Source organism: Acanthopagrus latus, chromosome 21 (assembly GCF_904848185.1).
Source record: "Acanthopagrus latus isolate v.2019 chromosome 21, fAcaLat1.1, whole genome shotgun sequence".
NCBI classification, from domain to species: domain Eukaryota; kingdom Metazoa; phylum Chordata; class Actinopteri; order Spariformes; family Sparidae; genus Acanthopagrus; species Acanthopagrus latus.
The window spans coordinates 18,573,596-18,701,150 of NC_051059.1; the positions used below are offsets into that span (position 1 = coordinate 18,573,596).

A 127,555-nucleotide genomic window follows, 5' to 3' on the forward strand; every position below is an offset into this window, starting at 1 on the left:
GGGGCGATGGTGGATGGCAGAGCCGGGCAAGGCTGGACTAAAAGACGAGGGTGAGTGGCGTGCGAAGGTTGGAGTTATCTCGGAGGTTAGCAGACAGAACGGCAGGCAGACGAGCAGGGGAGGCAGGCAGGCATGAGATGAGCCACTGTAGCTGAGACTGAGGGCAGGCTGGTGGCAACTTCATGTTCCTCAGAATTTGGAAGCGTGGATGTATTATTTAGACCACCACCGGTGGCACTCAGCCTTGCCTCCAATTTTGCCTGGTGGCCACTTGCAAAACACGACTGGCTGTATCCAGAGGGGCTGGGAAGTGAACCTGGAAGCTGGAAACTGTTGGTGTGTGCACCTGACCAGCAGTTCTCGATGTTTGGATCCCGTATCTTGTTCGACAGATGGATCCAGGAACCAATTTGTGCGTGTCGCCGTCACTGCAGTGTCTGCTGTCGACACTGACAGCAGCATGGGTGGCTGGATTGATGACTCACATTAATGCCGATCTTTATGTGATTCCTGATTTTACAAGTGAGACATTGGTACCACAGTAGTCAGATAGCCTAGATTAAGGGGGAAATTCACTTGAGCATCCGCCACATTTATGGGGGTAATATACAAACATTACTGTACTATATGGGTGAGATGATCAAAGCATTTAAAGCATCACTATGTAACTTTTTGGTCTCTGTCTCAGCCACTTTGCCCCCCACATCGCTTTTTCCTGCTCAAGGTAACTTCAGTGAGAGGGCAGGATCACAGCACTTCCTGGATAATGTTATCGTTTGATAGTGTTAGCCCACACCATCAGATAACAAAGGTGTACATTTATTAAAAGATATCAACACAAATCTGGAAGTGAAAGACGCCGGATACAATCAAACGACAGTATTAGCAAAGGAAGTGGTTGAATGTAAACCAGTGGCCAAATATGACCCAATGTTCGATCAGATTCTCACCCTTGTCACCTTGTCAGTTGCCAAAAAATACGGAAGAGGTAAAAGTTTGTTAGAATTCCTATGTTTGTACGACTTGGAAACCACAAACACAGCAGCATTACATTACCCCAGCATTCGAGCTACCCACCCTGAGCGTGACATCTGGGGATCACCGTGTAAGTACGGTCTCTGACGACTTTGTCTGGATTCCTGAACAGTATATCTATGGCTGGAAGCCCCTCTGACCTAACTGGGATCTGCGCCCAGGCCGCGTTGATGAAGCAGGCGGGAGATGATCCCCCGAGGCACGCGCAAGACAACGAAATATAAACAATTAATCGACAAGAGCACTAGAAATACAAGCTCCGACTACTTCTGGAGCGGAGCAAACGATCTGGCCCTAATTTGGTGAAGAGTGAAGAGTAGAAATACTGCTGGGCTGATGAGGCGATGGACGGCAGGTGGGCAGGGTTCAGCAGGTGTGCAAAAGCAGCAGGGAGCCCAGAGCCTGGAGAGTCGGAGAGTGACTGCCACGCCCACACTACAGACAGACAGACAGACAGATATGCAAACAGAGAGAGAGAGACAGAGGGGAGACAGAAAGCAGAGAATGTGAAATATTTGAGCAATGGGTGATAACTTTCTGTAACAAGAGCCAAAATGTTTTACCAACAGAATAAATATTTCAGTGTCATCCTCGATCCAAATCAAAAACGGACGAGGTCGGAGGCGGCATGCTAGGTTGAATACCTTCCTTTACTCACTCCTCTCATGCCCGAGCTTTACACTTATACTCACAAGTATCATTTGTCCGAGCTCCCAGCAAAAATTATATTTAAATGTAAATGATTTTTATGTGACTCACTCAAGGCAAAAAAAAAAAAAAAAAAAAAAGCTGTGCTGCAGGAGCCAAAAATCCAAACAAGTCCGGGGGCAACTTTTTTGAAGTTATGATAAAACAGCAATTGACGGCGTGTTAGGCTGACTTTGTGAACCAGCAACAAGGAGGAGGAGAAAACTTATACTCGCGGAATATTAGTCTACTGCAGAGTCTGTACAGTCTGTGTCTGCCTCGTTGTTTTGTGATGGACCCTATAGTTTTGTATTCCTGCTTCTTTTGGACTTTTATGAGCAAACTTTGAAAACAACCTCGCTGTAGAGAACTACTGCTGCAGTAGAACTGTGATTTTAACCCTTTCAGTTAGATCACTGTTGAAATGCTTAAATGATGAAGATATTACAAGTGAAGTCGTTTCCTTATAATCGTTTACAGGGCCTCTGTTTATAGTAATGCATTCATCTTAAAAGGTCGTTAGAAGTAGCACTATTTGATCTGCAACAGTGATTGTCCAATTAAAGCTTAGCAATCGTAACCATGCACAGCTTGCCTGTCAAGCTTTGGATTTCCTGACAATACGAATATGTTTGCATGGGGCTATAATGAGAGAGTCATTTAGGAATAGATTTAAGCATGTGTTCATTTGCTCTAACAATGTGAACTGCATTTTTTTTTTCTTAATGTCCTGCTGATTAGCCTGCTACCTGCGCGGTTCTGACTTTATTATTCACTCATTTATGATTTTTTTTCATTGTTTTGAAATGAAAGAAACATTTGCTGATATTTAGGACTGTGTTTTCAACCAACTCAGAAAATGTTGCCTCAGTTAGCTAGCTAGTGACAGCTAGCAGGGGCTGCAAAACATTTCCCTTAGAGCGCAAAAAAAAAAAAAAAAAATAATAATTGTATTGTTTTTTTATTTAGCCTCACTCTTCCTTTCATGCTCTGATTATGAAAAAGTGATAAAAAGATTATCCCACATATGTTTTGGCACTGGCGGACCCAAAAGAAGAGGGACGAGTGTTTGTGCAAAGTAAAAAAAAAGGTTTTGTTTTAACAATAAAAGGGACTGACTAAAGAGGAGGAGAGCAGGAGGAGACGAGCTGCAGCGTTAAGTGGTCTCACTGGGCTACAGGGACGTAGCAGGCAGCTCGTAGATGGAGCTGGAGAGGACGACGGAGAGACGCTGGAAGAAATCTGCACATGTAGCAAGCACAAACAGCGTTGAGCAAAGACACCCAGAAAGCACACCGGAGATCAAAAACACTGGTGACCAAGATAAGTCACAAGGAAAGAACACGGGAGGGGACTATGGCAAGCCGTTTTAACATTTAATCGAGCCACACTCCTATCTGTAATTGCACTTCAGATAGCCATAATAACATTTCCCCTGGTCAAAATTGTATTCTCACTAGTCAGAATGGTAATTAGATAGATATCCGCAATAACATTCTTACTAGTAGAAATGTTAGTTCAAATATCTACAACTTTGATTGTCCTTGTCAAAACTAAATTTAAGATATCTAAAAATCCTCAAAAAGTATAAGGTGGAGAAAAAGCAACAGGAAACGACAACAAACACAAGCGAGGATGACACATCACACATATTAAAAGAGCATTTTTGCAAAAATGAAATAGCATAACAGTATAATGATTATGTTGAAGAAAGTTGTCAGTCAGGTTCTCAGCCGGGTCATGGTAAATCTAGGTGCCGTATCGTTGGCAACTGGACCTGTTTCAGTTTCTCGAAGCTGTATATAAGTTGAATATAAGGATTAATTTAAAGAAGTAAATTAATTCAGTAGAAACATCAAATTGAATCTTATGGCGGGTCAAACTGAGTCAAACTGGTCAAACTGCAACTGTGAGATAACTACTTGTTGCGTTAGCTGTTGAACTGACAATAACGAGTTGGTGGAGAAAGGCTTATGAACATTATACACATACATATATATATTACATTTTTGTACTTAATTAACGATGAACACTTTTCAAGGCTGTAAATGATATCAAAAGAGCATCTATACTGAGGAGACACAGTTTTGCTCTTTTGCCACCTTACTTTCTTTTTTAATCTTTGCATTATTCATAAACAAGTTTTTTTTTTAAAAATCATCTCCCCCACAGGCCTTTTTACATAAACTAATGACTAATTGTGGAGTCTCGAATGTGAACCACCCCCAAAGTGTCATTTCAAAAGGCACAAACCAGAGACGGCACCGGCTTGGAAGTAATGGCACTATTGAAGTTGGAGTTTGACAGTTTGAGTGGAGCCCTGTCAGTCCTCCCTGTGTTGTCTCAGCGTGTTGGTTTTTCAAGGCAGAGCTGCAGATGATTTGGCACTATGGCGGGATGACAGGCTCTCGGAGCTCTAAATTTACATCGAGGAGTAAACAAAAACACATTTCCTGTAATTTTCGCCCTCGACGTGGATTAAGCCCCAGCATAATAAATGGGATTCAACCAGCAGCAGAAGTTCTTGAGAAAGGAACTGAAGATTGAAAATACTGTGAAAATATAACTCCAAGGGGCTTCGCTTGGAATCAGAGCACGACCTAGCCGCTGATCCGCAGAGATGATGACGTATGGATGGAGCGCAGATAAGATGCATGGATGGTATTACAGATAACAGATATAGATGGATATTACTGCGTGCAAATGACCTTAGCCGGGGTTTCATTCAAGAACATCTGCCCTTTTTGCACGAGCTATGAATCAGTATTTGGGACATGACCTTTAAAAACAATGAGGTATTTACCCAAAGGAAGGTGTTGGCATATTATGAGTGGTGAGGCGATGGGAATATCTCCGTACGGTCTGAGATTGGCTGTGAGCGTCTCCTTCAAATAGTTAAGTCTCATAATTACACTTCAAAGCCGCCATCAGATGTCTCATCCGCCTGTTTTTTTAAATTTTTTTTATCCTTCGTCCAAACTGACACCGTACCCCTCGCTCTCAGTATGTATATAAGCGCTTAATTTATTCAGCTATGTTTATTCAGTTTTTTTTTTTTTTCAGAAACACCAACCCTCCCCCGCTCCGTCAGACACCCACCGCCACCACAGAAACCTTCTTTTTTTTCACTGCACGCGGGAAAATGTGGGGAAATTTTTGCTTTTTAATTGGACTTCATGTCAATAAAGGACATTGTTGCTAAAGAGGAAACTGGAACGCGATTACCGGCGGCTTTTATTGTACAATGCACAGGCCGCCTCTTTTCATTTTTCGGCCCTTTGTTGAGCTAAGAGCAATGTTGATAAATGTCTGCCAGTGCAAAGTGCTCTTTGTGCCTCTGAATGAGGCTGTGCTTAGTATCAACAGTGTTAATGAAGACTCTTTGCCTGCACATTGCCACACATCAGTAATAAACGGTTATGAGGGATTTGCCTCTCCCGTCCCTGCCTGGCTTTCTGTCTGTCTCTTTGTGTTTCATTCTTTTCGTCTTTCCCTCCCTTTTCCCCCTCTCTCTTCGTCTCTCTTCCTCCTCCTCCTCCTCCCCCTCATCTCGCTCCCACTCCATCTTCCTCCATGCTTCCTCCTCTGGTCTGTCTGTCTCTCTCTCTCGCTCTCTCTCCCGGCTGGCATCAAAGAGGTGCATAACCTGAAATGAATGCATGTGTTAATCACCGTCTCCCAAGAATTAAATGATCTCCAACCACTCTGACAATTCATGTGCAAAAGAGAGCCTTCAGTATTCATAAGCACCGCGCCGAGCATTTACATGGATAACGGTGTCAAAACATTAAGTAGGAGGTTCACAGAAAATGGTTCTTGCAGGAGATCAAAACCTCTCAGTGTTCTGTGCGAATTGGTTTCTCCCTGATGTCTCTGTCGCAGTCTGGAAAAACGCATTCTGTAACCTAGAAAAATGCTGTTCATAAAAAATACAGTTTGTGTCGTGTTTTTTGTTTTTTTTTTTTGCTTTTTTTTTTTTGCTTTTTAGTTTTATCTGACTTTTTATTTTCCCTCTTTCCCATCTAATGACTAGTATGAGTCACCCACTGCAACAAACAAACGACATCAAGCAAACAAGATGGCAGGCAGTACTTTCAGGATTTATGAAAAATAAAGTACAGTTTGCTGAGCTGACAGGCATTTTACTCCCACGACGTGATATGGTAGCTTCATGAGGATGACATTAAAATGTGTACTACAGCTAAAAAAAACATTACCTCATGTTTTTTGTTTTGTTTTGTTTTTTTTTTTTGTAATTGTTTAAATCTGTAACAAGTGTTTTGTCACTTTGAGGGAAGAAACAAGTCCTAAAACCCAGAAATAAGTTAGCATTTGTGCACTTCTGGTTCCCTTATCTCAAAGTCACTGCCATATACGGTCTGTGGACAAACTTAAGATATTCTTGTGTTTATTTCCACAACATAAAACATAAATCAGTACTCTTAACACCCCACAAGTGTTTACCTCTCTCAAAAAGATTTTTGCTAACAAGCGGCTAAACATTTCGTATCAATTTGGTAGTTCAGAGCTTCCAGAGACTTGGATTTCACCAGAAGGTAAGTATGAAGCCATTTTCTAAATTCTTTTGGTCAGGAGGACGCAGCAATGTTGTTTTGCTGTGAAGCTCCAGAAATGTTTTACGGGACTTTCCATCAGCATGGGAGCGAGAAGATAACCACAGAATTTAACTGTGAAGGACAATTTATCCTTTTGTGGACTGAATCGTCATAGCTTCTTATGGTTTCATGTCTTTGTTGTGGCAGTTTGATAGAAATGATGTTGTTGCCCATGCTGTCCCACTTTGGACAGAAATAAAGAAAACCTTTTCGACGATCAGCGAATTGACTTTAAAGTCCAGTTGCTCAGACTTTTTGATCCTTTGAATACCCTGTGATCTGTAAGACAGAGCATCTTAACGGTGGAGGTGCAGGGATGAGCAGCAAAAGTCCTCAGAGTCATTTCGGCGCTCAGGAGGAGACTTTCCCCGCAGGGCTCAACTTGTGATCACAGAGTTATGATACAAATCTGTGAAATCGGTTAAAAGAAAAGGATTCTCAAACAGGTAACAAGTATGAAATGGGTGATTTTTGCTGCTGGGTTTGCGTTGTTGGAAAAGTTACCAATCATTTGGTTGCAGAAACAGTGGATAAATAAGAAGTGTTTTTTCTGATTTATGTCGAAATTATGGAAAGAAGCAGCTGCAGCTGTGCCCGACAGTGATTGAACTGTGTAAGTTAAATATGCAGAAGTATCCTGAACTCGAGGGACATTAAACATAACGTCTGTTGTAGATGAGCATTTACGAGTGATTGAAAACATTATCCCATTTCAAAGTGTAACATTTAAGCCTTCCTCCTTCACATGGCTCGAGTGGTCTCATTTAGTCAAGGCAGGGAAGTTTTTGTTGTCGATAATTTTGTCTTGTGGAAGGAGCAACAGCATCAAGAGAACTCGAGCAAGAGTCGTTAAAGCAATCAACAAACTCTTCAGAGCCGAGTGGAATTACTGAAGTAGTGCTGGAAGACAAAATAAAGGTTTCAAAGGCTTCAGCTGGCCGACGCATACTTAAAACTATAGATGCAGGAGAGAGAGCGACAGTGACCATATGGTCAGATGCGCATACTCCTTTGAGTTCAACAAGAACTGTGCTGAGTCCAAATGGCATCACTGTTAAAGACCTTCAAATGATGATGGTATAATAGTAAACAAAAAAAGAAAAAAAAAAAGAGCACTAAGATTCGTAAAATCCTGCATGAAATCATTCAAGAAAGACACATTTTGAAAGCATGAGACCTGATCTGACCCTTAGTTTTAAGGGTCGTTGACATCAACAGAACATATTCTCATCCTCCAATAGGCCCAATCACTCAGATGGGAACTTTAGAATGAGCAGGAAGAAGGGCAACATTTGAAATCAATGCGGCGCATAACTGCAACTCCATCAAGAGCCACGCCGATCAATGGGGTAAAAACCTCCGTTGCTCAGACACAATTCGCTTATCAGAAATCCATAGTGTAAAAGATCAGAGATTCGTTCGATGTGGACTTGTGTTTTTTAATCATCCAATGTTGGCACCAGCAGCTGCGGTATTGACTATCAGCAATAAAGGGAAGTTTGACAGAAGCTGTTAAAACACACTGAAAAGGAGCCGCTGAAACTTCAAGAAGAGAAATGATGCGTGTAGGTGGATGTTGAAGACCACGGAGCTCGTGTTAATTAGTGTGGAGGCAATCTAAGAAAAAGAACAAGGCCATACTCGAGACAAAAGGTATTGAATAGCTTTTTTATTTTTTTTTTTTACATTGAAAATAATGTTATGTAACAATTTATTTTCTCTACCTGAACAGCTTCAAAATCATGTTGATGCTACAGTGTCTCTTGTACCAGGCCGAATGGTGTCTGTCTCACTTGTTTCTGCACTATGTAACTTCAGTGAGATGTCAGGATCACAGTGTTTCATACATCTTATACGTATAAGTTTTCAACACATAACATTGTTTTGACGTATTGAGTTTTGTTTGTATTCAGTACCTCACGTCTGACCTGGTATTTGTATTGTATTTTTTTTGTATTGTTGCATTCAGAAAGTGTGAGGGGCGCCAAATCGCACAAATTTCCATTTTCTACAAAATGCTGCTTAAAAGTCTATTTACTCTCATTGTTTTAATCCTAAATATGTTTGACTTAAGAACTACCATATTTGATCGTTTTCCTCTCCTGCATTTAATGCAATAAAGTTAATAAACATATAAAGTTAAACATATTTCCATTCAGTACAGCTGATTGTGCGTCCACTGTCAAATACAGTAAGTAGATACTCTATTGTAGGCTCAGAGTTTTGACCTGACAATCCTCTTGTTAAGGGTTTTCCATACATACCAAATCATTACTTAATCTTTTTTTTTCAGTGATAATGAGAAATGCTAAAATCTATATTATAGTGTTAAAGACAGGCTGTTAAACAGTGTTTGTTGTTGGGTTGGAATTGATTCAAAGGTTCACAGAACACATAACAAGACATCTATACCAGCAATACTTTGAGACATGTATTCAAGTCTCAAGACTGCAATTAGGGGAAAAAAAACAAAAACAAAAGGAAAACAGTTCAGGTCAGATTGTTTGGAGCCTTGATGAAGACCTAAACACTGAAACCCGTTTGACCCTATAATGACTTGCTTCTTATGTTATGCTTTTTAAATATTTCCTGCATTGTTTTGATACTTTTTTCTTGTTTGGAGTGCCTGTATACTTACTTATCCCAACACAGTTTTTCATCTGCATTGAGTTACTTAAAGGAAGTACTCATCTCCTTTTTCTGAAACAATCAAGATCGAGTTTTAAAAAAGATTTTCTCAAGACTCTCGTTGGCGGTGCATTCAAGGTCCCCTTCAGTACTCCTGAACAAGTTGTTGACAGCAGAGGAGCATTGCACTGATGAGTCATAAACTCTGAGAGCTCAGCTCAGAAGGCTAATCAGACAAACGGTAGTGACACAATGAGTAGAAGATTCATGTTCAGTAGCTGACTATGGTTGCAGCCAGTGACAGACCGGTAACATGGGGCTGATGCCAGAGGGGCCTCAGCTCTCGTGTGCCATTTTGGCCGGTGTCCAATCAGAAAACAGTACAAAGATCATTTCTCTGGCACTATTTTGAAGTGTCAATAAAGTTTTATCCTGAAATTATACTGCTCATTTTCAATTCCTTCATATCTGTAAAATAGTTAACTAAAATCATAGTTTATATACCACATAGGAGTGTCTATATCACAGTCATGGTTACCTTTTATAGTCACAAACTTATGTCAGTCTGTATTGATTTGTACCAAAATTTCTTATTCAGATGATCAAAAACGTGCATGGTTTGAAATAAAACAAATCTACCTGCATTTTTAAATTTGATTGTTTGTTTGCAAAAGTTAAAATGAAGCAATGCCTTCTGGGAATTTTGATACTGACTCGAGTAGACCTTCTCCGTGGTTGTTGGAAGTTGGAAGTTGACTGAGATTAAGCTTGCAAAAAAATTAACGGAGGCATGAAGCGACACACGGTGGGAGCAGAGAAAAGAGAGAGCAATCTCAGAGAGCGCTGTTGTTGGCTGACGTAGAAAAATGCTGCAAACTGACTGATCCGTTTTTAAAATGAAGTGCAGCTTCAGCTAGCACTCGCGCTAATAATGCTAGCACTAATGTTAGCGACACAGCTGAGCCAGCACACCAGGGAGGAAGACAGGACAGAGAGGAATATGAGCAAGAGGAGGATGAAGACGTTGACATGGATAACTGCGTGACGGTAAGACACGTTTTTATTATGGAGCGGCTGGCTCTGCTGATTTATTAATTTGTTTTATGCATTGGGGTTGTGCATTGTTTGCATTGCAGTTTATAGCATGGGAGTTTATGTTCACCATCACTGGGGCTATCAGCAGTGCGTGTTCTTTACGTGCGTCAAATGTTGCACCCACACAGGCCGCTGGTGGGTGAAAATTTAGTTAGTTAGTTAGTTAGTTAGTTAGTTAGTTATAGTTATATACAGTTTCGGTTCCCTCAATAAAACTTAAGGAAAACCTCGTCTGAATTGCAAAAATCTCTGAATCTTTATTTTCATGCTGTAGTGAAATGAATGGAGAACAATGACCAGAAAAATACAAGTGCTTCGCAATCAAGATTGAAACTGTAAATCCGTAAAACCACAGCTATTGAGTAAATCTGTAAAACGCAGTTGTCCTTAAAAAATGTTTGATGTCCCAGGAGTTATTCCTCATTCTGCCTCTTATATGAAATATTATTTTGACTTGAGTTTTTACTTTTGCGAGATTTACTTTTTAACCTAATCTCCCAAGTTTGGTGTATCTGCCAAAGTTCCACAACATTAAAAATGACTAATCGGCTGTTGGAGCTCACACAGTGTCAGCCTCCTCAGGCAGCGTGTCTGTTTATTTCCCAGGGTGCAGTTTGTAAAGGAAATTGGTTTATACTTATGAGCCATTGATCCACAGAGAACAGTACAGTTTGTCATTCAGTAGGTCTCTCGGACAGAGGATGCAGAGATAGGGGAGAGTCCGGGGAGAGAGATACATCCAGATAAGTTACTTCCGCCATCGCTATCAGCGCTGTCTGGAAGGAGATACTGTTAGGGAGGATATGAATGGCTTGCCGCTAAAAAGATTTACCAGCCATGCTAAGTACATTGCTTTAGATGCTCAGAGGTCAGTGCGGGACGTGGGACTTTATATATTTATTTCTTATTTTCTTTATTGTAAGCACTTTTATTTGTCCTGATTTAGGATGTATTTTAAAAAAACTGGGTCGATTTTTTTTTTTTTTTCCTCACATGTGTGCAGCAGACTCCAAGAATCAGATGTTACGGAGCTCTGTTGCATTAAGAAAATGTTTCTGATGTAAATTTTATGAGAGGCTTTTGAAGCTCACCAGTTATGTAGATGAAGTCATTTTCAAAGTCTCCCTCTGCACACTTGCTGAACTAACGATTATTTAGCCATGAATATTAAAGAGTTGTGTCATCACGACGACTTTGTTAAAAGATATGAGAACATTTTGTTTGATGCGAAACACTTTACTGAATATTAGCCAGAAGTGGTGCCACACTTGGGGAGATCATGGCAGTTTGAAACACACTGAAGGTGCAGACGGACAGTAGAGAGGTGAACAATGCTGCAGGCGACGTCTGAGATGTCTCTCTGACCTTTGGATACCTTTCGTCCACAGTGAAAACTTAGAAATCTATTCACCGCACTTAAAGTTCTTTACAAAGGTGGAAACAACTGACTTTCTGCAGCCGCCCCCTGAGCCTTTATAGTCCATTCTAAAGGATTTGTCACTGAAAAATAAACATATGTCTCAGCTTTGAAATACTCCAGGTGAAAACTGGTCAAGTTCACATCCATAAAATGTTTTCTCTCAGACTAGTGGAAAGATATGGTTAAAAAATTCTATTTGTCTTCCTATAAGTGCACATTTAAAGCTGCTGTAATTATTTTTTCTTGTGCTAAAGAACTTTATACTCCAACAGTAATCACTGTTACAGAGTGTTTTGGATAGCAACCCATGTTACTTCCTCGCCCTGCTCATACATTAAATGAGAAAAGACATTTTCTGGTATCCCTGTCCCCTTTATCCAATCAGGAGAGGGGACTCAACAAAGAGGTGGTCCCATCTACTCGTAAACGCCAAGAGAGCATGAATCCCGTTGGCTGCTGTGTGGGGCGATTACTGCCATGCCTTCACGTGGTGAGGGAGGGGAAGTTAGCTAAAACTATGATAACAAAACAACGCTTGCAGCATCCTTAATTAGAAATGCAATACATTTTTTTTAACAGATATAAATGGAGGATGGCATGGTGATATCCATTGGTTAAACATTTGACCCCATTTACCATTATTGGTCTTAAATGTAATGTATGTTACAACACAACTCTGTAAAGTTTTCTCAATAGTATGATTTTCTTTTACAAACCCCAAGCCAGATTTGTTACACCAAACTATCCATATTCAGAAGTTTTTTTTTATTTTTTTATTATTATTATTGAACTTTTTATTTTTAAATACATGGCAAAAAATGTTTTTTTATTTTATTTTATGGCTGTTAAAAAAACTTGAACTGTAATATGTTAACAGCAGCATTAACAAGAGTTTTGAACCTGGCTCTATATGGCCTCTGGGAAATCCATGCAAAGCGGTGCATTTTTAATGAGATAACACCTCGTTTGCATATTCAAAAACACAATTTCAGAAAAACACAAGTTAAAAAGTTTACCCTATTTGCCGACACTGTCACCTTACCCTCCCACTCGACAGCCTGTTGAGTGGCCCTGGGCTCTGTGGTCAAATCAGCAACACACCCACAGCCTAGTGAGGCTTTCAAAATAAAGCTTGCTGACAAAAATTTCATGTCATTATATAAAATTACTCCTGGACTGTCATGAATTTTGTGAAATGGCTGCTGTTTGGTTGGGGTTAGTCACCAAGACAACGTCAAGGTCAAGTTTAGAGAATTAGAAATTGCCATTTTGTGTGATTTGGCGCCCCCCAGATGTCCGATGTCAGATAATAATGTACATTTTGAGGCATTTAGCAGATGCTTTTAGTCTATTACTTACAGTAATTAATTCATAGATTCATACATCGATGGCAGTGGCTGCCATGCAAGGTGCCATCAGGAGCCATTTGTGGTTCAGTGTCTTGCCAAAGGACACTTCAACATGCAGGCCAGGAGAATCAAACCAGCATCCTTCTGATAACATGACACTGGCTCTACCACTGAGCCGCAGCTGCCTTATAATGCATAATGTTCAAAAAAAATTCAGTGCAATGTAAAAAATAGAATAAAAAAATAAAAAGAGAGCAGAATGGCACCTTTAAGTTTTAATCCCTTCTCATGGAAATCCTCGCTCAAGGGCGAAAAACAGGGCCAACCTCAGGAGGAGCTGCACATAGAGCGAGCTCCAACAGCGTTTAGACACCGGCCAGATAAAATGGCCACTGCTGTTTATCAGTGATTAAAATGTGACGTGAATGTTGAGTCTTTTCATGCTGGTAGAGGAGGAAGCTATTTTATCCACCTCGGCTGACATTTTGCCCAAAAGGATTAAGTCATATCTGCAGATATATTCGATTTTTTTTTTGTGTGTATGTGCAATGATACTGACGAATTAACTTGACAAATGCCTTATTTCTGCGGAGAGGCAGTGCAGCCTTTTGAAGGAGAAGATTGCAGAGCTTACGATGCCCATGCTCCACTATCTGCGTTCACAATATGTCATTACGTACTCAAGCTTCACAAGAGCAATTCATGCTAATGGAAGTAATTACACAGAAATTACAACCTGTCTGAGTGAAAGACTACAAATGAGCAGGCATGTGACTGAAATAGGTGCTTCTCATACAATCAACACATCGAACTATGTATGACATACTTAACCACCATGCTCCTCGTGTCAGCGTTCTTAACTACACAGTTGAGGGGAAAAGAGAAGACTGACATTTCCATAATCTTACATGAACACTGAATTTGACCTTGTGTTACTTAATACCCAGCACAGCTCAGCACTTGAAAGAACTCTTATCTCCATTTTGATGAAGTTCAGAGGGGGGGGGAAGTGGATTCATCCCTTTTTCCCTGTGGAAATCCCTAAGGTTAAAATCTACTCGCTTGATATATTCGATGTATGGTAGTGAATTCGATGTCACTGATAATAAAGGTATATCCTCTCTGTAGAGCCGTGTTCAGGGTGCCACAATTTTTTGCATCGGCACCACATTGGTATTATGTTTCAGGGCTTAAACGATTACTCAAACGATTTTATTTTAAATCTTCTATTTAAATTCACTGCTTTAAAACCGTCATTCCACCATGGAGCGCTTCTACAGCACCGACATGAGCTGACACCGTGGTGGATGCCTAAGCTGAAAATTGAGAGAGGGTGAAAAGGGGCCGCGTGAAAGAAAAAGACAGCCAGTATAAAAATTATAACACAAGGCAATCTTCAAATCGTGGGCGCACTTTGTTTTGAAAGTGGCTGTGCTGCTGGTGCTTCTGTCAGCGAATCATGAGTCCCATGCTATTTGTAAATTTCATTATGCCTGTAGAACAGCATTGACCGACAAGTCTAAGTGACAAATTTGGTTGTTACTGCTTTCAAAAACAACTCTTATGCACATTTTGTTTTGATGTGGTGCCCGCATGGGAATCATTTGTCAGTGTTTTTCCAGAATGTTCAGCACAAGCATAATGTTTAATCTGACTGTTTACCGATCCGCCACAGCTATGGTTAGGGAACGATTGTGGTCATGATTAAAAGAAAACAATGTTGACTGGGAGGGAAATGGATGCTAACAGCCCCCTCGCAGACAAAATGTATCAAAGTCACACATTTTGTCGAACCATCCTCCTCCTCCTCCTCAGATCCCTCTCCTCCCTGAAAGGTTTTTGCAACATCAAACTGCTTATTGGCACTGTACATTAAATCCTCGTTGTGTGTTATCATTTGTTATTCACAATGAAACCGATCATCTTCAGTTCAGCTGAACAGATATATAATGTCTGGCTGACAGTCTCATTATAACCTAAATGTGAACGTGCATTGCCTGACGACACAGGTATGGCAACCCCGTAGCTCTCGCCGGCCAACTGAGAGATGTGTTCGCGGCCAGTTTGCTACATTCAGCAAGCTCTTTTAGCCCCTTTTAGTGTAATTTGTCCATAAATAAACAACCCTGTTAATTGCCAAAATCGTATAAACACAAGCAAAATGGCTGTAATGAATGTACTTCAGGGACTGTGTGTTTTGTGCTAACTGGGTTAGCCTTTGAAAAAATGCATTGGCGCTGCTGTGGGACATGTCTACAGGTCTGTGGGCTTTAAGCCACTCAGTTACTGGATGAACAGCAGTCCATCATTGCCACTGCTAACTTGTTGTTTGGCTCAGGGGCGGTGTGCTTTGTGCAGCTGAGTTAGCTAACTGGTGAACAACAAGCTCACAGACTGTGAACTGCGTTGTTGTCATCACTTACTGTCATCACTAGCTTCCTCTCGTCTCACTCACATGTGAGAGAACACAAAACAATATCATAATGAATCTAAATAACCACCATGACTATTGTTAGTACTCACCACTGTCAAGCTAGTATGTTAGCATTGGGACATTTTGGCAGCAATTTCTCTTTCATTCTTGTGGCATTAGCTTGCCAATAGCTTTAGCAAATGATCCACCACTTGCTGTAGGTGCTCTACTGAGTTATATTCTAGTTGGTCTGAACATTTGATTTAGTGACTGCTGTCAGGGTGTTAAGAGATTTTCCACAAGTATGTAAAAAATGCCTCCGGAATAACCTACCCACCTTTGTTACAGTCACAGTATGTCTCATTAGCAAGTAAAAAAAAAACATTGTTTTTCTGTTTACACAAATGTCTCAACAAAATGTTTGCTTGTCTGGAACAACAAATGAATGACTGACAAAAATCTTCAGGTGGAAACAGGTATTACAAAAAGTCATTATACAGTCATTACGCCTGCACAGAAATGGTTTCACTGCCACCCGCATTTTCTCCTTTCAGTCCTTTGAATATTTGATAGATTACTGTTTAATGTCATCGAGGGAGTGGGGGTGGGGGGTGGGGGTTACTTATAATGAGCACAAAAGCCATACATCCATGTGGGATTTAGACATTCACGGAGCTCATTATAATAACGAAAAATGCTCCCAATACAATGTATATATCTTGGCTAATTGGAGTTGAAGATACCTTCACTGTCAGCGGGCTGAACTGCGACCCTGGCATTTTCAGAGAGAACAATCTCTGAACCTGATCCTGGACCTTTTTGGTGGGGTTGTGCAGTGTTTTAAAGAGCTTCATGATGAGTGGTTGAGTTTAAAAGCTGAGGGACCATGGTACCACTGAACCCCCCAACCCTGACTGATATAACACAGTTAAATTATTCATTTGAAGTAATAGTCTTGGTGATGAAATATTCATCATTCTGTAATGAGGGATGTATTGATTTAAATAGCAGCACTTTGTTGAAAGCCCCGGCTTCAGCAAGAGGGGGGCGAAAAAGCAGCAAGAATGAAAGGTATTTTGCAGATCATCTTTTTTTGTATTTTATCAGCATTGAGCACTTGTACTGATTACTAATTAGGCACTCTTGTGTGGAAACTATACGGAGGAAATCACAGTACCTTCATACGAAAGATTAGAAATCAGCAGCTACTGATAATGGAAACATTGTTACTCTTTATTGCATCATTTCATTGTGAACTTCATTTGCCTGTAGCACAAAATTGTGCAGACTACTTAATGACCACTTGTAACAGTGAGTCTGTGTTATATTTTACAATTAGGAGTTGTTTTTGTTCCCCCCTGTCACTTCAGAATAATTCATACACAAGAGAAAAAACAGTATTGTTTAGAGATGCAGGTCATGTAGTATGGTAAAAACAGAAAACAATATTTTTATTTGGACAGAACCATGCAAATGCAGATCGATATTACACATGAACGAATGGTCACAGTAATCTTCCTCCTGTTCTCTGCTGTTCACTTCAGTTGAAGCCCGTCACAGCTGACACCTTCAAGCGTGCATTTCACTGTTTTTGTATTCACGGCCAACTGAAATTATATAAAAGGATGTGAGGTCATAGATTCAGTGGTGGTACTAGTAAGTGTTGTAGTGCTTCATGCAACATTAATAGGGAATCTGGGATACATTTGGCTATCAATAATAATTGATGATTAGCACTGATAGTTCTTTATTATGATAAATAATCAGATCCACTTCACATTAGATCACCTCGGGAGCACCGCGCTTAAAGAAGGGACAACACAGCCAATTCAGTAACTCAGTCTCATAAAAAGGTAGTACGCTGTCAGTTTGTGACTGATAATTAACTTAATAATCACAGCCAAAGTTACCGCAACAGCTGAAATGGTTGAAGGACTTTGGAGTCCTTGACAGAGAAGAGGCTGGCAACATTCACTCTTGTACAATATTAAATAGACAGTATGGCAGTTCAAAAGTCTTTTATACATATCAAACTGAAAACACATAATCTAACTATCATGTATTATATACAGGTGTGTGTGTGTGTGTGTGTGTGTGTGTGTGTGTGTGTGTGTGTGTGTGTGTCTGGAAGAAAAAAAATTAAAAAATTATGGCTGGGGCTCAAAGTGCATAGACAAAGATGTGTATGTGACAGGGTACCAGATTAGAGAAGATGTTTATTTGCATGCAAAGACCCTGAGTCAGTGTGAAGCATAATTCAACATTAAATTAGCCATGTAGAAAAGCAAACTACCAATAACCTGGTGACACAGAGATCTGAATAATTAATCAACCAGAGTTAATGAGTCAAAGTCCTGTGCTTAGCCGTGCTGTGCTATGCTGTGTGCTATCTAGGCCCAGTTCAACATTACCAGAAAGGGTGCTGGTGGTTCTTAAGCTGATGAGCCAAGCTGGAGAACACTGTAGTCCGTGTGTCTTTGCTGTGCAGTAACAGTGATGGAGGAAACTGGTCGCTCCGTTCCTTTTAAGGGATAGCAGCTTGGAGCTAACGTGCTTTGAGTTCCTCATATCGTGGAGTTAGCTGGCAACCTTTGCGTTGCAGCTACTGGTGCTAACTGAGCTGAGTACTAGCAGAAAAAACTTTGGGCCTGCTGGAACTGCAGCTGGCAGCTCAGTTTCTGAAACATGATACAGATTAAACAATATGAAGTACTTATTGGATTTACCTTCACCATAGCATTAAACTACCACTTCCATATGAATACAACAATAATATTGCCAGTTATAAAATAGTAGAACACTGACCTCTGCCTTACAACTACTTTTACTTTGGTACGTTAAGTCCTTTTCTTTGCTGCTTATGCAATTTTACTTCTGTGTTTTGAATTCAGGACTTTTACTTGTAATGGAGTGCTTTTACACTGTGGCATTGCTACGTAAGTAAATGATTTGAACACTTCTTCCAGCTCTGATGTGAGATCGAGACAATATCAGCAGGATGAAAGATTAATTTGACCATAAATTTAGGCATGATGGTGCTCAGATGGCAAAGAGCCACATGGCACTCATATCTGAACAGAAACTTTTTTATTATATAGCATTTTCTGATGTCTGCTCATAAAAGGTGCTGTATAAATAAATGTGACCTGAGGAGCCACGTGGCTCTTTTCTTCCTGCTGAGAGACTTTCAAGATCAGAGTGTCGGATCACGGGAAGACATGTGGAGAAATTAGAGAAACAAAGGATGTGACCTAGTCACCTGGATCAGTAGAAATCTGTTTCATATATAGGCATAAATATCGATAAAAGAAAGATTATGAAAACACTACATGTGCATCTTTGAAATTCAGTCTACACGTTAAATGCATCTATAGAAGACTGTATGCCTGCACAGCATATGGATGACGCAGCTGTTTTAGCAGAAGAGAGACAGATTTGATGAACCAATGAAACATTTGTCCAGAGGGACTCAACCAATGTTCCTGAAGTCGTCCTGCTGGGGGATAATTCTATATAGGGAATAAAAGGACACCGAGGGAGTGTTTGAATTGAAATCGGAGCCCACTCCACTCACTGGATTCCGTCAAACTGCATTACAGTTACAGTAGCAGGTACTTAAAATGGGGCTGTGACAAGTAACAATGCCGGTGAGTTATTGAACTCAATACCTCGAGACGGGTTTGTTGTCGTCATAAAGCACCAATTTGTTGTTCTATCATCGAAAAAAGTAATGAACAACTCCGAATGAAAGACGCAACATGAAAAGCTGTTTTCCCCTCTTCCCTGCTGTGCGGGGAGCATAAACGGTTACCTTGGACTGGAATCCTGACAGTAGCTTCCATCTTTATGCAGCGCGGCTGTCATTGTAAGCAGGCACTGTCAAGAAATTGCTGTTTGTGTGAAACACGATACGGGACAGATTGTCAGACACTTTATGGCAGGGAACAAATGCCTTAGGATAATTTTGTTTACGGCAGTGGAAAACATGGAAGAGCATGGAACAGCAGCCTCATATGCCTTATGACTTGTAAGGGTGTAAGTTAAGGGATGTAAAGAGGGACCATTTGTCTTAGGTAAGCACCAGCCTACATCTTTTTCATGGCGCGAACTGCTGATTAAACATGACATATTGAGGGGGTTGAACCGGGCCTTTGAGAATTATGGCACAATCATAAACAAGTAAGTAAATGCGTCCCTGCTGGCTAGAATGAATTAAAATACAATGCCGCTGCCTTTCTTAATTCAGCTGAATCATTCAGTGTGTGGATTTGGTGCACGTTTTATTAATCAGGAATTATTAACATTGCTACTTGGTGCACTGGCATCAATAGTAAAAGACTGCAGTTCTTATCAATCAAGAGAAATCAGCACTACATGAAACAGCATTGTGGTTTGTTCCCACCTTTAGCTGAAATCATGCTCAAGGACTCCGGACTCACACTGTGCAGAGCTGAATAGATGGCTCATTGTTTTTTAACAAATGTTTGAAATCTAAAAAAAAATAGAATATGTACTAACAGGAACCTTTCTCTCACGGTTGGTAGTTGGAGGCAGGGCAGATTTTCACCTTGCTTCAGGCTGAATAAAAGTCAAGAAGATGATTTTGAATGTAGCTAACCTTCAACAGTGGTAAATATCACAGTTTGATCCTGTGCAAATGTTAACTCTGTTTCACTAGTGTGAATGTGACTGACCTATGTGTTTTTTTTTTTGTATGTGTGTGTGTTTTGACCTTGACATGAGCACTTGAGCACAAGAACCCACATGTGCCACTTTGTTGGCCTATCATCCTTCAGCCTATTATTACCACAGCACAAAGGAGTGCGAGGATAAATGCGGGCATGTCAAGTCCAACTGACACCTACACCAGAATCACTGTAGATATTCTGTACGTACCTTGATGTTTTAGAAAATGATTCTAACATTTCAATGAATACGTTGAAAGCATGTTGGGTGAATGATTATACCATGTACTTACTAAGCCCACAATGAGCCTGAGATCCTGCAGTGGAGAACTGTTATTATTTCCTAGGTCAAGGCTAAGAATCAAGGGAGATCAAGCCTTTAGCGTCAGCTATACAACTGTTATATTCACTACTTTTTAAAATGATCAGGAATGCATGATGAGTCTACGTTTGCCCATGAGCCTCGCATCTCAGCTTTTATTTCTGATTTTACAGAGATAACCTTTATTATCATGACATATGGCTACAGTATTTTTACCTGTCAGGTGCACCTGTGCTGTGTTGCAACTACAGACATCAACACAATCTGACATGGCGGTATGGTTCCACTTTTTGGATGCCCCCCTGCTGCTTCGACATAGCAAGCAGGCACAGAAAAACAACAGCGTGATAAATAATATGCAGGGGGCACTGCAAACAACCCCCGCATGGGAATAAACGTACAAATAAAGAGACACCAGGGTGCATACAAAGGCAGAGATGGAGGAGGCTCCTGCCGCCGTAGCGGCAGAGGAGTTGTTTGGACTCTCAAACAGATGCACCTTTGACATTAACCACCTGTCAGGAACTTTGTTGATGGCCAGAGGTGTAGTAGGGCAGTTGTTTTGTCTTGCACAGTTGTTAGCTCCATGCGGTAGCGGGTAGTCTGGCTGCTAATTTGGTTGACATTTCAGCCAGAGTCTGTGGGGTGACTCAGGAACGGTTTAGGAGGCTGGAGAACAATCAGTTGATTGCTCGAGCGAAAGTAGAGGAGGCTGAGTTTGAAGGGCCAAATGATGAAGCACGCTACAGCCCGATTGATTGATATTCTGCAGAGGTTATGCGTTTGCTGGACAGGGCAGAGAAAAAGCGGAGCAGGGAAGAGAGACGGGGTGAGTTGGTGTTTGGAGGTTAAGAGGGTTGCTGCAGAACAAAGAGCTGAGCCACTGTTTGATTTCAGCACTTGTGCCTCCCTTTCATAACTATTTTGTTGATAATGTCTGAGGGATGTTGGAGATGGTTATTATTGCATATGGATCAATAGGCAACACATTCTGTGAGTCTATTCTGAAAGAGCCTGCTGAAAGGAGCCTGAAATTAACTGTTGAAAATGGAATGGATAGGAGCATAATGTATGTGGGAAGGCAGTGATGTGTGAAGTGAAAAAAAAAAAAAAACCTCAAAAGATAGGGAGGTTATTCCTAATTGTTAGAGCATAACATGAACCCTTCTCTGTTACAGAAGAAATTCAAGCCTTCTTTTTAAATTTTCAAACCTCTCTTTGACATGCAGCATAGAGAGAAACGCAGGAAACACGAGGAGAGGAACAAAGCCCCCCCGGAAGGTGGAACCATGTTATCTGGTGTGCCAACACATCCTCACACCTTAAAAACCTGAATGGGGCGACTGCCAGTGAGTCCCAAAATGACATGGCTATATCACGGTTCCCATAACAACATGGCAGCTGCAGGGCACCAGCGGCAGGCGTAATGGACCTTCATCGTATGCTCGTGGTATGCTGTAAGTAAGAAAACTACTTGGTTAGGTTTAGGAATACATTTTTGCTTTGGGTTAAAGTAACTTCACTACTTGTGTCACAACGCTGACTTTTGGATTCACATAGGACATGAACAGCAGTCGCCTGAGTGGAACACCCGGGCCATCCATCCCCGACCACCTTCTTATTCACTTACCATACTTCTTCGCTTTGCTTCCTCCCTTTGCTGCAGCAACTGTCCCCACTCACACGGCAGCCATTTTCCTTTCTTCTTCGTCATACATTTAGGAAATCTGACACGTTGTCATGATTTCATCACTTACCGGTTGAGTGGCAACTGAGAAGTTATCGGCCAGTGAAAATATGGAAGCAAATTTGGCCATGTTTTGAGTTAAAACTACAAATTTGATAACCCTATTGGCTAACGTTAGAATTCCTACACTTCCTGGCTAACATTACCATTTGATTACATCTAGTGCGTTTCACTTTCAACTTAAAGAAACGTGATCAAGATATGTGTTGCTTTTTTTAAGAGGTAATTTAAGCCTTTCTTATAACACAACCACACATGGATGTTAGTGAGGAAGTGGTTGAATGCAGTTGATCTTCCCACCCTGAGTTGTCAGAGGAAAATGGCTACTGTTTGAATATGTTCTATTATGACTGTGGTCACTGGAGGCTGCCGCTTAACAAGAAACCTCAATATGGGTGGTAATAACCTGCTTCGACTGCCACTACATGGATTTATTCTGATCAGGACATGCCAGGTGTGCACAAATTGTTATCAGTGTTAACTCACCAGCTCACCCTATGAACACAGTGCTATTGATTATTAAATTAACATTATACCCCGAACAAACATGCTCTGCGACTAGTGTGTAAGCTTTTGGGTTGGATTGATTACTTTATTTTGTGACTGCATGGTGCTACGAGCACACAAACTGCTCAGCGGTTAGGAGGTGAGATGAAACGTAACGTGCGTGCACATGATCTATGTGGATGATCCAGAGGTTGAACTCTTTCAGCTCTGAAAAAAACAACTTTAGCTCAACTGAGAACGGAGCACCCTCCAACACTATCCGGTTCTCTTTGATTCGGCCACTGGGGCGCTCTCAACAGAAGACTGACCCATTTCTGATCGCTGATGAAAGACTGTTCTGTGAGTAGACCTGACCCTCCCTTCCTCTAGATCTTTTAATTCAAACTGACACTGTGTGCTTTCGTAAAGAGAAAATAACCTTGTAATGTGCCCTTTTATAGAACGAGAAGAAATTACATTCAGGCAATAAAATGCAGCCATTGCTTAATTCTGTACACTTCACAGCCTGACGTGGTGAGTCGCTGACAGTAGTTAATGTTTCCCTAATGTCAGCAAAAGATAATGTTATCAAGCCTTAGATGTGTAGATTTTGCTTTGCGGGCCGACTTAATGACTCCTCTCAGCTTGTGTGCTGCATGTGCAGCTGCAGTGTGGATTCAAATGTCGATGCAAAATAGTCTGTATGATATTAGAAATACTTCCCTGCACAAACTTTAATGTTGTGAAAGTATAATGGAGGAATGATAACTTGCTTTGCTGCTGATTGACATATATTGCTCCTGAGAGCGCCTGGCATATTGGTTCTTTATGGAATTACTAATTGGTGACATGCCTTCTTTGTGTTAATTTTTATTGCGCGCATCATGTCATTAAGCCTGTTCGTGCACATCTGGCTGATATCACTAATGAGTGTCTGGGATGATGGGCTCTCTCTTATTTAAGCCTTTGGTTTGACACATTCCTTCTTGAACCTGATGAGGCACGAAGCAAAAAAAAAAAAAGGTTTTGCTCATGTCAGTTAAAGGTCTCTGATCATATGTATTGTATGGGCTGAGTTTTTGAATTACTGCCACTCATTCATCGCTTGGACTATTTTATGACAGAATTAATGTTCAGCTTGCAAATCCCAGCCACTCCTGCCCCATAGTATAATATGCACAAATCCTTTTACATATGTTTTCTCGGTAGCATTCAACGTGGGAAAACTCAAAGACGTTCCTTGGGAATTAACGCGTGCTTGGACCAGCTGGATGTGCATCCTATTGCGACCTGCATACAAACATAACTCGACCCTTCCAAGAACGATGGATGTTAGAAATAATACAGACCTTTTTGCATATACACAGTCAAACTAGAGCCGGATGCGAGTGGTTTTGCAGGATGTCCTTCTCAGCCCGGGCTCTGCGTTCATACTGTTTTCAATAATTTGTGTGTTTAACCTCATCTATGTGCACAGAAGGAGATATTCTGCCTTGTGAAACTGTTTTGGTAGCTTTATGAGAAGTCTTCCATTGGAAAACCTTTAAGAAAGGTGATGCCCAATTAGTGAATTATCAGAATAATGAGTTGGCTCAGGTGGATCGTACCTCTGATTTTTGTATGACAAGAGTTCATGTCAGAGTTCAAGTAGAGTTTGGTTTTCTGACTTTATAATGGTTAGACTTAATTAATGTATTGCTTACAGGTTTTTAAAAAGAATATTTCCACTCTTGGGGCATATTTGGTTAGGTTGTGGCAAAAATAAAAATCATCCCCGGTGGATGTTACACATGGCGAAACACCCGACGAGAGCTCGCATCAGGCAAAAAACACCGGACGCATGGTTCCATGCCCAGGTCAAACATCAAGTTATTTGGTCTCTTCAGACCCATGAGTAGTCAGCAGTCATCACTACCTTATTTCATCAGAATTCTGTACTCATGGGTCTGAGCACGCTCATCTTCGTGCTCAGCCTTCAGTCGAGAAGTTTCTTGTCTTCATCTTGCAGGGTTTCTGACGACATCACACATACAAAATCTGTCAACAGACAGACAGACAGATGTATGAACGCCTAATAAACCACACTTGTCACTACTATAGGTATCTCCTTGACAACGTTTTGCCACGATGACACACACACACACAGACACACACACACACACACACACAGACCCACAAGGTGAGAACATCACCACCTGACGCTGTTGTGACTGTTCAACATTGCAGTAGGTTTTTAAAGTTAAAATCATAGTTCTGACACAAGCTGTCACAAGTTTTTTAACATTATACAACACTCACATTTTAGTTTGAATAAATAAGTCCAAATTTTATATAATTTTTCTGTATCCAAAACCTTTGATGCATCTCTGCAATGTTTATGTTGGCATCCTGTGAAGAAGTGGTGTGTGTGTGTGTGTGTGTGTGTGTGTGTGTGTGTGTGTGTGTGTGTGTGTGTGTGTGTGTGTGTGTGTGTGTGTGTGAGATGTCTGAGTAGTTTCAGTACTGCACAGTGTGTCTGTCAGGACCAAAGTGCAGGAATGTGATTTTTTTACTTGTCAAACTCAATCTAACATAAACTTCCAACAGCAAGACAGTGTGCCATCTTCATCCAGTTGGAACCAGGATAATTATTGCAGGGACAGGAGGTGCTGCGGACTGTGGCGTGTATTCAGCGACAGAACTGTCCCATTTTGCTCCATCCGCGTGATTTACTAAGCCTAACATCTGTTAAAGTTGTGCTACATGCAGCAGATACTGAGGAATTAAAGTCCCCCCTCCCGCATATTCAAAAACAAAACACGAGTTCATGCATTTATTTATTTGTTTCCATTTCTAAAACAACACCGTCTTGGATGCAGCTCTGTGTGGGCAGAGGACACAGCAAAAGTGCAAAATAGCATTTCATCTTTTTAACTGCTCACGAAAAGCGAGGTGTTGTCTGGTGAAATCTAATGAAAATGAGAAACACTATTCCCCCTGCAGATTCTCTGCCAGAGGAATGTCAGAACAACTGAGCTCTTGCCCCCACTGTCGCTCTCGCTTCCTTCTTTCATAATGAATTTAACAGGCTTCCATAACGAGGCTATTATAGACTCCAGCCTCCCAGCCGAACAGAGAATTAGATAAGAGGGCACCTGGACACTTCAGCAGCCATCAAAATAGATGCCAATCAAATTAGCTAAGGTCTGTGGTTCTCCCTTGTTTTTCTCCCGGAAGACAGGACTATACAATCATAGCCAGAAGGTTTTCTTCACCCTCTGATTTACTGCTCTCATTTTGTTCAGACAATACGCTGTCATTAAAACTGACCCTATAAAATATTCAAATGCAGATCAACAAGTTCTGAAAAAAACCTTTAATTACAGTCCTCAAACAGATTCTCCAGGGATTTGGAGGAGAGCACAGGCTCAACAACAGCAGCGGCTGACAACCTCTGCAAAATTTAATGAAGAAAATACCCCCAGGATTTGTATCAGCAGTTAGCCTTCTTCCATGGGCCTTAAACATAAATGAAAACATAATAGAACAAGACTGAGGGTCGACGGACATGCCTGTGTCTCTGCACGACACTGAGAAGCAAGCTTCGAGCTGAAAGCTAACGCTACAGTAGCACAACACTGACAGTAACAGTGTTCTCAGGTTGATATTTGAGTTAGAATATTGCAAATTTTTTTAGGCTGGAGCACATGTTTTCGTGTGCATGATGGCTGCCTCTTGTGTCCTTGCGTCGCTGTGCCGTCCTCAAAAATTGATGCTGTATGTTTGCGAGATGCAATATGCAGTAGCAGTGTGGAGGCGGGGTAAGTCAGCAGAGACGACAATGGTGGAACTCTTTGAAGACAAGTTACACATACTTGTACGATTTCGTCATTGCTCCTGCACAGAGAAGAATGTGCTTGTAGAAATGGCCGGCAACAGACTGGTACCATGAGCACCGCGAGTCCAAGACTGCCACGGACTCAGGAGCTGGTGTAAAAATCTAGTTCTACACAAATTACTTTAACATGGCAGCTGGTTGATTTTGTGAATACACAGTTAAAAGGCAAGTATAGTGGCATTTGTGTAGCATACTAGTTTAGCAGTATCATGCTAGCATTTAGTCATTTTCAAAATACAGGTATCAGGCAGACCTGATGGTGACGCCACATTCCATACCATTCATTCAAAGAAAAGACGTAAAGGTTTGTGCCACATTTCATGGCCATCTATCTAAAAGTGTTTTTTTTTTTTTTGACGTAACATTGAAAACCACATATGTTATTGGAGGTGCAGCAACAAGTCATTTGGATTCATCTTCTGAGGACCACGAATGTCAGCACAAAATTTCATGGCTATCCATCGACATATTTTGATGGTCGTATCGCTAAATTAGAAAAGGTTGATGGAAAATGTCCTTAATTTTGTGAAAACACTAATCTTTTGCCTTTTTTTTAAAACATTCATTGGCTCAAGTCGACAGAATCACCTATACATGTGTAAGTTCTGACACATTTAATTGACATGACCGATTGGCTGTTTCCACACTGACTGAAGCCTCAGCTCCTCTGAAGAGACTACAAACAGCATCAGATTGTCTCTCTATCACCCCACACAGATCTGAGATAACCTCCCTCGCATTAATACATAAAACAAACAGAAATGTCATATTTCCATAGCATTTCCTACGTCACCGTTTGAAGTTCCACTGGCTTATCATCCTATGAAGCCCTACACTTCTGCAGCGGCGTAATGGTTTTCCGACCACCTGCAGATTCCTGGAGTAGATTGAAACAAGCACGTATTCACATTTTCTTTTGCAATTTTTCGAAATTCCCCTTTTTTAAAATTTTTTTTGAGATGAGAATTTGGGATATATTTGGATGGAGACCCGCCTGTTTACATGCCTGGAGCCGTGCTGCTCCTGATGAAATTATTCTTTTACAAGCTTCCCGAGTAACAAGAAAAGAAAATTACGAGGAGGGGGAGGCAAATGAGGATTTGACTTTTCAACAGAAGGCTTTTTAGGTTAACCATCAGAGAGGGAGGGAAGAAGAACGACACGTGCCGAACAATGGAAGGTTTCGCCTGAAGGGCAGTACAGAACCTTACAATCCCATCAACACAGCTGTCACGTTCTCGAGTTTTTGTTAAGGGAAGGGAAGGGAAGGCTAAAGACATAGAGAAAGCAGAGGAAAGAAAAAAACTCAAGAGAGATTAGTAATAGAAATATACTTCTTGACAGTGCTTGACACCGCATATTATTAAATACTGCTGTGATTCACTCTGTAATTAAGAAAGGAAATGGTCCGCACAGTAGCATGTCACATTGAAATGTCGTTTCTAAGCCTCCAACTCTGACAGTACCTTATAGGGAATTGTTTCTTAAAGATTTAACTCTGAGTATGGCATTAAATGGGCTTTATCTAAATGTCACTGCCTCAGTGGTTGTCAACGATGTTGCCAATTGATCTCACATCTTACCACCTTCCTCAGGGTCCTTCACCATTTGTCCTCAGCAGCCCCGTAGCCTCTGTAGCCACCGCCCACAGCTTAGTCAGAATCTCTGCAGCTTCTGTCTTTTTTCTTTCTCGTGTTCAGGGGGACTTGATTTTTTCCTTCCTTAATGCTTTATAACCCTGCCACTGTCTCCAGGCAACTCAAAGGCTGTTGAGCTCGTTAAGTCTCTATCCCCTGAAGAGGCCGAGTTCCTTTAAGATTTTATGCACTTCCAGAACCTCTGCGTGTTTCTGTTGAAGATCAGATCATGTTCACACACCAGGCACTTTGAGAATAATTAGGGCAGTAATAGTGTTAGGCAGTCCGAGCCCTGATTAAATTGCAGTTAATGCGGCTATTTGAAGCGGATGGTTTTGACACCACTGTGATGTTGAAGCGATGAGAAGCAGTGGCGGCATTCAAAGGCGTGTGACAGTCAAAAACACACCAGCCTCATCACCCACGTTTTATGTTCATGCACGTTCACAAACATGCTGTTCGAAAAAGGAGGCCGACTGGTTGGTCTGAGGTATTTCTGCCTGCCACTTTCGAGAAAGGCGCAATCAAACAGAATTAGCCCTGACACTGTGCTTTCCTTGGGTACTAAGCAATACAACTTCTGGATGTTCAGCACATATTACTGGAAAAAGGTTAACACATCCAGTCTGAGGGCTCACAGTCATCTGCATCCCCCCCCCCCCCCCCCAAATATATAAAACATGATATTTCTTTTTGATATTTATTTCAAATTTGGATGATTCCATGAATTCTTTAGAAACTGGACCACAACAACCAATACGAGGGACATCCCTGCAGCAGCTGAAGGTGCCAACAAGAAACGATAAACATTCTAGCCCTTGAGGCTAGCATTAGCTAGCATACTGTTGACAGAAACTTAAAAATGTCACATCCAGTTCCTGCTGAAGAACAGAAAACCTGTGTAAGCTAATCGATCAATTTTGTTTAGGTCTGCTTCCCCCGTAAGATCTCATGTGAGTTGGTGGATTGGTCCCTTCAGTACAATAACTTTATCTGTAGTGAGCGATGTGCCATTATTTTAAAATCATGTAGTGGGTGCATGTTCAAGATTAGAGAGAGGAAAGTCTGTTTTCCGCTTATCTTTGGAACACAACCCCATTTCACAATCGGCTCAAAGTCCTGCAGCTTCAGTCAGCAGAGCCGTGCTGCACAGAGTGGTGTTATTTGTTTCTTTTTTTAATTATCAAAAACAATGAAACTCAAAAACCAACGTAACATCAAAATCCCTCTAAAACAATACCAAATACGAAATCAAACGGGACACATCATAAAACAAACACACATATATCATGACAGCCGTTAGCATCAGGCCCAACAACCTGAATACAGAACAATTTATTAAAAAAGTAGTACATGATAAATACAATCTTAATCCTGCATCATCTTTGTACAAAGATTTAATCATTATTTAGAAATAATTTACTCCCTCTCAGGATTAGACATTAAAAAGAAAAAAAAGGAGACAGTGGAAAAGGAATACTTAGTTAAATAAAATTGTTAATTCCAGCCTTCAGCTTCAAATAACCTCACCCATCTGTCTCTGGATTTTTATATCATCATCATCATCATCATCATCATCATCTCTTTCTGCAACATATCCATCCAACATCAAGTGACATTGAATAAACACTCTAATTTGATGAATATTCAAAGAATCCACAGCTTTGAAAAGAAATCTGTTTTCCGGACAAAATAATCATATTAACGATAGAACTGTCTGTCAATGAAACATCCCCTAATACCACAGAAAACGGGTCGGGTTGGAAGCTCAAACACACAACGTGACAATACCCGAAGAAATGTCTGTTGACTTGGTTTCCACAAAACAAAAACAGCTCTTGCCTGACTCAGCAGTACCCCAATTCTTTAACAGTTTCCGGGTGGACAGAGTATCTTAGTGTTTGAGGACGGCGTCTGCTGTTTATTTGAGCTGTGTTTATACTGAATGTGTCAAATGTCCAAATTGCACCAAGTTGGACAGTGCACTGTCTTTCATCCTCAACAACACACCTGCCAAGTGTGAAGAAGATCAGATGAACAGTTCTCCTGATATGCCTTGGATGGATGGACAGAGATTCCTTGCTTCATAGATAGATTCTACAGAATATATTAGGAAAAAAACATGTAAAGCCATCTGGAATACATTTTTTCCCTGCGTACAGCATAGTGTATCATTCATTCAGTAACCGTAGTGTGATTGGAAGATAGATAACTTGCTTAAAGTCAAACAAAGGTTGTTGGTCGTCGCAATTTACATTATCACAGCATAGAAGGATGATTTAGATTACATTCACACAATTGGTTATGAAAAATAAATGTCATGATGCTGGACAAACAAAATATAGGTGCATGTTATCTTTGTCATAAGACCATCACTCCATGTTTCACATCAGCACTGAAAATAGATTAATAATTCTGAGCAGTTGTATGTGAACATAATTCTGGGGTTTGAGAACATGTAACCCTTGGAAACAGGCCCATCACATGGAAGGTAATTTCCTGGTGAGGTTTAAAGTAGAAACCTACATGTTTGTGTTCTGTTCAGACAATCAGCTAAACAGCTACAAAAGTGAGGCAAAATGAGTCTATTTTTGAGATCAACAATTTGATTATCGCGCTCTGAGCAGAGCGATGGGTTGTTATATACTGTTTCCTGTATATCATTTAGAGATGGTTTCCAGGCTCTTGTTTGTTTTTAAAAAAGCATCTCCATTAACTGTAGTTTTCATCCATCAAGGATATGAGAATAGTTACATCCTCCTTGAGCTGTGAACCAAGTTTCAAGCTTCACTGAGCAAAAACCATCCACCAGTGGAGGTGTCCTTGAGCAGGACCCCGGTTCTGTACCCGAGAGACAGTTGTTGACACTGCTTTCTGACCTCCCACTGGATCAGGGCAGGCCATAATTGAATTCCTAGGGGATCAATGCAGTGTGGAGAAAAAAAAGAAAGTCAAGCATCTTGACTGCATGACTGTGGGAAATTGATAACAGAAGCATGTGAAGGGTGGAGAAAGGCTTCCTCTGACAGAAGCGGATGAATATTTTGTCACTCAAATACAGTCTGGAGTGACAAAGGCAGTCCAAAAAAAGGGTGAAAGAAGTATGCATCATGGCAAAAACTTTCTAAAAGTTGATTTTACCTAAGCATTAATGCCCTGCGACATCGCCTAGTGGTTTGTGGACATAACTGAAGCGTCTAATTTCGCCTTACGTCCATCGCCATCTTTGAGCAAGAGGATAGAGCTAGTTGAGGACACGCAACGTTATGCCTCTGAATGAAAAACCAAGGACTTACTGTAGGAACTTGTCAATCAGAAGGTAGCCAGGCCCTAAAATGTACCCTGCTTTATTGTCTATTTTAATCTAAATTGGACAATCATTTACAAATGAAGCATCACAGTGTATTGAGGAAGACTTGAGACTGGCGACTGAGACAATAAACACATATGGAAGCTGTTTACTGAGGTGATAAATCAAGCGAGAAGTACAACATTTTCTCATATGTTTACATGCAACCAAACTTCTCTTTGCAACCGGTGTCAACCCCTGCTGGCCATGAGAAACAATGCAGGTTTCAGGCATTCCCACATCGACTTCACATCCCACCGCTGATTAAACATATTTACTAGACACACATCTTGTTAACGCACTGACAAATTTAAGATGCAGATACTCTGCACTGCGCCATGCTATTTTTTTTATTTTTATTTTTTTTAGACTGGAACAAAAGAGGAATATCTGCAGCTTGCAGATCATCTGAGATACAATATATTGCCATGTTAGGAGGAACAGAATAAATAATGTAGACTCATCAAACTTTGAAACGTAAAAAAAAAAAGACAGAACACTAAAATAAAAGTTTTCTTTTCGAAGCCAGTCTGTCTTTCAGATGAGTGAGTATGGACCAAAGACAGATATGTATTGGACACTAGTTGAAGTAGAGATTTTGTGGTGGTGTAGCATCAGCAAAAAAATCACCCCATGGCTTCCTCAGTTATATGTCAAATTTAACCAGACATAAAATAGTGAACATTCAAAGCCAGTAATGAGGAACCGCAGCATATTAAAACTAGCACAGACAAAAAAAAAAAAGTAACCTACATTAAATTTAACAGTGCTGGACTTCTGTTACGCTTTTCATGCATACACTGTCTTCATTCCCATCTTGTAATTTCTCATTTTTATTCAGGAATAAGGAGAGTTTGACATGTCTCCTGCGCTATTAGATACAAAAACGACGGTGTTGCAAGGCGCGCCAGTACTTGGAGACATGTCACTTCGTGCAAAAACTACGTCTCACAATAGATATTCATGTGCATGCTTTGATAGCACAAATTACAAGTTTAATAAGCCAGCAAGCAGGGATCCTAGGAATCGTTCTCTTCTTAAAGAGTCTGGGTTTGTTTGAAAAAAAAAAAAAACAAGATTTCTTTGGCAGCTCTGAGTAAATAATAAAACAGAGTGCTATTTTGCTTCAGAGCGAATCATATTCAGTATTCAGACTCATCGGCTGTGTCTGCCAGTCGTCCATGTAAGCGAAAAATATGCAGCGAATGTTTCGCCACTGTGGTCACTGACAAATAAAATGTGGCATTATGAGCAGGATTAGGTCAATGTTGTGTCGCTGCCAGGAGAAGGGGCACATTAATTAGTGCTGGTGAGCGTCACGGGATGAAATCTGCTTCCTGAAACGCCGCCATTGATCACGTTACACTTGGAATCAAACATTATTCGAGTCCTTTTACAGTCGCAGTCATCTGCATCTGTCAGAAGAAAAAAAATGGGCGATCTTGCATTCATTTGAACATGGAGAGACACCAAAACATAACAACCTTAGTGGTTGAGATGGTGATAGATCAAGACAGTCAGAGACCTGGATACTGTTCTGATCACGTATGTAGGGGTTTGAATTACCAGGTTTTTCTTGTCCCAAATATGGGATTAAGGGAATTATTACTTTTGTCTAGTCATAATTACTTTTTGTTTTTCCATTGCTTCAGTTTGTTCTTGTCCATGTAAAAATATTTTGAAAATTAAAAAGTGCAAATTCTGAACCAACAGGAGCTCCTCCTACAGTTAACACTGTTCCTAAAGTGTGTGAAAGGCCTCATCAGTAGTCCCGCTTTCAATTCTGTGACTTTGCTACATCACACAACGTCACCATGTCACACATTTGAATAATTTATGGAGGCTGAACACATGACCGAGCCGAACGAAGACACGGTGAGTAGTGCTGGCTCAGGCATGTGTGAGCTGACCAATCAAAGCAGATTTTGTATTTGGGAGGAGGCCTTAAAGAGACAGGTGCTAAACAGAGCGTTTCAGACAGAGGGGTAATACAGTGCTGCAGCACAGGACAGTGTGGACAGTTGATGCTGTTTTTCTACGTACGAAAACATTTAAATCAATTTATGAACTTAAAAATGAGCATAACATGTCTCCTTTGATATTAAAAGTTTCTGGTTATATAACCAGAATGTCAGAGTGTACTTTTGCTTTCTCCGACAGACAAAAAAATGTCCTTTTTTCAGCCTCACATCAGAAAGCAGCAATTTTGCCCATCTGGGACACATCATAGTATGATTCAACAGTGTTTTAATGCATGTTTGACATATCCATTTTCACACACACAATCGTTCTTTTAGTCCCCCCTGAACATCTGTGTGATCTTTGTAGTTTCTCCCTTTGTACTCGGCAACATGGAATTTAAACATTCTCCGCTATGACTCTTCCTTTAATCTCAGATAACAGCCGCAACACAAAGACACAGAGAGTGTACTGTATATTTTTGCAGGTAGAATCTTTGTAGATTTTTCCTGATGCCTGACTGTTCGGTTTTGTGCATCGCTTCAACAACATTGCACAAGAACATCAAATACTTCTGTGAGAGTCTACGGCCCGCATTTGTTTACACAACTGAGGCAAAAAACAACTCTGGTGGCGTCTGACAGCTCTGAAAAATCAAAGTTCATCCCAGATCACTCATATCACTCAGATGTGTGAGTGGCATTGCTATTAGGAAAATATATAATTTCATAGAAAATTATTTCCCAGGCTAGACAGTCTGCATCTGTTCCCCCCAGAAGCGTTTGCATATTGTTCTGCATTTCAATATCAGAATACAAGCCATTAGACAAGGGCAATTGAGTGGAGTTGTCAAATTCAAGAAGATCTATGGTGTTGATGGAGACGCACAATACGTTCTGCTACTCCCAAAAGATGTAAGGGAGGAGGTAATCTCTGTCCCCGCATTGCTCCCCCAACGGCTCGACGGTATTTGTGATGCTATGGGAGAAGTATTATTCTAAGAGCCTCGGTGATAACGCAAATAGTGCACTTAATACTCCCCAGTTTCAATATCTTCCTCAATAATCAATAACAAGTCACACCGGAGAGTTTTTGTGCAAAACTCTGCATTCAAATTTTAAACAAAAAAAGTACTCACAGGAGCGCTCTGCGACCATATCAGAGCCACAAGATATGCGAGCGATGCAGAATACACCGGAGGAGGAGGAGGGGGGTGGGGGGGGGGTTCGTCTGGAGATTGCATACGCATTGTTATCATTACAGAGATAACATGCAATCATTGTGGCTACATTATCAGGGGACTGCTGGCATGCATCTTTTCGTGACAGCATCGCCGGTGCAATTCAGTTTGATTGCTTTCCCTTCGCATTCTAATTGTGCGCATTCAGAGACGCACAAGTGAAATGCATCTATTATGACAGAACTGAAGACGATGAAGAGTTCAAACTATGCACGACAGTTGATTGCGGCCTTGATTATTAAGCCTAATTAAATCCTCACATTCCCCTGTCATACGGGAAAAAAAGATTACTCGCGAGGTATTTTCCATGGCTCGGAAAATAAGTTTGAGCTTCTTCATATTTTATCACCGACACCAGAGTTACAAAGCTCTTCGGGCGGCTTGATGTGATTTTGCAGCAAGCTTCGATGGTGTCAGACATATTTCTTTATAAAAAGCTGCCCGTCCCACACCTTTCCCAGGGCTGTGCAGTCTGTCACCCAAACGGAGCGTGTCCATCTGTCCCTTCCCATTTACGCTCTGTTGTTCTCACCACGGCTGAGCCCGTCATGTAACGCAGGGATGGTTGACAGCTGTTTGTTGATTCAATGCCACGGCTTATTTCCTCTGTCTGTTTGTTTTGATGTCAGCATTCAGCGGGATCAGTGGGTGAGTCAGCATGCCTCTCTTTGCAGGCTGACATCAGGACACAGACACCACAAAATAGTTTGTCTTTTTTTCTGCCACGTCCGACCAATTTGGGCTCGTAGTAGCTGAGCCGCCTTTGATCGACGATTTGCATCGTGGAGATATGTGAAATCTGGAAATTTGTGTTCTTTCTTTTGTCATTTTCAGCCGTAGCTGCAACGTTTAATGATATCATGATGGTCCGGCCTATCTGATGTTCCTCCTGCGCTTATTTTTTGTACTGTACTGTTTATCTACCCTCTCGGACTAACTGCTAGTTTTGGATAAACTTAAACTGGAATTCTTCTTTGATTTCCTTTGGTCTGTGGCCCAAACAACATGATCAGACAAGATGTAAGCTACATGATGCAGGGGGTTATTTAAATTATGTAACTGGTTCATACCTCTTTTCAGTTGTGTTCTTGCGGAAGTGAGACAAGCAAAATCAAGTCTGTAACCATGGACCAATCTGCTGTGGGGCTCTGAGGGTTCCTCCCCAGAGAAAAAAATTAAGAAGTTGAAAATTAATTTCCAGCATTTCTAAGGTATTATAAAAACATATCAAGACATGGGATCAGCATTTTAATTATATGCTGTCCAATGCAGAATATTTGCTAGCTCGCTAACCTTCTGACAGGAATTTAGCATAACATCATGCTGCAATAACATTATTTAATTTCATTAAATTATTCTATAACAATTTATCACAATCAAACGTGCAATAGCCGACATACCACACATATTTGATAGCAATGAAATATACACACAGCGTTACCCACTGCAATGACTGGAGCAACGGCGTCTGCTGGAGTACAGCGATACCACTTCCACAACCCAGTACTTAGCTATGATTATGGGGCCCCAGTATCCCTCCCAATATGTGATATTGACAGATGCCAGCCATCGATTAAACAGAAACATTGTCAGAGTTTAAGCATTTTGAATAGAAAAGCCTGATCTGATTGCAAAATAATTGCACAAAAACAATCTTGCCTCAAAGGACTTTGATACAAATTTCAGCTGAGACTGATGGGACGTCTTTAGTTTTGCTGGTATTGGATAAATTCAATTTTGACCTGATGATGACTGATGACTCATCTTCTAGGGACCATTTGTCCTAAATGTCATGGTAATCAGGTTAATAGTTGGAGACACATGCAATCCAAATTCAACAATGGCGACCTGCTGCTGGCCCCAGAGAAAGAAACAGGGGATCGTTAACGTCAGCAGGATTCAAAGTCGGGGAACAGTGAATATTTGTGTTTTTCTTCCTGTCCATGTTCAAATGAAAGCTTCACTCGGCTGGTGGCACTAAACGCAAAAGTCACAGGCTCACAAATGTATTGGGGTTCATCCTCTGGAGACCATGATTGTCCAATCCATCTGATGGTTGTTGAAAAAAATTCAGCCTGGACCGAAGTGATGGACAGATGACCTACCCTGCCGTCCACAGAGTCACGCAGCAAGTGTGGCTAAAAGCAGCTCCATTCATGCTGCTTGTTTTGATATCTGAAAGACATCTGAATTATATGAATTATTTTGTCCTCTGCGGTTGCTTTTCATGCTCGCTCTGATCTCTTTGGACAGTTTCTTCCCTACTTTTTTTCATTCTGCTTTTAATTATATTGTAGAGGTCATCTCTTACATCAAGGGCGGAACTTCCAAATTCGCTGAAACGTCGACAAAGGTTACGGCCCACGGTAATATTTAAAACTGGATGTGACGAGATTTTTTACGACTGTTGTTTTTGCTGAAGTATCTACAGTACATCTGCGATCCACTCTATTAAAAACACATTTCTCGTTTACACAAACAGCTTTCTCCTCCAGACAGTGAGTCACACTGTACATGAATAAAACATGAGTGTAAAGCATGCAAACAGGGTTGAGGGATTCAGTAACTCTTTTGACTAAATGGTAGAATGGGCAGGATGTGATCTGAGCGACTCTGAATGCGGTGTGATGTTTGATCCCAGATGTGCTAATTCCAATATAAACACATCCACTATTCTGGGAAGTTCACTCACTGCGGTGGCTTCAGTTCAGTCAGAATGGTGCCACGAGCGAAAAAAATATGAACAAACAAACAAACAAACAAATGGGAAAAAAAATAAAGCTTCCAGTCGGTGACAGGTTTGTGGACAGAAAAGCCTCGTTGCCCGGAGAGGTCACACAGTAGAACGGCGAGATTTGTTCAAGCTGACCGATGGCCCGCGAAAATCCAAGTAACAGCTCAGTACCACCGTGATGTGCGGGAGGGCACCCTGAAACAGACAAATCTTAAAATGGATGGACCACAGCGGTAAAAACACCACGCCAGGTTCCACTCTGTCGCTCAAAGCGAATGAGAAGAAGCCACGGTGGGGATGTCATCACTGTTGCATAGCAGGAAGCGTCGCCTAGTCCAAAGGGATCAAGGTTTGTGTGGCAACACGGTCATGGCAGGGTGACAATTTAGTATAAATTGCATGAATCCGTGGGTTCGCTTTCTATGCAGGCTACGGGCTGCTGGTAGTGTTTTTTCCTGGTGCACATCCATCCCTTTATTGCAGCCAACTGAGCATCACTCTCGTGACACGGCGTACCTAAACATTTCTGACAAAATACACCATGTCGCCAGCCTTCCCCTTTTTAGATGAATTCTTCTGGCGCTACAATGAGTCATATCATCTTAAGACAGTTCCAGAAACATGACAGCGTTGCCAGCTCGCTCCCCAGATCTCAACCCAATAAACCACCTTTGGCCCGAGGTGAATTTGACGGCTGACGGCATGAATATTCAACAAGAATCTCTGTGTATTTAGACAAAACTGGACTGTCAAAGCTCAGATATACAGGAAGTGAGACTGTGCCACATTCCGTGATTTAATATTCCAGAAACAGGCTAATGCTTTAAAAGCAACCTTGTAAATCCCGCTCAGTTCACAACATGTACCGCAATTATTGCATTTACAACAGGCTAAAGGAGTGTGCTTTTACAGGAAATTAATTGCAATATGACAAAAAACATTCAGACTCCACATTTTGGGCCATTAATTGGGCCCATTTGTGCTATTATTTATGGTTGAAAGAGCTTCTGCTGGCCAGTTTGTTTAAGGTTTCATCAACACAAAGAGCGTTAATTAAAAGCTGCGGTCTGTGTGGTGGCTATTTAGAACGCACACACCAGAACCGACTAAGTGACTGTAATACTAATGTATACCAGCCATGCAATATCAATATTTCTCTAAGTGTAATAATAATTTCACCCATGCGAAATTTCACACATTTCACGTGTCGCTATGTTTTGTCTACAGCAAGGGCATCTGAGAGGGCACTGTATCACATTTTCTCCACTGGAGGGGCACCCTGAGGGGAACTTCATCGCATTTTGTCCACTTCACTGATCATAAAGGGCACTTTCTTATGTTTTGTCCACTGGAAGGATCGTTAAAGGAAACTTTATCATGGATGGTCAACCAGAAGGGCATCCTAGATGGTACTGTATCACGTTTTTTCCACTGGATGGATGCTAAAGGGCACTGTGGCATGTTTTGTCCACTGGAAGGGCACTCTAGAGGGCACTTTTATCATGTTCTATCTACCATAGGTGCATCTAAGAGGGAACTTTATCACAGCCCCCCTGCAACCCTGGTGTAATATCATTCAACTGTGCAGTTTAAATATGTGCAATGGTGAAAATCCAGCTGTTTAGTTTGGTTTCTTGTTTACATTTTTTTAATACTGTCGCAATGAATTATTGTCGTCTTGTTCATTTCTTGCATTTTTTACATATTTATAATATTATGTTTTTTTTTTTTTTTTTTTTTAATGAATGCTTATCTCTATTTCTGCTATCTCCTTTGCTGCTGTAACAATGCAAATTACCCCACTGGGACTTATGAAGGATTATCTTATCTTATCTTATGTTCTGCATCAACTATAAATATTGCCCAATTTAAAAAAAAATAAAAAATAAAAAAAAACATTCAATCATATTCTCCTATCCTACATCCTATCATTCACAGAGCATTTCATCACGTTTTGCTGGCATTCACAATAAAAAAAATATTGAATAAAAGAGTCAGAGAATGTGCTGGATGATATCAAGCTGAGCTCACTGAGGACTATGAAGGTGATAATGACAGGTTTGACAGGTGGAGGCTTATTGTTTCAGGTAATTTTGAATGCCACATTACTGGCATGTCTTCATTACGCGTACTGTCATCGATCTCTTTTATGAATACGCCTTTTGAGTCTCTTGTTGACAAACAGATTTCTTGAACAGGCCTCAGTAAATTATTCTCTATATTGCCGAGAAAAAAGGGAGGAAAGACGGAAACAGTCTTTTGAACCCACCCTTGCGTTTTTGACAAAGGCTCGGGAAAATTCAAGTGAACACCCCTTGTCTTCCCCAATAAGCATGGCTAGTCCATCTTACACGTTGAGGCCCCCGTGCCTCATGCGAGACGAAAAGTAGAGCCGCTCCTCAACTTGCTGCACATGAGATTCATTGTGACTGACGTCCGCGGCATTTAGAGAAGCGTTCAGTCAATCATGCGGTGGAAATGTGGTGTTTGCACTTCCTTAATGCAGGGGTGTTAAGGATGCTGCCTGTTACTTCTCTTACTTCACCAATGCGGAGGGAGAAGTCACATGTAACGTTGCGGAGAGACAAACCTCCAGTCTGTTTTCCAGCTACGTTGTTGATTTGATTTAATTTCTTATATCGGAGTGGATGTGCCGACTTGTTTGGGTTCATCTTTGTCGCGAGGAACACGATGAAACTGTATATTTACGACCTGGATATTGAAACATTTACCTCTGTGAATTAGCGCACCGAAAAAATGTGTTCTTACAGATTAAGCCAGTCAATACAGACCCGCTGACTCTCGGCTGTGTTAACTGCTTTCTAGCCCAATTTGTAATTCAGCTCCTTGAGAGACTGAGGCACCACTTCCCATCCTCATCTCCTAGCCGTAGCAGATATTTATTATGTCGGTAACGTTGGCGTTTTCGTGAAAATGGATGCTCAGCCTGAACCTGTCGGAAACCCAATGTGCATGGGCGACATACGGGCTCAGGTGAAGAACACTGTGGAGTCACACAGGTGAGTAGCACAGGACAAACTCACTAATACATGAGGGAGCAGACAGCCTACAAACACACACGAGGGCTGATTACAGACAAGACACAGCTGGACACAGAAAATAAAGGCCGGGGAAATCAAACAACGGGAGGAAAATGAAAAGCAGAACAGTCTTTCCAACATGCACTTGTGAATATAAGTTGGGAGTAACTCACGACAATTCTTAGTGTTCATTAGATCAGCGATCAGGGTTGCCTTTTTTCAGATTTTGCGATCTATCCACTATCCTACAATGCTAAGTGTTTTCCCCTCTTCCCATGCATAAAGTAGCCCGTATTGAAGCACTCTGCCTGTCTGGTAGGAGCAGCCCCGCCACCACCCCTGCAGTAAACATCCACCAGATGCTTGAAGCCTCTGCAGCGGGCTTGCTGCCCTCCTGCAGAGCGTCAGCCAAGATCTGCTCCAGCCTTGGACCATGCTGCCTCTGGAGTTTGCATTTTGATGAGTCTGCATCAAAACTTTTTCTTTTTTTTTTTTTTTCATTTTTGTTTATGCATATTGCCGCATCTTCTCGTTGACTTGTTTTTATTGATTGACCTTATTTTTATTTTGCTCATCTTGTTTTATTCAGCATTTCTGGGACACCAGTAAGTCGTATCCCAGGGTTCTTTAAAATTCAGGTCAAAATTATTGTCTTCTATTTTATTGAATCATGATGCAGTATGTCAAGTAATATCACTGAGGTGACAAGAAGTGCGGCCATTTCCAGTGTGCTTGTCCATTTTTTGCAATCGCTCTCCAAAAGAACTCTGGCCTCACTGACACCTGTTCTTCAGGAGTGCACATTATATAACTGGAAATAAGAGAAAAACTTTCTGCTTCCCAGCTTCCTCCTTCCCAGTGTTTTAAATCATTCACTCGGTGAAGAGGTAGGTCGGTTTCAGCAGATGAAAGCCTCTTAAGTGCAGCCAGAAAAGATTGCTTTGATTTCACTCCTCTCACCAGTGTGGAAGAGATCTCTTGAATCCACCAAACACCGCTGTGGTCAGTGTCTAAAAACACATTTGAGCTTCGACCCTTTTCATTTGGAAGTGGTGCAGAGTAGGCTACAGCCTGGAAGACGGACAGAGGAACTGCAAAACGAAAGCAGATACAGAGTGTTAGGAAAGATAAGAACGCATTACTAAAAAATCAATTCTTCACATTGTACAAATAACCTTTTTTTTTTTCTTCCATTCCCTATGGTATATTGGAAATTTTGATGAAGTCATTACTTGTCTTTATGCTTCGAAGCCGTTTGATTTACCGACTCTTTACATCTATTTTTTTCCCCCAGCAGGTTTAGTTTCTTGCAATAATAATATGGATTTCACTAATGTTCTCTCTGTCACTCTCTCTCAGACTGCTGTGTTTTGGTGCTGTGTCCTTGCAAGCACAAAAATGTGTAAGTTGTGCTGCTGCCTGTGATAGAAGTACTTTATGTTAGCAACACCGCTATCTCGCTACAGAGCCGCTACACATCTTCAAACGTTCATTTATGTTTAAAACTGAGGAGGAGAAAGCCTCACAACCTAAATGTCAGCGAGTTTACACGGAGCTCGCCGTGCAAAATTCATGCTAACGGCATTCAGGTCATTCTGGCGCAGGACAGAAAATGCGGCGGCTTGCTTGAAAGTTTAACGTGAGTGTGAGAGATAAAGTTAAACTTTCATAAAATACATGAAAAGAAAAGCTGGTTTCCCAAAAATACAAACCATGAGCAGTGCAGTTGGATTTCATGTGGGTGAGGTTAACATGGATTGTGGCATGATAAGTATAAGATATGTGTGCGGGGGAGCAAATAGCCCAGAGAAGCGTTACACAGCATGGGCACGGAAATTGTTTGAAAATGTCGAAAATGCAGTAACCTGCAGTGACACCAGCTTTATGCTGCTTTGTCAGAGTTCAGGCGTGGTTGACAGTCACAGTCTGGAGAGGGGCTGGGAGATGAAGGTTGGAACTCAACCACAAAAGATGTCCATCATGCATTGTGTGTCAGAGCCGAGGATGGTGGGAGGCCCAGGGGAGCAGCATGTTTAGGGTAAGGGTGGAGTGAGAGGGGGAGGGCCGCTGCTGCTGTCTGAGATATACTTCGTTTTTAACTGTAATTGTGGCGCGGCACAATAGCACGATATTTAAAATGCTGGAAAAGCAGCAGTGGGATGCGGCAGTGCCATAATTTATCACTCGGTTCAGAGGTGCCCTCTCAAATTAATTCTTTACTTATCATTTAAAGCAGACGGAGGAATATAGAGCACGAATGAGCTTCAGCATGAGAATGTCAAGGACTAATGCAATGTGTCTACCTATAGGTCCATATGTAACACGTCCTCATACTTGAAAGACTGAATAAGTAATTTACCCATGACTTCCAAAGTGAAATATATGACCGTTGGGGGGCACCAGTGACGTATGTAAGCACACTCAACCTTTCATCGTCACGTGGTAAACCGTTGCGGAACAGTTGCAGTTTAGTTAGGTTTAGCTATGAAAGCTAACTTAACAGGCAAAACACAAGGCTTTTTTTTTTTTTTTTTTTGCTTTAACTTATTCTGAAGTAAATACACATTGGGCTGTAGAATAAATGATACCGTCGGCTTATAGATTGGTTGACCTCGCTTTCACTGTGTTATTTGGTTTGCCACCAGGCTGTGTTTTTCCTGGAAAAAATGAAGGTCAAATTACAGCACCAAAGGAAGCGCGCCTGCCACTGTGCGAACGAAACAGGAAGAGGCATTGTTTTTGCTATTCCCAGGTAATACTGGAGTAACTGTGGAAACTCAACACTGCAAAATAAAAAAAAGAGAAGGCAAAGGCAAAAAGAGAGAGTGATAGAAACTGAGGTAAAACAATAGTGAATGCACCAGCAGTCACTCTGTGGCGAGTGCCAGCGTTGTGTCATAAGCTGTTTTTATACTGGGCAGCAAGCCACCAATTTGGCTGTCCTTTTTGCAGATTTAGACAGAAGGTGGTATATTGGGGGTCTGTTTTGGTCCGCCAATATGATATGATACCTCGATGTGCCGGCAATTGCGTGAGATGGACGGAGGAGTCGATGACTTGCAATGTTGTGCGACCCACAGCCAGGGAGTTTTAAAGCCAGGAAACAGCTGATCACAGCAGTCAGTCCACCACTTCATCCACGGACGTCAAGATGAGCAACTGGACCACCGCTGAGATCCGGGAGATGCTAGCTGTCTTCGTTGTCTGCTTGTTGTTGTAGTGGCAAGCTACTAACGGTCGCTGCTTTCAAATTAAAAGCCAGAGGCAAATGCTTGATGTGGCAAAAGTTGAAATGCATTTCTGGTTTAAGTTACATCACATAGCTGAAGTAAGTGAAGTAGATTATGTTTAACTTGCTACCTACTGCTACATCCACTAGAGGTTGCCATCTGACTGTAATCGTAAACGTGTAGTAAGAAGCTGTTGCTCTTCTACAGAAGAGAGGTTTATATTCTGCATGGAAAGAGTTTGTATTTGTGTGGAGCAATAAATTTGCCACTAACATTTTATTATATTCCAAAATTTTGACCTGCTTGTTCTGTTCAGTAACAGGCTAACGAGGAGTTACAGTACGACGCTTAAATTTTGCTCAGCGGACAGTTAGAGTATGTCTATTTGAGATAATGCTTTAAGGTTAAAGCCATTCTGTTCTATTTTTCGCTGACAGTTTGCAAAATTTATTGATTCACTTCGCAGCCTCGGAGAAAACCCCCAGTCTTTACGTGATTAAAATACCACATAATCCCATAATTTGTATATACCCATAAAAACAATTTGTTGCCAGTGGCTATTGTTGTGCATGAAGAGCACCATGATGTGCGTATTGATTTTGCTGTAAAGAACACACTCAGAGGGAGTATTCAAACAAAAGGTCAGGAAAAATGAGATGGAACTTTCTTATTATAATGCTGACATTCCCCATTACATTCAGAATCATGAACTGAATCCTCAGTCACCCCTACTCCCCAGAGAGTAATGCAACACTTTTCAGTTCATAAGCTCGCGTTGCTCAAGGACACTCTATCCCACTTATGTGTGAATTGAGGTGGTTATTACAGCTACAATTACACCATCATACACTTCAGTATGTCCGGTGCAAAGCTAAAAATGGACGACTATGGGTACAAGGCTTCTTTATATGTAGCTGCAGAAGAAGACAGCGTAAAGGGCGACGAGGGATTATTGGTGCCGGCTTAGTGATACTGCTTTTTGGAATATAAATACAGAATATGCTCTTCCCTTGATGAGGATAATTATACTGCTATTTCTTCAATCAGCTTTCCAGCTCAGCATGGGACCCAGGTGCCTAACTTGGATACCTTTTTTCATAGCCTTTGAACAGCATTCAGTTCTAGCCAGTGGGAAACTGACATAAGAGAGAACAGGATACTTATTTAACCCAAATAAACAGTATCACTGCGCACAACCCAACTGGAGGACGCAGTGCCGAATGTGCTGCAGCTCTCTGATACTGTTTTCCTGAAGTGACAGGATCCTGTACTCTAACCATTATACGCCATGGCAACACGTCTGTTTGCTTCATCCGTGATCCATTTGCTTCTTCCCTCACTCTGCTGCATCTCTCAACAAGTTGTCAAATTACCTCAGGAAAGAGTGGGTTTAACCACTGCTATACAGCAAAACAGGAGACATGGAAAACAGGAGTGATGGGAAAAAAAACAACAAAAAAAAACACCTCAAAATACACCAACTCCCTCCAGTGCCGCCTTGAATGCAAATTATATTTAATTATTTTTCTATATGGAAAGTGGCTACATGAGAGCAGCCTGGCAGCTAGCTCGCGAATGTAATTTGTTGATTGAGATGAGTTGTTCAGTTGCATTTGCAGTGTTACCTTGTACTTACAGCTACCGTGTGGGATCAATTATCAAAATTAACGTACTGTACTTAGTGTGAAATATTCATTTTGTTGATGTGCTATTGAAACAAACCCTGTGAGATAGCGAAATACTGATGTAAGCTATCCATCTACTGAAGCCTGTTCCACTTTAGATGTGGCTCATGTGAGCAACTGCTCGGGTGCATTCATATCAACAGTAAACAACAACAAATACTGGTTATTTTTTTCTCTCTCCCACTGTCACTAAAAATATATCAAGCTGTAAAATCCTCGACCAATTTAGAAAAACAAACATTTATATGTTGGCCCTGAGAGCTCAACAGACTACAACTTAAGAATACACAAGCAAAGAAGGAAAATATGTTTCACCAATTTGCAAATACATTCAGCATTTATAAATAATGTTGCAACTTTACAAAAAAAAAAAGGCAAAATACAGAAATCCTGCAAGTCCTGCAGCACAGACAAGAGGGGACACTAAAAAGTAAGAAACAGGCCAGGACATGCACTGTACCATCCCGCACGTTTTCTTGCGAGACCCACCCTTCTCTGCCTCCATCCTCACTCTCCCAAATTTCACTGGTCAACCTGAAGGAGCCAGCAGCAGAGCTGATACGGCCGATTGTGAGTGCTAGTTTCCCCAGTAAACACACCGACCTCTTCGACTGTCGCAGCTGCAGTGTCTCTGGGCTCGTCGGGCAGAGCGGACAGGCTGGGTTGAGAGTGGCAGCAGCAGAGACGGAAAGAGGCCAAAGTCAAACTACAGCTCAGAAACCACCTCATCAGCACAACAAGACCGGAATGCAACCGATGAAGGGAACCAATGAGAGGTGGACGGGGCAGGTCTTTCAAGAAACTTGTTGGGATCCATGATAATACAGACATTACATGCTTGTAAAAAAAAACAACAACAACAGCTTACAATTAAGCTAATTTTGCAATACCATTCATGGATGTCAGCATGTCCCAGTTGTGCGTGTCCTATGAAAAACAGTTTCTGTTGTTTTCTATTTGCATGTGTTTGGAGCTCTCAGGGCTTCAAACACAAGTTTGGACGTCAAGTGTAATTTACTCATCTAATCAAGTCGCGTCTCATCATACACACACAAATGCGATCCTGATGGTTTGAAATGTTTTTTTCCGCCTCTTGTTACTGTTCCTCCTCCTTCCTCCTCTTGAAGTGTGGTGCATTTCATTTCCTTGCAACATAAGCAGCAAATCAGATCACTGCGCACAATTACTCTCATTTGTTTTGACATGATTCCTTGCACTATGTATGGAATGGAGACTGTTGCCATAATGCGTTGCCATGTGGGAAGAGTCATGGTGCCAGGGGCGAACAGCCGAGCCAGTCAAAGCCAAAGTCAGAGCCCTGCGCGCCCTTCACATGCACCCTCAATACACACATCAACAAGCCTACAGTGCATTTTCAGCCACTGACTTTCATTGCAAATGACTGTTCTCAGAATGTTTCCAGGCGAAGTACATTCCTCACAGAAAGAGGCTTTTACAACATGTATTTTTTGCAGATTTATTAAAAATAATGAAAGCTGTGATCTATATGCTCATCGTTCCCTCCCTATTTTCGCCTGAGAAGCAGGTTTTTGCCCATAAATTTGATTCTATATACAGTATCTTGTGCCTATGGTGCATGAAGAAGGGTTTTTTTTCCTCCTACAGGGACCGGCCTTTGGCAGGCTCGCTAATGGGATATGGTCCACAGCTCCACCTGTTCCAATGAATTTCTCTCCTTGGATCAGCTCGACAGCGTCACGTGAGAGCCTGCAAATAGGGAGGTAATGGGGAGGTAGTGGTTTGAGAGACAGCGACGATCATCCCTGATTTCACGCATATTATTCCTGCAGCCATTTAAAAATCAAACATCACCACTACTCTATCCGGGGCGGGAGGAAGCAAGAAGTTGAAAAAAAAAAAAAAAAGATGACAAAAGGCTTCAAGGACAACAACCAAGCAAAAGAGCCCTGACAGCCCAACTTGTCGTGGTTTTCCAGAGGATGCGGCGGTGTCAAATATGATTATTTTTTTTGACTGCAACAGAGTGACAGTGCGGAAAATTCCTCTGGCTATTCCATTCCAGAGGGGTATCTTGGCACATTAAGTAACCTATAATATGTACAAACAGTGTTTGACAGGATTTTTTTTTTTTTTTTTTTGGAGCACAATAAAATGGTAAGGAATATTTGCGTGCAGGCTTGTCAAGCCTGCAGTGCGCCTTTCAACCCCCACGCGACACTTATTTGAAACATAGATCATTTTTATTCCAACGCAGAGCCTCGCTTGTCTTTTCAAACACAGTGCGCATTCATGGCGGCGTGCGTGGTTTAGTGCAAATCCATCTTGATTACTGTCACATGCCGTGTGAAGTGTGGACGGAGGGAGACACGGTCATACACCACCAAACATATTTTAAGTATAAAATTGTGTTTCATCGGCGTTCACACCTCTCCGTTGCACTGTAAATCATGCAAAGTGAAAATGTGCTATTTTGAACAATGGTATTGCCGACCGTAGTGACAAGCAGGATATAATCCGGAGAATGGGATCATTAAAAAATGCATTAATGCTGAGAGCGACTGTCAATCTAGTCCTGTCTTATCCCTCACCATTTTTATCGTCTTCTTACCTAATCACTCTACCTTTATGGCTCATTTCATTCATTCGCATATTGATTTTGTGTGTGTTGTGTTGTGTTTGTGCTCGTGCTTGTGCATGTGCATGTGCGCGTGTGTTACCCCGGGGTGCTTGTTCGCTAATAGAGTTCTTTAGTCACAGATCTGTCTGACAGGTGGCCCTGCTGGCCTCTAGTGTGTGCTCAGTACAAGTGCTCTCCTGGGTGAGAAGCTGTCACATCCACTTACACAGGGGAACAATTCCTCAGTCCCCCTCTCTTTAAATGCAGCAACCCTCTACCTCCTTCCAAAAACAGACCACCTTTACAGTTTCAACATCTCAACAGGCTTTCTGCTTGTCCTTCAAAGGTCTTTCAGTCTAAAAATTAAAAAAACAGATTTTTATTTTTGTCCTTGAAAAACATCTGAAAGATAATCTAAAGGCAACTAGGCCTCTGCTGTAAATGTGTTGTGTTGTTATGTTATCTTCAACATTTCCAACCATGTTGGACCCAAGAGTATCAACACCTTTATTCAAGGTAACGCTGCATTTGTTTTGGTCACCTGCAGCTTTAATTTCAGGCAGAAAGTCATAGAGCAAGGAAGGAAGACGGTGAAGGTGACAAAACATAACGTGAATAAAACTTTAATATATTACCTCATTGGTGAACACGATCACATAGATAGGTTTTCATCAGCAATGGGGATTGTTAAACAGTGAGGATAATACTTCAGTGATTCCATACTATTGAGACACCCTCAGTGGCAGCGATCACATACTGTTAGTTTATGTATGATTTCAAACAAGTCTAAGAAACTAAAAATCTATCGGAGCACAGCCAGCGAGTGTGTTGTGATGTGGGCAGTGGGGCTAACATGGCGTCTCCTTTCATCGAAAAATTGTTACTTCTAAAAGATACATTTCTCTAATGTAGACAAACCATGCATGTGTTGAAATCTTTCTCGTCTTTACATTGCAGCTTTATGTTTGTCTGGGTTTAGCTTGTGACAAGGCTGTGATGATGTTCCGGTCAGGTTTAGGTACAAAAAAAACACTTGGTGAGGGCGAGGAAAACATTATGTTTTGGCTTCAAAGACCTGTTACGGTTGCCACAAACACATAGGTATATTATAGCTCTCCTTAAAAATATCCAGTGGTTTACCTGAACTGGCTTGGCAACCTTCTCAGCTGTAACAAAACAGTCATATTAGGGTAAAAAGGCTTTGGAGTTGGATGGGAAGGTCAGGAAAACAAAGACATAAAAACACACACACAAAAAACAGAAATCATACACATAGTTCACTGTTAAAAGCCACAGGTAACTTCATGCAAAGACTGAATATTAATGTATTAATGTTTTTTCTGTATTCACATCGGGAACATCAGCAAAGTCCGGCCCCAGCGCAGCCCGCTCAGCTTTAACAACATGAACTCCTGCCACACTGATAAGCGACCTTCAGAGAGCAGGGATTATTTATGGGGTTTTTTTTGGCCGGTATGGATGCAAAATGAGTCTGAAATTGCATGAATGGTGTTCTTCATATTTAACATCGGAAATACATTTAACCTGCTGAGTCCTGCAGAAAGTCGAATTTTAAAATTCCACAGCCATCTCTCCACAGCAGGCAGCACATGCAGCAAAGCCTACCGTGTGCACAAAAATCCCCCAACAAAATATCAATACCTTGTAAAGTTCACCGGGGAGTCTTCTGCTGTCGAGTATTGAAATCTGCTGAAAAAACAACTGGCACAGATGCATGTCTCCACGCTGGTGCCTGGAGGATATTCTGGCTTACACTTTTGCCCGTAAACACACACACACCGAGTGGCCTACAATGTTGGAGAGACGACCGTTTGCTTTTGACGACCCTTTTGTGTTCAGGTCTATACTGCCAGAGCCGTCTCAGCGAGGGAAAGTTATTTCTTTTTTTGCTTTATTCTTAGCAGTTGAACCATGTGGGGAAGCAAATGTCATTTTTGTTCTGCATCAACTGTATGTCACCATAGGGAAATACTCCCCCCCTCCGCTTCCTCACTGTAGGCTACCAATTATGTAGTTTGAACTCAGGCATAAAGGCAAGAAAAGAGGCTTCTGAATTTCTGAGTTACTGCAGCCCGATTTAGCGAAAGGAAAAATGTTTTCTTGAAATAAAGATATTTCTGCTAAGGAACTATTTATTGTAATCACTGATGGTTCTGCGGTTCCGTCCAATTGAACCAGTCACAAATATTTCTTTATAATATCTTCAGAATAGAAAATGCCTGCATCACAAATCTTGCATGCAATTAAAATTTCATTTTTAAATGTATACATTTCACTAATCTAAAATGCCTTTATCTTCTTTCATATCTCATCGATAACAGAAGTTGTCATGGGGTCCCAGTTGGTCTAAAGTAACTGACAGCCTGAGTTCAACCAAAGCTCGCAGTTAGTCCGACCGGCAGTGAGGGGTCACTGTTGTGTACATTTGGTTTATTTATGCTGGCAAAGAAACATGTATATGAAATTAAAACATCAGATAGGCTGGACCTTCTTATTTAATTATACCTGGAAATGATTGTTGTTGTCGGCACCATGTCTCAGTGACTCAGTCTATGACACTGACTGTGAAGCTGATCCAATTAGGATAATTTTTTAGCCCTTGATGTTTTACCATTGATAAGATGAGTTAAAGATTGTTCAACATTTCATGACCATGACCATTTCATTTATTAGAGTCAGAGTAGAGGATTGATACAGCTCAAATCTGTATGGTACAGTAAATATAAAACTACCTGCATGCCTGTTAGCTTTGCTTTGCACAGACTGGAAATGGGGAAAAAGACACCCTGAATCTGTCCCAATAATTAACACATTAAAGGAGCAAGACTGTATGTAAGAATATGCAAAGCTGTCAGATTCATACTACCAAACGTTTGGAGGCAGAATATCAGCAGAGTTACCGCTGACTGCTGCTAACTGCAGCTGCTATAAGCTAGCAAGATCAGTTAAACATGCAGCTAGCTACCCAGCTAGGAGCTCAGAGCACTGAAGATGTTTCTCTTGCTAACCATTGGACTATCCCCTCTTTAGGTACAAAGCGGCGATGGGCTAGCTGCTATACTGCACCTTTAAGTGTTGCTTTTCTGTAATGTGTTTTGAGTCATTATGTTCCAGACTATGAAGTTCAGTGACTTCAGACAACAACAAGACTTTGAAGAAGTTGTTATTTAACCTCACGTAGCACCACAACATGTTGTTGTAGGCGGACTTTGTAGCCTTTGGGCAGAGCCTGGCTAGCTGTTCAATTCAAGCCTCGCTTCAGACTCACCAGAGGGTCTGTAGAAAGAGAAATAAAACGCTGAAGATAAAACCACAAAAATCCATCAGTCAATTTCAGAAACAGATCATATGTGCTGTATGCTACCTCGTTAGCTGTGTGCTGGAGCCTTATATTTACCTCACAGACTTTGAAAGTGGTATTGATCCTCCAATCTAACTCTTGGCAAGAAAGCGGATACTTGTATTTCCCCAAAATGTCAAGCTGCTCCTTTTATGCAATCTGTATCCATACTGACTGTATTGTGGATGGTGTTTTTTTTTTTTTTTTTTTTCCTTTTTCTCCAATTGGTGACCAACTGGCTTGTTAAAAAAACAGTTGGTATCCTTGGATGTAACTGAAGTCCCAGTCAGCTGCCTACCAAGCTCCAAACCAGGGTCAAATACTTCAATTTCCTGTGCTATGCTAACACTATTACCACATGGATCCACACCAGTGGTTCTCAATCAGTTATTTTATGCATTAAGTCATTACAGTATTCATGTACGGACAGCAGTCGGCTGAAATAGCAGAGGCTGAGATTCTGACACGACTGTAGTCATTTTATAAGCATGGATTTTTTTTTTCCCTTCTCAGCCGTCATCCTGTTAATAGATGGATGAGGCTGGCTGTAACATGAATAGCCTCAGAAAGCAAGCGCCGAGCTCTCGCTGTGACAGTATGTCCACCATTAAGTTAATATTATATAATGTCACTGTAGCTGTCAGTCAGAATTTGAGGCTGTGGGTCTGTGTGGACTCTGTGGGTGGTGGAGGTCCCTGTGTTTTCAAAGCACACTGGCACCATCCTGAGGCACCGCACAGCACCTGCATCCGTTTGAGGAAGCTGTTTATTTTTCAAGGTCTGTCTTACACTCTTGGATGATGTTTGTATGATATTATTTGAGCATTTCAGTGTTCTTCAGTATATACTGCAAGTTTACGTGGGTTTTTTTTTTTTTTTTTTTGAACAAACACAAAAACAATTCTCCACCCAACGCCAAAGTATTCAAATCAAACACACTTTATATCATGTTTTAGGAAGATCTGTGTTAAATCCTGGTTTGAAGGCATTCTTCTGGACAGCTACAGGAACAATATCATGCAGGCAAACAATAATACACATAAGAGAATGAGCAGTATTGAAAAATAGTGGTGTTGCAGGGCTTTTGTGTTTTTGTTGAAGTGGGACTTCTGTTTCCTGACCTGGGGCTAAATCTTCTGTGCTATAAACAATGCAAGCGCATAGAAAAACCCTGCACGCTCCATTCACTGCACATAAACCGGTGCTTGTTAAAAAACAGCGTGCGGTGAGGATTTGTATACTGCAGATAATGTGTACAGTGAGTCGAGTCACGACCCTGTGGGGAAATCAGGTCGGCGTTCTTGACCCCCCAGCAGTGGGGACTTTTTTATCTCACAACATCCAGAAAATGAGAAAGAGAGGAATGTTTTTTGTGTGATTTTAATCAGTGTGCACACACAATTTAAAAAGCATATTTCATGAAACCCATTTTAAGGCTGATTATGATTATGAAAGAATAAAAAACACAAAAATATAACTACCCCTCAGTCTAAATTATGAAACACACGGAAATGAATCTGACCCCCAACTGAGAAGCAATGATCCAAAATGTGCAAAGTGTTGTATTAAAATAATACAAATAAAAAACTGAGAACTGTGACATTATACTTTTACATTGAAATATGTTCTTAGATTGTTGGTCTTTGTAATGGCTATATCAGTAAATTAGAATGGCACATCAACAGAGTTGGAGGGCTTTCTTGAGATAGACAAAAGGTCAAAACTGATAAAACTAGTGAACGGCTTTCATAATTAAAGGAAAAGTTCACCCAAAAATTAAAATTTTGTCATTTTTCTTCTCACCCTCGTGCCGATAGACAGTTGGGTGGATTACTGTGGTCCACAAAACATTTTCTGGAGCTTTACAGCAAAACAGCATGACAGGATTCTTTTCAACATGTTGACAGGGTGTAGATCTTAAGTAGAAAACAAAGAACAAATACATAAAATGGCGCCATACAGCTCGTCTGAAGTAGTCCAAGTTTGTCCAAAACGCGTTGTTTACACCACTCAATTCCCAGATTTAAGCTTAGCAGCTCTAGGGAGGATATCCCCTTAAAACAGGGTGTGAATAAAGTCTTTTCAAATCAATTTTTGGATCTTGGGGCTTTCAGAGACTTGGATTACACAGGATGAGCTGCATGGAGCCACTTTATGGATTTTTTCGCCGTGAGGCTCCAGAAATGTTTTGCGGACTACGAAACTTCACCGGACTTTCCATCGGCATGCCTGGAGATGAGCTCACGATGACTGAACTTTCATTTTTTGGGTATGAGCCTCTATATTACCGTTGACTGAGTAGTACAGTGGAGGGGAGTAAACTTAATTATCCCCGCAGGAAATTTGTCTTGGGCACAGCGCTTCAGTCCTTTGCTTCACATCAAAAACAAAAGAGCATCTCAAAAACACGAGAAATATTTGATACGATGCCAGACAGCAGCTTCAAATAAAAACATCTTCAAGCATTAAAGAGATTTCAACATTGACAACATGGTAGAGAGTGCAGAAGTGCCAGGTGACATTCATGGAGACTGGAACAAACGATGGCTTTAAGGGTTTTGATTTGCACTTCAGCACACAGCCCATGAGGAGTGAATTGATTTTTTTTTTGTGTGTACCATTGGTGGAATGCCCCTTTAAGCCAGTGTTCTTACTTCTCACACTCTGTGTCCGCCTGTGATGATTTCTGTTGTTTTCATCACAGTCTTGGTTGTCCGGTGGTCGGGACATCTGCTGCCCTGTGGGCAGCTCCTCCAGTCTGCTGCTCTCTCAGTCCACCAGGCGGCTCTACGTTCTGTCAGCGGGGTGACAGACTAAAACCAGCAGCTCATATGTTTCCTCTTATGGGCCCGGTGCCAATGTTGGTCTATTTTTGGAAAATGAAGAGGAATAAAATGTAACCTGGACTTGGAGGGTGAATGAGTGTTCATCCAGGAGTGGATGGGTTTTCAGAGTGCAGTGACAAGGACTTGCTTGGCACCAGGGGCTAATTTATTAGCAGAAGTGCACGATCAAAAGGGCCTGTGTCAGTGGATACTCTGCACGGTGGATAACAGTATTTCATTCAGTTGGCAGAAACAGGAGCTACCTGTCTCTCTCTTTTTTTTTTTCTTTTTTTTTTGGTGTGAGATTTTTTTTTTAGGAAAATACAAAAAAACCTACCTACAAAATGGAGAAACAAGCCTCCATCACTCTAAATTGTACTTGTTGAGTGTAACAAGTTCTTTTGTGTCCCCTGTTGTGTTTTATTTTAGCCAAAAACAACAAACAACATGATTATGGCGCTCTGTAGGTGAAAAAGTTGATGTTTCTTCGGTTGGGGTGAGGGGGGTGAGGGGGGTCCCTTTTACTCCATTGACCAGCCCAGCAGGGTGCAGAGTGTGGATGACACTCGAGGGGTGTCTGGCGTTTCCTCAGTCTGTCGGCCTCGATAATTTGAGAGCTGGTGTGACATTTCATCTCGTACTGGGTGAAGGCAGGAGGAATAAAGAGACTGTTTGGGGCTTTTGGCCGAGTGCTACCTCTCAACACTTGTGGTGTAAATAAGGATTTTGTTGCCTCTTAGCTTTGATGCGTTAAAGACATTTCGCACAATGTCGAGTGCGAAACTCTTACTGACAAGGGATTTTTTTTTTTTTTTTTTTTACCAAGAGCTCCATGTGGTAATATAATCATGTCTTTCACAAAGCAGAGAACCTCTCCCTGTCCTTGAGAACGACTGAGCCTTTGGAAGATGGTCATGAGACTATCATGTGTCACCAATTGGTTGTTTGTAGTTGCCTGATTTCAGTGATGCATTAAAATAAGAAGGAGGGGAAGAAGTGAAAAGCAGAATAGTTGAGATGGAAGAAAGATAGTTAGTTAGCTTTGCTGTATGTTGTCGTTGAGTTACAAGGGTGCAAACTCCATAAAGGGGAAAAAAAAACAAAAAACGTTTATGTTACAAAGCAAGGAAACAGTCGTCTACACAGTAGCCACAAAGTTACCTTTGAGGAGGTGGTCACAGTATAAACAAGCATCATCCAACTCAGTTGTTTGGGCAACCATATGAATGACGCAAAAAAAAGGTATTAAAGTGTAACAAAAGTATCCCCAAGGAACCTTAAGGCATCACCTTAAGACAAGTATTTACACACAGAAAAATAAAGGTGCTAGCTGTAACCAAAAGTGGTTCTTTGGAGCAATGCCATAGAATAACTTTCTGGATTCAAAAAGAACCCTTAAGTGAGAGTTTTTTGGGTTTTTTTGTTTTGTTTTGTTTTTTAAAATGGATAATCAGCAGTCATCATATAAAAACAAGCAGCGTGACGTAGCACTAACAACAGCTGTCACTTCAGTAGACAACTGGCGGATGATTTGCTCTGTGGTAGATAAGAAAAATCGACAAACATGCTTATTTCTCTTGTCGTTTTCGGCATCAAATTCAGATATGAGCATATGTTAGCAAAATGAGATTGATGACGTTAAACATTAAACATTAGATTGTTGTTCATGTTGTAAAAGATGAACAAATCATGGCCCCGTGGTCCTGCAAAGTTTCCAGTAATAATGATGAGGGCGACATGCTGTAAAGTAAAACACTCTTCAGGGTGCTTGTGACACACGGCGTGAATATTCTTCTGTATAAATATTGTTGATGTCTAATCCGTTGGCATTTCGTGTGTTGATTTTTGGGCTGATGAATTGTAATTCGTGCCTCCTAATGATCATTATCTTGATTCAGCCACACAACTCTTGTTTCCGTACCGTCGCGTTTGCACATTGTTCATGGTCGTTTGTATATGATTCATTGGCTGACCTTGGCCTAAACAAGAGCATCTTGACATCCGGATCGATATTCATAGCGAGGCGAGCTCTATAGCTCATGATAATAACATATCGATCGTGCTGGTCAATACAGGAGTTGTCAGTGGAAGTCTTGGTGGATTTCTCTCTCTTCTGCAGCAATCGCAGCACCAGTGTTTTTTTGTTTTGTTTTTTTTTCTCACTTCACCAGTGATGAATTGTGACGATGCAAACTAATGTCTGTGCTATTGAGACATCTTGCCCCAAGTTCAGCCACATTACTGCAATAGTTAGATCTCTCTGCTGGCAGCACTGACAGCAGATTGTAAACTCAAACTGAACCCAATGGACTAACACCTTGTGGAAGCATTGGTTTGTGATCAAAAATTCAGTTTGAACGCTTTCCCCCGTAAATATTTTCCTTTCCCTCTAAAGCTGATGCTAGCAGACATCCTGTTTCCCTTAGCTTTGGGAGTTGAGGCTGATGGCTTGCAGCATCTGCAGAAGGCTCCTGTGGGTTTCAACCTGACAGCTTGTCTCCATGAAGGCTTGGTAATGAGAGCGACTGTGTTCATTCTGTCTACATGTGTCAGAATGACACACACACAAGTGTTTTTGGAGCCTGTGTACACTGTGGTTCTCCTTTAGCATTGCCTGACACGTTACACCAAGTAACTACATTCAGCCATTTATCTGCAGCATCTATTTGTTAAAGTTTGGTGGTGGGAGAGGCAGTTTTTAAAGAGTCTCTGGTGCGAGCTTACGGCACGCATGTGACAAACGTATAGTAAAAAATACAGCGCAGCGACACTTTCAGGTGCTGATTTTACAGTCATTGTTGAGGTTACGGAACTGGTTCTGGGTTAAAAATGTGATGGAAGCAGTGATAGAGATGTTGCATGCACTTGTTGAGCGATACGAACAGAGAATCAAGACATTTTGGAAGCCAATTTAAGTTTATTTAAACTTGCATTAATTGAGTTGGCCACTTGGGGGCAGCACAGCAAGTTATGAACCTGGGAATTTTTACCTGGGAGAGCAGCAACTAAAGCTTAATGAGCGGGCAGCAGGCCAAAAGCGCACACCTGTTGTATTGTGTTATGTTGTGCTAGGGATTCCAGCTTCTCTTCTTTGACTGGCATCCTGCACGAAGAGTCGCTCTGCTCAGATTATGCAAAATAATCAATAAATCCTGCGTATGAAAAAAACAAACAAATCTACACTAAACTGTTCCATAATATGCGCTAATTTTTTAATTTTTTTTTTTGCCCTTTCTTAAAACAAACATCTGGCAGGTCATCTGGTCAACAAGCCTGACTTTTCGCAGCCATGCTGTAATACAATATTCAATTTATCACCCCATAAAGTTAATCTGGACAGCAGCTGCGTACAGAATTTAGCCCTCCAGCCGATGTGGAGCAGCATTATCGTCTATCTGAATGTTTTGTTCGCCAGCTGGTCACTTTCTTTGTCTGGCTGGTGCTGTGCTGCAGCAGGAGGTTGGTAGAGTCGCAGGTCTGGACCAAAACAGGAAAGCTGGAGGATGTGAAACCAAAACAGTGAGCTCAGAGACACTAAAACACTAAACATAAGATGGTGATGTAATACTCTGTGACTCGTCATTCTTACCAGCAACTCCTTACTCATCACATGTGGTCATGTGATACACCGTATGTATAAAGACATTGATCACGGGCTGATTTCTTATAAAACTTGCCTACAATTACCAGCTTTGACATCAGCTTGCAAATCATTACTATTCATCTTCAGTGAAACAATTGTCGTTATCTGACAAAATGTCATAAAAAAGATTTTATTCATGAGCTAAGAAATCAACAATAGGATGTCAGTCTGTAAAAGTGGAAGAATCCTCCTGTCTTCTGCTGTGTCTAACAATCAGATGTGAAACAAGACTTTCCAAAACAAAATGATACAAAATGATACGATCCAACTGCTCTGTCAGTGTTGTTTGCGTTGCTTTCACTGTTAAGCGGTCTAATTATGACACCCACAAATCGTGAACTGATGATGTATATCAGTTTGAATCTGATGGTGCTGCTAATGGAGACGGATGATAACACAAACTAATCTGATACATCAGACGGGAGTCGACAGCGAAAGCCTTTCTTCATGTGTTTTTCATCCATCTGAAAATTATTAACACACCATTTCATCATTTAAAACACGATGGTCCACAAAAACAAAACAAACAAGAAAGAAACAGGAAAAAAAGTAGGAAAACACTTTTTTATTTTCCTCAGTGCTTCAGTGTTGGTTTCTAAATGTGCGTGGCCTTGAGGCGGCCTTGTGATAAAGGCAGAGACGGCGTTTCACTCAGTGGTTGCTCGGCATCCTACGGTGGCTGAGCAGGAAGAAAGCCTTTGAATTAGTCAGCACTCTCAAAGAGAGCAGGTTGTTGCTCACCGTTATAAACACCTTTGACCCTGCTTGACCTGCCAGTGAATCCATCGTGTAGGTAACAAACCACTGCGCTACTCCACAGAGATATTGGAAAGTGAAGTATTGTAACTATTAAAGGGTATTAGGGGTTTCGTTTTTTTGTTTTGTTCTTTGCACAGTTCTGCAGTATTTATCTATTACTTGAGTTTCCATATTATGCTACTTTTACTCCACTAGAGTTTAAAAGTGAAGTATTGTACTTTTTAGGCAAGGCAACTTTATCTTTGTAGTGCAAACCAGACACAAGTCAATTCAAAGTGCCACACAGGGGCATATACATTAAAAATAAGACATTAATTTAAATTGGATTTAAAAGAAAATTAGATGACGATAATCCTTTAAAGTTTTGTGGCAATTTGTTCAGTAGTTTTTGTGTAATTCTGCTGACAAACCAACAAAACAAATGGATGCCATGGAAATATATGCCAATAAAAAGTTAAGGATTAAAAGAAAGTGCATTTAAAATGCAATAAAAACAAAGCACTATATTTATTTGACAGCTTATTAAACTTGAAAAAGCATTTCAAGATTTTTGATAATAATGATAAAATTGAAGATTAAAGCTATGATTCCAACTTTTATTTTTGCCCATGATAAAAAAAAAAAAGGTTTGCCTATGTTTATAAGTTCCTTGAATTTCCAATAAAAAAAGTAATTTTTCCTCCTGAAGGGGCACTATGTAGTTTTGGGAAAACTTCAAAACTCATAAAGTGTTTATTTAGAATTTTAATAAGGTTATAATAGAAACTCAGAAACAGTTATTTGATATATTTCCATATAAACAAGCCATCCTCAAGGGGGAATAAGTGTGAGGGATGAAGTTTTTTGTCCGACCCAACATGCAGAGACTGGAGACTGAGATCAGTCCTAAGGTGGTTTATTCAGACAAACAAATCGAGAAGCTGGGAGTGAGGAAGGGAAGGCTGGAGCGGTCCGGTGGCCATGTGGAGGGACTCCAGGTGAACAGATGAAGCTGTGAGCCGAGCAGAGAGACACAAAGAAAAAACACATAGCAAATAGTAGAGACCCGGGGTATTACAGCCGGAGGTGATGAGCTCATGATTTTCAGGTGCATCTCTCTGCTGCAGCAGGAACCAGAGGCCACGCCCACGATTACGGACACACCTGGCCAGGGAGCAGGTGAGGGAGAACACAACAACACAAAAACCCCCGATGGCCACAGCCAACACAGTGGCAATAAGTTCCCCATAACATGTTTGATGCAAGAAAGGTGGCTACTTAGTGGGGACGCGGTAACATAAATGAAGTAAACAGAATGTTTACTCATGGAAATCAACAAGTGATGATTTGTCTCTCCTCTTAAAACATCTTCCCCAAAAACAATGTAGCGCACCTTTAACCCCTCACATTGTATGATCTAAATGACTGTTGGAAGCCTAAATAAGTCAAACTCGCCGATATTTCACAGACAAAGCAACAATTAGAAGGTCTAAAAAATGGTTATAAGGGTAAGTACTGTGAGGGTTTCTTTGCATTTGTTTCCCAACCCCACAGATTTATCTTGTGACGTGTCACAGGGGCACTGGCCCCTCGGTCAGGAACCTCTGCGGAAGCTTCTTCCACCGTCGCTCTTCAGACAGTATGTTTATCTAAATCCAAGGAAGCCAGTCACCTCCCATCACACTCTGCTGGGAAAAACCTGGACTTACAGTCACCAGTTGTGACACGTACTATTTTAGAAATAAACATCCATCACAACAAATGTCAGGCAGGAAAGTTAGAAGCTCGCATTCCAGGAGGCCGGATGTTCACTGATACTGTCTATGAGACTGTCTGTGGATACTGTCTGAAAGCCCCTGGAAACTGCAGTACACTCAGAAAAGTTTGACCATTGTCTACTTAAAAAAATTATGGCAACAAAGTGACACTTAATATAATTGAATAGATTTTAATTACTTCAACTTTGATTAAAAACTATTGATTTGATTAAGTATTTTAAACAAAAATTTAATTAAATACAAAATACGAAATAATGAAATCATCGGTTGAAATATTTTGGATTTACTAATAATATGGCAAATATTGAGTGAATCCAAATCAATTTTACAGGTGAAACTGATTAATATTTACTAGGTATCAGATTGTTAGTAATTTAGATGTACTAAATATTTGTGTAAAAGTGATTTACATTTACCAATTAACTTGGTGGAATTAATTTACATTTACTAATTATCTGGATTATATTGATTTATATTTACTAATTTTATGTGTGAAATTGATGCTAACTTTCTAAATATTGTGACAAGAATGAATTGGATTGAATAAATAAAATAAGTTGCATCACCTAATAACTTTGGACAATGTTACTTTATTCAAAACATTTAAACTGCAATTGTTATTCATCTTTTCATAAATTAATTGTTCGAATCAACTTAGAATTGGCACCACATTACTTAAAACCTATTCAATGTTATTGATTGTCACTTTGTTGCCATATTTTTTTAATGTTGAATCTACTTAATATCACGCCTTCATGTTGCAAGAATTTACTGAAGGCCAGTTAACAAATGAACATAGAGTAGAACAGCAGGTAAACATTTATTTGCGCAAGTCTGGTTACACATACATTTTTCAAATTTGTCTGTTTTTTTGTTTGCGCGTAAAATGCCAAAATACAAAGAAACAGAGAAAGAGAGACAAAATAACGTGTGCATTAGGGATATCTATCCTGGCAATCTGTTACGTATTTTGATCAAGGCTTATTATGAAATGATATAACACTGACAAGAAAAGATGTTCCTCCTAAGTGCAGAATGACCTATGACCTCTGCTCATCACTGCCCCAGCATTGAGGGACAGAACACTTACGATATGAAAACAAATTAAGGCCACAAGCAAGAATTACAGCAGCGAATCCTTCAAGTGAGTATGACACATTCTAATGAACACATCTGACGTGTAATTAACTGCAGCACTAAAACTCAGACACTGCCTTTAAGTAGACCATGTTATAGAGACTTAACAATTCCAACACAACACACACAACTACATCAGGTAAAACAGATGTATATGTATATTTCCAAATTTTCTTTCCAGAATTGAAGCTTTGAGGCCTGCAAACAGAGCCATAAATTATTTCTGGAGAAAAACAAAGGCACTTGCTATTTGAGGCAGGCGAGTTGCACAGGTAGCTTTCTCAGTGTCAGATAAGTATAGCTTGTGCTCACAACTAACATTTAACAAATCAGAGGCAAAAACATAGCAGAACACTGTCCATCTGACAGTTACTTGTGCCAGTTATAAGTCTAAAGTATAATATCACACTTTTTAAATTAGTATGGATAACATTATCTCTGAACAAGACTTAAGACTTATGATTACTGAGCACTGAGCACAATGTATATAGGGACCCATTCTTAAGCCAGTAGCTTGCTCTTGAGGCTGTTCACTTTTGGGGAAAGCTTCAAACAATCCAGTTCAAGGAAGAGTTTCTGAAAGGCTTCAAAAGTGTACTTGAGCTCCTTGGGATAGGCAAGATCCACTGCAGAGGTCAAACCAATGAGCATGGCACAAGCCTTTGGAAAGTTACCCAGACCAGTCAGGACCTTTGTCCCGTCAATCACGATTCCGATGTCCTCTGTAGCCTCTGACGGATTAGTCTGGCTGCTGTAGATTTTCATGTCTTGTAAAGCAAGATCCTGTGCCACTCTGTCTTCATCTGCATCCTAAGATAACAAGAACATTTTGTACTTTAGAATGTACAGCTAAAGGAGATGGTCCTAAATAAATAGAGAGGATGCATTCCAACTTACATCATACTCTTTAAAGAGCTGATCGGCAGATTCCCCGAGGTACAACATCAGACACCTGATGACAGTGTCCCTGGTTATATTGATGGTAGGATTGCTAGGAGCCTGAAATAACATAAATTAACATTACTCAAGGTTATGGTGCAGTTTTTAATGCTAGGAGGCTTAGATGTGTTATTTTTTTAGAAACCACTGTCAATGATCCTTTATGTGCTGTCTGAGAAACCAATCTTATGAAACACTGTGTTAACTGAGGTTTTCAGAGAACCAGCTATGACTCCAGAAATTCACTGGTCCTGGAAAAGAAATTTACATTTTATCTGAACTTATGGTGAGCTGGAAGGTAAGTTGGTGGGTGAGTTTTGTCACCTTTGGACAAACTAGCAGCTTCCGTGTTTCTGTGTTTTATGATCAGATATGCTGCTATTTGAACCTTCAAATTTAGATTAGAGGAAGAGGAGCGATACCATTCTAACTCTATTTGAACTCATAGAAATACTGCCAAAGTAGGTTATTTCCCAAAAGAATGACAGCTGGTGCTTAAGAGCAGAGTAATGTAAAACGCATAACGAGCACATTGTTTTCAATCGGTGTACAAAAATGAAAATATATTTGCATGAGCTAAGGGAATGGTCGCATTTTTGAGAACATGTGATGAAGTGTATACAAACTGCTGCAATTGAAAATATATGCACTCATCCAATATACATGTTTATAGACAGCCATAGGCTAACATTTCCACCTGCAGATTTAATGTAAATATAAATAAAAAAAAGTTATCTGGCCAAATTAAGGATACCTTGAGTAGGATAGTCTGCAACCTCAATCCCATGGTTCCGCCCTTTGAGTGGAAGAGGCTCAGAAGTCTGGGAGAGTATTCATCCAGCTTGGACATGAACTTTGATTCCAGGTGCACCGTTGTGATTCTGTGAAACTCATCCTGGATCTAAAGAACAAACAATGTAACCAGAAAACCAAATTTTATCTTGACATACCTGAAAACATGATTTATGAGATGACAGTAATTTAGCATATTTTGTATCAAATAGTTGACACCTCACAATGGCACAGGAATGTTTCTGATTGCCATTTCCTTATTACTCACATTAGATGCCTCAAATAGAGCTGGCCATCTGGCTTTAATGTCCTCTAAGGTGGGTGATTGGTTCACTATTTCATTTCTTCGGTGTGCAAAGGTTTTGGCCATCTTGTACCGGTCCGTGAGTAATTTGATACCGGGCCGCGAAGAACGAAAAAAATCCGTTTTAGTTACTGTTTTTATTTTATAAACCGGATATTGGTTTACTAACTTCCGTCTGTTCCTGTCGTCGCGCTTGACAATGAGGGACTGACTCACCGCAGAGAAACAAACCCAGGTTCACACCGAGTCTCTTTGGAGAGTTTTAATTAATAATCCCGAGTCTCACTGTTCACTTTAAGCGGTCAGCCCCCCCTCCCAACCTGTCCACGTTGCAATAAAGGTTGCGGCCGCTGATTTACAGACTAAACACATTTTACAGTTCGGGGGTGCTGCGTGTATCGCACATCTTTCACAGAGACGTACAGTGACCTGTCAGTCACCTGAGCTCTAATCAGCTTCCAGAGGTGGAAATGAACACTTTCACAGCCTCAGGGAACTGCAGCAGAGAGACACGGGCTGCCGACCCGGTTTTAACTACTGTAATAAGCACATTGAGAGAGTTAAATATTCGCAAATTCTTGCGACTCGCGGAAGACTCCCGAGAATACCGCCGCCGCGTCCCCCCCCCCCGCACACCCGCACCTCGCCACCCGCAACTATGGCTACAACCACAACCACTGCTACCGCCGCAATTACCGCCACTAAGAAAGTAGTAAAGCCGGTGAATGTACCGCTTTTGACGGTTACTCAGGTATAAAGTAATGCTCGAGTGCAGTATATACAAAAAAACAAAGTGTATAACTATATACTCACTTCTCAGAACAATGTGACTGTTAGCTAGCTAGCTTAACGCGGGGGAGGGGTGGAAGGTCCGACTGACTTCGTGATATTGATTAAACTTGCATGTAAACTTGCTAGGTAACTCTCGATAATGCAAAGCAATGTGCATCTGCTGGGGTGTGTAGCTACAAAATGTTGTTATTGAAGCCACTTACCTTGAGAAAATGGCACTTGACGATGACTGGCAGACATCAACGTCCCTGTGGCGCAAATGTCTTGGGCGGAAATGTCCGTCATTCAAACCAGTTGAATAAAATTTATTGATTTTTTGACATTGTTAACTTTACTGATAAAATATAATTAAATTCTACTCAGTGATTTTCAGCTGATATTATTCAAATAAAAATGCATGAAATGCAATAGATAAATCATTCAAATTTAATTAAATCAACACAATAGCATACCAAACTGCACACAGTCTTTTTTTTCATGTAAAGGTTACTAGTATTTATTTTGTAAATATTAATTTAGCCCAGTCACACTTTTTAGAGTGTATCAGTGTTTACTCACACAGTGTCCTCCCACAACACTGAACAATTTGTTCCCCTTTAATGCGCTTGCACTCTGCTGAAATCAAAAAGGGGAAAGATGCAGACGGAATCACTCAGCGGTGCTTGGTTGCTGCGAAAGCAAGATATTTATGATCTTTGCTCGCGGGGCAGCACATCACGAACTGATCTAGAGAGAGCAGGGGCACGCTCGGTGAGACTTTTTTTTTTCCAGGAAGAGGGGGACAAATGGCACGTTCAGTTCACAAGTGGACTGAAATGAAGACACGAGACGCTGAGGTAGACAGGACAGGTCATCCTTCAGTTTTTGAAGTGACTCCGCAGTGCAATCCTGTCTGACAGGGTATGAAAAAGTTAGGATACCGCTGTGGATGTTTGTCACATGTTCTGAAATATGCTGCACCGGGGTGAGGCTCAGTGTGAAGCTGTGTGTTCGAGAGAGAGAGAGAGAGAGAGAGAGAGAGAGAGAGAGAGGCCGGGTTGCTTGTTTGCCATTTTCCAGCTGAGTGATCGCACTGAAATGTGGCTGTGTTCCGAGTGGTTGGAAGTCCTGCTGATGGCCCTCGTACATCCCTCCGTTTTATATGTCTAAACAAAAAAAAACATCTTTTGCTCTTTAACAGCACTGGAACATTCTTATCGAGCCTCTCTTTGAAGTCAAAATGAATGAATGAGACAGAGAGAGGGGAGAGGAGTAGGATTTTCAAATTAAATCCCCAGCAGGTGATGATGACTTACGCTGAAGATGATGCGATTTTCCCATAAAGGCCCCCTCATGACATGAGGTGCTGTCACATGACGTGAGTGTTATCCCGGCCGAGAAACATGTCGGGTGAATACCACGACAGAGAAGGCAAATAATCTCACGCTTGCAAATTAATTGTCCTTGCATGCAGCAGCCAAAATTCCACCCGGGACATTTTCTGTGATTTTGTGCGGTTCCTGTGCTACCGTGATCGGACTGGAGACTTCAGACGGCAGTCCAGTCAAACACCAGACAGAGGACAATATTATCTTTACTTGGATTACTGGCAAAGCCCCCTAAGCCACTAGAGTTGCATCTATTCATGAAAAGTTTGTTAGGGCTTAGCCTCCGAGAAACCTATGGCTGCCACTATCAGAGGGCACAATGGTCACACTGTTCCTCATCCACGGAGAATTAAGGGGACCAATGAATGGCAGGATGCTTTAGGACCGGGAATCTCCACTAGAGGGGACTCCCTGGCACTGCGGTGAAGGTAACATTGGTGCCCTCGGTCAAAAGGAGCTGCGGTCCATCTGCCACTTCAGACAGACACTGACTATATTTCAGCATGCACACGAGTTTCCCACTATAAAGCAGAATATGACAATATTATAGATCTGATACAGATTGTAGGATGGCAAACTTATATTTCAGCCACTTAACTGCGTACAGGCTCTTATTATTTTTGATTCCTTTCAAATGGCTACATAGTATAAAGGTTGTTTTTTTTTTTTTTTCAGACAATCAACCAATTATGTATAATTATATTTCTAGCAGTTAGGCTGACACAATTTATAGTTTTCCCCAGTGTTGTTGTTATTATTGTCATTATTATTATTGACATTTCTATTTTGTTGTTTTGCTGAGCCAGCTTCTGTTTGCATTCATACATTGATTCAAAAGGAGAAGAAGACAAAGACATGCATTATTAACCCCCCTTCAAGATACAATATGTAAGAATTTCAGTTGAAGACATTCAAGAATTAAAAGTTATTGACAGAATATGAATAACAGCTCCGGCATCTGTATGTTGTGTTGCAAACTGAAGAAGGCATGCTAACCAACTAGCCTCGACCTGTCCGGGTTTAACACTCCTGCGCTCCAGATGAAACTCCCAGTCTCAACTGCTAAATAAGGCTAACTAAGCTAACAAGCTGACAGCAGCTATAGTTAGCAGTGCTCCCCCAAATCGGAAAGGTGGTCAATTCTTACATATCGTACCTTTTAATAATTTCTCTTTTTCTTGATGAGATGGTGATATATCGATGTAGACCAGATTGTTGTTACGTCGCTGCCTCATAGGTGCTAGAACGGCTGTCTTGGTGGGTTGTTTTGGAAGACGCTTGGTTTGGGTTCTGCAGCTGCTTTTACTCCCTCCGGGCCGGTAAGCCAGACAGTTTGCACAGTTTACAAGACCGACCCTTTTCCAATGAGACATACACACAACAGAAAAGCCCGATTGGTCTCTCCCGCCATTGAATGAATGGCGGGAGAGACACACATACTTTTAAACGCCATGAAAGACTATCGAAAGGTTTTTTGATATCTACAAATATTGTGACACCAACCTTTTTAGTAAGATGGCTGAGGGAATCAAAGAGGGAATGTTTGTGGGAACAATCACTTTCATAAACAGCTTAGTAGGAATGTTATCTTTTGGGAATAAGAGCAAAAAAGATTTAATATTATGTGCATATTACTTCACTGTAAGATTTCTGTCCATTTATTATGGGCTAATCACAGTATGGTGCACCACCTTTGAGGCAAATGCCTTCTTTCGTAGGTATTTTATAACAATATAGCTTAAAAAAACATGACTTGAATTTAAAAAATACAAAGTTACATTGGTTTGCAGAGCTCGACAAATTTCCAACCACGGCAAGGACGCCTTCTGCTCAAGTAAGCCCGGGCAGAAAATCTGAGAATACTCTGTGGATGACTGAATAGGAGTAATGAAGCTTACATGGAATGTGCCCTCTCCCCACAGCAGAAAACATTGGGATCTTGTCAAGTTGTTTTTGTCTAACAGCACTATAATCTCAAGGTCTTTTGAGTGCTTCTGAGAGACAGACGGGGAGAAACGGAGGGAGAGAGAGAGAGAGGGAGAGTGAAAGACAGAAAGAGAGAAAGTGTGTGTGTGTTTATCAGACCATAGGATTCGCACAGACTGCCAGCTACTGGAACTAATTACATTTTCGGTCAACAGACTCTCAGAGAAAAAAAAGTTTTGCAGATATGTGTGTGCGCAGTTAATGTTTAACATTTAGGGTCTGATGTCATCACGCCCTGCAGTATACACTTCAGGCTGAACACAGGGAAGACTTGACTATAATAAACTCTTCCACCCCCAGGAAAACTGGAGTCAGGGCCTCGAGGTGGAGCTGATTAAAAAACCGAGGGAGCAGCATGGTGCAGTGCGATGCGGTGTAGAGTTTACAGGCAGAAGAAAAACAGTGAGCACAGCGTTGTCAGCTTAGCTTATTGTAAAGAATACATACATGAATATATGTTGCCGTGCGATGAGTCTGTCACACCCACACAATACGTCACAACATTCAGCACAGTTTGACTGGAAAGCCGCTTAATTTCTGGGCACTGCACTGCTAGAGTTCGTATCTGCTGCTCCTCCACACTGTAAGAACAAATGTATCGAGTTATTACTGAGATTTATTTTGTTGTTTAACTTCCATCAATTAACAGAATGGTAATCCATACTTTAAAATGTCCATATATTTGTGTTTACCTTGTTATTTTTCCAGTGTGGTAGAGTTTTATTCTGTAAGAGGTCAGAGTTTTGTTGTCCAGCTTCCGTGTCTGTCACTAAATTGAACAAGTGGCACCGCAGAGGGTCCACATTCGCACTTTTCTTACTTTTGTCACCTGAAAACTAGAAGTTAGTTGTGAATCAGGGGAACGATATCTTAAGCAGAAGACACCTCCGTCCAGCTGCCAGCCTTTGCTCAGTCACTGACATTGCAGTCTGTAGATAACTGACCATAGTTTGGTTGGCAGTCAATTGCAGTAAAACCAAACTTTTCCCCTGCAAGTTCAGTTAATGTCATGTCAGATCAGGACACAGCTGGAGGAGGACCTTCAGAGAGCGTTCAACATGAGTTTGCAGGAAATGTACTTGGCCAGAATTTATTCTATGCTCCCATTCAGCCCAGTGTTTCTGCAGCGATACAAGGGCTGCAGCAACCTGACCTCACATCCTTCCGATTCACACGACGGCTGTGTTGTTTCTTCTTTATTTTACTCCAATTTACGCTCATTACACGCCGTAAGTGTGGTCAAGGCTGCATGTAACACCAACGCTCCAGAAGCGGCACAGTAGCCACATTAATAATATAGTCTTTGAGTTGTTTTGCCCACTTTCTGCGTGTGTTATCAGCATAAACACACTTTTTTATGACTCATTTGGATCAGGTATCGGATGCTGCGTGGCTGTACAGCCCTTTTGCCGCTCATCACTTCCAAATGTCAATACAGCCGATCTCGTAGCACGGCCATCGACCAGTCACGTGCAAACATGGCTCTAATCATTAAAAGCAGCCACAACATGTAAGTACTGAATTCACTTACTGGTCTGTTGTGCTTCTACAGATCCTTGTGGCTCTTCTCACAAAAGCTTGCTAATTGCAGACAGGATTGCGATTTGTACGAGGCTCTCGCAAGCTCGTGCGCGCATTGCAAGTGTGGCGTTTGTTTTTGATTAGCGAAACTTGTCAAAATGAACAGGAGACGGAATTAACTCGCGTTGTAAATCACAGCTTACATGTTGATGAAACAGGCCTCTGGGAAATGAAAGGGGAATCAAATCCAGCATTCAAAATCTAATGAACAGGGTCTGAATTAAAAAAAAAATAATGAAAAATAAAAACTGGCCTCAGTAAGATCTGAACATTTCTTTTGCTTTTTTTTTTTTTTTGGTGGCAGGATCCTGTTTTTAAGATTAAATATAGCCGCAGTTAACTGGATAAAGCCATGTACCACTGGAAGGTTTCTCCTCGCAGGAAAAATCTCTGGAAAACAATTATGGCTGCATGCGTGTTGGATTCACGCATGTGCTGGCCGTGCCATCCTCTCGCATGACTGCACGATTACCAGAACCTACAGTTAGCGGCTTGTTTTTCCCTCTGTGTCAAAGGTTAAACGAGCTTTCACGGACAGATTGTTCCCATTTGCTTCATTTACTTCAATAAGAATCAACCCTTTAGCGAGTGCTGTCTTTCAAGAGGAGGCCACCGAACTGGCTCCCCGTCAAGCCTATAGATTATATAACAGCACTGAGATTCTCTCTTCACTGCGGCATGTAGAAAACTTGGCACGGTGCTGCGCTAACAAAGGCAGCCGCTTGTGTCTAACGAAGCATGGCAGTGTTACTCAGCAAGCAAAACATGTTTGTTACCAGAGACGGGGCTGCTTATGGTGCCTTTGGTAAATGCCCAAGATCACAGCCCAAATTGATTATTACAAAAAACAGTGAATGTTACGTATTCGAAGGGTTTGGTGTTACGTGTCTGTATCTGAGTGATAAGCACAACCACACTGATTTTATTTTGCAAGTGGAAAGCAGATCTTTGTTTCTCTGCTTTACTTGAACTATAGGAATGTGTGACGCAGGAGTAGCCATAATTGTTGCTGGTGTTTTAAAGTCAAACAAAGTTCCCAAAATGACTTTAAAAAAAAGATGAGCGGTGCCGTATTAACACATTACTCTTAAATGCAAATTAAAAATTCACTTTTGACAAACGACTCCGCTCGAAAAACGGAACAGCCCAATCCGGAGGACGGCTCTCTCTAATCAAACAGAACTCACACTGTATCAACAAACGTTAATTGACTGAACTGTAATTTAAACACATGCAAATCTGACGAAATTAAGGCGAGGGTTTAATTAGTAAAGAAGGGGCTCCTCTGATGTGTGTGACGCCGGGAGGAAACTATAGAAACAGGATCCTGCACATAAGGCTGTTTTATAACAATTTATGTAGCTCATTAATATTCACGCTTGTATAGTGAGCCGATTTAAATTCCGATGTAAAAGGAGGGAGCCTGGTGGCCATATTTACCATTGTAAATAAAACTCTACCGCATGCATAATTGTCAGATTACTATGCATGTGGCGCAGTTTGTAGCTCTTTGTGAATACAAGGTGCCACTGTTTGCTCGTCTTATCCGCGGTGTTGACTTTTTTGCGTTTGTTTTCCTTAATTAAAAGTCTGTTTGGAAGCAGTGACTTTGTGAAGGAGAATTTTTGACCTTCTTTAGTTTTTGTTTGTTTTCTTAGAAATGACTTTGAATTGCCGTCTAAAAATGGGGGAGCATTACTGGAGATTTATTTTACTGAGGCATGAAAACTGTGCTCTCTCTCTGTGCTCTTGTCTCTGACTGGATGTGCAAGAGGATACACGCTGGCATCAGCGAGGAGCGCCAAGTGACGACAATATATCTTCCCGCAGCAGCGTGTCTCTACATCTCAACTGAGGCTTCCAAATCTCCTCTTTTTAAAAGGCAAAACTATTTCACACTCCTGTAATTGATGGTATCACAGGAGGGATCGTGTTGCTCCGACTCTGACGTGCAGTTGTTTGCAACATGCATGATATCCCAGCAACATACCCTCTACACGCTGTAATCCTAGAAGTGAACGTCTGCCACCTTCATGCCCATCCCAAGGAGAGCAGGAGAAGTTATGTGGAGCAAAGGTCAAGTTCCGGGAAGCTTTTGGAAAGAATCCGTTGTCTATGTATTTAAAGAAAATGTTGCTGGGATATGTTTGTGAGCACATGAAGGGTGAACGTAGGTCATCATATTTTATCTTCTTCATCGCAGTAAACTTCTGACTTTAAACTACAGAACTCGCTGCCAGACCAAAACAGATAAGAGAGGTGAAAAGAAAGGAGAGGTAATAAAAGAAAAGCCTACTAACTGTAAGAAAAACACTAATTATTCTGTTTCGTAATCGGTATAATTGACGACAGCACGCTGTAGCTCTTTACTCCAGTGAGCCTCGACTTATCTCAAAACCCAAAATCACCTTGACAGTTCCTGTGACCTTCTAGTTACTGAACTGTTGTGTTGGTGTTAAGGAGCATGAAGGATCTTTAAGACAAATATTAACACATGAAACATATTACCTTGTTAAAAACCATGGGGAACGTCCTTTCAGAGGCAAGGTCACTCACATGTTTCATTGAATGCATCATTAAGTCCGGTCTCACAGAATCACCACAAGCTACATGGTCGGTGTTTGTGAGTCACCGCGCGTGCACATTTTCTTATTCCCACGAGCATTTGCTAACAAATGAGACTCATATTTTTGGGCAGATTTCAGATGAGCCATAATTCTTATTCTCTCTTTTGTTGTTTTTCGATTATGATTTTATAGTTTACGACATCCTGTTTGCACCACAGTGAGTAATCAGGAAACAAAGACCCGGCTTCTGCAAGAATAAATGACAACTGCTTTTTAGATTGATGGTTTGTGTGAGGCCTTTTTTTCCAACTGCACGCTAATCATAACTATTATGCAGGCGGCTCTGACAAGATGTCCAACAACATAATCAACTCATAGAAATATTGCAAATGTAATGTTAGACAAATAACACCACTATGTTTGACAGCAGTTGCCTATTCAAAACAACATGGCGATGATGGTGTCGATGTTTATCACAATGAGCAACCATCAATGAACGCTCCAGTGTTTCCACGGGCTGTTTACTCCGGGTGTAAAAATCCCAAGATTCATCACGATACGATATTTGCCTACATTTGCAAAGTCTGCCACGATACGGTTTCGATTCGTTTCGATACAGGGGCCTGCGATCGATATGAGACGATCTTGTATGCACATTCAACACAATCAGCTACATTATATCAAGCAACTAAAGTATGATTTGACAATTTTATTACTGAACTTCAGTGGAAATATTATTTTATCAGTGGTTCCAGACATTTAAATGGGAAACAATAAATTCTCTTTTAACTGAAAGAAAGAAAAAGTAGACCATCTTTTCACTGTAATGTGCCACATTTCCTAAATGCAAATAATATCTATGACTGCTGTATTCCCGAGAGGGGTGTAAATATTAACCTCATCATCGTTTCCTTGGCTGCTTGCCATTTCCTTCCGGGCGCTAGCTAGCACTGTGTAGAGAGGAGTTGCAATTGGATGGAAACGGCAACACAGACGCGCCATGGGAATTTCAAAATAAAGGCATATCTTAACGATGGCGGCTTTATGAATCGATGTTTTCACGTTGCATCAATGCACCCCTGCTGTTTAAGTTCTCTTAATTCAAGGAGAATTCAAATTATGAATCAATACGTAAAATGACAACTGTTCAGACTTCCAGATAACCTCTCTGAATCGAGCATTTTCAAAGCAGAATAACAAAGCTGGATCACTGCCGTGTGTTTGTCATCAAAGTGCCCAGAGCTGTGGAGAATGTGGCACAGTCGTAGAAAATGATCCCGCAGTTATCACTCCAAGAATACGTGTTTATTTTTTCTTTGCAAATTGCTGATTTGATGAAGAAGCCGAAGACGCTCAAGAACAAAGCGACATTTGAGTCGAGCGCAAATGTGCTCGAGAAATGATGGCTGTCGCTTCGCTGTGACAATGTAGATTCGTCTCCGCGCCGCCTGTTTGCTCTTTGTTCGGTCATCAAAGTGACAAACATCTACGCTGAAGGAAGATGAAAGTGGAATTATAGCTGGAAAAGTGAATTATAATATTTTTAAAATGATGTTTTCAAGCTGAGTGTAATTTTTAGATCTACTGGTGAGATAACGATATAATTTGTTTACTTCTTTGAAACAGTGTTCAATTCGCGGGGTCAGAACAAAGCAGCAAACAGACTGTTAGTAAAATTGGAAAATGGGCCTTCTGTTGTTCTATTATATTTGATAAGGCAGCGAAGCCACAAAAAGCACTCCCTCAAAAACTCTGGGTTAGGGTTAGGGTCAGACTCCTCTGGGTGAGGCTGAGCCAGGCTGCTAACAGTGAACTGATTCGCGTCGGCTTTTTAAGCAAGAAGTTGGGATCTAGTTAGGAATGTGAAATATACGTGAAAAAAAAAAAAAGTGCCTACACTTAAAAATAGTTTGCAGCTTTCACACATTTTCTCAAAAGGAAAGCTGCAGAGATTTCTAATTTTGTTTTTTCTCAGACACAGGAAGGGGGAAAATGTGTTAGGGAACAATGTCCAGCTAGTGAAAATACTCTAAGTTGATTACAGTATATATACGTCATATAACTTTTCACATGTTTGCAATCCCGATTTCCTGAAGATCAATATCAGAACAGGCAACTATGTTTCCCACTTTGGCACTTGAACATACGCACTGTACTTTTATTTTTATATATATATATATGTTATGATATGTCTCTTTTTTATATAAGTAGCTTGAGTTCCTTCTTGTATACTAATGTGGTTGCAGATAATTCATGTTTAAGCTTTTATAAAAAAAAAAAAAAGCTCTCAAAACATTCACAACACAGTTTTTTATTTATTTTTTTTAATTTGTATTAGCGTGTTATTTACTTGCTTGCTTTTCTAACAGAGATCCCTACATTCGCTCCACAGGAACGCTGTTTGGTCACCATAAAGATGTGATGTTTATTTTTCCATTCATACCCCAACAGGCCGCATCTCTTTCCTGGAGGCTTATCGTGGAACACATGATGAAGAAAAAACAATGTGTGCCCGTGTGTTTGCTGAGGTGCAAACACTCGATCCAGATAAAGCAGAAATGTGGAATTTTGTTTGCACAGACATAAACTTATGGTTTATGGTTTTCAGGGGCCGGTTTCACATCCTTTGAGCCTTGACATCTTCATTAATAGATAAACCAGGTATTAATAGATAAACCAGGCCTTTGTTTAAAGTAATCCTCACATCGTACCTGTTACTCATTTGCAAGATTCTTAGCTTTTTTGCAAACGTTGAGGTGACTTTAGTCGAAGAGACTTTGTATTATTATTGTTATTAATCAGCCCTCTTTTTTTCGAACTCTCCTAACATTTTACTGTTACACAGAACCTGTGTGTGTGTCTGAGTTATGCCCAGAGGTATATTTTTACCAGAGGTGGAAGAAGATCCTTAACGTGCGCAAAAGTAAAAATACCACAGTGTGAAAAAAAACAATCTCATGACCAAACACCAGTAAATCAGACGCATTAGTGACAAAACATACGAATATGTATTATTCAAGTCAACTTTCAGAGGTTTTATGTCACAATATGTCAGATCACTGCACGGCTATTATTAACAGATCACCATGTAAGTAGCATTTTAAATGTTGCAGCTGGTCGAGCAACTTTTCCCTACTGATGCATCACAATTTATGAGACAAATCACAACTTTTCATTCATAAAGTAGCTATAACTGTCAAATAAATGTAATATATAGGTGCAATATTACCCTCTGGAATGTAATGGAGTAGACGTATGAAGCAGCATGAAACAGGAACAGTCAAAAACTTAAATATTGCACTTAAATATGTGATTAAGTGTACTTTCCACCACGTTTTTTTTTTTTTTATCACAGATAATGCATATGTACATATATATATATATATATGCATCTTCATGATATCACAATATTGTCTGTAAACAGATGTATAGATTTTTATTTATATTTAAAAGCTCAAAAAATACAAAACAATGGTTAAAAAATGTTTAATTAAAATCAAAATCAATACGTTTTTGAGATGATAAACGTGATTTTGTTCACACGGTGCATAACTCCAGCGTGTTTTTCAAAACTCTGACACGACTCAGATGCTGAGGCTGACTGAGTCACCGTGCTACTGTTTGCACAGCAAGCAAATCTCATGACTCCTCCCCCCACCCCTGAGCAGGGCTGTTTAATTCCCGTGAGGTGATGCCCTGGTTAGTAACTTAATAAAGCTGCTGGATGCGATCCCGGGGCACAATGTGTGGATCATGTTCGTCTGACGGACCCGTTCTCTGCTCCACTCCTGCGCTCACACAGCCTGCTGCTCTCCTGTAAGTACTGCAGGTCACAGCCCCTTCTCTCTTTTTTCCCTTTCCAGCTCTTTAGATTGTGATGAAGGGAGAGGTGTCTCACCAGGACTTATGAATGAGAACACATCACACACAGCGGGGACAGAGACAGGGAAGACATGTTATTGCTTTCGGTGAGTCGCAGCCTGTGGACTGGGTGGCGTGGAGATGACTGAAGTTATCAGCTCAGTTTTTGCCTTGAGGATTTTTTGCTGAACAAATGTAATGATATTCATTTTTTTTTTTTTTTTTTTTTTTTTAACGTACAGTAACGTAGAGATGTCGTGCTGAATGTGAATCTGTTTGGCATTGCAAGTCGGAAAATGTAAATTTTCTTCTCCCATCCTGGTTAAAGTTCAGTGAGTGACAGCAATTAAACACTGTGCGCTTTGATCATTTGGCCCCTATACACACTGTTTAAAGAATGCTCTGTATGGCGTCTTGTGATGGAAAGTCACTGGCTTTAAAATCCCTGGTGGAGTTATAAATGTTGTGCCCAGAGGCGGCCGTCCTGATAGGGTTCAGTACATTTCCAGCCACATTGCACACACCAAGAATACATAAGTAGGCTAATCATTTTGCTCATTATTCTTTTCGCCAGGAGGTTCCTGTCCTGGTGTAACTGTCAGAGCATAATGGTGGCTTTCAAAGGGATCTGGACCAAGGACTTCTGGAGGGCTGTGTCTGGAGAATACCTGGCCACGCTCATCTTTGTCCTCCTCGGTGTGGGCTCCACCATCAACTGGGCCGCGGGCGAGGAGAAGCCTCCCCCGGCCGACCTCGTCCTCATCTCCCTGTGCTTCGGGCTCAGCATCGCCACCATGGTGCAGTGCTTTGGCCACATCAGCGGTGGGCACATTAACCCGGCGGTCACTGCTGCCATGGTGGTGACAAGGAAGCTGAGCCTGGCCAAGGCGGTGTTCTATGTGGTGGCTCAGTGCCTGGGAGCTATTACAGGAGCTGGGATCCTTTACCTCGTCACACCTGCTGCCAACAGAGGGACCTTCGGTGTGACCACGGTAGGAGTCTGGCCAAATCAAGTTTAACTTGTGTGTGTGTGTGTGTGTGTGTGTGTGTGTGAGTGTGTGAGTGTGATGCATTTTCACACGAGTTACACAGGGAAATGTTTTGTTTCCAAGGTGAACACCAACATCTCTGTAGGACACGGCCTTCTCGTGGAGCTCCTCATCACATTCGAGCTTGTCTTCACCGTCTTCGCCACCTGTGATCCCAAACGCACAGACCTCGGAGGCTCTGCGGGCCTCGCCATTGGCTTTGCTGTCGCTATTGGCCACTTATTTGCAGTAAGTACCTGCCAGTGAGTTAGATATGAGATAGGAATGAAGTGGCAGGAGGCGAGGGGAATATTTATAGCAGCTGTGCTCAAATAACTTTGGCCTCTCACCCTAAATGCTCATTACTCGTGGCCAACTAGATGATATAGAAACAGTAAAATGTTTAATGTAAATGTATCCACATATAAGCTGACACCTGCTGTGCTCCAGCGAAGCACTGATTTGAAAGATTCATCGCCAAATCTTATTAAATCCAAAGCGGCGCTTGAAAGAGTTGCAGAACAAGATCAGCTCAAAGTGCAGGTCTCCTTACTGAGCACACAACGGACAGCAGGAGCGCCGCTGCTTCTTGAGAAAGAGCAGGTGCATTAAAGCATCTATTCTTCAGCGTGTGATATTGTGCGAGTCTCGCTGATTCACACCCACATGCACATCTTTATTGGAGGCTGCCATCGCATAGCAACCAATCTCTGGGGGCTCCCTGAGCCCTGCAGAGCAACTGAATGCACAGGGAAATAGATGTTATCTCTCGCACTGCTCAACTGATTTCTCCCCGGGTCTGTTTAGCAAATTCATATTGTATGACTCGCATCAGATATACTCTGCAGTATAAGTTAAAGTAAGACATTATCAGCTCATAAAACACACATCAGATGATAGTTTTTACACAAAGGTGCCGTGTTTAATCATTTTGACTGATGGAAATGCTGTCGTCTGCCTTCCAGATCCCTTACACAGGAGCCAGCATGAACCCTGCTCGATCCTTCGGGCCTGCAATGGTCACACTTAACTTCCAGGACCACTGGGTAAGAGATACTTCATCAAGAGGATGAGCTTTCTTTTTGGAGTTTGTGTGTGCCGAAACAGTTACACCCTGTTAGAAGCTGAGTAAGTTTGATTTGATATGTATCGCTGCTGTATATGCACTCTAGTTTATCAAAATATTACGTCATGGCACCCTTTCAAATGTTCTCTGAAGTAATTATCACCGGCTAATAATTATATAGTCTAAATGTCCCAGAGAGCTCTACCGGTCGAGTACGGCATGTGGAAATCTGGTAAGGTCGCATTTTCAGCACCACTGCCAGGACGGGATAAAACAGCTGTGACCTGAAGATACAACCAAAGTCTTGCACTTCTTATATCGGTGAATGTGAGGAGAAAAAACTCAAACAAGGTGCCCTGGATGCTCTTGCTCACAAACCCTTAAGTCTATGACTTCATCCAACATAAGAGGTGCAAGAGAGGTTTACAGCATTTCACCTCCAGCTGCACCAGGTGTAAGAAAGCATTAGCAGACAGCATGGTGTCAAGTTGTGTGTGTGTGTGTGTTGGGTGGTGTGCTTGGCTTCTAACACTGTCTCACTGGTATCATATTCAGAAGTGTCTACCTGCTTTCTTCTCCCTAACAGAGGAGGACAGTTCTGGAACTGATTGACGAACCGTCTAATAATGGTGTATGTCTTGCTGTTTGTGGTAGGTTTACTGGGTAGGACCCATTCTCGGGGGCATCCTGGCTGCCGGTCTGTATGAGTACCTGTACTGCCCCGACCCGGAGGTGAAGAAGAGGCTGAAACAGGTCTTTGAGAGGGATCTGGCCGGAAGGTACAGGGAGGTGGAGACGGAGGACATTTCCGTCAAGCCGGGCTCCATCCACACCGTCTCTGATCCAGAGAAGTCGGAGAAAAAAGACCTTTTCCAGGATCCGACAGGAGAAGTGCTGTCCTCAGTATGACTATCACGTGCACTGGAAATGGAGACCAATCTGTAAAGCGGAGTGACAGCGAAGAAAACTTTTGAGCATCCATCTCGAGCCTGTCCCCCGCTTCCAAAAGGCCTCAGAGCAGAATATAATTTCTGCCCATGACAGCGAGGCTGAATTACTCTCATTGTCATAAAGCTAATATGATGTTATGGCTCAATCCCACAAACATCTACAACCCTGTTCAATACTCCTCCTGAGGCCCTCCTTGAACGATTTTCATCCGGCGTTTGGCATGCAGCCCGCGCTGCACGCCACAGACCGACAGCCCCACGATACATTGTGTTAAGGAAATATATGTAGGGTCAACCAATTATGTGGGGTCATCACGCCAAATTGGAGGACTGAAGAAGAAAATGAAGCCTTGTTATTTTTGGATTAGTGTCACATTTGGTCCATGTATTGCATATGTACTAACAGGCGAGATGTCTCCTTGTGATCATTAAGCACATTACAGGTCCCAAGCAACGTACAGCGGCTCTGACAGGCTTTATTGTCAGAGCTGTATTACGGCGCACTCTATTTTCAGTGCATTAGTCGGGGGAAACATCCAGCACGTCTTAATGGTAACACTGTGTTTATTATGTCGACTGCCACGTAATGTTTTTTTCTTTTTTTTCTATTTTGTGAAACTGTGATACTCAGCTGTTTTTATTCTGTAGATCTAGTTCTTGTTTTTACATATTTCTTATTCCTTCAACCTGAATTTCATACTTGGAGGTGCAATATGTGCAAATTTTAGTTCAAGACATGAAAATCTGTATTTTGTGTTGAAGAGACATCGTTGTACACTGTAAAAAAAAAAAAAGTGACTCTACTTTAACAAAATGAGGAAACCAATTACCAAGTAAAGTAGACAAATATTTTCAAGTTTTTAAAACTTTTTATATCATAACTTAAAGTTAATAGTCTACTTTACTTTTGGTTTCTTGCCTTCCTTTAAAGTTAAGTTAACTTCTAAACTTTACAGTATCCTGGAGTTAGCATGCTAACCTGCTAGCCCCAGGATGTTACACCTCTTCCTCCCAGCGTTAACACTCCCCTGGTAATCCGGCTAGCTGCACGGCTAACTGAGCTAACAAGCTAACCGTAGCCACAGTCATGGATGTATAAAAATAATACAGTTAGCAGCAGTTCACCGTTATGTTCCGGTGATATGCCGCCCCTGTTTATTGGGAATTCAAGGTGGCCAATTCTTACGTATTGCACCTTTGAATATTTAACTTATTGACAAGATTATCTGTCTTTGTCATTCTGTTCTCAGTTCTTGTTTTATGCTCACAGACATGCAAATGCACCAAGATGTAAAAGTTGTAATAATAAAAGTTTTTATTTTTATTTTTAAGTCCTTATTAAGGATTTTCTCTTGGACTCTTCTTTTAAATAGGGCAGCTGCACAAATGTACATCTTCCTCATATTAATAAGAGATCTCCAGAAGGCTTCTCGCTTGAGTCACTTGTTTCCGGCAGCAGGAGCCGGGCACTGGGGAGAGGAAAGGTTCCGATCAGTGATGGATTGGCTCATCTACCTTTAGATTATGTCTCCCTATGGCCAGATAAATGTCCATGATGTGTGTGCCCTGTGAGTTAAGTCTCTGAGAATAGCTTCATGTAATCTCATTCCATCAGCACAGAGCACAGGAAATGATGCCACTCTGTGATAGGGAATAGAGGTGATCTGTTTTGTCTGGAGCTTTACTTCCTTTGCTAAAGAGAACAGGTGCAATTCAATCGCTTCCCTGTAATGGGGAGGAAATGATCAGCCCCACTGATCCCGCTGCATCAACCAAACTTGTCTACATGGCGCAACGATATTGTGTTTTCAAGAGTAGAACGCAGGAATAACTCAGACACTAAAGCAAAATTGTTTTTCACTCCTACGTGATCTCCACTCACCCCCCACATGAGCATCTTCCCCAATAAGTGCAGTTTTTTATGTGTGACAACAGCATCACCTGCTGGACACGACGTGAATCACCTCGTGTGCAACAACGCTCCCATCTGGATTTCTCCAGGGGAGGGCAGCCACGAGCCTTGGATGCACAGGTTGTGTGCAGACACAAGTCAGTTTTATTCACGAGACTGAGCCACATTTCATTTGAAATTGGTGTAGGTCCACTGATTCAGAACCACACAGGAGGATTTAGTGTTGTGAGTCCTTTAACTTGGGCCAAGGACTCAAAAAGGAACATAAGCGAGTCAATACAAAAGCACCTTTTTATTTTCGACCTGACTGTTTTTAGCATTTTGTACATTTTTTTAAAGATTCTTATTTCCTCCCGAGCAGCCTGAGCTGAACTGCATTCTCAATACATTTTCTGTATTAAAGGATGCAACACTGGTTGTGTGATGTTGTGTTAATGAATGCTGTTCTTCGAGGCCTGCTGGAGTTGAAATTGGACAGCATTGAATTTCTCAGCAGCACCATCCTTTACCTGCAGGCATGCTGCCTGTATCCCTTAAGGCTCCAGTGGCTCGAGGCCAGCACCCTCTCAGCTCCCTTTAATCATCTTTATGGCCTAAATAAATGAGTTCATAAATCTGATGTTTCATGCGTTGACTATTTCCTCCTGGGACGGACGATGGGGAATGGGCTCACTCGCTTTTGATTTATCAACTTTTGCCAATCTGAAGATTAAACAGAGGAAGACAGGTGAGGAGAGCAGTCCCTGGTGGTTTATACATTTAGCTTTATGAATTTCACACTAGTGAGAGAGGAGGTGAAATGTTTTAAAGGGGCAGTGTGTCGTTTTCGAGAAGAGATTCAAACTCAGGTACAAATTCAGGTAATAATACAAACTGAGAGATATTTATCTTTTCCATCATTGAATAAACAAGCTGTTCTAAGAGGAAAATAAGGTCCACACAACACTGTCTGAAGCTAGAAAGGTGGCAGGGTCCGCCACATATAAGCAAAGTGAAACAAATTGTGTTGTCCCTTAAGGTCAGTTTGTTGAGTAATGAAAACAAAGAGAGTTTGTTTATTTAGTATGTTTGGGCATACAAAAGTCAGTCTATGAAGATCTTTCTCTTCTGATTAAAACACATTTCCCAAAACTATGTAGTGCACCTTTAAAAATGTATCAAAATGTGGCTTCTGTGTGTATACACAGCAAGATTTTGCTGAAATTCCCTGAGAGGTGTTTTCATACTTTAAGATAAATGAGCAGATGCTGTAAAGTGCCAATCAAATCTGAAGGTTTCATTAGAAAAATGTTCTCAATGTGTGCTGACAAACTTCCACAGGCTTGCTGCAGACACCTCAATTAGGAAAAGGCAAATAAAAAGTGACAGCGAATAATGGACCGACGCTTCTCCAGCTGTCTGTTTGTTAACATCACAGCTTATCAGCGAGATGTTGAGCAGAAAAACTGATAATGCATGGATGGCCTTCACAGTGGCTGCCTCCATAATTCATTCATTTGCATTCACATGCATTGCAAATACCAACAATGGCTATATGATGGGAATATTGTTATAACTAGAGCCTCATTTGCACATCATACAGATGCCAGCAAAGTATATCTCAAAGTGCATCTCCTGCTTATCTAACTGAGCGCAGACTGATTTCTTGCGACTTGTAAAATTCAGATTCTCAATTCCCAGCGTACGACAGAAGGGGCGAAAGATAAAACACACACCTTAAAGATCATTAGCAAATAATATTTGGGGGATTCATGAAGAAAAACAGCGTTAAACACTTGTTTAATAATTCATACTATAAACAAGAAAGTCTCCCACTTCCTTAATAATTTAGACGTAAGCTAATGTTGATTTATTCAGGAAGGTCTCTGCCACCAGCACCGCCTGGAGTGCCCAAATTTGAATTAAAGTAGGACAGTAGCAGGCGAGTCTGTAATAACATTTGTATAATTTTATTATTGCTCTGGGCTCAGTTCATTTCCTCCTCCAGTAGCTGCGTGAAATTGTTTGATTCTGGAAACTGCCTTGAGTCTGCGGCTCTGGGGTTGGAGGGTGGTACAGGAACAGGAAGGCATGCGACACACTCTCTCTCTCCGTCTGATGCTGTCAGACACATAAACACAGACACACGCGCACAGCTCCACGTGCACACGCACACACACACACACACACAGAGAGAGAGAGACAGAGAGAGAGAGAGAGAGAGAGAGAGAGAGAGAGAGATAAATAACTTTGTTATTCCGGGTTTTTGTAATACTGTTACATTGGCTCACTTAATAACTCAAGCTGTCTTGAGAATATGATTGATATTCTCACTCACCTTGTCACTTATGATAAATATTTTACTGCGTTTGTGTGAGATAGCTGGGAAGCAGAATAACTCATTCATTACATTATCGGATCATATGAATATGAGAGTTTGTGTTTACGTCTTCTTCCACCAGAGAGATTGCCATTTCTCGTTCGCCAAGTCGTCGAAGAAAGTCACCTCCGCCGTTTCCCGTTCGGAGAGTTTGTTTGTAAAAAAAGACCTGAGAAAAATTCCAGCTTTTTTTTTTTTTTTTGTAACTTTGAGAAAATATTTCATTCCAATTGGCCCACGAGGAGGAATTACACTTGATAATCATTTGGAATACTACTATACTGTGATGCACCAATGATAGGACTATCATTTCCAAAATGGTAATTTACAAAAGTCTGATTACTCTCACACAAACAATCAAGTTTGGGAGGTATTAGCTCATGTAACACACACCTGAGACCCCGGTGGCTTTGACACAGGAAGGGAGGGTGGAGAAGTTCTGATTGGTTTCCTCGGGGCTCTGCTTCCAACTTCCCACCCGCACACATTCCCTCACTCCTCCTCCTCCTCCCCTCTTCAATTCCTTTATGCAGAGCAGCCCAAACTGCAGTTTGATGAAACACATTTGTTTGACTTAACTCTTGCCTCGCCATCGCGGCTTAAATCTCGGAGGCCTGTCGTTGTAATGTGGCCCAACAGCAATTGGGTTAATGAGAGGATATATGTACAAGTGTGGGACTTGACCGGAGGAGCTGTTTTCCATTTGGGTTTGGTCTGCTCGTGTTATTAGGGAAACCTTTATTATTGTTGCCCTCTAGTGGGAACCATATAATAGGATTACATTTTATTAGAGCCTCCCAGCATTACCCAAGCAGCCCCCTCCTCTTGTCTCTCTTCCCCTCATCGCAGCGTCACTGACTCTCCTGTCCACTGTGGGTGGGATGGGGCATATTTTTGGGGGTAAAAGGGGAGCCGACGACCGGGAGCCTTCGAGTGATCCCGAACAACGGGGACCCTCGTCTTGTCTTTAACCCAACGAACAGGCGACTTTTCAATGCAAAATCTTGATTTATGATCTCTTCTGTCAAATTTCATGAGTGCGTCAGGTAGGTGATGCGTGCTTGTGAGCTGTCGTGACCTCATCTCAACAGAGAGGCACAAACATGTACATGCAAAGCCGCACAGCATTTGCATACAGGAGGTTACAGTAGCAAATCGTAAACAAAGACACAACTGCAGCACAAAGGCTTGTCTGGTCGTCTTCACTGTTTGCTACTGAACAAAGAAACTCCCCTGTCACATAATTACGAATGTCTAACCTCCCAGAGCTGTACCTGAATGCAAGACTTGGACGGCACTGCAGCAAAGACTCATTTCTCCAGAGCTAAATTTCATTGTGCCAAAGATAATATTTGATGAACAGCTCTGGCCTAAAACTGTGCAACCCTGCAGGGCAGATTGACTCAGGCTCTGGAGCGGCTTCAGCACTTTCCCTTATCCATCCCACTCCCTTACATAACCACGGGCCATTACAGGGGTGGGGCGAGTACAGAAGCAGTTATTAACATGGTCTCAGGCGAAACCAACGTCTCTCTTAGTCCACGCTTCGCCCGGGCCACAAAGGCCAATGTCAATCAGTAAGTCGATCACATGGTGCGCTTATTCAGAGGAAAACGAGAAAATCTGCTCTCAGCCAATCTGCCTTTTCAATTAAAGCGCTGCATGAACAGAACGCTACACCAGGTCACATCAGGGGACTCGTAGTTTACAGGTCCTTTTCTAGACGGTGCAGCATCGGGTTTATAAGCCATCAAATCTGTCAAAATTAGTTTGGATGGCTTCATGATTTGGTAAATGTGTAATGTCAATGTGTAACATGTTTGGAGTTTCTGTTGTCCTGCTGCTCATATCTGTCCTCTGCTTTTGTTTGTTTTTGAAGTTGCTTTGTAATTTATGAGTCATGCCTGTGCTTGCTTGCTTGCTTGCTTGCTTGCGTTTGTTGCTGTGTTGTTGCCCTTCACCAAAGTTGGTTTGTGACCATGATTACACAAAAACTACCAAATGGATTTTCATGAAACTTGGACGGAGAATGGGTCTGGGTCCAGAATAGACCCCGTTAACTTTTGGTGTGGATTCGGACAAAGGGATGAATCTAGGAATTTCTTCCTCACTTTCTTTAACACTGCAAGATAGAGTGACGGGTGTGTCAATTTCTTAAGGAGTGATGCATGGATCTAGATTAAAAAAAAAGGAGGTACAATTTGGTATTGGACAAATCTGGATCAACATATAGATGACAGAATTCGCAGTTACCATTAATGTGCAGCTGAGCATGATGGTGTCTGTAGTCTAACTTGGTTCTGTTTTAATTAACCACAATGGAGATCTCCTGCAATGTTTTGCCACCCTAGTGGTTGGCTGTTATAATGCCAGTGAGTTCTATTTATGGTTAGACAGATGTTTGAGATTTAAAAATTAAAAGGCCTATCGAGTTTGATATTGGATTAGGCTTCATTGAATTAAAGGGGACTGTTGGTATGCTCTCTACTGAGTGTCGTTCTAGGGTTTTTTTTGCTTTGAACCATAATTTGCTCTGTTTTTACTGTCTGTATTCCTTCTCTAGCTGTTATTGAAACACTGTACATCATGATTGTTGTTTTAAACTTGTTTCTTGATTAAAGGGTGAACTTTAGGTTCACCCATCACATCTGGCCAGGGACCACAGGTGAAAACTAGCCTCTTGGATAATTCTGGCATATGGAAGGAAGAGTTGGAAAAGAGGCTCACAAATCAACTATCTTACCAACAGAAACTTTAATAATCACTGTCCCTGAGAAATAAACTGAGTAAATAAATATATTAGTGTTTCTGTAATCCTGTTGCTTATATCTGTCCTTGTGTTTGTTTGTTTTTGAAGTTGCTTTGTAATTCATGTCATGTCTGAGCTTACTTGCGTTTGTTTGTTGTTGTGTTGTAACCTCGAACAAAGAGGTCATGTTTTCACCCACAACCGTTTGTTTGTTGGTTGGTTTGTGACCAAGATTACACAAAATCTACTGACAGGATTCCCATGAAACTTGGATGGAGGATGGGTCTCGTCCCAGAATGAACCTCTTTAACTTTTGGTGAGGATTCTGTTAAGGGAAATATCCAGGATTTTTTTCTTCTACAAAGCACTGATACAGGAAAATTTTTTTAAAAAAAACAATTAATTACTTGCTGTATAGTTGTGTACTGCAACAATAAACTACAGTTGAGACAAAATCCAAACGGCGACAGCAATGTGCGCCATCCCACTGAACTAGGCTATAAATTCACCATTTATCAAAGATGGCTTTTAAAGTGTTATGTGGGCAGTGCTGTGAGCAAAGCAGTTTCTTTGTCCTGAGATCTGGAAACACGTCAATGCCAGAGAGTCTAGCCTCTCGAGTTAAATTAATCATGATGAAACAGAGCGTCTCTTTCAGGGTGTGAATGTTGTCAAATTTGAGTTTTAGTTTGAAATGACGTTAGTTTTGCTAAATGGAGCCCCGCATGACATACAATGCTGAATGATAAAATGCTGTCTTACAGTAGCAACAAGTACAGAAGAATCTAAAAATAGACTTAGTGATGACTCTTACTCATCAGTATCTTTTTAATGTTTGCTAACATTAGCCACATTTAGCTAATGGTCATACCAGACCAAGTTAGGCTGTAGCTTAAAACCCTGAGTGGAGTAAACTGAGTTTTTGTGTGTTTTATCATTGATTGACTGAATTTAACTTTTGTAAGAGAGGGAATGTGTTATGCAGTATTTGCTTTAAGTGTTTACGTTGTGGCAGAAAAGACTGATGCATTTGTGTGTGTCAGTTTCTCAAAACTCCGGCAGGCAGAATGAGTTCTCCAGGATTCCTCTCTCCTCCCTCCCCTCGTATGCATTTATAACTATATGATGTCATTCAGGCTCTGCAGTCTGTGTTTGGGGCAAACTCACATCTGCAACCAATCTGGATAATTTGTCCACCGAAATGCAGTGCAAGCCGGCCTGTGCTCGCCTGCTGTTGCTGCCGTAGCACACAGATCCAAGGAAAATAGCGGCATCAGAACGAGGACTTTGTTTTTCTGGTATCAAACGCCACATGTACTCAAAAGGTCTGCGCCGGGTAGTTTCACCAACATCTGATGCATATTTCGAACGCTGAAGTGAGAGGATCCCATTATGAATGGGCTCCATTTGTGTGGAAAATGGATAACGTATGGGATTTTAAGGCCTGGGGTGTTCTTTGTTCACTATAGTTTGTCAGTCTAATGGCATAAAAAAAAATGTGTGTGTATGAGTGTGTGTGTGTGTCTGTGTGTGTGTGTGTGTGTGGGACGATAGTTCAGGCTCGGAGTACGCGCCAGCCAGTAACCTCTGGGGGCAAATAACTTCATCCTAACACTTTAATCCTGTGTTTGTTTTTCCTGTGGGACATGCTGGTCAAAAAGTGGAAAGTTTAATGGTCCCTGGATCAGAGCAGACGGGGGGAAGGGAGCGCTGGCCTTTCCTCAAAAGCAATTCTGTTCATCATCTCCTAAAGATGCTCTGAGAGGGGAACTCTTTCTGATGAAGAGAGCTGGAAAATGCTTTTGTTTGCACGCTCGCATCCATCGCTCGCCCGTCCCCTCTTGACGTGGCAATCTCATTCCACGCGGCACAAACTCAGACACAGTCTACGCTCACGGCCCGATCGTTAAACATTTGTCTCGAATAGGATGTCCTCTCCACGCTTTTTAAAGTCGGTTAATGTTACAGCAGCATGGCAGAACCGATTTGCCTGTCATAGCTGCTGTCAGAAAAGTTGTCCCTCTCGACAGTAGGGGGCGCAAGAGCGGGCAGTTTCAGCCTCGCCTCCACTGTGCATGGCGTGAGGAGAAACTGTTGAGAATGTAAAAGACAGAACTGTGCCAATTCTATGTCCAGATGTGCGCAAAATAGCACTCCTGACTGAGACGGAATAATTATGCGCGCTCACGTGGAGGAGATCTGACAAAAGGGAGAGACTTTAAGACATGTGACTCCCTCGCTCACTGCAACCCCCGAGTAAATCTAAAAAGCCTCAGAAGTGCCTCAATCTCCCTGAAATCATGCATGGTTGAACATTTGAAATGAGCTCGCACATCACCCTCAGGCACTGATTCAGACTTGATTGGGGCAAGGCAAGCTGCAAGTGCTTATTTATACAACTACGTCATTTGGAGGTTGTCCAAAGGGAGGAAAGGGACTGGGGAGATTAGAAAAAAAAAAAAGAAAGAAAGAAAAGAAAAAAAAGGAGAGACTACAGAGTCAGAATTTCATTAACCACATTCCATTAATTTAATAAGTTGATTCCAGGCTAATCAACAAGTTGCCTGGCGCACACGCACTGTGCGTGGCGTGTGCGTGTGCGTGGTGGAGAAGAAGAAGAAGAAGACTGAGATGGGTTAGATGTTTTGAGAGGTAGTAGGAAGAGAAGAAGAAAAAAAATCAAAGGACTCCACCAACAATCTATATAATTATCATCATCTGCTGCTTTTCCTCCCTGGCAAAGAAACACTCCATCCATTTGTAGCAATGGCCCGAGGGAACGTTACATCAAAACTAATCATAACGATTAAAATCAGCTTCTCTGCGAGAGGGAGGCAATAGGCAAGTTGGAGGCAGGAGGAGTGAGGGTGTTGTAAATGCAGAAAAAAAAGGAAAGAAAGAAAGACGAGATTTCTTTATTTGATTTTATAAAAACATAAACTCAACAAAGACTGAGGCGCTGCCGCTGTGATCGCTTCCCTTTTTGCTCGGGTGTTTTTTTTTTTATTCTGCAGATTGGTTTAGACTGGGGCAGAGACATGAGCTAATTGTATCCTGATCTTTGCCTTGAGGGGTTTCGGAGCCCTGGAGCAAGTATTCTCTGTATTTTGTTCTGTCTACCTTAGCCAAGCTATTGCATTTCTCACTGGTGTAGGAAGAGAGGCAGATCGTGGGCCAAATCGGAGGGGAAAAGGTGCACAAAAAGATACTTTTGTGCCGCTCTATGTTTCAGGTAAGCGGAGATTTATTTGGTTTGCTATTATTTCCGTGGCTGGATGGACTGGGACATTGAGGCGCAGCAGCTTTTACGCATGTGCCAAGCGATTCGAGCGGTACAGTTCTTATATTTAACCACTTCCTGGCTATTGTTCCACAGTTACAGCACAAAATTTAAGCGCCTCGCTGCGATATACGGGGCTCCGGCACATCTGGTGTGAGCGAACTGCGGATCAGGCTGCGATCTTGTCGAGCAAACACTCTTACTTGTCCACCGTGTGAATTCGCTCCTGGGCGCGTTTCAGCTCCGGAACAACATCGCCGTGCCCGCGTCGCCGCTGTTGCTCTGTAACTTGCTCGTAACTTACTCAAACACGCGTTTTGTCGTGACCGCGACAAGATTCGTTCATTATTTTTTTCTTTTGCAGCCAGTTTTGTCGCGAAAACGGGTTCTATTTCCTGGCTGCCCCAGATCCTCTAATGAAAGACGCCATTGTGGAGTAATTTTGCCGCAGGCGTTTTTTTTTTTTTTTTTCGTATTCTGTTAAGACAGGATGTACCTTTTCACACACGTCAATGGAGAATATGTGAATCATCCTCCAGCAGAAGGCTCGGTCGTGTGAAGAGAATAATATTGTACGTAAAGGAAGGACGAAGAGAGGGGCGAGTGTTTGTCCTCTGCTCTCTGACCGCGCCGTGCGTAATCAACTCCAACGTCCGGATGCGATTCCCGCACATATAGTTTCCTAAATAACAATCTGGACTTACTTCGCCTCCAGGACCCTGAACTGTGTGATTTAAATCCTCCTAATGCGAACAAAGTTTGTCTTTAACACCCTTAACACCAAAAAAAACAAAAAACAAGACTGAGTATTTTGTTACTTGGGTGTTTCTCAGTGCGCCGCAGGGGGGAGGAGACGTTAAGTACACTTACTACATGTAACATTACTAACACAACCCCTCTGTGATCAGGTCACCTGGGCTGGAGAGCTCTCAGCAGCTTTTTTTTTTCAGAGGGCGCATGAACAAACAGGGAGATTGAGATGTTGGGCTGTCGGGAATGATCACTTGATGGCGCTGTCTTAACAACGCCATATGTCCTCCAAGTGTGTGTGTGTGTGTGTGTGCAGCATCTGTTTCCCAGTCAAATTACACTGAAACAGAATCTCATCTGATGAAAGACGTTTACTTTGAAAAGAGGAGTCGGTTGAGTCCAGGTTTCGTTGGTCAGGCTGAGTCACCGGCCCCAACTTCCATCTGCGTTACCTGCTGAATCTTAACTTCTTGGAGAGAAAAAGGGCTGTTACGTCTCACATCTCGTTCCACCTCTCCTGTGCTCTGAGAGAGTTTTGGTTTGTGCCAGTGAACACAAGCACCGCGGCCTCCTGCGACAGCCTGCAGCCAACAAGCACAGATCGCACTTTCTTATCTGTGATGTCATGCTGCTGTGCTGCCACAGCAGCTCCACAAAGAGTTACGTTCACATAGACAAGTAAGCACAATTTTGTCATAAAAAAAAGCGAAGGAATCATTCCGAGTTTCTGCTGTGATACGTAACCGTCTCGGATGTAACATCTGAGGCTCGGTGTCGGGTCAGGTTGCCTTTTTGGTTATTGTCAACCGAGGGGGCTCAAGTTCTAGGAAGTTGTCGATTCTGTGGAATCACAAACACGGGTCAGATAGCCACGATTCCAGAGGTTAAAAAGTAGTTCATCCAGAAAATCACATCTCTCTCAGCTCAGGAGCAGGGGCCAGCAAGGTCTCTGCGCTCTGGTAACTTTTTCTCTGCCGGGCAACCTACTCGTCCTTTTGGACAAGAGCATTTTCTCTGCACTTCCTGTATCTGTCAGCACAAACTTTGAATCTGCTTCTGCTGCTGCTCAGACGATTGCTCTCTCCGACACGAGCCAAACCACTGACGGGAATAAACACATCAGTGCTCATCAGACAGATGCAAAATAAACACCATTATCATCACTTTGTGTGGACAGTGGGAGGACTTTGGATGATACACTATATTACCAAAAGTATTCGCTCACCTGCCTTTACTCATTCTATGAACTGAAGTGCCATCCCATTCCTAACTCATAGAATTCAATATGATGTCGGTCCACCTTTTGCAGCTATTACAGCTTCAACTCTTCTGGGAAGACTGTCCACAAGGTTGAGGAGAGTGTTTATAGGAATTTTTGACCATTCTTCCAAAAGCGCATTGGTGAGGTCACACACTGATGTTGGTCGAGAAGGCCTGGCTCTCAGTCTCCGCTCTAATTCATCCCAAAGGTGTTCTATCGGGTTCAGGTCAGGACTCTGTGCAGGCCAGTCAAGTTCATCCACACCAGACTCTGTCATCCACGTCTTTATGGACCTTGCTTTGTGCACTGGTGCACAGTCATGTTGGAAGAGGAAGGGGCCCGCTCCAAACTGTTCCCACAAGGTTGGGAGCATGGAATTGTCCAAAATGTTTTGGTATCCTGAAGCATTCAATGTTCCTTTCACTGGAACTAAGGGGCCAAGCCCAGCTCCTGAAAAACAACCCCATACCATAATTCCTCCTCCACCAAATTTCACAGTTGGCACAATGCAATCTGAAATGTACCGTTCTCCTGGCAACCTCCAAACCCAGACTCGTCCATCAGATTGCCAGATGGAAAAGCGTGATTCATCACTCCAGAGAACGCGTCTCCACTGCTCTAGAGGCCAGTGACGGCGTGCTTTACACCATTGCATCCGACGCCTTGCATTGCACTTGGTGATGTGTGGCTTGGCTGCAGCTGCTCGGCCATGGAAACCCATTCCATGAAGCTCTCTGCGTACTGTACTTGGGCTAATCTGAAGGTCACATGAAGTTTGTAGCTCTCTAGCAATTGACTGTGCAGAAAGTCGGCGACCTCTTTGCACTATGCGCTTCAGCATCCGCTGACCCCTCTCCGTCACTTTACGTGGCCTACCACTTCGTGGCTGAGTTGCTGTTGTTCCCAAACGCTTCCATTTTGTTATAATAGAGCTGACAGTTGACTGTGGAATATTTAGGAGCGAGGAAATTTCACGACTGGATTTGTTGCACAAGTGGCATCCTATGACAGTTCCACGCTGGAATTCACTGAGCTCCTGAGAGCGGCCCATTCTTTCACAAATGTCTTGTTTCACAGTCTGCATGCCTGAGTGCTTGAATTTATACACCTGGGGCCAGGCCAAGTGATTAGAACACCTGATTCTGATCATTTGAATGGGTGAGCGAATACTTTTGGTAATATAGTGTATCACAGACAACTTGATGTGGACACCGTCACTGTGTCAGAAATTTGTGTTTTATTATAAGCGGGGTTATTTAAAATTCATGGCTACTAATTCATATAAAAGTACACATATACCAGTCTAACCCAGTACAATACTCAAGGCTGTTGGAGTACTTTACAGTTCACAGTACTAAAAGAAAAATCTTTAGAGGGGCACTGTGTGGTTTCTGAGAAGAGATTCAACCTCAGAATTGTATTAGTCAGAACCAGAATTCCCTTATTGTCCCGCAAACAGGGACATTTCTTACCACAGCAGCTAAATGAAAAACTATAAAAATAGTAAAACAAAAAATGAATTAAACAATGTTATAAAAAAGTAAGAAGGTAACACAAACTCAGATATATTTATTTTTTTACAAATCTGAATAAACAAGCTGTTCCCGGAGGGGAATACGGCCCCCCAGAACACTGTTTGAAGCTGGAAAGGTGGCAGGGTCCGCCACTTGTAAACAACGTAAAACAGCATGAAACTGTGTTGTCCTTTCTTAAGGTCGGGTTGTTTATTCAGTCACGGAAACAAACGAGAGTTTATTTGTTTAGGCATGACAGCAAAAGCAGTCCGTGAAAAGCTCTCTCCTCTGATTTAAAATGTCTTCCTCAAAGACAACACGGCGCGCCTTTGAACGTGCGCAGTTTCAGCCGACGTGATGAGGAGATTGTGTGAGGTCAGAGCAGATAAGACCGGTGGATCGCGGCGAATGCAAAATGCATTAATCTCATTTGTTAGTTGACATTTCCTTTGTGCGACTTATTCTGACTAATTACGCTTTTTAAAAGTGACGAAGGACGAAATTTGTCATTTCAGAAAAGCGGCCCGCAGCGCCCCCGGCTGTAAATGAAACCTATCTTTGTGACCGTGTCTGAAGTTTTATGAAAATGTTTGAAACATCCGCACACAGCTCTGGATGAGGTGTTGCGAGAGGTTACCTCACGACGTCCATTATCTAAACTCCGACGGCCAGACAACGATATCCCCCCCCCCCGGCCCCTCTCGTTACCTGTTATTTCTCCTCCTTTACAGTCAGCGGTGACTGAAGTTAACCCAAAGTCTGTAGTCGTCTCTGTGTGTGTGGACATTTGAAACAAATGGCCGCGGGCAACAAAGCACAGACAACCCATCCAGATTATGTAAATACCAGTCTGCCTGCCTCCAACCGAATGTTAATGCTCTGATCTGAAATGCTAATTGTGTCTTGTGCGATATGTCGAAACACTGAAGAGCGGCATTGTGGGATGGAAAATTGAAAGCCGGTTTTGTTGATCCCCACCAGGCCCCTTTTTGATTACAGCAAGGGCAGACAGGTGCTTGCTTTCTTAAGTTTTCCGGAGTACTTTGCGGGGTGATGTAAACGAGAGCTGCGCTGTTTGTTCATTGAGATGTAAAGGAGATGATGGGGTTTTTTTGCATGAAGGGGCTCGAAAGGCTTCAGACCAGTGATGGAAAAACAACAGGAGTAACTGGAGCAGCCAAAGTACTCGGGGCTTTGATGCACCGTGCCTGGTTCGGATTTGTTTGTGCATACCGTGGTGCAACAAAATTACACAAGCAGAGCGTGTTCCCTAAACACATACGTTTTCGACTTGTTTCACAAAGGGCTGGAAACTTTGGGGAACACAAACACGGTCGCATGGGAGACTTTGGGGAGCGCTGTGCCAAAGAATGTTTCAAAAAAAAAAATGGCAACAGGTAGGAAAAGCAGCGCTGGTGTGCACATGTGGCCGATCGGTTCCTTCCCCCTCCCCGTCGGATCGGGTGGACTCTGGGGACACGGTGACCTTCGTGAAAACCCGCCCTCGAGATGGGAACACCGAAGTGGGGACGAGGACGTCGCCCCACGCGCATGCACGTGTCTTTCCTTTCCAACAAGACGGGAGTGATTTTGTGATATAAGAGCTCATTCCCATCACCCGCTACCCTCTTCCACCTCCCACCCACCCAACCACCCGTTCTCTTTCACTCTCTCTTCTCTCTCCCCCTGCAATTTTCCATAATGCCTTACAGATTTTACACTCAATCCACCTTTGCGATGACAAGGCTTTGAGGAAATCCAATTCCACCAAGCTGTTTTCAGAACTTACTCTCCACAGGCACACAGTCGCTCTCGCACTCACACACACACTCTCACACACACACACCACCATCTCCACAAATTAGTCAGGGAACAAATTACCTGCATTCTGAGTGTGATCCCACGCACTTTGCCGGCTGCCTTACACAGGTCCCCTTTTGAAGAGCAGCCATGTGATTTCTCTCTCTTTTGCCCTGCAGGCCCCTTTGCCTTCTGCGAGGGATTCTGGAGTTGAATTTTAAAACTATGTATGGCTGCTGCCTGTGCTTATCAGCGCGTGCACAAGCGGCATGCAAATCAGACCAGGATCACACACCGCATTGGAGGCCTACACTCAAAGGCAAGCTTAATTGCTAATTGGGTATCTAGGTGTGAAACTCACACTGCCAATGAGAAGCAGGAATGTGGATGTTTTAAGGCCAGTGGTTGAACTAATTAATTTTAATCTGAATGTTATTAAAATTTGTGGATTCCCTGCATTTTCTATGAAAGAGGGGAGGGAAAAAAACAGCCCAGGAGAGTGCTGTGGCAGTACTTTTAACTGCAATTGGACAGTGTTGTGATGTGTGTGTGTTTTTTTTTTTTTAAATATATATATATATACCCCGTGAAGTCATTAGCGTGGTGGTTCTGCAGCTGTCAGTGTGGTCATCAGAGGTGGTGTTTGCATCACACATCGAACTCTGATATCTGTCAGGGAGGTAACCACCGAGTAACTGATGAAATGGGTGTCACAAGTGTCGTTTTTTGAGGGGGAGGGGGGCTGCTGTGATGTGGTGCATGAGCTGGGTTTTCTTATTTTAAAAAAAAATCAGTACAAATGATGAAAAAGAGTGTTTATGCACTTCAGAATCACAACTGGGCGACCACTGGTTGCTTTTGTGTGTGTGATTTGCAAAGATGATCACACAGTAGAGGTGCTTGTGAGTGATGTGTGTGTGTGTTCAGTGGGTGGAGGGCGTTAAAGGGCCATTTTTTTCCTTTTTTTTTGTCCAGGTGGCTGAGTGGGTTGGTCGTCGTTTTTTTTCTTTACACAACTTTTGTGTTGTAGAGGAATGATAGGAGTTTGAGTGTCTGATCACCAAAAAAAAAAAAAAAAAAAAAAAATCCGCTGCAGAACAGGAGGAGGGCGCAGAAACACTGCTCCAAAAAAAGGGCAAAGGGCAGCTGTGACAGGTCCAGATGTGCGCGCTGACCCGACTTTCATAACCAGGAGGAGGATTTTTTCATTATCATTTTTTTTTATGTCCTCCTCAGACCCGAGATTTGCTTTATTCTGAAAAATGCGACACACATACCTGCCACTGAAGCAGCGACAGCCCAAAAGAGCCCCGGGCGCTACAATGCTAATGTTGTCGGGGGCTTTGACTTCTCCCAGCCATTGCGAGGAAGCTGCTCCGTGTGACAGCCACGGCGCCGCTCTTCCCCACCGGTGTTCGCTCTCCCCCCCCGCCAGCTTATCGAGCCTCTCTCTCCCGCAGAAAACGAACACACAGCCGGCCGCGTCCCTCCGCCTCTTCCTCCCGCTCCTCCCGTCCGCCCGAAGAAGCCGCTCTAAATAATGGACGAGACGGACATCATGGACTTAACGCACCAGAAAGCGAGGAAGCGACCGCGTCCAATCAGTTCCGCGGACGAGTCCGTGCACGCTTCCCTCAAACGGCTCCCGATGCGAGCGGCGGAGTGCAGGGAGCCCTCACTCATGTTCGCAGTCAGAGGAGAGCCGGTCCCCGCAGCGTCTCTCAAGCAGAATGACCACTCGGTGACTTCGTCTCCAACCACAGTGATGCCGGCGCAGGTAAAACGCGTAAAAAAAAAAAAAAAAGTCCGGGTGTTGTTGTTGTTTTTCGTGTGTGAGAGAGAGATTTGTTTTTTTTTTATTTCTGTTTCTGGTTCCGACTGCGACTTTAGTCACAGACACTTCGGTTTTTGTTGTGTGTGTGTGTGTGTGTGTGTGTGTGTGTGAATTGTCTTCCTGTGGTGTGGTGCGCACCATTGTCGCGTTATTTGAGCGCCGCGCACGCACTTTGCACGCGTTCTTCGCTTGAATTTGAACCAGTTTCCGTCATTTTTCAGAGGGTGCTCTTATCTGATTGAGATGTTGCAGACACTAGTTCTCCCCCAGCCCACCTCCCCCTCCTCCTGCTCCACCACCACCACCACCAGCAGCAGCAGCCAGCCTCTCTCAGGGTCTGAAACTTTTGCTGCTAAAAACTAATTTTCCTCTCGGAGCTCAGCGGAAAATTGTCTGCTAATGGTGTTTGTAGGTTAACAGGAGACAATTTCTCCAAATCCTATTACGGTATTCAAATCAAAGAGTCATTATTGCTCATTTCCAAGACTCTGAGATTGATGCTCCAAATTAATTTGGTTTTGGAGATTATGGCCCACAGGAGTGGATGCTTGTGGATTGTGGCAACATTCAGGTCAAGGTCAGGCTGCTCTATCTGGCAGAGAAGAACAATCTTTGCACTCACTCCTGACTGTGGAGTGTGCTGTAATACAGAAATATTAAGATTGACATGTTTTGAATCTTGATTATCATAATCCATCTTCTTTGTTTTCTTCTCTGTGTGTTTTCTCGGTGTGTTTTCCTCCTTTATATATATATATTTTTTTCGTCTTGTTTTGCAGGATAATCGCTCCAGCATGTCCAGGCCCATGATCACAAGGTCACCAGTGTCTCCATTGAGTAACCAGGGCATCCCAACACCTGCACAGCTCACCAAGTCCAATGCTCCCGTGCACATTGACGTGGGCGGACACATGTACACCAGCAGTCTGGCCACCTTAACAAAATTCCCAGAATCCCGGTGAGTCTGCTCTACCATTTTTTAAGGGTCTGATGGAGAATATGCTTGTGTTTCTTTTGTCCAGTAGTGAATGTTTGTGAGACTGTGGACGATTCGGTGTCTTATAGGGCGCTCGGACGTGTTTACCGGCGTCGGAATGTCATCCTGTGACATTAAACAGTCAAATGTCACATCTCCTCAGATCACTGAAATGTCTCATGGATGCACTTGGAGGAGAGAAGCTGAGAGTGTATGAAATGTCTTCTCTCGTGTCAAAAAAATCTTGAGTGTCTAGGTTTTTTTTGTGGGGGGGGGGAGTGTTTATCTGGTAGTATCACAAAACAGTTATTTTTTAAAAGCGGGTAAACAATTTGCAGGAGCTCCAAGTGCCGAATGCAGTGCAGAGACAAAAGCAACTTGGTTATTCTGACAGATGTCACAGCAGCAGCAAAAAAGGGCCAAAGGGCATGGGGCCATCTGGAGGCTGGGAGGCCGCACTGTCGCTCCGAGCACAGGCCCCAGGTTGACGGGCACCCAGCCTCAGGCAACCAGCTACCAGCTGACCTTTTGAGAGCACCTCTGTTGTTAATCTTTCCTTTTCTTCCCGTCATCGCCGGTGCGTGCACTGAGCTCGCTAATGCGTCTGAGTCTGCGCGAAAGGTGTGAAAAAACATTTAAGAGGTTGGGGGAAAATGAATGACATCCTTGTTGCCTCACTGTGTCACTTCTCCATCCCGTGTCTCTAACAGAATGAGGAACGATGACCTGAAAATACTGAATGTGAACTATTGTGTGCATGAATCAAGAAAGGTTCCTAATGTTGACATGTTGTCCCCCCCTCCCCCCTCCCGCTTTCATCCATCCCTCCCTTTTCCGCCTCACCCGCCACCCCTCCCCTCTCTGCGGGTAGAATTGGTCGTCTCTTTGATGGCACAGAGCCTATAGTCCTGGACAGCCTGAAGCAGCACTACTTCATTGACAGGGATGGACACATGTTCCGCTACATCCTCAACTTCCTCAGGACGTCCAAGCTCCTCATCCCCGACGACTTCAAAGTGAGTGCATGTCCATCCCAGAAACTGTAAAGTCCCATCAGCCAGTCAGCAGTCCTACAACTTAGTGCACATACAATGCATGCTAAGGCCGTGGAAGCGCCTTCGGTCACATGGTCCTCCTTGAATTCGCTGGAAACGGTTCCCATGCACAGAGACAAAATATGAGGGCAAACAAAGCTCAATCATAATGCATTTACTCATCAGGAGTGTGCCTCCAGCTGTTCGTGGCCACAGATTCTTTCGAGATATGTAAGCAGAACAATAAGCTTGCATCGAGACAAATAAATAAATGCTCTGGCGGGCCGCGACCGCATTGCATGTGCTAGACTTCTCCGGCGCTCTGTGATCATGTGCCAAGTGTCCATCCAGGGTGAGTCTCACTGTATGTGACACATTAGCATTCCTTCTCTTTCTTTTTTTTTGTACTCTTATGTGTCATTTAGTCAGTAATTACTTAACTTGCCCTGGGAGAAAACAAATAACCACATTATCTGATGGACTGTCCACAGTATGACTCAATCAGCATAAAGTATGTCAGCTAAAATAAGCAAAGACAAAAGACAGGCTCAAGTTCAAGCCGAGGCCACGTTCACATTGAGTAGATTTTGCGAGGAGCATGAGAAAACTTGATTGTGGCGTGATTTTAGGCCCTGCAGTGCTGCAAGTAAAGGATCTGCACCTCTACCCCACGCAACCCTGTGTTGCACGTCGCACTACATCTCCTCCACTTGGCCGGGGTTTACTGCTCGTTCATGTAGAACAGAACTTATTTGTTGTTTCTGTTGGTTTGGAAAGAAAAGCACAACCTTAAACTGATTAGTTTATCGTGTTTTTGGTTATTTTGCTCTGCACTATAGCAGGATGTACCGTGTATGAGGCATTTAGGCTACCAGCTTCCTCCAAAGTCAGTTCAGTCTACCTTAAAAGGTAGGAGGAAGTATCTTTGTGCAATATATGTGAATATAATGTTTTTGTTTTAGATTGCCTGAGGAGATTCCTGAGCTCCAAGTAAAAAAAAAACAAATCCAAAGATGAGAGATTATGGGCTATTTTTGCCATAAATAAAATCCTTCAATCTAAAATGCTTATTCTACGTATTAGATTAATGGTCTACATGAAGTATGTTGGAAAGTTTTTTGCTAATCATAAACATTCTAGTGTTGACCTCGTGACACAGCGTGAGTCACCCACTGTTGTACAAAGAATGCAACATTTTGACAACTTGGAAATGTTTACAACTGGATCTAATGTCAGAAATGTCACTAGATTTACATGAAACATTGAATTTACATTTTAGAAAAAGAAAATCCCTGAAGCGTGTGTTAACCACGGACGTTATTTCAGGCAGTTATCCGGAAACTCATTAAAAAACACATTGGCTTTGAGATGAGGGAACCTGTTAGCACATAAATGCTAACTCATTTACTTGTTTTAGGACTCAGTTCTGCAGCACTCTACTTGGTCGTGATGAAATATGAATTAATATTCACCTAGAGCAATATTTTGATGCATTGTTTAGCTATGAGAAAATGTCCTACTAGGCTGCCATGTTGAAAACAGATGTGGTGAGGACAAGGGAGGTACTAGCATGCAGTAGCATTCACCGGTAGCCAGCCTAGCTACCAAAACAAAAAATATAGAGAGTGTGACGGCATTTTCAGTTTAGGATGCCATTACTCCACTGTCTCTTTACATAGAAAATATGTAAAACATAAAAAAATTTAACAAACATTATCAGCGCCGGGCCTCTCTTTCCTCTCTTTCCCAGTGACCCAAAGCTCCTGTGCTAGCAAGAAGCACCAACACTCCCCTAGCTAGCTGCATGGCTAATTGAGCTAACAGTAGCATCAGCCATGGATGCAGAAAAAGTTGGCAGCAGTTAGCAGTTATTCTTGTGATGTGCTGTGATTTGCCCATATTGCACCTTTAAAAAAACAGTTGGATTGATATTGAGACTTAACTTGTTAAAAAAAGAACTTGCATAAAAAATTATCCTATCAAGCAACACAACATTGTTACGTCTACTCACGCTCTTTGTCTCGTCTCCTACAGGACTACAGTCTGCTGTACGAGGAGGCGCGGTACTTCCAGCTGCAGCCCATGCTTGCTGAGCTGGAGCGCTGGCGCCAGGACCAGGAGCTGAGCCGGGTGTCACGCCCCTGCGAGTGTTTGGTGGTGCGCGTCGCGCCCGACCTGGGCGAGAGGATCACGCTCAGTGGCGACAAGGCCTTGATTGAGGACGTGTTTCCAGAGATCGGTGATGTCATGTGCAACTCTGTCAATGCCGGCTGGAACCATGACTCCACGCACGTCATCCGCTTCCCCCTCAATGGTTACTGCCACCTCAACTCTGTCCAGGTAAGGACAACACCTTTATTCTTTATCTTTATTTTTCCATCCAACTGTATGCCCAGAGAAGTGACTGAGGTGATGATCTGTTCATTCAGCTCCTCCTCATCTGCTGTTACATTGTATACTTTTAAAATTTTACTCATGTCTGACTGCAAAATCTTTTTTTAATCTAATCGAATCCCAAGAACAGCCTCGCAGAAAAATGAGCTCTTTGATGAGTTCATCAAAGAATCAATTTAACAAGCCATCATTACGCAAGTCTACCACTATCTTTACTTTTCTGTGAACCGACCAGAATAATGATTTTGACTTGGGCTGGTGGATGGTCAGCTTTAATATCGCGCATCTCTTTGCAACACTCGTAATACGGTCGGCACATCTCACCCAGTCGCCTTGGTTCTGAGTGCCGCGTGGATGAAGAACCTTTAGAAATTAAATCCATAAGTCATTTTGATTGTGGGCATTAGTGCCAACCTGCACAAAAGGGACAGTAAACGGGTTAATGGTGGTTTTCAACGCATTAAGTGAAGGAATGGCTGACACTTTGAGTCATGGTGGAGGGTCACATGTACGTGCAAACGGAGGGGGGATCTGGCTGACAGCAAGAGGAAGTGGGCCATTCAGGTTGTGGGGAAAACACTTAAGTAGTGATTAGATGCCTCCCCTGAGTGTCTAAGAGACATTGCTGGATCAATGCAGAATCTAAAGTAAAATATAAAGTCATATTTTTGTTTGTAACATGCAGGAAACAAGCGTGCTGAACACAATTTCGTACCGTTTCATATCTAAGAAATAGTTCTGAGGATCCACAAGACTGCAGATGAAGTACAGACGATTCTTTGAGGCTGGGCTGTGCTGTTCTGGCTGCCCAACACCAACTTCAAGAAAAGTTAGGAAAGTAGTCTAGCCATGTTATTTTTGTCGATCAAAGACATCCCTTTACTGTTGTTTTAATTAACACTTTAAAGGTGTCGGGAAAGTTGCAATTTCCTCGGGGGCAAAACTGCGCCTTGAAGTTTTTTACTATCCAAAAATGGATCAAACTAAAGGGCAGGTATAGTCTTGACACCTGCCGTTACATTTATGGTGAATACAAAGGACTTAACATCGTCCTTTCTCGGGCATAGAAGGGGGTTCAGGGCAAAACCGTGCTCGTAAGACAAACAAAAAAGGCTTCAGTTCATCTTTTATACTCAGTGTGTATTTGGCAATATTGGATTTGCATGATTATATATTGACATTCCACTAATTCATTGATGGTGAACTCCTCAGATATGCGTCACTAAATCATGGAGGAGAGAGAGGCATATTTGAAAAGATCTCACAGTGATTTTGGACTGCGTCTCCATCCGAGGAAGTCAAATCTCCATCTCCCTCCCCCCCAAAAAAAACAAAAAAACAAAAAAAAACACACACGCACAAACAAACCTCCGTCTCTGAAGTGTGTGTGAGTCGTGGAGAGCGAGCAAGAGAGTGAGCATGCTCCCTGGCAGGTTGTCCCCAGGCAGGGCCCATAATCCTGTTTGGTTATTAAAGCACGCCGGCGGTGGATGCTGTATCTGCGGCTAATGGAGGCAGGGCGGGGGTTTTGAGAGAAGGAAGGAGGAGGGGGGGCAGAGAGAGCTGCCAGCAGTAGGGGGACCTTTGTAGTTTTGGCGGAGGCTTGGGCCTCGGGGCTGGTGGGGAGGGTGGAGGGGGGGAACGGGGAGAAGAGGGGGTGTTGCTGAGCAGTCCACACTGAGCCAAGTGGCAGAGAGAAAGCCTCGCTGCTCCCTGGGGCCTCTTCGATGGAATGTGATCCTACAGGCCCCCCGGACACGTCTGTAGATGTCTGCAAGGCTGCGAGATCAGGAGCAGCAACGCACACGCGCGCGCACGTACATAAACACAAATAGACCAGAAAACAATGAAAATGAGGCAAAATGAGAGGCTCTTGGTTTTTTTGTTGTTTTTTTTTTTGAAAGTCTTGTGAAAGTCTCATCCAAATTCCCGTCACAGGCCGTATGTTGCAGCTTACTCCCAAAGCTGTTTCTAATGCTAGACTTAGCACTAACTCGGCAGCATAACTAGAGGAGTTCTGGATGGTTCTGTGTTTTTCAGGCTTTGCAAGTAGGAGACAAAAGGTTGGAGGTTAGAGGTTACAGTAAGGTCTAAGCATCGGAGTGTACGGGGTCTGGTAGACCTCCACGAGTGACTAATGGGGCATGTATGAGAAAGCACTGCCCTCCACCAGAGTGCTAATAAAGGCCGCTAATGACGCCCTCCATTGACCTCTTCCTCCTTCCTATCCCGTCCCGCCCTTCACAGGTTCTAGAGCGTCTCCAACAACGCGGGTTCGAGATCGCCGGCTCCTGCGGCGGCGGCGTGGACTCGTCCCAATTCAGCGAGTACGTCCTGAGGAGGGAGCTGAGGAGGACGAGTCAGCGAGGGTCCAATTCAAACAGGATAAAGCAGGAGCAGCTGGACTAGAAACCTCCCAAGCAGCAGGAGGTGCTAGACTTTTCTGTGGCAGCCTAAACGCCCGACGCTGCAGAGCTCTGTGGACTCTGGTTTTTCTTCGTTTCCTTGTTGATGTTTTTTGTTTTCTTAAACTTGAGAACCATCTAGAGAATAAAAAAAATGAGGTGCAGCAGGAGATTTTTTTGCCATAAGAAGATACAAGACATTTGATAAGTTTGAGATTGCAAGGACATTTGTGATTGTCTAGCCCCCCCATAAGCCAATTTAAAAAGGATTTATATACGCTGGACCCCCAAACAAAGTTTGTTTTAAAACTTAGAGCCTACATTAGGTCGAATATGATTTCTATTATACCCATATAAATTAAAAAAAGGCTTTTATTGCTGATGTAGTATGTTGCATAGCTTGTCACCAGTGACTTGATTTTGTTGTCTCACTGGCAAATTGGCTAAGTCTGTTTTTTCTCCCTTGCTGTAAAAAGGTCACTGGCGTGTTGCTTACAGTACAGAATGTCACAGTTGTCATCAACACTTAGTTTCAACAGGAGCATCTTTTTTCACAATTAACATGATGGTGAATATTGTGATATCAATGAAGTGTTTGTTTTTCTTTTTACTTTAATGGAAGTTACTTTATTGGATTATGCCATAAGAATATAGTTGACATTAGCATCATCGAAATTGAACATCAAATATGATTCTATACGCCGTAAAGAAGATAATTTAGTAAAGTATTCTGTCACACCATTCGCCTCATCGGGGAGTATGAACTACTATCCCCCATGTGCTACTTTAGGAATTATTTAATTGGACCACAACACTAGTCTGAGTCATGACCTGTAAATCTTTTCATTGTATATGTGCTTGTGTTTTTTACATCAAATCTTTTTAAAGCAAACTTGTTGCAGAAGACATGACTGAACAGATTGAAGCTTATTGTACTACCCACTCTAAGATCACTTTTACTTGTAGCACATATTGATATGAAGTTGGATATAAAGTATTTCTAAGATGACTGACCCACCTACGCTCCCTAGATTTGAGAAAAAGAGGAATGTAGCAAAAAAAAAGAAATGTGAAATAAATCTCAACTAAAGTTGTCATGGTGTCTGTTCGCTGTTTCTACACTGCTGCAGGGAACGGCTTCATGTGTCTGCTTGGCGTTACATTTCAAGCAGCGGTTAGTAATTCCCTAAATTTGAATTTACTGCATCAGCCCTACCTCTGACGAGTCTAACATCCTGGATGTATTTAGCTGAAATGAGAAGCTTTTTTACGTTATGCAGCGTTTTATTGCTCTCTACAACCAAAGAGGTAAAACTAACTTTACCGAGGCAATTTTGTACCTTGGAGGATTTATGCTGGTGCATCAGTGACTACATGGGGCATTCTTTACTTAGTTATATTGAATAGAGCCGACTTCTCCACGCAAGTCCTGTCAGTTGTGCTTCCACATATCCCTGCAGGGCCAAAATCCAAAGTGAAATCCCACATGGAGCCCTGTCGTCTTGTCTTCATCCCTTTTGGCAGAATCTCCACTTTCTTTGGCTATCTGCGGTTTATGCTATATGTCTCCCTTTCAGGCCTCTTTGCCCTAGATTCCCGTTTGACTGACTGTTATTCTCATAGGCTAGAAGGTGCATCTGTGAGTGGTGCACGGCGATGCTTCGCTCTCAATCATCAAATCAAAATATCGGTGTCTGTGTAATTCCAGAGAATTCGTGGAGCTGGCACATTGAGGCTCGGGCAGGCAATTATTTTAGAAGCTTTTTTGTTGTTATATTGGTTGAAATTCTCCTTATCCATCCTGATAGCAATTAAATGCTCCAATGACAAAAGTGATTGTGGCTGTCACAAGCCTCTTGTAGCCCCGTCCACTCATTTAATTTGGGCCCAATTAAATGATTAGATGGCCTACCTTGCCTTGCCACTTATTGCAAATGACCAGGGTCTTCCACAAGGCTAGGCAGATATATTGCTAAAGCTATCAGCAAGCTAGTCCCACAAGAATGGCAGCGAAGGTGTACCACCCAAAATTTCCAAACAATAACATGCTAGCTTGATAATTTTGAGTGCTAACAATAGCCACGTTTGCTGTTTTTTTCATTATCATGCCAACACTAGAGGTTTTTCTTACATGTGAATGAGATATTAGCTGTTTAGATACGCTCAACAATGACAACCATGTGCTTGTTGTCCATATTTAGTAAAGCAGTAAAGTAAATGAGAAGATCGACACCATCTCGTGTGTTTAAAAAAATATAGGCCTAACACTACAACAATCAACCAGTTAGCTAGCACAGGTCATTTTTACACTTTGTTTATTTTGCATAGATGAAGATACAGTGTGTTAAATGAGCTTTACAGGTGCTGGCAGATAGATTTTGTTAGTGTCAGACAGGGACAGGCTCGCTTTTGTTTTGCGTTTTTGCTACGCTAAGCTAACAAGCGGCTCATTGTAGCTTTATCTTTATCACACAGACATGAGATGAAATTGATTTCAGTCTGCTAATTTCATCAGCTCTCTCAAAAAAAGGCAAATAATGACCTATTCCTATAATACATATTTATTTTAAGAGTAGAAAAGACTGTGGAGCTTACTAGTTTTACAACATAAACTGCAACGGATGGCCACAAAAGACAGCATTAGTTCCCCTGAAATAAAATATTGTTAAGGTTGGCGTAAAAGAGAGGGAATGAACATGTGAGTGTAGTTTAAAATTCAGCGCTACTTTTTGTGCACCCCTATGTGATTTTTAAGTTTGTTACCTGTGGGGCAGCCTGAGTTTAATGAGACCCCGTCCAGCCCCCTATCTCTTCTCACTTCCTGGATTCACACAAACTTGAAAAGGAATTAGAGATATCCCCCTCTCCGGACACAGCCTGTTGGAGAAAAGATGAATGGTATTAAGAAACTGACTTCCAGTCCTTTAGAGGACAGGGGTTTTTGAGGAGAATAAAGCAATTTGAGATCCTCCTCTCTTCTGTGGCGTGTCTGTGATCATGTCTCTCTCGCTCGCTCGCTCGCTCGCCCGCTTGCTCTCGAGTTGATTATTTCCAGTCATCAAAAGGCAGAAAAGGGCCCGGAGAGCGTGGCTGTGGCCATCTTTCCCTCGCTCCCCGGGCTCTGCTTACTCACCACTAGTGAAGGTCAGTGGATGGACTCATTCACCTCGTCTTCAAATCATCAGCCCTAACAGTGCTCGGCTCTGCAGCGCTGTGCAAGCAGTGGCTACTGCCCCTAATGAATGTCCTAACTAAATACACTTATTAGATGATATACTTTGTACTCCGGACCGAGTCTTATCCTATTTGCAGTCCTCTCTCTTGTTCTGTGTTGATCTGTAGGTAATATTCTGTGCTGTAGGTGCCTCCTACCTTTATTGAAAAAGCCTCGTGGCCATTCTATGCCAGTAAGATAATTATAAATGTAACCCGTGGCGAAAAAGCAAAACACAACTCCCACATCTCTCCCTTGCCATTTCTCTCTCTCTCTCTCTCTCTCTCTCTCTCTCACCCTCTCTCCCTCCCCCTCCTCCCCCTCTCGAAGCCTCGGGAGCTGATTTCAAATTTTCAAAGATATCTCATAGTGAGGCTGCGAGATTGAAGGCTCATAAATACCTTTATTATAATATAATGGCCACATATTTCTAGCAATTATTTCTAGTGGAAAAATTAGTTCATCTGTGTGATGAATGCCTGCTCAGTCTTTGGGGCTTTAAATGTTCTTAGATGGACAATCGCTGGTAGGATAATATCTCAAATGGACACTCGCTAGGAGAATAATATGTCACAGTGGCTTTGCTTTAGTTAGATATTCAAGTCTTGGTGTAAAATGGAGCTGAGCACCTCTGCTGATGGGTTCTTGGGCTTGAACTTGTCTGAGAGGATCATTACTTTTGTGTCTGCGGTAACACATTAACACGTAATCCTTAAGTTTTCTGTTTTGTGGGAGCCCGAGGCAACTTGTAATAATCCAGTTTTAATGTATAACAGATTTTAACGCAGTGGGCTTTGATGACCTCTGTGGCGGTTTCATCAGCTCAGCCACAGTTTTTTGGACAGTGAAGCAACAACGGAGGTAGACAGCCACCAACAAAAGTCAACAATGTTCTTTTTTCATTCAAAACAGTTTGTGTTTTCACATTTTCTAACCAGCCCATCAGAGAAAAGTCCATATAGGTCAACTGTGAGAGCAGCTTATGGCAACCCATATTGACGTCTGTTGTAAGCCGTCGATCTAACAATCAAATAAGCAACCTGATTAGTAGTACAGTACAGGAAGTCAGGTGAAGTCTTGTTAATAGCTTGTAATTTACTAACATAGTTAAGTGAGGTCATGTAAATAACTTAAGTACATAAGGTACTTACATACACAAATTTATTTTAACCCAAACATCAATGTTTTCTTAAACCCAACCTGTCCTAAAGTGGTTTTCTTGCCTAAGCCCAATAAAACTGTTCCCATACAATGAAGATCCAGCAGCCTACACCTGACACCAGTACAGTGCAAAGCTCATGTAAGTTTATGTGACAAATGTCGTTTTGGGAATCACTGGCAATCAACCCAAGCAATCGTTTGGGCATGAGGATGTGTTATTTCCAACATAGTTTCTGACTCCTCAAAATTGTTTTTAATGAGGTAAGTTTTAAAAGAGTAGGCTGACTTTAGGGAATTTGTATTTCTCTATCTTAAAAGTTGGGGGATTTGCGTTTATGAAACACATGATGCAGCGAGCAGGGTATAGCTGCAGTAGTGGAGGCTGTACATTCAGGACTGCATTTCTAGGACACTTGTTTGTTTTCACCACAGCGGCACATACCGAATTGGAACACCCCTTCAGAGATAGAGGTAAGGCTAAGAGGTACGTACGCGCGTATATAAGAGTAAGACATACAACAAATAACTGTGAGTACTGAAAGGGAATACATTTTTAGTTGATAGGCAAACAATTGAAGACAGAGGGATGACCAATTCAAGTGTTCTCTCACTTTCTCACACACATTGTCTCTCTCTCTCAGAGTCGTGAAGGCCTGATGGCCTGAAGATTGGATTCAGCTGACTTATAACTTGTGTTCACATTGTTTTCTTCTGTGTTGTTCCTTGGGTTTACCTTCAAAACTAAAAATAATGAATCGCAAAGTAGTATCTGGGTGGAATAGAACTTTAGAATTATACATAATGAGTTACAAAGTGTTATTTGGGTCTGAAACTGCAGTCATGAACTGGAACACACAGACACATCAGCAGGGAGGAGAACGCAGCCTGAAATAAGAAACCATTGGCAGGCTTTTACCTACAGTCTACATTCGCTGAGTCAGACTAACCAACCACGAATGCCAACATGCTAACATGCTCGCAATGAGAATGCTAACAAGCTGATGTTTTACAGAAAGTATTTACCATGTTTACTATTTTAAATTAGCATGGAAGCATGCTGACATATGCTATTTGGGATTAAACACAAGGTACAGTTGAGGCATATTAGCGCTGTGTAAACTAAACATTTGGACAGAGTTAATGTTGAGTAAATGATGGCACAAATTAGGACCACTTGTTTTTCTGATTCTTCCTGAGTGAAACATGAATGTTTGTAGGAAATTTCTTGGCGAACCATTAAATAGCTGTAAAGACATTTCACTCAAAACCACTGTCAACCTTGACTTTACAAATGGTTGCTCCAATCCAGACACTAGATGTTGAGATATTTCACAGAATGAGTGAAATTTTGACCCACTGTTGGCATGAAATGAAAAATCAGAGTCATCCTCTGGGCACCGTGGACATGTGAACAGCATTTAAAGGTAATCTGTCAAATAATTGTCAAGATATGTTACTAAAAATGGAAAATCTAAATTCTATTGCAATCTATCCTATTGTTGCTGAGCTATTTCACTTTCGGCCCTCTATGGAGGGCAAACCGACCAGTCAACTGACCCACATTGCCATCATAACAGCCATTCTGCTAGCTTTGCCAAAAAAATTAGCTGTCCCTAAGCTGTGATTACTCGTCGATTAAGTAATTTTGTGTAAGGCTCTGCGGTCCTTTCTCTGACTACTTAATTGATATAAAATTGGTGGAGTGCCCCCTTACTTAAAATACGACGTGAAAGGCAATCAAATAGGTAATTACCCTAGTTTCTTAAATTAATACACTCTGTTAACTCACTTTTAAATGTGAAATCCTTGATCCTTAATTATGAGTAATTTCAAAAGATAAGGAAAGTGTATAGTTCCACCGATTGCATACGGTACTCATGTATCATGCACCGTGCTACAGAGAGACAACACTTGTCTTGCCTCCTTTTGTGAGAAACAGATTTAATGCACCAACATCCATGGGACCCTTCTACTCACTATGCTGTAGTGACTGGGCTGTAATATGTGACAGTGCTCCAAGTGGAGAATTTGAGGTAGTGCTCCGCAACATGCTGCACTTTCCATTGTTTATTTATCAGTCAGGCCTTGAGTTATGGTGCGCTTGCAGTGAGGAATTTTAGACCGGACTATGGTCGCTGCAGGCCCCTTGGCATACACTGTACACTGAGAGGGAATCATTTATATTCTACTCCAGAGGTAACAGAAGAACATGAGATTGGGAAACAGCTCAAACACCACTCTGCTTGTGGGGCTTTAGGCGCAGAAAAGTCAAGCTTGTTTTTTTTTTTCTTTTTTTTTTTTTTTCTTTTTTGGGCTGCAGAGCATATTCAAGCAAGTTCTGTTTTTCTTTTCTATTTTTTTAAATAGTTTTACCCCCCACAAAAAAAACCTCCTAATAAATATGCTGCGCTCAGTTACACCTTTCACGCTCACACATTTTCACACTGATGGCGCGCGGCTCGGCGCAGGTGTGATGGAATGCCGGCTTTAGTGAAATTTTTTCCGCAGCGAATGAGAATCTGACCGGTGAAGCTGCCTGTAAATACTATAGGTGCCCCATTCTAACCTGTATTGAAAGAGCCTGGAGGCGATTTACGCCACTGAGATAATTGCAAATGTATCCTTCGGCGAAAACATCACCAAACACGCCCCCTCCCCTCCCCTCACTCTATTCCCTTTTTTTCTCTCCCTCCCTCCCACTCTTGGTAGAGAATTAATAAGGGCTACCTATCCTTGATTAAAAGGTCTCAACTGCGCTGTATTGCTCACCGGTAGCACCCCTCCCCGCACTAGCCTTTCACATGGGTAGACCTGCATGTTAGGAGTGCTCTAATGATTCTGGAGCTTGCCATTCGAGGGCCACCCATCCATCATAGCGGTAAGGCCAGCGGCTTTATTATAATACAGAGGACAGACATGCTCCGAGGCTATGTGGGACACAATAGAGGTCTTTCAACAGACCTATAAATACATGATCTGTCAGAGTTGCTGTCCTGAGGGCGCTCTCAGCTCGGCTCGAGCCCTCCGGTCGGCCATCACTTATGCTAAGATATGCGCCAGCCCTCGGGCTAAGGCTAAGGCTCAGTTCATTTCAGCCCCTCATCAACCACCACATTCTACCTCCAGCCATGAGAATAAATAAGAACAAGATGAAAAAAAGAGTGATTCATTATGATGGAGAGCAAAACCTTAACAAAACAAACAAATGGAGGGAGCGAAAACAAACAGTGATAGCTTGCTATTGACTCTTTGGCAGCAGCATCTGAGAGGCTGTTGCTGAAATAACATTGGGGGGGGGGCACTGATCTGGCAACACAGTTCAGTATGGGAAAAGGCTGACCATATGGGTTACATGCTGAGACCTGTGTTTTGTCACAACCCTGCTGCTATGGACAACTATATTCTCAACAGAATAAAAGATTTTTGGACGGGTGTCAATATCATCAGCTTTTCCTCCAATATTCTGTAAGAATACTCAAAGCGATGTATGCAGCCCCCCCACCCCCTCTTGCCCCCTCTCCTCACCTTATCTCAGGTGAGAATCTCCTTTCACTGTTGCCTCCAAGCCAAGATCAGCAATCTGGGACTTGGGTGTGTTCTTTTGGAGATTAGTGTGGATGGAGGCTGTTACATGTTAGAATAATAAACAGGTGAACACTTTAACTCTGCATAATTCTCTATCTCTGTGCCACCTTAATGTATTAAAATCATATTCTTCCTCGGGGCAGGGAACCAGCAGCAGATTATGTCCAGGGCATGGTGAGTGGAAACCCAATGACAAGTCTCACCGCTCGCACAACAATGATCACCTGGGCAGGGGGGGCTGCTGTTTATCATGCGTTTCGCCGACATCCTTGCATGATTCGAGATGTTTGTAAGTATTGCTAATGTGAGCGGTGTCGCGCTAAAACGCCATGTTTACACTAGGACACTCTTTAACTGTATCTGCGAAACAGCACCTCACCCCAAACACATGTTTGCAACAGCCCAAGTTCTTCCAGAGCGTGCCCACTCCACCAGCCCCCCCCAACTCTGAGCACTCCAAGGGGGTTATTCCAGTCTCCTTGACAGCCGAGCCAGGTAGGGGGTAGTGTTCATAATGGCTGGTGTTCTCAAATTTTGCTGCCCCCCCTCTTCCTCTCAGCCCCCTCCCTTTTCATACACATGCACACAACAACGCCCTCTGCACCAGTCTCATCCACCCCCCCCAGCGTTCCCTCCCCAACTCTACTCTTCTTCTTCTCCTCCGTCTTCTTCTTCTTCTTCTTCTTCCCCCAGATCTCTCTTTGCCACAGCTGCTGCCTCCTGGCCTTGCCGAGAGCCTTCAGGAGGCTTCCCAGCTCCCTCTCCTTTCCCCCCGCAGCCAAGAAGGAAAAGCAGGCAAAGGAGGAAAATAAAACTTCAGGCACACCACGCAAGGCCATCTGGGTAATCTTGCTCAAAAGGCTTGAGGTGATAGCTGCAATTTACACAGGCGAAAAAAAAAAAAAAAAGAAGAAGAAGGAGAAGAAGAAAAAAAAAAAGAAGAACAGACCTCATTTCCATACCTAGCAGCCTCAAGGAGATGAAATTGAATAAACTAAGAATTAGAAAAGAATTACAGTAAAACCAATACGGAATATTCAACATTAGTTCATTTTGTCCTTGCAACAACCCCCCTCCACACACACACACTCACACACACACACACATCTCGTGATTTGCTAAGAAAGAGAACAGTTGGGCTGACATGAAGGTGCCATGGACAACTAACAGAGGCACACAAGCGTACACACATTCACACACACAAGTGCACACACACACAGCTCCACTCAAATACACGTGCTCACACACACACACACACACACAGCCGAGGGGGGAAGCAATATTTGCGATGAAAGCAAATCAAACTGAAATCCAACATGTTAAAGTCAAGTTGATTAGTGTGAAAATGTAAAAGCATCTTCAACGGGCATATCCCACAGTCATAAAGATATGTTAATTTGCAACTTAATGGCTGAAAGCATAATTTTGCTTATATAAACCTTGAAAACACGCCGCATTTTTTTGAAATGTGCCTTAATTTAATGAAGTAAACACCACCGCAGAACAATAAATGCCCCAATTAAAGAACAGGCATGAAGAGAAGTGTCTATTTCCCATTTTGCCCCCGCGGACATATGTACCCAAGCGTGTCTGTGCATTTACCCACACGCACAAGCATATGCATCGTGCGCAGCTCATGAACATCATGCCTTTCACGTTTCACATTAGCATATGTGCCATGTTGTTTAAGATGTAGGTTATCTGGTGTGAGATCGAGGCTACATGTTTGCGGCTACATCGCTGAGCGTGCAGGCGTGTATGCGTGTTTGTCAGTATGCGTTGGGGGTGGGGGGTGTGTGTGATTGTATGTAAGTGCACGTCTGTGGTGGCATGGTGTTACTGTATAATTGGTACTTAATGTAGTCAGGGTTACCATTCATAATTGCATGCCTGTTATTTGAACATATTGAGCATTAAAGGCAGGATGTGCCATCCCCCATTCTTCCTTCCTTCTTTGCCTGCCCCTGTGCCTGTATGTCATCTGGCCTGCTTCGCACCCCTGGGGGGCATATCCCATCAGGCTCGCTGTGCTCCAATGTGTCCCGACAGACCTGATGTGATCTGAGTGGCTGACGGGTTTGTCCCTGCTGCCCGCTGTCTTTTCTCCTCCCTGCTCGACTCACACATGTGCCTAAGAAACACACAACCTGATGCAGGCTGACTGGAGTTTGCACCTCCCATGGAAAAAAAAAAGAAGCCTCCAATCGCTGCACGTGTAATTATCTGCCGCATGTGCATCCACCTAAAAAGAAAAAAAAAAATGTGTTCGGCGTGACACCTCCCAGTAATAATCTCAAGTTTAATCTTGAGTTACACTTTTTGCCTTGGATAATGTGAGCGAGTGCAGGACGCGGTTACGTGCTTCACTTCTACTTTTAGTATCCATTTGAATGAGTGCATAAATGCGAACGTTCAATTATGAAACCCCGCTGGAGAGAAACAATGCCCTCTTGGTTCAGTAGCCATCTTACACACACACACACACACACACACACATACACACACACACAGAAGCCTGAGGGGATGCAGAAAGAGTGGGGGTTGGATACCATGAGACTAGGGCATCAAACTGGAGCTTAGAGACAGAGATATACCAACTGGAACCTTATACCTACGGGGTGTATGTGTGTGTGTATCTATGTGTGTGTCTGCTCGCATCCTCGTGTTAACACAAACACACATATGGAGGAAGCAAGTGTCATACAGAGTGCTGCATAAGGGGGAATCCAGTTTGTGGAGGCTCCCTGTGTATGTGTGTTTGAATATAATCTAATTGCTTACGAGAGGAGGACAAAATTGTTATGCCTGCAGGTATAAGTACGGGTGGTGCTGATGAGAACTGGTCTGATATCTCAATCCACCAATCAGCTGCGCAGGGCCGCCCCACAGCCTGCCTCTTAAAACCATGTCCTGCATGTATGTGATCATAACATTTTGTTTTGTTGTTGTTTTTTTGCTTAAAAAATGTATTCATTATTGTTGTTTTTTTTTCCCCCCCTAGAATGGACAATGAGAATCAGGAGGGTTTAAAAGTCTGTGTTCAAGAACACCAGCAACAACAGAGAGCCTTTTAGCCTTTAATTAAAAATAGATCGGGGGGATTTTTATTGATATTTCTCTGCACACTTCAGGCACAGAACCATAATGCCCCAAGTCCGCAGTAAAGTTTTTTTTTTTTTGATCAATGATTAACTACCTTAGTCTGGATCTTAGATCACCTTTAGGTGCTTCACACAAGCTAGTTTGTCTTGTGGCTAAAAATGAACCACAACACGGAGGAAATGGCTGCAGAAATGGCTCAGGGAGGACGGTGACGAAGCAGGGTTATTATCCCGCTTGTCTCCATTCAAGCAGCACGACTCTTATAGCATTTGCTTGAACTCGAGGTAACGGTCCAATAAGACAGGTGCCTTCTATCAGTAATTTGCTCTCAGTGACTGCTAGAAATGATAGATGACTCGCCGAGTTTTTACTGCACAAACTTTTTTCCACATGAATAATATTGCAGCTGTACGGCTTTAAGATGACACACAAGGTTGGCCCTTTCTGACATGACTTGACACTGTCAACTCAGAAAAACCCTTCCCTTCAAAAGCCCAAGGACACAGCCGCCATTTTGGGGGGGCAAATGTGACCCTTATGCGGCCTGTGATCATTCTAACCGGCCCCGCCGACAGGATGGGAGGGGTCTCAGGAGGCCAGGCAGGTCAGGAGTCACTCGAGTCATGTGACGGCCCCCAGGGTGTTGTCTGGGAGTGACAGGGAGGCCGGGAAGCGGAGCTGTGGTGTAGCTGCACGCCCACGGGTAAAAAGGAGGTCAGTGGCCACAGGAAGCAGTGCAAAAGTGCCCAGAGCCACTGTCCTTAATGAGAGCACATCCCCTGGGGTGAATTTCCCAGCAGCCTAACTGCCACATGAAAAACTCCAATCTATATCGAGTGCTGTAGGCACAAGAGAGCAGCCATTTTCATGGTCCATTCCCGAAGCCAGGAGCCATCTTGTGAGGTAAACAAACCCAAGTACAAAGATGTGCACCTTGGTATGGAGCCAGTGCTGTTCCATCGTTCATGCTGTGCTCTATGAATACTCGTCTTAGCAGTCGCCTGGCTTCTGAGATCTCGCATGCTCAAGTCTCAGTAGGTGCCTCCTCCGATGCATTGTAAATTGATTTATTAATAAAGTTGGTTTGCTGCCGCCGCTGCTGAGGCACAGAGGCTAATAAAACAGGAGCCCTATAGGGCGAGTGGGAGAAATACATTTGAAAATAAACTTTGAGTAACTCATTAGATTAAGAAAATTATAAGAATAATAACCCTGAGCACTGCCTGGGGAGGGAAATCTCATTAACAGGTTTTTCGATTCCTCCTTTCAATACATTTGTTAAAAGTGCCAGGGAGTGTTCAATTATCACCCGCCCTCTCACCTCCGAGACATAGGGTGACAAGAAACCCCAGAGAAACCTGCGGGGCTGGGGAGGGGCCATGCACACAGGAGCACACACATATCCACACACATGCACACACAGTTTCACTTCATCCCCCCGTGAGTAATGGGCTTTCTGACCATTTGTTTAATACTGTCAACAAACAAGAAAGAGCTGGAGGGCTACTCAGGGAATGCAATCCCACTCTTGAATGAGTATGAGCACACTGAATTGTGCACACATGTGTGCTCTCAGGTCTATACATGTCCAAGTGTTCACACACCACAAAGGAAGGTTGAGTCTTTTAACAAAACATAATGTGTACATTGTAAAGAAAAACTCTTTCATCCAGACAGTTTTCGTAAGACAAACCAAGAGCCCCACCAAAGTTTTTGTCTTTCATCTGTTTCCAATCTTCTGATAGGCCTCCGGGCTACGTCCTCGAGGCGGGAGGTTTGGAAGGCTATGTTTGCTCTGGAACCATTTACTGTGCCCTCCTCCTCCTCAAGACATGGCGGAGCGCTGGAGGGCGTCGCAGCTCAGCCCACCTGGAGTGCTGTGTCTCCACCCAACCCCCCTCTGGTGGTAGTCACCAACGCTGTGCAGCATTGGTTCGTGCCTCGCAGGCCTCCAGCCACAGCTTGGAAAAGACATCACAATCTGGAGATCAAGATTGAATGATGCCAGCCTCCAAACACCACTTTGTACGGTACAAAGCCGAGAGGATAGATTCGAAGCATATGTGACCAATTGAAAGCTTGACCGCAGCTATGTTATGGCGTCGATTACAGTTTACAAGCCAGATTTTTTAAAAGGCGAAATGCGATGCTGAAAACTAAGTCGAACTGCAGGCTCCGAGTGCACTTCTCCCACGTTTATTTCTGGTACCAACTGGCTAACAGTTAGCGTCACAGCAGCGTCACCTGGAGCTAACACCACTTGCCAGTTAATATGCCTTAAAATAACCTTCGAGATCCATGCAAAGGAGGTGTAAAATGGACTTGTAATCGTAATAACTAAGACAGCTTAGTGGATCCTAATTAAGTTGAGCCATATGTGGTGAGGCTGTCAATAAGTGCCAAATTATGCACAGGCTAAAAGCTATTTATGTTGTAGAAGAAAACAGTGAAATCTGAAAATGTTTTGACTTTTGCAAAGTTACACCGCTAAGTCAGTGTGTCCAATAAACATGTAGGTCTCGTGCTTTATGTGTGTGAGTTACTCTGTGTCTGACCCTGATGAAAACAGAACTACCCATATGGCGCCTGGTGTGTGGTTTTGAAACTGTGGTGCTGTTGAGGGCAGCCAGATCAACCATCTTGTCCTGAGGTAAGACTTGAATTGTGACATATGGAACCAAATTAAATTGAAACCTCTGGGAGAAAAGATATGAATGTTCCCGTGCTGAAAAATAACCTATGGATGATCACTGTGTCCTTACGCGCTGTGTATGTGTCTCGTCTTTTGTAAAGAAGGAAGGTGATTTGCAGATAGATGAATATATAAAAAAAACAGCCAGTATAGTTTCAGCCGGGGGCAACAGGGAAGTCATTTACTTTCCAGCCCCGCGGCGGCAAACCTGGCTTCATTCATTTCCATTCCTCTCTTGCCTTCGCAACTGTTGAAGCTGCAGCGCGTGCTCGGCTAGTTTCATTTTACATCACTTTACATCCAATGGACTGACATTCACTGTGACAGAGGCAAAGAGAATAAGTGAAAAAAAATCAATCCTTTGAAAATGGGTTTTCATCAGGGCTTCACTGTGTCTGATGTTGTGTTACGTCGAAGAACAATGACACACAGAGGCCTTGATGCAAAGCAACAGAAACCAGGAGCAGATGATATCATCCATTGACGACAGTTTCAGACCTGCGCTTCCGGCCCAGCCTGTGCCACCTATTAGCAGTCAAGTATATTTTCTGCAGTACTGACATCTGCAGTACGCTGCTACATTTGTTTACTGACACTTTGTCTTAACAATTAACATATTTTCTTTCTTTCTTTTTTGTACATCTTCTGTTTTTTGTACATGTGTGCCTAAATTTCATGTTCAGTCCTAATCACAGAAGGGCTGATGAATAACAAATGAACACAATTGAATTGTGTTACTAATTAGATATGTTTAGCTAGTGTGACATGATGCTGCAACTTGATCAGTTAAATTCAAGGGGCTCTATGTGACAATCTGTAGCGATCCTCATGTATTAACAAATTTGACTTGTGAAAGACTTGGGTCCATGACAGTCTAAAGGGGTTGTGATTTTTATGCACGTTCTCTAAGTGACTCATCTCAGGACCTCTTACTCACGCTGGTTTAGAAATAAAGTCTGCTAACATAAACTAACAGTTTCCACCACAACACATAGGTTCCAGAAAAAAAGAAAAACCATGGAGGGGTGTTTCCATCTACTGTTTTGCTGCAAATAGATCAGGCTACACAAAGCGTGCTTTTGTCAGCAGTGGGTGAAGTGGCTGACGTAACGCATGACTGTAGTCGAGATCGCGAACCAGAAAGAAAACCAGTTGTTTGCCAACTATCGATAACAAGGAAAAACCTCGCCTCTGCCATCTACGAGATCACTCGCCCAACACGTGTGATCGAACTAACCAATCAGAAGCTAGCCAGACTCAGACTGAGGTAAATGTGAGCAAATCAGACAGCAGATTTAACAGATTGCTTAAAAAGATGCACGAGTAAATATCGAAACGTGTGAATGTATACATCAGAGCTATGTGAACATTGATATGTGAATACTTAGCCATGTACACATCGTAAATATGAATTTTTAGCAAATTCAAATCAATACATGAATTAACTTCTGAACCTTACACTATCGATCGTGAGGAAGTTTTTTGGAATATTGTCATTTCCATCAGCCTCTTCCATCACAACACTTCAAAATGTGCATTAAAATATGGTGATGGAAACATGGCTATTGCCTGTAGGCGGCACCATCAACGTATCTTCATCTAGGCCAACTTGCCGCCGGTGCCGCACGTTGACGTACGCAAAAGACTGACCCGACACTGACTGAACAGCTCCTCCTGTGGAGGATCAGCATCAGCGCTAAACTGTGAATGTGAGACTGTGAGTGAGTCACGCGGGATTTTTTTCTTTAAAATCGAGAACACAAAAAAAACTATTTCTGCTCCTTCTGTGGCGCTCACAAACGATCGTTTCCTGTCTAAAAATGCGCGTTTGCCGTGCAAGAATATAAAGTAAGAAAGCAAAGACTGAACCGAAATGGATAATGATGCATTCAGAATGTAGAGCAAAAAAAAATGCAGGCATACGCATACACACACCCACCACACCATACACACACACACACACACACACACACACAGTCAAAGTTTTAGTGCCTAGTTTTGATTCAGCTCTTCATTAGCCACAGGGCCCAACTCCGGTTAGCTCCAGTATTAGGCTCAATTAGAACAAGATCCAATTAGAGGGCTCCTTTCCCCTGGGGCAAGGAGAGGCAGGAAATGGAGACTGAGAAATGTATAAGTCGACAACATGCGGACACAGCCAACATAAACAAACTTACTTTGTTGATCTCTGCTGTTGCTACGCAGGAGTCCTCTGGGAGTTAAAGCCCTGCTAGTCTAAGCTATGAGATAAAACAAAATAAAAAAAAGCCCCGCAGCGAAACATGAACTCTGTGAACACAAGGGCTCCGACACCATGAAGGGAACGTCTGGGCCCAGAAAATGAAAAGCCCACAGGCGTTTTCCATTTACAGCTAAAAATCCAGCACTAGCTCCTAGCCAGGGTTAGTATCAGACTCTCAAAATGAACACTTACACTACGGGGGGAACAAATGAGTAGCTTTCTATTGTCGCTCTATTAAATCTGTCGGTTAATAGACATATACCTTACTACTGACAGAAATCAATAATGTACAATAGGATAAAGGGCATGGAGGAAGGAGAGGAAGGAAGACAGAAAGAAACAAGAGAGGTATAATTGGTGGAAGAAAGGGGAGAGAAAAAAAAACAAAAAAACAGGGAAGACAAAGATCCAACTGTGTGATTCCGAGCTCAGTATTTCTGTCCTCCTATCAGTATGGTTAGAGGTGGTGATGGCGGCAATGTTGTGTGAGCTGTTTGGGCTTGCCCTTGCCTCGGGCCTCGAGTGTTCCTCCCCCAGGCGGCGTGCGAGGGAAATGGTGTGTGGTGCGAGGGTAAACCTTGACCTGCCTGCCAGGAGGCTGCACACGGAATGAAATGAGCACAAACAAAGCTGGGGAGAGGAGGAGGAGGAGGAAGAGGAGGAAGAGGTGGAGGAGGAGGACGAGGAGGAGGAGGAGGGGTGTCAGGCAGCAGTGGAGGAAGTGTACGGCTTTCGCTCGCATCGCAGCCGCGCCGCCTTGTTTTTGTGTTTGATAGGACTGCGAGTGGCTGGATACACAACCGTGGTGGGACAGACACATGCACACACACACACACACACACACACACACACGTTGCTCTAATTGGGAGTGCTCAGGTGTTGTGGGTGGCATCCTGGTAACGCTCGCGAAAGATGGAATGCGAAATGTTGCATTTCCCTTCATGCGCTGCCAAGATGTGTTTTGGGGGAAAGATGGAAATCCCATTATGTCACATGCCTAACTTGGCCCCTACAAACTCTGAAAGTCATTTGTGAAATTGGGTTCAGGTCTTAATGAGTTGCAAAGTGGCTTTTGGTCTCGTAAGTCTGCAGAGGATATATTCGTTCAGACAGGAGCGGATCTGCGGCTGTATATGTATGTAAGTCCCCGATTTTTTTAAGTTAACTTTGCAACCGACTATCAGTCTAGAGACCTTGAAGTTACCATCCAATCCCCAGTCGAGAGATTCTGAAGATATGTCGATTCGCTCGTCTTCATCCCGCCGAGGATTAAACAAATAAAACGCGTAATTGCTGTGAACCGGCGTGTTGACAGAAGTGTGTGCGCCTGTGTGTCACCCTGCTTACCTGTAAAAAGCCCGGTGAAATCCATTACATACTTTAGAGACGACTCATGAGTGGAATAATTAGCACAGCATGCTTTCCGCCCGGCTGGAAGTCTCTCTCGATAATGAACAAAGGAAAGGAAATTAGCTTTTGTCTCATAAAGTCACAACTTCAAAGATCCCTGCCATTGCATTAATACAGCCATAGCCTGCAGCGGCATGGGAGAGAATAAAATAAGCACTCTCGCTCAGACCCCATTCCTATCAAGGTCTTTCTCAGGACAAATACCGGGAGCCTGGCTCTTATAGACCACACACACTGGACAGGATCAGTGAGAGAAATCAGAAGAAAGGAATGCAAATCCATCCCAGCCAGCCCTCTATTAACAAAAGACGAAAAGAAAAAAAATAGCTGATTTCCTCTGTGGATTCTGACCAAAAACATGGTTTACATAAATAAGAGAAAAATCATTCTCCAGGTGTAACACTATTTCCGCGTATTCTCCCTCCGTGCAGCTGGATGTACACTTAATCACATCAGGTCAACACTCGGGCCCGGGGCTTCCCAGCTGTGGCCTGGGCGACCTGCGACCGTCGTCTCGCCTAACTGCTGTTCCAGTCAGCTGCCCTCAGGAGCGTGAGTGGTACACTGATCTGGTGCTGGGTCATCCGGCCTGGCACTACAACATTACAGCACATTATAATGGAGCAACAAAAAGGGAGGGGGGGGGGCCTGAACAGCCCAGTGTTTTGCGGTCGGGCTGACGCGATTGATGGTGACGAATGCAGTTTAGGTCACAAATTGAATCAATATGAGGGGGTTTTCCAAACACTGCGCAGTGTACAACAGCTTTGTTGAGCGAGAGGATGTCGCTGACACATTCTGTTAAACATGTAACATTAATCTGACTTTAAAAAGAAAAAAAATAAAAACAAGTGCAACGCAAGTCAAAATCAGCAGTATGTTTCGCCCCCAGCCGACGGTTGTTGTCGTCGTCGTTGTCTCAGAGCTAAAAAGGAAGCAGCGCCGAGGACCGGGGCGAGGCAAGTATCGTCCAAGGCACTCTCTCCTCGCCTATCTGCACCTTTATCTGCCAGGATCAGTTGTTAGTGCTGGCAGTTTTCCCCTCCTGTCCTCTGGAGAGAGGTGGCTCTCAGCTGGAGAGAGGCGCCAGAGGCTATGCACTGTCTCCATTGTGTGGAGAGACACATGGAGGACTTGAGAGACTCGGTGCAGGTGCAGAGAGGAAGAGTGAGAGGGAACACACCTGAGGGGCCTGATTTTTTTTTATTTATTTTTTTTCTTTCCTCACAGAACTCAGGCTTGTTTCTTTTTTTTCTTTTTTTTTTTTGAGGGGGCCTTTTAGGTGCAGGGACATTTGTTGTCGGGAGGACAGATTTACTGGAGGTACACTCTACTGGAGGGAAGGATGCTTCCTCTCTAACTGCCAGAGACATTTGGTTACAGACGCAGACTCCCAGAATAAACATGATTTTCGGTGCCGAGGACGAAACGCAGGAACAGTGCCATCGCTGCCACCAAACGTATCGATTCAGTGATTCAAAGCAGCGCTTGGTTTTAAATATGTAGCCTGCTGCGTTGCGATGGTGACGAGGCATGAGGGCGGCACATGTGTAAGGTCATGTTCCTTCCTTGACTCACAGGGCGGGTCCCTGCTCCCCGTACGGACAGGACACAACAAGCTAACGCCGATAACCTCACCCCAGACTGGGAGGTTTCCTGTGAAAGTGATCCCTTTGCTAACTGTTTGTTTAAAAGCTGACAGGCTACAAGAGTCTCGGTGACAGCATCTATTCATCTCAGGGTGTCAAGACAGAGAGAAAAAAGAGGGGATGAGGGAGAGATAAAAAGAAACAGAGAGGAGGCGGATGGGGAGAGAAAGGCCGGTAAAAGACGAAATGGGAGATTGGTGTGTGTGTGTGTGTGTGTGTGTGTGTGTGTGTGTGTGTGCTCCGGCAATAAACTGGAGTTACCTTGAGCTCTGAAACATCTTCAGATCATCGTTGGTAGCAATTTCAGAAATTCATCCGGCGAGTGAGTGAATGAGTACTGATGTTTTCATCACTTTGGTTTTAATTATATGTCTCACTCAGCACAGTCTTCCTTCTACTCGGCTAATTTAGATTGAGATCCTTCCAGGCTTTCCCCTATCTTTCATTTCCCTCCCCTCCTTCTCTCCTCTCTGCATCCCATCAGCCCCTTTGTAGAAAAAAAGAGGAAGGAAAAAAACCTTCATGTCTGTGACTTTCTTGCCCTCCAGCGTATGAAGCCCTCTTTTATTTTGATCATCGCAGCACAATGGATTCATGCCATTCTGGCAACTTTATTCAGTATCAGCCCAAATTTACATACTGCTTAACAAGTTTGTGCGTGACTGTTGATGCCTCTGATCAAAGTGCTTTTGGAAATCTTTCTCATCTGAATTTTTTTTTTTCTTTTTCCCCCCCTCTGCCCTTCATTTCAAATGCATGCTGCAGACAGGCATCTTTAACTCAGGGGCAAAGAAAGGTAACCTTAGTGCTGCACAAGCCCAAATGTCATCCAACAAGGAGGGCTCATGTCCCGGGGATAAAGATAATGTAATCTAAGCAGTATACAGTGTGTGACTGTGTGTCTTTGAGTGTGTGAGTGTGTGTGTATCCATGCTAGCCTCAGTGTTTGTTGCAGGCTTGGGTTCGGGGGCGGAGGGAGACAGGGGATGACAAAAGTCAAAGCAGTCATGTGTCATTTTCGGTGCTGAAGGGCTGGGACCTGCCTCCGGGGCTGTCCTCTCTGTCAGACGCACTCAGATATCTGCGCTGAACTCTCTCGCTGTCTCTTTTTTCTTTTGCTCTCTCCATCTTTTCTCTCTGTCTTCATCCGGTGCACGTGCAAACGTTTGCAGCTGCATGTTCGTGCACCAGCCGGCTCACGCAACAATTCCGGGGCTCTCAGTAGCATGCAGTAACAAGGTAGATTTGTAAAACAGGGGGCGATGCAGCACAGTACTTTTTAAAAAGCCTAAACATCTGCTTTAGATATATGACACGCAGTGACTCATTTCATATTTCGAAATGATTGCATCTCGACCGCAGAGGCAAGACTGGGAGGGACATGATTTGCTCCATGACATGTAACCCAAAACACAGTGAGGGTGCAAGACCTCGAGTGGAGAGAGGTTTTTTTTTTTTTTCATTTTTTTCTTTCTTACATTTTTTTTTTTTTTTTTTTCAAATATCAGGTTGTAAATCAAGACATCAGAGGCCACGCTACAAACCAATGGCCCATTAAGCTCCCATGGGCATAGAAGGAGGCGAGGGCTAACCCATTGCAAGAACCCGGTAGCCTCCATTTACAATAATATTCGTAAATATACGTGGCTACCAGAGCAAACAGCGGAATTGAAAAAAACATGAAATGACTGAGAAAGAAAAATGGATTGCAAAATACAATGAAAAGAGGGTGTGGGTGGAAAGAGAGGAATCGTGGGAATGCAAGATTGCACCTCCCTCAGGCAATCGAATTATCCTATGGGCTGATGGTTCCTCCTTATGCGTCGGCTGACATTTTCCTGTAACCCCATCCCGAGTAATGCTATGTGATGTGTGTGACTGGCTTCTGCCACGGCCCTGAGAGGCCACGGAGCCTCGGGGCCGCTCGCTTTTGGCCCGCAGCATCCCGGGAATTGTTTATTTTAGCTCTGTCTGCTCCTTTCTGCCTCTCCCTCTCACTTTGCCATCTCCTTTTCTCCCCTCCTTTCTCTCCTGTCGTTTCTCGTCCTCTCGTTCTGGCCCAGCGGTGTCTACTTTCAATTAGAGGAGGATGCACTTGTATTCTTCCGTGAGACAAATGCCCCCCCCTCCCCGACAGGTGACTCTTGCGGGGTAACTCAAAACCATGCCTTTAGTCCCCTTCACATAAACCGTATTCCAGCACCTTTCAGGGGACCCGAAAGGTAAAAGTAAAACAGAAGCTGTCGGTGGTATCTGTTACTCAACTGTATTTGTTGCCCTGTGTGATGATGATAAGAGTGGAGGGTGTGTTTAAAAAAGAAGGGGGAAAAAAAAAGCAGTTGAAAATCAAGATGTGCTGTGTGTTGTGGCAGTGTGCAAGAGAGAGAGAAGGGGGGGGGGATTTAAGGACAGAGGAGATGAGATGTGTGATATGAGATAATAGAATGATATTCAAAATGTATCCCCGGAGCTAGAAGTTAAAAGAGAACATTAAAAGAGAACATATTTTGATCGCTTTTGGATATGTAAGCCGGCACACCAATATGCCCAAACTTTACTTCATACTGCTGCAGCGAGGCCCCCGGAGGGCACGAGTGGAGGCGGGCAGATCAGCTATACACAAATAGTGTATGTGTGTAACTGTCGACATGTGACAAGCAGAAAAGGGACAGTGTTGAGAGCGTAGCCTTTTATGACCCAACACACTTTGACAGCTTGGCCATCGCTCGGGGACACGGGCTATGTTGCTTTTTCATCTGACAATTTTTAAGCAAAACAGCTCTCCCTCGATGGATTCCATTGTTCACAGAGGCCTTTGTGTGCCGCGTGTTAAAGCACACAGAGGCACAACAAAAAGAAAAAAAAAACAAAAAAACATGTCAGCGGCCCGGTAGATTCTGCTGGCTGTAAGCTAGAGGAGTCACACTGTCAATCTGTAGGACAAAAAGTGAGATGAAAGTGTAAGCGATATGATGGTGGAAACGCTGCTTCTATGCAACACTGCGCTCTGCTGGCAGAAAGTGATACCACCTTATTATAGCAGCAGCAGCAGTGAGACAGTCTTAGCAGAAGACTAATGTAACCTTAGCTCCCTGGGGATGCAAATGTCTGTGTGCTTTTACCCTTGAAGCAGTTGCCTTATTTGGACCTAAGGACATTTTGCACTGACAAATTTTAAACATCCCAGGAGGGGCAGGCTTTGAAATATGGCCACAGGGTGGCACATTAGAATGACAAAAATGTAGATCCTCAAAGTGAAATCTGCCTGTGACTTCAGCTGGAGAGAGAGAGAGAGAGAGAGAGAGAGAGAGAGAGAGAGAGAGAGAGACAGAGGAGTAATGGATATTGTTAGAAGAGGGTCACAGCGGTGGTGTTAACAGCCACATTAGAGAGGTGCTCACACACACACGTTTTGTCTGTTTCGATTATGATTCAAATGCTTTTGTTTGAATACCTATCATCATTCTCATTATTATTGTGGTTGCTGGTAGTAGGTGAAAGGTCACATAAGGCAGTAAACCACACAGCACTTTGTATTAAATGGTTTAAAGGTGCAGTATGTAAGAATTTCCCCGCCTCAAATTCATACTGGCAGTAAATCACCTGAGTAACTGTTGCTAACTTAATTATTTTATTCAGCCATGACTGGAGCTGCTAGTAGCTTGTTAGCACAGTTAGCCATGCAGCTATCGAGACGACTTGAGGCCTGGTGGGGGTTGGCACTGTTTGGCTCAGGAGTTTTGGACTGCTGGGAGGGAGAAAGAGGCTATCAGGCCCAGCTGGTTAGCATGCTAACTCCAGTAGATAACCCTCAACAAAATACACAGTCATCCCTGACATAACATTTAAGATTGTTTGTTTCTTTGTCGATTATGTTAGTTAAATTGGTAATGTTTTGAACCAAAATGCACCCAGGAATTAAAATGCATTCTAAAGCAAGTTATTTGAGCAATAGGTTAGGTAGCATCCATATAAAATCCGGTGCAGGGGAGCTGTTTGCTATGAACACTCTGCTCCGCGGTGAGAATTTCAAGGTGGTCAATGGGAAACTGGCAATCAGTAAATCAGACTGTAGAATCTGGATCGACGACGGGTTTCAGTTAAGCGAATTAAGTCAGTATCGGTTAGTCAGCTCGGCTTGCTCCAAACTCTGAGCCAAAATACTAAAAAGCAGATGGAAACGCTTGCAATATTTTCCCCCCACTGTTTGCTCCATACTTACCACAACATGAGAACACACTTTGCCTAAAATGAACTGTATGTGCATGACCAATCAAAGGAAAAAGAGATGTGGGTACTGTTTTTGAAAAAAAAAAAAAAAAAATCTGTTGTGTGTTCACATGAAGACAGTGTTTTCTGTGTGTATGCGCAATGGACCTGTAAGCTCTGTGTGTGTGTGTGTGTGTGTGTGTGTGTGTGTGTGTGTGCATACAAACAATGCACTCAGTCGACTGCCCGCAGCAGTGTGCATTCTTGCTTGGAGAGTACATGTCCTCAGGCCTCGTTCCTCCGCCGATGACCTCTGGTGAAGCCATTATTTTCTGCATTAATGATGAGCAGCAGCCAGCGATGAGAGAGATGGACTTTGTCCTGGGGCACAGCAGCGCTGATTATGGGCAACAACAATGCCGGCACGGAGAAAAAGAGAAAAAAAAGAAAGAAAGAAAGAAAGAAAGAAAAAGAAAACTCTTCCCACAAGCAGTTCAAAAGACTGGGAGTCTTAGCGGCAGCAGAAAATAAGCTGCTCTAGCTCTATTGACAAGATGGATCAGATAACCTCCATAGCTGGAGGATTACCTAGAATAAACTTTATTAAGGTTCACCTATGGCTTGTTTTTGTCATCCCCTGGATCCAACACCTCGCTGTTCGCAACAAATATGCGTGCTGACAGCTTCTTCTCAGGCTGACTTGAAATACATTAGTACATGGCAATTAGTGTAGGGATGACTGAGAGCAAGTCGTACGAAATCTGCACCTCTACTGCCCTCCTCAGATTTAATGACATTATGTATAGGGAGCGATATCAGAGGGCTTAATTGATCCTCTGACATCGGCCCAAACACCACCTATAAGACTCACAAACAAGACAAATTGCAGACAAAGTGCAATTGCTCTAGTCGAGGCAGCCAGGGCACCCACTCCGGAAATCCTGGCTCGGGGAGATGACTCTAAATGAAGGACTTTACCATTCACCATTATGTCTTTGGTGAGAGTCAGAGGGAACCCCCGGGGCTCTTCAGCACAGCACGGCACAACTTTTCAAAGGGCTCCAGATTAAAGTCACTGAAAGTTCCCACTGGGGTCTGAGGCCAGGATCCCATTAAGCAGCCCTACCACACCGCCGGCCATAATTGTGTCGTTGAGAATTCAGAGCAGCGGTTGCTTGATAAGCGAATTTGGGGTGAAATAAAAAAAGAAGAGGCAAAAAGGGGGTCTCGCCGGGCCACCATTAGACACTTCATTCACTCATCACTAATTTGTTTTAAATGACTGAGGGAGAGGTGAGCACTTTATAAAGCAATCGAAGATACCTTTTTTTTTCTCCTCTCCTCTAATTCCAGGTCTGTGCGACAGAATGCTGATAAATGAAAAACCATTGCTCTTTATAGCCACACACACACACACACACACACACACACTATACTGCCGCCGGTGGCGTTTTAAACTGTAGTTATCTTTATC

General features: G+C 42.5%; 2 protein-coding genes and 1 long non-coding RNA gene across 15 annotated transcripts; 2 read left to right on the top strand and 1 right to left on the bottom strand.

Annotated features, from left to right (window-relative positions):
- Positions 1–9,668: 9,668 nt before the first annotated feature.
- aqp4 (aquaporin 4) lies at positions 9,669–79,887 on the top strand. 7 transcript variants are annotated; one of them, XM_037084752.1, is made up of 8 exons: positions 9,669–10,013; positions 21,480–21,707; positions 46,862–46,977; positions 75,508–75,612; positions 76,080–76,497; positions 76,618–76,782; positions 77,499–77,579; positions 78,254–79,887. In XM_037084752.1, the coding sequence occupies exons 3-8, from the start codon at positions 46,919–46,921 to the stop codon at positions 78,506–78,508; spliced, it is 1,083 nt and encodes a 360-aa protein (XP_036940647.1). In that variant the 5' UTR covers positions 9,669–10,013; positions 21,480–21,707; positions 46,862–46,918; the 3' UTR covers positions 78,509–79,887. The 7 variants fall into 7 exon arrangements, with proteins under 7 accessions (XP_036940647.1, XP_036940650.1, XP_036940652.1 ...); XM_037084755.1 differs by lacking the exon at positions 46,862–46,977; XM_037084754.1 differs by lacking the exons at positions 9,669–10,013; positions 21,480–21,707 and adding an exon at positions 41,706–41,722.
- A 2,507-nt stretch (positions 79,888–82,394) lies between these two features.
- On the bottom strand, positions 82,395–94,393 carry LOC119011838. Its single transcript, XR_005072284.1, has 2 exons — positions 94,256–94,393; positions 82,395–82,596 (listed from the first exon to the last, which is right to left on the bottom strand). It is a non-coding gene; the product is annotated as an uncharacterized LOC119011838 (long non-coding RNA).
- Positions 88,427–103,912, top strand: LOC119011836 (BTB/POZ domain-containing protein KCTD1). 7 transcript variants are annotated; one of them, XM_037085249.1, is made up of 6 exons: positions 88,427–88,801; positions 95,635–95,951; positions 96,788–96,966; positions 97,856–98,000; positions 100,053–100,358; positions 102,660–103,912. In XM_037085249.1, the coding sequence occupies exons 2-6, from the start codon at positions 95,715–95,717 to the stop codon at positions 102,819–102,821; spliced, it is 1,029 nt and encodes a 342-aa protein (XP_036941144.1). In that variant the 5' UTR covers positions 88,427–88,801; positions 95,635–95,714; the 3' UTR covers positions 102,822–103,912. The 7 variants fall into 7 exon arrangements, with proteins under 7 accessions (XP_036941144.1, XP_036941147.1, XP_036941149.1 ...); XM_037085252.1 differs by lacking the exon at positions 95,635–95,951 and adding an exon at positions 94,354–94,493 and having other exon boundaries at positions 88,429–88,801; XM_037085251.1 differs by lacking the exon at positions 88,427–88,801 and adding an exon at positions 94,383–94,493.
- Positions 103,913–127,555: the final 23,643 nt, after the last annotated feature.

Bases quoted from the DNA above. Each gene is read 5' to 3' on its own strand.
- aqp4 (XM_037084752.1), top strand. From the start codon at position 46,919: ATGAATTTCTCTCCTTGGATCAGCTCGACAGCGTCACGTGAGAGCCTG. The intron at 46,978-75,507 runs GTAATGGGGAGG...TTCCCTTTCCAG, and splicing joins GAGAGCCTGCAAATAGGGAG to CTCTTTAGATTGTGATGAAG. The intron at 77,580-78,253 runs GTAAGAGATACT...TGTTTGTGGTAG, and splicing joins TTAACTTCCAGGACCACTGG to GTTTACTGGGTAGGACCCAT.
- LOC119011836 (XM_037085249.1), top strand. From the start codon at position 95,715: ATGGACGAGACGGACATCATGGACTTAACGCACCAGAAAGCGAGGAAG. The intron at 95,952-96,787 runs GTAAAACGCGTA...CTTGTTTTGCAG, and splicing joins CCACAGTGATGCCGGCGCAG to GATAATCGCTCCAGCATGTC. The intron at 96,967-97,855 runs GTGAGTCTGCTC...CTCTGCGGGTAG, and splicing joins ACAAAATTCCCAGAATCCCG to AATTGGTCGTCTCTTTGATG.